Below are 126,260 nucleotides of genomic sequence, written 5' to 3'. Positions count from 1 at the left end.
TGTACTTCCAGCCAAGATGGAGGTGTAAGTAAACATGCTTTGCTTCCTTGAACAACCAAAAAAGGACAACAAATTAAAGAAAAAATCAGAACTGTCAGAAAATAGAACTGTATGGAAGTCCAACAACCAAGAAGTTAAAGAAGAAACATTCACCCAGACGGGTAGGAGGGGCAGAGATGGGCAGCTGGGGCAGAGAGGAGGCTCAGGAAGGCAGTGGACCAAGTGGGTAAGGAGGGAACTTGCAGACTGGGTGGTCCCATATTCACATGCATGTAAGCCAAGGAACAACTAGGGAGTAAGACAGACCATGCAACCCAAGGTTCCAGCACAGGAAGCTGAAGTCTCAAAACCTTTGTCTGTAAAAACCTGTGGGCTTTGTGGCAGCAGGACAAACTCCCAGACTCACAGGAGAGTTGGTTGGAGAAAACCAAAGGGTCCTAGAATGTACACAAGCCCACCCGCTCAGAAATCAGCACCAAAAGGGCCCAGTTTGCTTGTGGGTACTTGGGGGGAAGTGACTGAAAGTGGAGCGAGAGCTGAGCAAGCAGCATTGTTCCCTCTCTAACCCCTCCCCCACATACAGCACCATGAATGCAGCAATGTGGGTTGCCTGCCCTAGTGAACACTTAAGCCTCTACCCGTTGCAACATAACAGGTGCACCAAGACTAAGAAATATGGCCCAAATAAAAGAACACATCAAAACTAAAAAATAAAAAGAACTAAGTGAGGAGGAGATAGCCCACCTATCAGATGCAGAGTTCAAAACATTGGTAATCAGGATGCTTACATAAATGATTGAGAATGGACACAAAATAGAGGAAGAAGTGAAAGCTATGCAAAGTAAAATAAAGCAAAATATACAGTGAACCAACAGTGAAGGGAAGGAAACCTGACTCAAATCAATGATTTGGAGCAGAAGGAAGAAGTAAACATTAACCAGAACAGAACAAAAAACAACAACAAAAAAAGGAAAAGCTTAGGAACCTCAGGGACAACTTTAAACTCTCCAACATCTGAATCATGGGAGTGCCAGGAGAAGAAGAGGAGGAAGAATTTGGAAACTTATTTGAAAAAATAATGAAGATAAAATTCCCCAATCTGGCAAAGGAAATAGATTCCAGGGAGTCCAGAAAATTCAGAATCCAAAAGCATTTATTTTTTTTATCTTATTGATTATGCCATTACCGTTGGTTGTTCTAGCCCCCACTTCATTCCCCTCCACCCTGTACCCCCCTCCCCACCATTCCCCCTTTTAGTTTATGACCACGTGTCTCAAGTTCTTTATATTCTATATTTCCCATACTGTTCTTGTCCTCCCCCCATCTATTTTCTACCTACCATCTACGCTACTTATTTTCTGTACCTTCTCCCCCCTTCTCCTCCTCCCACTCCCCTCCATGCTAACCCTCCATGAGATCTCTATGTTTGCATTCCTGATCTACCTGTCCTCTTAGTTTGCTTTTGTTTTAGGTGTGGTTCTTAATAACTGTGAGTTTGCTGTCCTTTCACTGTTCATCTTTTTATCTTCTTTTTCTTAGATAAGTTCCTTTAACATTTCATATACTGAGGGCTTGGTGATGATGAACTCCTTGAATTTGATCTTATCTGAGAAGCACTTTATCTGTCCTTCCATTCTAAATGAAAGCTTTGCTGGATAGAGCAATCTTGGTTGTAGGTCTTTGGATTTCATGACTTGGAATACCTCTTTCCAGCCCCTTCTTGCCTGTAAGGTCTCTTTTGAGAAATCAGCTGATAGTCTGATGGGAACTCCTTTGTAGGTGACTGTCCTCTTATCTCTTGCTGCTTCTAGGATTCTCTCCTTCATTTTAATCTTGGCTAATGTAATGATGATGTGCCTTGGTGTGTTTCTTCTTGGGTCCAACTTCTTTGGGACTCTCTGAGCTTCCTGGATTTCCTGGAAGTCTATTTCCTTTGCCAGATTGGGGAAATTCTCCTTTATTATTTGTTCAAATAAGTTTTCCACTGGTGGCTGTTCCTTTCCCCCTTCTGGTACCCCTATAATTCGGATGTTGGAGCATTTAAAGATGTCCTGGAGGTTCCTAAGCCTCTCCTCATTTTTTTTAATTTTTGTTTTTTCATATTTTCCTGTTTGGCCATTATTTTCTTCCTTCTGGTTCACTCCCTTGATCTGAGTCCCAGTTTCCTTTTCATCACTATTGGTTTCCTGTGCAATTCCCTTCATTTCAACAGTTTAGCCTCTATGTGTTCCTCTAATTTGTGACTAAAATCAACCAGTTCTGTGAGCATCCTGATCACCAGTGTTTTGAACTGTGCATCTGAAAGTTTGGCAATTTCTTGTTCACTTAGATTTATGGGCTCTGGGGCTTTGAGATTTTCTGGAGCCATTTTTGGTCTGTTAGTGCCTGTTAAGTATGCGGAGCCTTAGATGTTCACCAGGGTGGAGCCGTGCAGGTCACTGGGTTGTGACGCTGTATGTGGGGGCGGGGTCAGAGTGGGGAAATGGTGGCCCCCTCTGCTGCCTCTCACCGCTGGGGCCTGCTTGTCCAGTCTCACCGCCCACTCCCTCACTGGTCTATCTGAACACGAATGCAGGACCACAGTCAACCCGCCACCCAGTGCCCTCGCTGGGTCGGCTGATCACTCACTGGGTTGCTCACTGGGTCTGCCCATTGCAACCCCACACCTGGGATCCTCACACCTGAGTCCATCTGACCAAGTTTTCCTGTGCAACCCCGCTCCACCAGCTTCTGGCTTCGCCCCTCTTACTGGTCAGGCTGAAGAATTTGTTGTTATCAGACTTCCAAAAAGTTTAATTTTATGTGTTCTGGCTGTGTTTTCTGTTGCTAATATTTTGTTGTCTCTAAACTTGGCTGTGTGAGAAAGCACGGCGTCTCCACCTATGCCTCCCTCTTGGTGAAAGTCCCTCCTTGTCAGAATCCCAAAGCATTTAGATCTAAGGAAGCACACAACAAGGCACATCATAATTGCATTATCCAAGATTAGAGACAAGGAGAGAATCTTAAAAGCAGCAAGAAAAAAGAAACAGTTACCTACAAAGAAGTTCCCATAAGACCATCAGCTGATTTATCAAAAGAAACCCTGCAGGCAGAAGGGAATGGAGAGAAGTATTTAAAATTATGAAAGGCAAGGACCCACATCCAAGATTACTCTATCCATGGAAGGGCTGGTAAAGTGCTTCCCGGGTAAGGTCAAGTTAAAGAAGTTATCATCTAAGAAATAGATGATCAGTAAAATGACAACTCACAACTATCAACGACTGAACCTAAAAAATAAAAATAAAAATAAACTAAGCAAACAACTAAAATAGGAACAGAATCACATAAATGGATATCATGTGGAGGGTTATCAGTGGGGAGGAGGTGGGGAGATAATGGAGGAAAAGATTAAGAGATTAAAAAGCATAATTGGTAAGCACAAAATAGGCAGGGGAAGGTTAAGAATAGTGTAGGAAATGGAGAAGCCAAAGACCTTACATGTACAATACATTGACTTGAATCAAGGTGGGGAATGCTGGTGGAAATGAGGGTGCAGGGTGGAGGGGGATTAAGGGAAGAAATAAATGGGACAACCGTAGTAGCATAATCAATAAAATATACTTAAAAAAACAAAATAGTGCACTTAAATCTGTACTCTCTAAGGAAAAATTTCTACTCTTGCAGAGTTGTAGAATTTTGTTGAAAGACTAGCAAAAGTAGCATTGCTTCATTTTAAATACATCTCCCTCTCACTGAAAGTGATTATCAACACCCCTTGTCTTCCCCCTACACCCTTTAAGCTACAATAATGCAAGGAAGTGGGTTCAGGTTTGCTACAAAGAGAGAAAAACATAACAATACAAAACTCTTGGATTTTGTCTGAATTGATTCTGTGGAAAATTGCCATTTTTTGTTTGGTCAATCTAAGGTAAATCTAGGGAGCATGGTCAAATATACCATGTTAAATTTCAGAAGGAAATTAATAAATTGCTGTTATCTTAGTGGATTTTATTTGCCATATTTTTAAAGGTGGAGAATGGAACAAAGATAAGTATCCAGATTTTATGGCAGAGCTCTAACACTGTACACAGGAGCAGATGCCCCTGCCTATAAATATCACTCTCTGGAATGTATAGGAGGTAGGTCTTCCCAATCAGGAACAAGACGAACCTAGGGATAGTGGCTTAATGACAGCAGTTATCTAAATTATCTCATGATTCTTGCTCTGATTCCACTCTTAAAAGCAATTGTATGCTTATATGTCGACCTTCCATGTAGATATATACCTTTAGAATGAAAATGTACTTATATGCCTATCTCGAGTACCATGTTCCTGTCTATGTGCTTTTAGTATTTTATTAGTTCCCTTATAGCTGCAGAATTAGTTCCCTTAAAGCTGACTTTTCCTCATCATTCAATCTCAGCATGCATGTCATCCTCAGGGAGTCTTTCTATGGCTTGATTGAAATATTCATCAAACACACAAAAAACACTATCACCTTGTCCTAATTACTTTCCTTATATTATTTATCACAATTCACAAGTATTCTCTATACCAGTTCATTATTATCTTTCTCCTAAACCAAAGTGGTTTTATATTTCCAGTTTTAGCATGATGAGTGTTCAATATGTGTTGGATAAATCATTTCGAAAGAGAGCCACAATATAGTTATTTTTGTAATACTTATCTTGATAACTACCGTTTGTTTTGAGAGTAACATGGTATATGTGTATAATTTCCTACCACATCTTCATCTTACTTACTTCTGTACCTTTTACTTTACCTTTCAGAGTGCGATGGGCAGCTTCTGAAATGGCTCCAATGAATCCCATCTCAATCACACAATTACATCGTTTCCTTCTGTCCCTTGTATGTACTATCTGGACCTAGTGACTTGTCTCTAACAAATGTTGAAAGTGGTAAGGTGGGATGATTTAAAAAAAAAACAACAGTAACTTTGTTGAAGTTAAATCTGGTGTGTATGACCATGACATCAAGGTTAACAACACTGGCAATACAGTTTGACATCATGTCCCTATAATGTGATGCAATAGAAAAGGCAAATCATTTCTGTGTTATTCTTCCCATAATGCAAAATCTCCATATAATTATGACAAGATATCAAGCAAACCTAATTGAAGGGCATTCTACAAAATGACTGCCAGTTCTGAAAAGTGTTGAGATCACGAAACACATGGAAAGACTGAAGAATGATTACATCAAGGAGACTAAGAACACTGAATGCAGGGTGACATCCTGGATTAAACTGTGGAACACAAAACCATGGGTGGAAAATCTGGTGAATTCTGAATAAAGTTGTAGATCAGTTTTTTAACAAAGTGTTGAGATGTCAGTCCTGAGGTGAGGTTGTGGAAGACTGACTTCCATTTGTTTGCATTTTCTCTTTGGGTCTTCTTTCTTGGTAGGCTGATGAAGCAAGGTCTGCGATGTGAGTCCACATGGAAAGGCTCACGGGCAAGGAACTGAGGGTGACCTCTGGTCAAAAGCCAGTGAGCCATTCAAGCCCTTGATCCAAATCCTTTGAGAAACTGAATCCTACCAACAATTGTATAACTATTATAAGATTGAGTTTAAAACAGACTCTCCTCTACATAAGCCTCGCCATGACTACTGCCACAGTGACACATTGATTCAGCCCTATGAGATTCGGAGCCATAGAACCCAGGAAAACTGCACCCAGATGGGCCTGACCCACGGAAACTGGACGATGTACGTTGTTTAACTCTTAAGTTTTGGATTAATTTGTCACACAATAATAGATAACAAAGGTCCATGTCTCTGTATAATTATTATTCTTACTTTCCCAATGAGAAAAGTAGTTTAAAGTGAATAGTTGCCCAGTTACATAACTGACAAATCACCCTCAAACACTGGTCTCTCAGAGACAATCTACAGTTTTAATCACTGTATTATAATGTGCTCATAAGGTCCCTTAAAATAGCAGTTGTATTTCTTAATAAAATTGTTCTAAACCAGAATCAAGCTTTACAAAACATCTGAACCTATTAAAATTAAGAACCCAAATAAAATTAAGAAAAAACACCCCCTAATATGTAACTAAGTCAAAGGAAAACCATGGATTTTGGGGTGTTTTCACCATTATCCAAATGGATAATATTAAGTAATCCCACTTAGTGAGTTCTCTCAGCTACTTGGAAGTACTTTTTGCAATTAACATTTAGTGGGCCCAGCAATAATGGATAAAACCAGACATTCTCTAAGATTCTATAGTGTGCTCAAGGGATTTTAGAAATCCCTTGTGTGATCAAGAAAAAAATTACAACGCTGTACATGGGGGTGGGGTCAGAGAGGGAGAATGGCGGTTCTCTCTGCCACTTTCTGCCTCTGGGGCCTGCGAGGTCCGTCTCACCACCGCTAGCTCCTTCACAGGTTTATCTGCATGTGAATGTGTGACCATGGTCCACCCTCAGTGGGTCCTCCCACTTCACACCTGGGATCCGCCCACGGCGGCTGGCCCACCTGGGTCCCCTGCCCGTGTCGGTCCAGTGGATCTTTCCTGGCCGACCCCGCTCTGCTGCTGGCTCTGCCCCTCTTACCAGTTTGGCTAAAGGGTTTGTTGTTGTCAGACTTCCGTGTAGCTCAATTTTCTGTGGTTTGGCTGTGTTTTTGTTGCTAAAACCTGTTGTTTTTAAACTTGCTTGTGTGAGAAGGCGCAGTGCTTCCACCTACGCCTCCATCTTGGCGGAAGTCTGACATCTAAGGTTCTGCTCCTCGTACCTAACAGGCACGAACAGATCAAAACATGGCTCAAGAACAACTCAGAGCCCAAGAGCCGATAAATCTAAGCAATCAAGAAATAGCCAAACTTTCAGATGCATAGTTCAAAACACTGGTGATCAGGATGCTCACAGAACTCATTGATTTTAGTCACAAATTAGAGGAACATATGGAAGCTAAACTAATTGAAATGAAGGGAAATGCACAGGAAACCAATAGTAGTGGAAAGGAAACTGGGACTCAAATCAAGGGAGTGGACCAGAAGGAGGAAAAAAATGACCAAACAGAAAAGGATGCAGAAACAAGAATTCAAAAAAATGAGGAGAGGCTTAGGAACCTTCAGGACATCTTTAAACATTCCAACATCCGAATTATAGGGTACCATAAGGGGAAGAGGAACAGCCACGAGAGGAAAACTTATTTGAACAAATAATAAAGGAGAACTTCCCCAATCTGGCAAAGGAAATAGACTTCCAGGAAATCCAGGAAGCTCAGAGAGTCCTAAAGAAGTTGGACCCAAGAAGGAACACACTAAGGCACATCATCATTATGTTAGCCAAGATTAAAATGAAGGACAGAATCCTAGAAGCAGCAAGAGATAAGGGGACTGTCACCTACAAAGGAGTTCCCATCAGACTGTCAGCTGATTTCTCAAAAGAGACCTTATAGGCAAGAAGGGGCTAGAAAGAGGTATTCCAAGTCATGAAATCCAAAGACCTACAACCAAGATTGCTCTATCCAGCAAACCTTTCATTTAGAATGGAAGGGCAGATAAAATGCTTCTCAGATAAGATCAAATTCAAGGAGTTCATCATCACCAAGCCCTTAGTATATGAAATGTTAAAGGGACTTATCTAAGAAAAAGAAGATAAAAAGATGAACAGTGAAAGGACAGCAAACTCACAGTTATTAAGAACCACACCTAAAACAAAAGCAAACTAAGAGGACAGCTAGATCAGGAGCAGAACCATAGAAATGAAGATCACATGGAGGGTTAGCAACAGGGGAATGGGAGGAGGAGAAGGGGGGAGAAGGTACAGAAAATAAGTAGCGTAGATGGTAGGTAGAAAATAGATAGGGGGAGGGAAAGAATAGTATGGGAAATACAGAATCTAGAGAACTTGAGACACCTGGTCATAAACTAAAGGGGGGAATGGCGGGGAAGGGGGTGTGCAGGGTGGAGGGAAATTAAGGGGGGAAATAGAACAACTGTAATGGCATAATTAATAAAATATATTTAAAAATAAAAAATTTTAAAAAGGAAAAAATTATAACCAGGAGGTGATGGTAGCACTTATGAGCCTTATTTGGGCAACACTTAGACAAGTTTGCATGTGGGAGAAGTCTATCACGGCATGACACCACCTAGAGGAGGCAGCAAACGGAAGGAGAGGAGAAGCAGTGCCCAGGAGGGGAGGAGGGAAGGGAACTCTGGGTGGAGAGGAACTGAGTGAGGCACTTAGATGACTAGGTGATGTCGCGCAGCAGCTGAGCAGGAAGTCTGGGACAAGAGTTCTAAAAGGTCAGCAGCAGTTTGGAGTCTTTGATAGCTATAGGTTTACAGATTTGTTTTATCAATGGCTAGCAGATTTTGGGCACAGTTTCTTATGATATGCAAAACAGACAACTCAAAATGGCTAAACAAAGTTTATTTGGGCTATGTTGAAAACAATTGGATGTGTAAAAATTATAGTTTGGCACAAGGGTCTTTTCAGCTAAGAGATCTTAGAAGCCACTGTGAAGAAATAAACAACCTAGGGACCACTTGGGTTCATTTACATAATAGATTCACACTCAAGTTCTATAACTGACTGGGTCAAAGGGCAACAACTCACCTTTAAAAACCCCTAGGCTAAGACAAAATTATAACTTTTAGTTCTTTGGAAAATAACTGTCAAAGATGTATTTGTTCAAGAATCAACAGGCTCATAGCAACATTTACAATAGCCAAGTGCTAGAAACAGCCTAAGTGCCCATCAGCAATTGAGTGGATCAGAAAACTGTGGTACATTTACACCATGGAATACTACGGAGTAGAAAGAAAGAAGGCACTCCTACCTTTCCCGACAGCATGGATGGAAGTGGAGAGCATTGTGCAAAGTGAAATAAGGCAGGTGGTGAAAGACAAATACCATATAATCTCACTTATAAGTAGAACCTAATCAACAAAACAAACAAGCAAAATATAACCAGAGACTTGGAAACAAAGAACAAACTGACAGTGACCAGGGGGGAAGGGAGTAGGGGATAATGGGGGAAAGGAGGAGAAGGGTGAACTCAGGGAACATGTATAAAGGACCCACAGACAAAGACAATGGGGGTGGGGGATTGAATGTGGAAACTGGGTGGTGGATAGAGCAGGGGAAGAGTGATGAGGGGGAAATTAAACAATAAAAAAATTTTTTAAGAGGCTGCAGGCTCTTTAGGAAAAATATTTACTTCTATCCCTCCATAGCTGTAGACTCTGACCCACACACTTTCGTGAGGAGGTGGGGTTACTGCTACCCAAAAATAAGACAACTTCTTACCTTATTTAACTGCTACTGATGATTGTCAGTAAAGATCATATAGATCTTTTCAATAAAATATGGACTTCATTTCAGGCACTAGCCACAGAGCACAGTTTAGAACTATAAACACTGTACACTAAAAGTATAAATGGGATGTACAAGTCTAAGCATAATGTTAGCCATGAAATCTAAATTCTATAAACTCTATCTTCAAGCCAGGACTCTAGAAATTAGAGAAACTTAGTTTGTGATAGAAATATTTTTACTAAGCTATAATTTGATGTTCTTATTTTTTGTGATAAACTGCATGTATGTCACATTGCTGTAACAAATTATCACTTAAATTGTGGTGGCTTATCATAATAAAAATTTCATTTCTAGGTCAGTGTTCAATAAGGATTTGACAGTGATTGCTACACTACACATAGTTCACTCAGGGGCCTGGGCTGCTTGAAGAGCTACTATCATGGCATTGTGCCATCTGAACCATACCGACACAGCAGAAGAAAAGGGTCTAATCTGAAAGTGACCCATTTCACTTCTCAAATTTCAGTGGCCAGAATGAGTAACGTCTAACTCAAATGGACTGGAAAGTGAAAGTGAGGAGGGACTAGAATATTTGATGAATATTATCTCTGTGACAATGCCAACCCCACAAGATTTTGAGGACTAATATGATACATTAGGTTCTTATTGCTGTTATACTAAATTACAACATACTAGTGACAACATAAATTTATTACTCTATAGTTGTGAAGGTCAGAAATTAAAAATTAAAATCAAGGCGTCAGCATTCAGCATCCCTTGGCTCATTGCCCTCACGCTCCCATCATCAAAGCAAGAAATGGGCAGTTAGTTCAGTGTTACATCCCATTGGTCTGACACTGAGTCTTCAGCTTCTGTCTTCCACATTTCAGGATCTTTGTGATCACATTTAATTTGGACAATCCAGGACAAACTCTTTGTTTTAAGGTCAGCTCGTTAGAATCGTAATTCCATTTGTACACTTAGTTCTCCTTTGCCACATAACATAACATGTTCACAAGCTCCCGAGATTGGGACATGGACATGTTTGAGGGGCCATCATTCTGCCTGCTGAAGAGGATATAAAAACATTTGTGCAGCTCTGACACAGCAATATTAAAGATACTTCATATTATGTTCTGTCATAACTTTTGTATACAATTCAAATTTAGAAAATTTTAAAGAACTGACAAGTTTCCTTTTATCCATTCATGGAAACAGAGTAACACCATATGTTTTCCTTTTAGTGTTGGAGACAAGGAAGAAGGAAAACGAATTCAGTGACACGTTGCCATGCCCATTTTGGTATCAGTTTCTGGAACAAGTAAATCCTGTTTTCCTGGGTGGTCCCATAATTTCTCCTTTAAAAAAATGCTCCCTACAGCTTCCAATGCTTTTAGACTAAAAAAGTATTAAGAAGTACATTAATGAAAATATAGAATAATAATGTCAGCATTTTTTGAATGAAAGAAAAATTGTAGAAATCTGGATGCAAAATAAAAAGAAAAATAAATATTGAAAATTATTCTGAGGAATATAGTTACCCTATATATTTTATTTACAACCACACCGAGATCAAGACATATTTGAACTATGAAGAAAGAACATTCAGAGGAATAAAAATGACTTTCTTTGCTTAAGAAGCACATTTATTTGTGATGAAAAAAACCATTTCCATGAAGGTATAACTAGCTTCACCTAGCATGAAATAAGCAGAAAACTGTAGATCAATGCTATATAGGTTAGGAAGAAAAGAAGGAAAATTGAGTAATTACATGATAAAAGACCTGATGGAGTAAAAATTTTTTTTAACAATAAATAGAGACCAGCTGACTCTAGTAATATATATCTATTTCAGGATGTCTATTCTGTATCACACTGTCATGATCACTGTAGCTTTATATTAAGTCCTGAAGTCTGGGAGCTTCAAACCTCCAACTTTTTTCTTTTCCTTCAATATTTTGTTGACTGAGACTCTTGGCTTTTCTAAAAACTTTGGAATCATTAGACTGGGCAAAAAGGACTAATAAAAACGACATATTGATCCCTCAAAAAACTATGTAAATTTTTATTTTTTAAAAGATTAAAAAAAATAAATGCAATGCTTGTTGGGCAAAAATCTATCAAATTAACAGATCACAAGGGGAGGAAGAGAAAAATTCAAAACAACCTTAATGAAATGGTTTAGAACCACCATTTCTAAGTTAGTTAGTACTTGAATGTTCTAGAAAGGGGATTGTTGTAAGCCCTGCTCATCTAAGCAGTTAGTAAACACAATCTCTTTTACCAAATACACTGCTAGCGTGTAACTTGCATTTATATATTATTTTAGGAAAGATTTCCATTACAATGTGGGAAAACTACATCTTATCTTTCTAAATTCTAAAAGGTCATTCCTTACACACACATATTTTTGAATTTACATCTTATCTATGGCAAAAGTTTCCTAGTATACATAGAGTTTCATCAATCTGTTAAAAAACAAAGAGTTGCCAAACAACCATACCCAATGATAAAATGAATAAACATTGTATAACCACAGCTTAAGAATGCTATCTGTCAAATATACACCTGCAAACAAAGAACAGGGGTGTAACCATCACAAAATAGTTGTATTCATTTTTCAAGATGGCAAATGACCAAAAATTTAGACTGTACAGATTTAGGGGCATAACCATTGTTTTTCCTTTTCTGCCTCACCTACCACCTCCCAATAACAAAATCCCCTGTGACTTATGAGGGAAAAATGCATGAGTCAGAACTGACTGCCATGGTCCCCTGATTCTGAACAAGAAATAAAACACTGGCATTTATATCTCTATCTCCTCCCTCTCTTTGTGCTGAAATAAACATAAAGTTATTTTTCCTAAAAAATACTGGGAATCCCTGGGTCTGGAGTTGCCTACACAAGGCAGAATTACATATTAAAATAGTATATGACAATAACCACTTTAGATAACTCATCACCATACATCTCTCTCAAATAAAAAATAAATTAATTTGTTGCAATATTTTATATTAAGTGAAAAACAGAAACTAAATCATATTTTTATTTTTATCTTCAGTTGTTTTGGTTAATATTATATGAACTAATTAAACAGTAGTTTCATCTATCAGACTTTGGTTCCAATGACATTAAAGTCACTAGCCGTTCCTTTGCTCAACTGTTTTTTTAAGGTTTATTACATAGAAAAGAATAAAATAATGAACAACACAATACTTCCTTTTAAAGCTGTAATCTAGAAAAGAGCCAGGAAAGTAAGCAATCACAGCTCATTGTGTAACATGATCAGACTGGCATTTAAAAAAACAGAAACAAAAAGCAAAGCTCCCTTTACATAAGGGTGGAGAGTGGGGTGGAACCATCAAAGGCCAAGAGACCAGTGAGAGAGGTATTATACTGATTATGAAAGTAAGGTACAAAGGTCAGGTCATGAGGAAATGACTGTAAGGACAGAACAAAAGGACGTACAGAACACTATGTGGATTGAGGAATTCTCTCAAGTTCCAGCCACCAAATCTGTAACACCATCTGCAGTTGTACGGCATCCTTTCCTTTTTGTCCTCTGCTACCCAGGAGGAAATCTATTCTCTTTACTCAGCTAATCTTTCTTCCTATTCTTCGGAATCCATCCTATTTCTTTCTGGGTAATCTAGCTCTATTAAATACGTTTTTGCTCTTTGACCACAATCTCTTCCTAACTTCCTCCTTCTCAACAGCCTTTGGACACACTCACGATACCCCGTCATAGCATTAGTATCAACAACCACCATATCTGCTACCCTCAACAACCTCAAGACTCCAGCCAACTACTGGCTTAAGTCTTCTGTTTACAGCTGCACTTGTAAAAGTTGTTTACATTTGATGTGTCCAATTGCTCATCTCCAGCACATTTGGCTTCTGCTCCTACAATTCCTCTGAAACTTCTCTCATCCTACTTCCCAGCAAACACTTGGTTGCCAAATACAGGAGACATTTTCCTTGCTTACCTCCCTTGATCTCTCAACAACATGTGGCAGTTTTGACTACGCCCATTATCTCTGCATACTCTCTTACCTTGCGTTGTATTGTATTGATTTCAGCCCAGGTTTTCTACTTTATTCTCCTTTATAGTTTCTTCCACTATCTTTCCCCTAGCCTTTTCTTATATTTTAAGTTCTTCAAAATTCCTCAGTTTGTGGTAGGCTTTCTCTTTTTTTGGAAAAGTTGTCTTTTTCTACAGGTCAACTAATTATTTTCATACTGATGATCCTCCATTATGACTCCAATTGAGCTCTCTCACCCCATCTTCATATCTGTGTTTTCAATACCAAAAAGCATTTGGCTACCTCGTGGATACTTCAAAGTTAATATGTCCAAAACTGAACTCATATCTTCTAAATCTTCTAATTCCTCCTGTGTTCCACATATTAATAAATGGTACATTTTGTATCAAAATATACAAGCCAGAGATACCAAGTTCACTTCCTCTCCCATCCTCTCTCCATCTCTCTCCCTCCCTATCTATATACTATGTATGTATATACACATATCCGTATATGTATATACATATACACATATATACTATATTACATATAGTATACATATATTTCTTTCTCCCTGTCTCATCCCTCTTCCCTTAAAATGCATACCCTACCCTCAATCTCATTGTACCACTGCAGTCGTGAACTCTCTTAACACTTTAACTCCTGCAAATTTCTTCTTAAAAGAATTACATTTGGTGCATCATATATGCCTCTCCCAAACACTCCTGGGACCTAGTGAAAGCTGGTTGCATCTGCAACAACAAGGCTAGGACCTGATTAAACCACCCAATTATATCAATTATATTCCCCTTGGTATTAATTAATTTAGGAGCTCAAATTTAAGGTAATCTGGTTATTATCACCTTTCAACTGTTATTGTTGTGGGCATAGGCATGCAGCCAATGAATGCACACAATGCAGCCTGTTAGCTTTGCTGCTGTGACTAATGGTTTACTACATTAAACTGCTTTACAATCATATTACAGATGTATATGTCCATAAATAATGTATTATTATAAGTTATAAACATTTATAGATTTAAATGAGATTGAGGGTAGGGTAATTTGGCATTTTTTGTTCAAAATTTTTTCTAAGATTTATTAATTTTGACAGTTGCACCTCAGTTCATTCATTTTCACGGTAGTATGCTTTCCATCACAAAAATATGACACAATGTATTTGTATATTATCTTATTAATATTCATAATGTTTCATTTATTTTCTAATACAAACCAAGGCTTCTTTAAACACTTTAAACATGTCTTTTCTGGACATATATAAAATTTTTCTAAGATTTATATTCTCGGGAATGAAATTTCTGAACTACAGCATGTACACTTTCAATTGCAAGCTAACACTGAATGGCTGTCCACAAGGCTCGTACCATTTTACACTGGCACCTGCAGTCTAAGAGAGCTTCTGTTTGGCCAAATCCTCAACAAGAAATATTGTCATGCTTTTTAAATTTTTGTAATCCTAGTGAGTACAAAATGGTATTTTAATGATGTTTCTCAGTTTGTGTTTTCATGATTACTTAATTTGGGCAAATATCTTTCCATACGATTATTGGGCAGTTGTGTTTCCTCCTCTATAACAGGCCTATTTTTTCGTTAAGGGGTTTGCCTTTTGCTGGTTGAATTTTAGAAGTTCTAATATTTATGCATATTAATATAGCAGTGTTATCTTACACCTAGGCAAGAAGTACCCTTGTCTTGGGATCCGTGCCTTATGAGGCCTCGCTTACTCTGGCTCACTTCCAGCTTTTCCCCTTCCCCTTGGGTGAGGAGTTGGTGAGGCCAAGTGGATATATCAGGAGTTCCAACAACTTGGGGTTTTCTGATTCAGCAGCCCTAATCTTGCTTCCTCAGTCCACACAGGCCTCTTCCTCTTCCTTAAATCCATCAGCGGGAGGTCATACCACACTGCTAATGTGCACACTCTTAGGCCCCAGGGGTGGCCAGCAGACAACTATTTGCAGGGAGGTGGGTACCCTGTACAGCTTTGGGCATAGGCACCAACGTGTCCATACACTATGCACAGTGCTGGTGAAACCTAAGCCAACATTTTACTTTAAACTTAAAAAACAAAAACAAAAACAAAACAGAAATTCAGGAGACACTAAAAAATAAAAACGAGGTAGCAGAAATTACTAAAACTATGTAAATAATTATGGCTTAATATTAAAAATACAGATATTATGACATTAGATGGGAAAAGTATAATTAAAATATAAATACATAGGAAAAGCTAAAATTAAAAAATGGGAAAAGTTACCCCAGACAAATAAAAAAAACTGGTAAAGCTTTATTATTATAAGATATTGTGGGAGAGGCACAAGATGGCAGAGGACTGAATGGAAGCCACACTAACCTCCTCTCAGGACCGATCTGGAGTTACAACTAAATTATGAAGAAATCACCCAGAACAGACAACTGAACAATGGTGAGAGAGAAGCCTTATAACCTTGGACAGACAGAAGAATCAGCTTCAGCACAACCTGACTGGTGAGGAGTGCAGTGGAGACTAAAGAAGCTGGGTAGGTGGCCACAGGCAGCAGTGCCAGAGGGATAATTAAGCAGCAGGTTGGATTCCCATGAGAAGAAATGAGTCTAAACCCTAAGCTGGGATCCCCAGCCTAGAGCACCAGAGCCCCAAAAGCACACAGATAACAATCGGCAGCAAAACGTAGCAGGGTTGCTCTCCACCAGAGATGGATGATTGGAGATGCAAAGAGCTGTTTAAAGGGCCAATGCACAAATTTTCATTTGTAGCCACTTACCCTGGTCTCCCACAAAGGTGGGGGCAGAGTGGGCTAGAGAGGCCCGAGGAAAGACTGGGAGAGACCTTAGAGAGTAGATGCCAGGATCGCAGTGCTGAGTCTCCACCGATATTGCAGTAGCCATCCTCCTCAGGCAGACCACTCCCCTATGAGTAGCAGCACCATGGGGGAAAACTATAGCCCCAACCCCAGGAGGGATTCTGCCATGCCCTATGGAGATTAAGCCTGATTGCTGAGTGCAGGGTGACTAGATTAGCAACTGAAGGAGACAGCCACAGAGAGTAGATCTCTGGCAGTCTCAGAGCAGGCTGCCTAAGGTCAGACAGGGTCAACATCTGACATCACCAGAGGCAGATCCAGAAATAAAAAATAGTGGTAAATACTAGAGGCTACCAAAATGAAATCCACTGTGGTCTTCTCCGTGATTCATAATATTTTCTTTCCCACATAGCTTTTTAATATTCATTTCTTGTCCATCAAGGTTGTACATACTCAGACTCTAGATTTTATACTAGAGCTTATTTCTCTCCTTTCTTATAATAGTCTTAATCTTTTTACACCGTTATTAATACTGGCTCATTTGCTGTTGATCGTGGCATTGCAGGGTGAAGTTATTTTTGTGGAAGTGGGTTTGCTTCCTAGACTTAGTGGCTTTGTTCTGACAGCACCTGCAAAACAGTATACAAGATGTGGTGGGTGGAGGGACACTCAGTCAACCAGCTACAGGGAAGGACCCACCAAAGAATGACCCAACAACAATCAAAACCCAAATACATCCAAAGAGCCAACATAAAGGGCATCCCAAGAGTATCAAGTTCAGGAAGTCAAGGAGATAACACCATTGAATCCCACAGATCTACTAACATAAAAGCTCACACCACAAACTCAGGTAGTCAAAATAGATCAATTTAAAAAGTAGAAGCAAGTGAGAAGAGTCTCACTGATAATGGGAAGACAAAGAAATCATCCCCAATCAAAATGAAAGGGGAAATCCTCAGTAAGAATGCTAAATGAAATGGAGGCAAGTCAACTATCAGATATTGAGTTCAAAACAACAGTTATAAGAAAACTTAATGAACACAGCAAGAATTACCAAAAACTACAGGGAAATTACAAGGAATTTACTGCAAACTATATCAGCATAAAAAAGGACATAGAGATGATCAACAAGAGCCAAGAGTAAATGAAGAATACAATTTCTGAATTGAAGAGCACAGTAGAAGGAATCAAAAGCAGGCTAAATGAGGCAGAGGATTGAATTAATGAGCTGGAGGACAAGGTGGGAAAAAAACTCCCAGAAAGAGTGAGAAAAGGAAAAAAGACTCAGAAAGAATGAAGAGGGGTTAAGGGAACTATAGGACAACATAAAACATAATAATATCCATACAATGAGGATACCAGAAGGATAAGAAAAAGAACAAGAAATAGAAAATATGTTTGAAAAAGTAATGATGGAAAACTTCCCTAATTTGAGGACAGAAAAAGTCACACAAGTTCAGGAAGTACAGAGGGTTCCAATCAAGAGGAACCCAAAGAGGCCTACTCCAGGATACATCGTAATTAAAATGGCAAAATTCAAAGACAAAGAGAATCTTAAAGGCAGCAAGGGAAAAACAGACAGTAACATATAAGGAAACCCCAGTGAGGCTAGCAGCTGACTTCTCAGTGGAAACCCTCCAAGCCAGAAGGGATGGCAAGAAATATTTCAAGTAATACAAACCAAAGGCCTACAACCAAGACTGCTTTATCCAGCAAGGCTCTCAGTTAAAATGGAAGGCCAAATAAGAAGCTTCCTGGATAAAAGAAGTCTAAAAGAATACACCTCTACCAAACCAGCTCTGCAAGAAATGCTAAAGGGTCTGCTTTAAGAAAAGAAAGAAAAAAAGTGAGAGAGGAACACAGATACAAAAGGAAAAATGAATAAGTACCTATCAATGATAACCTCAAATGTTACTGGACTAAATGCTCTAATCAAAAGACATAGAATAGCTGAATGGACAAGAAGACATGACCTGCACATATGCTGCCTACAAGAGACCCACCTCAAAACAAAAGACCTACACAGACTGAAAGTGAAGAGTTGGAAAAAAATGTTTCAAGCAAATGAACAGAAAAAAAAAAGACAGGCTAGCAATACTCATATCAGACAAAATAGACTTCAACATAAAGACTATAAAAAGAGACACAGGAGGATACTTCATAATACTCAAGGGAAGACTCCATCAAGAAGACATAAACATTATAAACATGAATGCACCCAACATAGGAGCACCCAAACATATAAGGGAAATCTTGGGGGACTTCTAGAAAGATATAGACAGCACCACACTTATACTAGGGTATATAACACCCCACTGTCAGCAATGGGTAGACCTTCCAGACAAGATATCAACAAAGATATTGTGACATTGAACAGTGCCCTAGATCAAATGGGTTTGACTGATAGATATAGAACCTCTTATCCCAAAGAAGCAAAACACATTCTTTTCAAATACACATAGGTCATTCAATAATAGACCACATGATAGGACATAAAACAAGCCTTGGGAAATTTTTAAAAAATGGAAATCATATCAAGCATTTCTCAGACCACAAGGGCCTGAAACTTGTAACTCACCATAAGAAAAAAACTCAAAAACACTCAGATTGATGGAGATTGAATGGCATGCTATTAAACAATGAATGGATCAAGAATGAGACCAAAGAAGAAATTTTAAAAATTATGGAAACAAGTCAAAGTGAATATACAACAGTCCAAAACTTATGGCACACAGCGAAGGCAGTTCTGAGAAGGAAGTTCATAGCAATACAGGCCCTACCAAAAAAAAAGACAGAAACATTTCAAATAAACAACCTAACCCACACCTATAAGAACAGGAGGAACAACAACAAAGACAGCCCAGAGAGTAGAAGGAAGAAAATAACCAAGATCAGAGCAGAATTAAATGACAGAGTCTAAAAGAACAATTCAAAGCATCAGTAAATTTAAGAGCTGGTTTTTTGAAAAGATAAAGAAGGTAGACAAGCCTTTAAACAGACTCATAAAAAAAAAAAGGGGGGGGAGAGGACCCAAATAAACAAAATCAGAAAGAGGACAGATTACAACTGATACTTAAGAAATACAAAGTATTATAAGAAATTTCTACAAATAACTATATGCCAAGAAATTTGAAAACCTGGGTGAAATGGACAAATTTCTAGGAAAATACGATCTTCCAAAACTGAATGAAGATGAAGGAGAAAGTCTGAACAGACTGATAGCAGCTGGTGAAATCAAAGCAGTAACCAAAAAACTGCCAGCACACAAAATCCCTGGATCAGACAGTTTTACAGAAGAATTTTACAAAACATTTAAGGAACAGCTAACCCCTATCCCTCACAGACTATTTAAAAAAATCTAGGAATAGGGACAACTCCCAAACTCTTTTTATGAAGCCAGCATCATCCTAATCCCCAAACCAGATAAGACAAATCAAGTCATAAGGGAAGTGTAAATCAAAACCACAGTGAGATTTGTCACCTCATATCAATTAGAATGGCTGTCATCAAAAAGCCAAGAGATGACAAATTCTGAAAAGGATGTAGAAAATAGAGAACCCTTGTGTATCATTGGTAGAATTGTAACTTGGTAATGTCACTACAGAAAACAGTATAGAAATTGCTCAAAAATTAAAAATAGAACTACCATATGATTCAGCAATTCCATCTCCAGGAATATATCCAAAAGAAACAAACATACTATGTCAAGGAGATATACACACTCTCATATCCATAACATCTTTATAATAGCCAAGACACAGAAACAACCTAGGTGTCCAAGTGATGGGTTAAAAAGTTGTTTTATGTATATGTATGTGTGTGTACTTATATATAGATATAGTATATTATATACTACACACACATATGTATAGTATATATGTACACATATATACTAACATATATACTATACATATGTGTGTACACATACATATATACTGTATTATACTATATAGTACATACTAGGTACTATAGATAGTATATACCATATACTATACACACATATGTGCATATACTATATATGTATATGTACATATAGTATATAATATATTACATACTATATAATGTGCATATATTATGTAGTATATATGTGTGCAATAGTATTGCATATATTATATACTATATATGCATGTATGGTTTACTATATCTATATATAAATACATATATATATATATAAAGTTGATACATTTCTATTCTACATAAGAGCACATGCTTCATTTAAAGCAGGAAACCTTCAATCCAATACAAACAAGACTTCAGAAAAGGAAAAGCTTGAGGAACTAGGATTTTCATAGTAATTATTCTGCAAGTTTGGAGAAAACTATTTGAAGAGCACAAATAAACTCATCAATTCTAAAATATGAGCATTTCTCCTATCATGTTATATAATCATTCCTTTTAAATGTCCTTTTAGCAGTACATTTATTACATTTATTACACCAGTGATAACTAGGCTTAGAAAGAAAATACTGTAGAGGTAAACCACTCAAAAACCTATGCAACTTTGTAACCTGTCCTAACAATAAACAATCAGTTTTCATAAATATCTTTTTTATTTTATAATTTTTTATTGTCGTTCAAGTACAGCTGTCTCCGTTTTCCCCCCACTACACGCCTTCCCTCGACACCACCCATCTCCTCTCCCACCCTCGAACCTACCCCCTTAGGTTTTAGGGGAGGGGCCATCAAGGAATATTTACAAAGGACTCAAAGTGTTAATAAATTTTGGAACAAATAAATCCCCACTGGTATTTTCACCTAGCACCAGAGCCAATCAATTGTAGGCTCCAATGCCGGGGTTCACCTTTCCTCTTTGGCATGTAGGTCCCTGACAGCTCCCTGAGAGCATGAATTTTCAATGGAGATATTTCAACACAAATTAAAAGTCTTGATATTTAGAAATATTTGCAATTTTTTATAGGTGCTTGCAGCTTCACTAGATACACAAACATTGTAGAAAGCACACAGATTCTTGATAACATCAAATGATTCAAAAATGACTCCAAAAGGAAGGTACTTTTGTAGAATTTTTATCTGAGTTTTTTAAGACAATATATTGCTAAGGTCTTCTCGTTAATAGTGATAAAACTTCCCTCGATTGTTTCAAAAGCCACTAAATTAGTGTTAACCAATGCAACATCTGGGTTATACTTACATCATTTCTCTATCTAATAATTCTCTATAAACTAGTTTGTTTCATACAAACTAGTCATATGTTCTTTTGTAGCATGAAGTTATATTCAAATTTAAAGACTTAATGCTACTCTCTAAAGTATTTTTTATTTTAATTATATCTTTGCTAGTTTGTTTTGTAAAAAAATACATGTGTAGACAATATGTATTTATACATACACATTGCAAGCACCTTCAAAAAGGATCCGAATGTTGTTGTTTTACTTTATTCCTGGTTATATAAAATTTAAAATATATTTTATGTATTTTTTCAAACAGTAGAATATTAAGAAAGGATAAAAGTAAACTAAAATTATTAAACCTTAATTTTCCTAAAAAGAGCCATATTGTAACTGATGTTTAAAATCCTATATACATTAAAAACAAATTAGAAATGTTTCACGAGAAAGTACTTTATTATGAAAAGAAAGATCTCCATAGATACATTTCTACTACTCAGGTGAACATCCTGTGTGATCTCCCTTTCTGAGTGCAGGGCACCGCATCACATTCCGTAAAAGCTTTGTAGAAGAAGCTCCTGTTCTCACACTCAGATCCTCAGACAGTCTGCACTCCTGCTCATTCAGAGAAGAGTCAAGCAGTTAAATAGAGTTTCCCCCTCCAAAAAACTAGTTTATAGATTTTCATAAATGCATATTTAAGCTAAGGAAGAAAAATGCTAGTATCATATAAATAGCCCCCGTTCACATTGCTTTCTGCTAGACAGGGCCCTGAACGGAGGCAGGGCGCCCCCTCACACACACAGTCATGGGCTGCAGTGAGTAACAAAGGAAAAACTGTTAGTTGTTCCTTTTCTCAAGAGACTAAAAGCTAGTGTTGATAAGAAAGTTTTTTTTAATAATAATCTGATTTTCATTCTAATATTTGCAAACTTGCCATATAATTTGGATGGGTGTATAAATATATATGAAATAATTAAAACAAAAACTTTGTATCGACATGTTTAAGCTTAAGAAAAATTTCACAAATGGTTGACACATCTATACCCAAATTTGAACATTTCTTTACATGGAATAATTATTATTCATCATAAAATGACATTTAAATACACAAAAATGAATATCAATTCAGGTATCAGGTAGTCTTTATCAATAAAATTCAAGTCAAGGTAAAAATAGAAAGGTTATAATATGATGCTGAATTTTATGTCTACTAAAATTAAAAGACTATGGAAAATATGATTACAAACTGGCCAATTGACAAGAAACATTTTCTAAAGAAACCTCTCCATCATCAAATAAAAGAAAAAATTAAATGTTCATTTTTAAGAGTTTAAAATAGTTTTCTTTTGGAGAATGAATATAACCTTAATTTAAATTTTTATTATATGAACTGAATCGGCAAATTTAATTTTGAAAAATTATTGAGAAATAAATACCCTCGATGCAAATAAAAAGTAACACAGAGAAAACACATGAAACCCAACTAACACTGTTTAGCCAAAGGCCAATGAATAGTCTATGAGACAGTATGGGATTCAGTCACTTGTGTGTGTTTTCCCGTATCCACTTCATCCTTTTCTTCCAAGTATTATTGTTTTATTGAAAGTACTAAATGTAAATATTAGAATCTTAAAAAATTTCAAAGCACAAGGACTATATGTCTACATTTATACTTAAAATATAATAAAACTTATGGGATCATATGAAACACATTAATTTATTAAACATTCAATTATAATTATTTTAAAATTTATTGGTATAATATTCCACTGAAGGACTGACAACATGTAATTCTTACTCAGTGATGATCCAGTTGGAAATCAGTTTCATCCTTCACTCTCTTTTTTTTAAATTTTAGCATTTTTACAGGTATAGACATGAGTTCACTCTTTTCCTTCACTGAACATTTGTATAGGCCAAAGGCAATACCAGTGGAGAAGATAGTGAATACTTTGCAAAAAAAGCCTAAATTAAAAAAAAACAATAACAACCATCAGACGCATCAATTTATTTAAAGCAAAAAATTTGTGGGAAGAATGTTAGTTGCCAAAGAAAAAATAAGTGTACTCTATCTCTAAAGGTATCAATTTCCTTATTGTAGAGTGTAATTAAAGTAATACACATATCAGGTTACTTAAAGGAGATTTTAAAAATACTCACAAAAACTTTCAGATTTCTTAAATGTATAGCCCAAGAAAAATGCAAGGTGTGTTGCTATTTCACAGAATGTATTAACTCAAAAACAAAAAAAATTAATTTCTATCTTCAAAACTTAACTATCAATAGCAACTGGAAACTGTTCAAGTCACTTCATTCAGCTTCACTCTTCCTGAAATATTCATCATTTTCCAAATACAAACAGAAATGTTTTAGAAATATTAATTGATTAAGGAGGGTTTAAACTGCTTCTTATGTTTCAAGTTTCATAAAATTAATATAGTACAAATATTATTTAAATGTACTTGAACTTTTGGTTCAAATAACCTATTGATTAAAGTAAAAAAATATTTCAGAGCAACAATATCAATTATCTGACAATATAAATTATAGTGATTTCAAAACATAAAACGAAAAAATTAACAAGTGTTACTCATTTATAATGACACAGTATTTCATACATTTCATTATAAGAGCCAAACACCATAAATAATCCAAATGTACATGAATGAGAATAGATAAACTGTAGTACGTTCACAAAAAAATTTGAATGCTCAAACTACTGCTGTAGAATATCATGGATGAATTTCCCAAAAGCATAACATTAAGCAAGACAGACACAAATGAATAAACTAAAATCAGTATATGCTGTATTACATTTGCATACATTTCTAGAATAGGTAAAACCAACATATTGTATTAGGAATCTGAAAGATGTTTATCCGTGGAGAAGGGGGGTGTTCTGGGAAGGGCTACAGGGGAGATTTCTATACCTTGTTCTGGGTGGTGGTTCCACAGGTGCACTAAATTACCAAAAGCCATCAAACCAAACACCTAACATCTACTTTCTGTAACTATATATTAATTACAAAAAATCAGTTATTTTAGATAGTTGCTTGATATATTTTTATCATTAATATTCTTTTATTTTTTCCATTTATTTTTATTGTTGACATTAATACAAATGTCCCATCCACCCCTTCTTTGCCTACCTCCATCCTTCTGCCCACTGCTTTCTAGCCATTACCCCACTGTTATCTGTGTCTTTGTGTCATGCGTATATGTGCTTTGGCTAAACCCTTCACCTTCTTTCATCCAGTTCCACCCTTCCTCTCTGATCAGACAGCTGTCAGTCTGTTTCATGTGTCCATGCCTGTTTCTATTTTATTCATCAGTTTATTTTAGTCATCAGTTCATTAGATTCTACGCATAAGTGAGAATCATATGGTATTTGTCTTTCTCTAACTGGCTAATTTCACCTAGCATAATAATCTCCAAGTCCATCTACACTGTTGCAAAAGGTAAGATTTTTTTTCATGGTCACATTGTAGTATCCCACTGTGTAAATATACCACTGCCTTTTTATCTATTCAATGAAACACAGGGTGACCAGCATCTGAATCAAGAACAAAACATTGTCTACAACAGAGAATCCCCCTTCGTGTTTAATCAAATTCACTAACCCAAAAGGGTTAGTTTGGTTTGCTTTGCTTTTGAAATTTTGATAGCAGGACAAAATTATGTAAGTGGAATCACACAGTGAAAACTGATTTATGACTAGTTTATCTCTTTCAATATTATGTTAGTGTGATTCATCTGTATTTTATGTATTTGGGTACTTTTTCTTTTCATTGTTGTATACTATTCTATTATTGACTTAATCAAGATTATTATCCACTTTATTGTTTACTGGCTATTTGATTATGCACTTTTGTGAATTTCTTTCAAGTCTTTTGTTCACTTTTCTATTAAGTTATTACTCCTTTGTTTAGTATTTATTTGTGAGAGTGCTTTATATATTTTGGACATTAGTTCTTTTTCACCTTTTTCACTGTCTTCTACACTGCAGCTCTCTTTTCTCTCTTAATTACTTCTTTTGATGATCAGAATTTATTAGTTTTTATATAGCGTGACTTTTATAGCTATTGCTTTTTGTATCCTGTTTATGAAATTTCTTCCTACTCCAAAGCTATGAAGATACTCTACTGTTTTTCTCAAAAGTGTTTATTGTTTTATCTTTTACATTTACATCTACTCTGTATTTAGAATTGCTTTTTGTAGATATGATTTGAGGTAAGGATCAAGGTATGTTTTTAGATATACATGTATAAAATGAGCCATTATACCCTGTTTAAAGACCATCTTTTTAATCATTTCAGTGTCTCCTTCCTTCACTATAACTCAGCTGAGTGTGCCTGTGTGGGTTTGTTTTTGGATCCTCTGTCCCACAGGTGGCAAACACAAGGCCCACAGGCCGAATCCGGCCCTCCACCTTGTTTTATCCACCGAGCACCTTGTTTCTTCTACCCAGCAGCAGCGACAAGCTCCTTGCTGCTTGCTGCTAGTTAAGGAGTAGTTCTAAAATTACATTTGGCCTCTTGAAGGCAACCACGAAGCTGATGTGGCCTCTGGTGAAAATGAGTTTGACACCCCTGCTCTATTCCATTGGTCAGTGTGATGATATTTGCATCACTATCCTACTGTGTTACTTATTATAACTTGATAATAGGTTTGGGTGTCTGATAGAATATACCCTTCAATTTTGTTTCATTTTCAAGATTCCCTTGGCCCTTTGACTCTCAAATAAATTTCAATCCCCTGTCAATTTAAAAAAAAATACTTTGTGGGATTTTGTTTGTGATCTGTTGAATGCTATAAATTAATTTAGAAGAAGTGGCATTTTCTAATCTTTATATCTGGAAGCATATGCATTTTTTCATTTATAGAGGTGCCTCAGTACTCATCGTTAATTCACCCAATGAGAAGTGAGCAAGTTGATGAAGCATTTTCTCTTGTGGGGTGGCGTGGTGACTCATACAAGTTCTAACAAGTGTGAAGAGTGGAGTACAAGCACCAAGTGCTGAAACATTTTTTTCTCATCGATGTGAGACAAGCACCAGGTTTGAAGAGTTCTAAAGTCAACGAGTACCAAGGTATCACTGCGTTTACATTTTAACACCTCTTAAGTAAAATTTGTGGTCTTTACTATAGAGGTTTTATACCACTTTCAATAGATATTTTTCTCGGTACTTCATTTTTTATGTTATTTTAGTTATTGTATTATTTTTATTTGGTTGTACCTGGTATATAGAAACACAATTGATTTTTTGTATACTGATTGTATATTCAACGAGCTTACTGAATTCACTTCTTAATTCTAATATATGTATTTCTTGATATTAATGCTAATTGCAGGTATGTTCACTTTATAAAACTGTGTTGAGTTATACATGTATAATATGTGTTTTTTTCTGTAAATATATATATTTCAATTAAAATTCTACAAAAATAATATAAAACAAGCCCAGTGAAGTGGCAAACACAGCAAGTTAAAATAGAAAATGTTTGCAAAAGATTTATAAATCATCTCTCTAGTGCAATGTAAGAAAGGTGATAGAATCCTTCATTTAAGGTAAAAGTATGTATGTAATGTACACATGTAGTTAGTCATTCCAATGAAAATTAAGGGAAAGATCAGAAGAATTTTCTTGCTACCACATAAAACTGAAGGATTGATACAATAAATTTACCAACTTTTTTGAGTGGTAAGATTTCTAAGAATGGTGAATGCCACTGCCTTCCTCCACAGGGAAAAACTTTTTGGACATAAACTGAACAACAAAAAATCGGGGGTTTTCAAAGATACCCTAAAGTTTACTGTGGGCTTCTAGGGCCCACGGGTCCCTTTTGAATGACACTTGCTCCATTGCAGTCTCCTGCTAAGCCCTTCTCACTGCGATGCCAGTGCTCTACGCCTGCCCTGTCCAACAGGGCAGTCCAACGTGACCATTAAACAGGCGGAATTAAGCTGTTGTTAGTGCAAAACTGAATTTCTAATTGTATTGAGTTCTATCTCATTTCTATTTGAATAGCTATACGTGGTTAAGGGGCACCATAATGACAGAATAGCTCTAGAATCTCTGGTACTCTAGATAGTCTCCCGAAGTCCTTTATTAACAATGCACATGCCTATCTCTGACCCCTGGGATTCTAATTCAGGGCCTCAGTACTTATATTTTTAGCAAGCACTCCAAGTTTTTCTGATTCAAGTGACTTATGGAATATACTTTAAAATGCACTAGTTTACACAACATTGCCACAAATGCATGCTCCTATGGCAGTTTCCTGTGTTTGCCTTCTCTTACTGTAATTTCACATGTTCTTTATTGTTGTTATCTCCTTTTATAGCTCCTTAAAAGGATTTTGAGTAGTTTATCATCTTTCTCAATTGTGTACTGTGTTTAAAAGTAGTTTAGCATAAAAATTAAAAGGCTCAGCAGTATTTTAAGAGTACATCCTTAGGAACAATGCATAGTTTTGTTGAATTATCTCTGAGAAATTTATTTTGACCTCTTAAATGTCATTTTTGACTTTTTTATTTTTTTCTTAAATTTTACTTTTCAGGTTAAGTGTTGACTAGGTTTACAGGTAACTAATTTCTGAATTAGAAGTCATTGCCGTATATTTTTTTATCAAACAGGTAATTGTTACTGTTAAACATCATGTGGTTCTTTGAATCACTGAACCCGCTTAGTAAAATCACAAAATATATAATCACTTTAGATTATTTATCACAACAAAAGCATCTATCCAATAACATTATTCAATGTTAGTAATGATTAAGACTTCAAAAACCATATAGTCCCAAATCCTCCTCTTACAGTTGAATAAAGATGCAGGAAGATCTATTGAATTTCCCAAAGTAATACAAGCATAGCTAGACTTTTCCAGACTTTCCCTGCACTGTAGCTTACACCCCCAGAGCATCTCGAGTCCTCTACCTCTGGCTCGTTCAATGAATGCCTGCTGTGTGCCATGCACTGTTATGTCATTGAGCATAAGAGACAATATGAAACTTATATTTAAGTAAGGTAAGAGTATGTTAATGCTCTTCAGTGGTACAGAAACTATTTTTTTAAATCATTCAATCTTTTATGATGGAAATGGAAAGGGTCACGAGGTCAAACAACTTGGTTGAATATGTACATAGGCAAAACTACTTCCCGAATTAAAAATTTAATAATTATCACCCTTTATTCAGGAATAACAAAGCAATGATATATTTAATACAATGACTCGGATATTTACATATATTCTATAATATTTTAGTTTCAAAAATATTTTTACATAATAATATAAGGCTTATTCAATCATCGAAGTATCCATTTGCTCATTATTGTTACTGTACCTTACATGAACAATCATAATTTTTAAAACAGTTTTGTCTCTCTGCATTTCTGCAGTAGATATGACTTACATATTCCTAAAACCAGGTAGGCCATCTTTGTCTTGTCATAGATCCAACAGTGTTCTCTGTTTTCTCTGTTTCTGCAGCGTCCACTGTCCCTAAAGGTACAAGAGCTTTCTCCTACTATTTTAAACACTATTGGTCCAGGTATACTCCCTATGAAAAAATGCAGTGATTGTAAATTCTCCATGACAACACTATAGGTTGGGATCATAATAATTTTTATCCTAAAATTAAACTTCTACATATATATTTAGACATCATTGCTATAAAACACATCATTTAAATTATCTAAGAATTTACTTACAAACAAGATTGTTAATAAGTAGAAACAACATGATTTTGAGAAATTCTTATCCCTGTAAATATAAAAAATTGGTAGATTTTCATCTTTTCACAGTGGTGTATGTGTTCTTATTTAGTTGACATCTCAGAACTGTTAATTTTTTAATGAAAAATTTAGGACAAAGTATTTCAAACAGAGATACTAAATACTGATATCAAGTACTCAGTGTTCTTCTGAAAATTTCAAATTATAAAGTTTTCAATAACTGAAAAAGTAACTTTATAATCAAATGTGTATCTGTTAATTATCAAGATATTGAGGAAAATAACTTAAAGCATAAACTTTGGTGTGTTAATAGCAGCCCCAGGTTCAGATGACCGCCCATCCGCAGAACAGCTGCCCTCAGAAGCCGAGTCTGCTCAGCAACAGTGTCACTTGCAGGTAAAAGTGAAATAAGTCATTTTTTCAAAGCCACCCCAAAGACTCCAGTACCTGAAAACGAACATGTCTAATGATTGACCATCTTCTTGAATAAATTATGAGGGGCCTCATGCCTCATGATTTGATTCCTGCCAAAGACTACTACCTAACACCAGAAATCCTGTTTCAATGAGGGCTGGCACTCTGTTTATAATTGTTCAAGGTAAAAAACCCTAGGCCTACTATGCATTCCCAAGCCATAATAAATTTTTGTAACATTAAATCCAAACATAGGTTGGATATGCTAGTTTCTCTCTGTCTCTACGACAAGCCTCAGACACCAGTTTAATGTGGCTAAGACATATTTCAGTAAAAGCCTCCATTTTCGTATTCTCCACATTATATTCTATTATCTATTTCTCCCTCCAGCAGCAGAGTTATCTTTTAAATGTAAATCAGATAATACCTATCTTCTGCTTAAAAATACCTATCCTCCTATTCTCTGATAGCAAAGCCCTGTCTAGTCTGGATCTAAAATATCATCTTATTTTACCTACTTACATTAAAAAATGTATCACTTCCAATGGGTTTGTTTCTCTGACACAGGAAACTGTCTATGCAGTTTTCTTATGTTGCCTCTTCCATTACAAACCTGTCCTTATCTAGTGGACCATTGTGCACCATAAAAATATCCTCCTTCCCCCCTCCCCAATTAAAGCTAATTTAACCCCCCTACTGATGTAGGTCCAGAATGGTTTCTCTGGTTCACATCAGAGCCAGACTAAAAACTTGTCTACATTCTTGACTTCATTTATCATCTGTCTTTCACTCTTCAATCCAGTCCAATCTTGTTTCCTTACCAATATTTTCAGTCAGCTTCTTGAACCAGGGGTCTTAATATAGTCGTAATGTGGATTTAAAAGCTAGTTTTTGCTATTTTAAGAAAGCATGGAGTACAGAGTACATTACCCTCAGCAAAACTAATTCTTTCTTTCTGTAGAAATCCTTAAAAATAACAGATTCAGTTATTTTGGTAACAAAATGTTTAAAGGCAGTAGTTTAGGTTACTGACTTCCCAAATGCAAAGCAATGTGTAGTTGTTAAGCTTATATATGCGTTTATTTCAGCTACCAAACCACTTGTGTGAGCTTACTGAACATACTTGTGATCAAATGAATTATCTCTCCTAATTGAATACAATATTAATGCATATTTTATATGGCAGAATAGGGTTTACATTAGTTGTTATCTTTTTACATTCAGTGTTATCTCCTAAATTCTGCAAAGCAGCTCCTCCTTCACTTGTTTTATTTCAGTTTACCCTCACTATTTATTTGAAATTATAAATATACATGTAAACAAATACACACATCAAAATACTAACATTTCAATATAATAAAAGATAACTAAAAGTTCATACCAAATACTCTCAAAAGCACAAAACTCAGGCCCAAGGCCAGACAACGTTGTTTGTTGGGTACGATCCTGCAAGCAAATATCAATGACATCATCAAAACATTATTGTTAGCTACAGAGAACCTTCTATAGGTTCGAGGTGAACTTTTCTTTCCTGTGCATGAGTTAGACTAAGAATCTTTGGTCAGTTAACAGAGAACAGTCTGTGTGAACTAAAGAATTGCTACTCCTCCCAGTTCTCCAAATCCTGCCCCTTGCCAACCAATTCCAAAGCTTCTTGCACTTCACAAGGAGTAGGCATTTATGTCCCAAACCCTCTGTCCCTGCATTCTGAAATAAAATCATAGCATCTCCTTTCCCACTTCTCTTTTGTCATTCTGTTGTATACACCCATTGTCTTAGATTATTCTTTTTGCCCCTGGGAAATCCACTCTCTACATTTTTTACCCTTCTCTCTGCCCTAAATGGACTATATCAATAGGCTCTCTTGCTTTCTTATTGGGTTCTGCCAGTGGAATCCTCCACAGTGAGGAAGGAAAGTGAGGTCAAGATCTTCATCCCCAAACTCCATCCCTGAAGAGTTCCTTCAGGATGACTTGGTCCCTAGACAAATAGGTTCCCCATACAAGTCTCTGTCCTTCCTAACTGTTCCCTTTTGGTCCTGGCTAGGGTGGAACCCAGAGATACTGCATTGTACCTGGGGATTCCCTGAACCCTGCTGTTCTTTAAATGGCCACTTTATTCAACCTTGCTTGAATTGCACTAATTTGGGGGTGTCATCTCTTTCCTGTTGGACCTCTCACTGTTACCTCACTATTCAAAAGCTAAAAAAATTAAAACTTTCCCAAATGAAAACAATGAAGAACTCTGTATTTCCTATTGGCCAAATTGAGTACTTATTTTATTTTTTAAATATTTTATTTATTTATCTTTAGAGAGAGGGGAAGGGAAGAAGAGTGAGTGGGAGAGAAACATCAATGTGTGGTTGCCTCTCATGTGTCCCCCACTGGGGACCTGGCCCGCAACCCAGGCATGTGCCCTGACTGGGAATCAAACCGGCGACCCTTTGCTTCACAGGCCGTGCTCAATCCACTGAGCTACACCAGCCAGGGCCCTGAGTACTTATTTGTAAAAAATAATGTATAATATTATACATTGTAGTTTGGAAAATAAATTGAAAATACAATTTAAAAATTCAACTTTTCAGGAAGTGGAACTATAAAAACTAACTATATTTTAAATGAATGTTTTAAATAAACTCTGTGCTTGTCCTTTGTTTCTCATTCCAGAACTTGAGCAGCACACTAGCATGACCAATATTTTCATCCAAAATGACTCAACTTATTAAAATGTAGTATATGTATAATATTTTGTGATTATTTTTCAAAGAGTGAGATAATCCCACCTGTACCACTCTGGAAATATTCTTTCCTCTAATGCTTACCACTAGTAAAATGAAAATAAATGAACCAATTATCCAATAATCAGTTTTAAATAAAATAATTTACACTTTTATTATGAGCAGATTCATTAAAGAGAGCTAAAACGAGTAAAGCTTCACATTTTAGAACCACACTTTAGTGTAAAGGTTTTGGTATAAAGTGGAAATGGTCATATGCTTAACTGTAATTGAGTGTTCTGCTTCATTTAGCATAAGTAGTTTTCTTATATGTAATATAATATTGGTGCTCTCTGAAGCATCTACAGAGCAGACCGTAACTCATAAGTAGAGTCATTAAGAAGTATTTACGTATCTTCAGTTTGATTACAATCCTCTTCCTAACTTATATACAAAACAAGATGGAAAGATGAATGATTCTAAGGATTTTTCAAACTCCAGTGAACAGCACAAAAATAAATAATAGATACTTAAAAAAAACGAAATTTTAATGAAAAACTACAATGTTTCAAAAACAAAGTGAATGCATTTTATTATCCTAACAAATAAGGTTAGGAAAGGATGATTTAAGAACTTCAGGGAGTAAACAAAAATTTTGTTAGCGCTGTTTCAAAATGTAAAAGGTAGTTCCTACTATCTCTTACAACTTCTAAATGTACATTTTCAGTCCATGTCTTTCATAGATGGCATCAATTGTAGACTTCAGTTCCTGCCTTACCCTAAAGCTGGTCTTCCCCTAATGCTCCCAGTCATGAGAAGGAAACCATCATCCATGTGGTTTTCAAGCCCCAAACCTAGAAAGAGTCATCCTTGACACCATTCCATTCCCCATTCACTTCAATCAATAATCAAATACTGTTATTTTTCAATTTTAACTTTTTCATATGTCTTTTTCTGACTTTCTACATCTCTCAGTCCAGTGATCTATTCCAAGCCTATATCTTCTGCCTTAAAATAAAACTGAAATGACTTCCTAATTTACCTCTCATAACCTCCCAACACCATTATTCTTTCATTCTACTTTCTACATAGAGGCACAGTGATATTATTAAGGGTGAAAGTCTGATTATTTCACTAGGATCCTTCAAAGTCTTCCTATTGTTCTTAGGATAAGATCTAGAATTACAAAAAAATGTACAAGAATCATTCAGTCTTATCAGTCTCATTCCATGACACCTCACAACCTTTGTCTGTCTCACTCTCTTTGTTCACAACATTCAAAAATACAACAATCTTATAAGGCTGCCTCAGAATCTTTGCATATGTTTCTCCCACTGTGTGAAATACTTGTTCCCACCCTTTAGGGCTCAGCTTAAGTGTCATCTCTTCAGCCTACCCTCTCTGGATCCCCAGACTAAGTTAGATCATCCTACAATTTTCTCATTGCATTTTTTAATTTTCTTTGTAGCATGTTTTAATATTATTAAATACTTAATTAGTGAAACCTAATTTATTTATTTTTTGCTGTATCTCTTGCCACTCTTAAATATCCATTAAGGCAGTAGAAACCTGGTCACTTTTATTCCTCTTTTATTCCATTTTTTCCCTTAAAGTATTCATTTACCTTCTTGTTTGAATCTATTGTGTCTATCACAACTGAGAAGATGCAAACATATTAAAATAATGAGGAATGAAAAAGAAAGATGGAAGAACTAGTTTTTCTTAATAATTATCATGTCAAAGTATCATGACAAATCATGACACTTTTCTATTTAGACTTAATCTTCACACAGCCTCAAACTTCAGAAAATTTCTCCAGAGAAAAAACAATGTTGTCATCCTTAACTTCATGTGAGCAGCAAAGGTCTGCCAGTGTGCGGGTCTCCCAGTAGCGAACTTCCACCTGGACCTTAGCCTTGCAGAACACTTGGTCCCCTCCAAATTGTCCATAAGCATATTGGTCTGTGCCAAATGGTCCTCAATATTTGGTCCTGTCAAAAAATCCATGCACAGAAAACGCCCCTGTGTTCAAACTGCTCACAATATTTATTTCTACTTTAGGTTTACAGGATTAATACATAAAAATACTACCATGTTATATTGGTTTAATAATTGTGTTGGGGCTGTATTGCCAAGAATCACCCTTCTTGTCTTGGTAGCCAGCATGAGATAGGTGGGTCTGGGTTTGAATCTTGCAGAAGAGCAGGATTGTGTTAACTATGGACCAAATGTGTCTGTGAACATTTTGGACATGACCAAATATCGACACCTTGTGGTGTAGACCAGCTGTCTTTGTGGACATCTAACAGGACCAAATGTGTGCTCATTGGGCCTGGTCCAGAGTGTCAGCATCAACCACTTCTTAAGAACCATCAAGAATTTCAGGGACAGCTTTAGATCCCGATTCACCTCTAAAACCTTCTGCTCTCTCTGGAATTTCAATTTCTCTAGTCCTCTGCTTTCTGCCTTAAATAATATGATATTTAACGTTTAACCCAGCTTTTCTAATCATCCTCTGCAACAGGAGCAGTGGCCTGTTGCAAGTTACTCCATCCTACCGCACTTCCACAATGTTAATAATCACTTATTTGATAATGATTTCATAATTTATATCTTTAAGCTTTGACTTTCATGGTATTTTTTAAATTGAAATTTATTTGTTAAATTTGTAGTATAATTACAGGCTTTAGAAAGCAAAGCATAAAAAAAAAAACATGCTGGAGAAACTTGTATGTTTAAATCCTTGCCCTCATTTCCCCCCATTACTACCCCACTCCTTTGGGTTACATGTAGATTACCATTTTAGTTATTTAGTTATTTTCCTTTAGTTGTTTATACCTCCAGTATCACAGGAATTATAAGACACAGGGTCAAGAGGAAAACACATACAAAATTTAGAGTCCTTCAGTACATTCTGGTACTAAATATTTGAAAGACTTTAAATTGGGGAGATTAACATCCAAGAAAACAAGTGACATGATAGAGAATATTATCAGAAAATGAAAAGATACTAAAAATAAATGAAATTCCATAGTGGAAAAAATATACCAATTAGAATGAACTCAATAGGTGAATTTAAAAGCTAATTAGACATGGATGAAGACAGAATTAGTAAACTAGAGTATAAGTAACTGGAAAAGCAGGTGAAGGTAAGATTGATTAATGCATTAGAATAAAGATAAATTTAAAAAAAACTTTGATCTGAAACAGAGAACACAATAACAAATGAAAATAGAAAGTAAAAGAGCATAAGAAACTCATGGACACAATAAAAGATTTATGATATGTATAATTAATATTCCAAATATGAGTAGAGAAAGAATAGAGCAGAAGCAATATTTGCAGAAAGAATAGTTAAGAATTTTCCGAAACTAATAAGAGACATGCTGGTTGACAATCACCCAAGATGAGTGTCACGGATTCCTTTTTCCCCTATATATGCATGGTGCCCCTTACATGAAGAGGTGGAATCTAGTCACCCTCCTTTTGAAACATAAAGACTTTTTTTTTGACAAACAAAATGGAGAAAAGTGTCATTCTTGGACTTCCAGCTTAGGTCAACTGAAACCTTACAGTTTATGCCTTGTAGCTTATGCGTGGGTCTTTGGAACACAGAAGTTTAGTTGCATTCTTTTGAAATTGCTACAATTTGTTAATAGAATTACAAGTCATATAAAGAGACCACTTATGGGCAGTCAACAGCCCCAACTAGTTTCCCAGCAAACTTTTGCCTAAATTATGAGACATCTTGGAAATCCAGCCCAGTAATGCTATGAAATGACTCAACTGTCATGTGCCATATGCCCACAAGCTCATGAAACACCCTAAACAAGAACTGCCTACTGATTCCAGTTAACTTACAGAACTATGAAAGACAAGGATAAACTGTTGTGAAGTGATTAAACTTGCAGTGGTTTGTTATTGCTATGAGCTGAATTGTATCCCCTCCAAAATATATATTCTGACATCCTAATCCCGGCACCTCAGAATGTTGCCATATTAGAGACAGGGTTTTACAGAAGTAATTAAGTTAAAATGAGGTGAGTTGGATGGGCCCTAATCCAATATGATGGTGTCCCTTTAGGGAGAGGAAATATGGACATAAAGGGAAATACGCACAGAGAGAAGACAGTGTGAAGATTAAGGGAAGATGGCCATCAATAAACCAACGAGAAATCCTTCCCTCATAGCACCCAGAAGGAGCCAACCCTGCCAACACCTTGATTTCAGATTCTTGGCCTCCAGACCTGTGAGAGAATAAATTTCTGCTGTTTAAGCCTCCCAGCATGTTGCATCTTTTTATGGCAGCCTAGCAAACTTATATACGTATCATCCTTTTAGATAAAAGGGAAAGATGACAAGGCTTTCTTCTAAAGCCATAAGAAAAATTTAAAACTCCATGTGTCATAAATACAAACAAAATTTTATTCAGGAATATCATAGTAAAATTGCTGACAGCCAAAAATGAGGGGAAATGTTAAAAACATCTAGAGAAAAAGGCACATCACATTCAAAGAAATTGTAATAAAAATGTTATCTTAGAAACCAGGAAGACACTTAAACATCTTTTTAAAGTACTAAAAAAAAAAAATCACAAACTTTGAATTCCTTAAATAGCTGAAATAAATTTTATAATGAAAATAGATTAAAGACATCTTTAAACAAAAAAATGAACAAAATTTATTTCCAGCAGAGCCATAGTAAAATGATGTTTTCTGGAAAAAGAAAATAATCCCTAAGAAATGTAAGAAAAAATGAAAAGATTAAAATTACATTTTTTAGGATTTAAAATTTATGTTGCCTCAAAATACATGAGAACGAAAAAAAGTTTGGAAGTTTGGAAGAGGGTCAGTTAAAATGAAACTAAAGTATTCTTATGTCCTGACATTATCCAGGATGTGGCAGAAGTACTAATGTAATTTGACTCTAAGAAGTAATATATACTCTTATAATGTCTAAGGTGACTACCATGAGAAGAGAGAAGAATGAAATAGTATATAATTAACAAAATAATGAAGGCAAAATAATTAAAACTAGAAATAACTATATCAATTCAAAATAATCTTTAAAAAGGAACAGAAAGAACAAGAAGAAAAAAATTTAAAACACTAATAAACAAAATCCCAGACATATTAGCAATTACTTTTAATGTAATATTCTATATACTCCAATTAAAAACTAAGTTGATAATTTTTTAAAAAGTCATTTATATGTGGCCTACAAGAAATAGCTTCAATATATACAGTCAGAGAAAGACTGAAAGTAAAATAATAGAAAGTAAACATTATCAAAGTGTAAATAAGATATAGCTGATGAAGTAATATTTAAATCAGAAATAGTAACTCTAAGTTATCAGAGAGAAAGAAGGCTATTTCTTAAGGTCAATAAACCAGAAAGTGGTAGCAATTTTAAATTTGTTTTCAACTAATATAGATTCAAAATTTATATAGCAAAGAGGATAGAAATAAAATAATAGACAAATCTGCCATAATAAAAATTTTAAATCATTTTTAAATCTAAAAAAAACTTTCAAGAAACTTATTCTTGTTTAAAAACATGTTCTTTGAACATAGTGGAATCACTCTAAAAGTAAATAACAAAATATAACCAATAAATGTCCAAATGTTTATAAATTAAACTATACACTTCTGAATAACACATAGTTCAAATTTTAAAAATACATTAAAAGGCATATTTGAATATAAAGGATGAGAAAAATATACATTAAGACTTTCAGGGTGCACGCTTGGATAGAAAGGCATATATGCTAACATACAGAAGATATATGTGAATAAAATAAAAATATTCTTAACATAAAAGTTAGAAATTTTTTGATGATAGAAATTATAAATGATAGAAATTATAAAAGCAGAAATATTTATTAGTTCCTCCCACCTACATGCACAAAGTTATTCAATGTTTAATTTCAAACCTCTCACAAAAAATTTCCAAGCCCAGGTGCCATCACAAGTGATTTATTCCAAAGATATAATTTCATAAGTAATGCCGCACCTTGATAAAACAGTACAGATGTTATGAAATGAGGAGATACTTCTTAACTGATTTTTTGAGGGCAGAATAACACTGATGCCAAAACCTTAAAAGCTCATTAATAGGAAGGGAAAATTATACAGCAACTTTATTCATGAATAAGATGCAAAAATTCCAAATGAAATATCAACAAATCAAATCAAGCAACTAACCAAATCTAATTTATTCCTAGAACAAAGTACACATATCATATTGGAATAATCATATTATATATGTGAAATACACTTGGTAAATTTCAAATTTTATTTTTTAAAGTTTTAGTGAACTGGAAATGGAAGCAAACTGGCTTATTGTGATGGGCATTATAAAGTACCATACTTAAAACTGAGATTTACACTAAGTTATAGATCTAACAATGAAATATCAAGTCTTTATCCTAATGGGCATAAAAATAAGGATGGTAACTGTCACTACACCTACTCAGCATTGTACAGGATAGCTTAATCAGTACAAGAAAGAAAGGTATAAAGGTTGGAAAATAAAGAATAAAAGCTATTATTTGCAGATCATGATTATGTACACAAAACATTTAAAGTAACCTACCAACAAACTATTAGAAATTACTATGAGCACAACCATAGGATTTGAGGCCCTAGCACAAGAATAAATTGCAATTCTTCATACCAGCAATAAAAAATTATACTATACTGCTCTATAGTAAACATCAACTACCTAGGAATAATAGATCTAATGAAAGAGGTGTATGACCCCCACTTTGAAGACAGAAATTAGGAAACACTGGAAGAAATAAATAATTTAAATAAATAAAGTTATTTTATCTCACTGATCGATCAAGAGACTCGGTGTGGTAACTATAGCCTGCAATTCTCCCAAACTAATTTAGAGGCATCTCTGTCACAATCTAAGCATGTTTTCTATGGGCATTGACTTGGTAATTTTAATTACCTACAAATACAAAGGGCCAAGAATGACCAAGCAGTCTCAAAGGTGGGCTTGCAACAAAGCCTGACATAAATATTCACAATAAATATATACTAATGAAGACACTATGAAATGGGTGCAGGGATGCACAGGCCAATGGAACAAATAGAGTACCGAAACAGACCACACATATGCAGCCTATGGGTTCATTGCTCTGGGAAAGGATAGCCTTTAAATAAATGGTGGTGAGTCAATTAATATTCATATAAAAAGTAAAACTGAACCCTACTTTATATAAAAAATCTCCAGCTGAATTATTGATTGTGTACTATACTTATTAAAGTACAAAATGTCCTCATGATTTTGATAGGCAAAGATTTCTTAAACAGAATGTTAAAATTTTATGTCACTCAAAATATGCCATTAGCAGAGTAAAAAGACAAGGTGAAAAGTTGGAAAATATATTTATCATAAAAACACATGACAAATAACTCCCCACTTGGAGTATATAAAGAATATATAAAGAATTCTTATAAATCATTAAAAAGACAAAAACCCTATATAAAAACAGACAAAAGAAATGAACAGACATTTGACAAAATGTCATATGCATATGGTTAATAGATAAAGGAAAATAATTTGCCTTGGCCAGGTAGCTCAGTTGGTCAGAGAGTCATCCCATATACAAAGGTTGTGGGTTGGATCTTTCATCAGGGCACGTACAAGAAACAGAATGCATAAATAAGGGAACAACAAATCTCTTTCTCTCTCTCTGAAGTCAATAAATAAAAAATTAAAAAATTAAGAAAAATAGCCCTGTCTGGTCTGGTGTAGCTCAGTGGACTGAGTGCGGGCCTGCAAACCACATGGTCGTGGTTCGATTCCCAGTCTGGGCACATGCCTGGGTTGCAGGCCAGTTCCCAGCAGGGGACTTACGAGAGGCAACCATACATTGATATTTCTCTCCTTCTCTCCTTCCCCTCCCCTCTAAAGATAAATAAATAAAATCTTAAAAAAAAAGAAAAATAAGTTTAATAATATTAGTCTTCTGAATAAGAAAATTAAAATCACAAAGGAAAAAGACACACGCATCAAAATTGTTCAAACTTAAAGTAATAACAAAAATGCTGGAAGAATGAATTTGTGAAAATTCTTTTACAATTCATTATAAAGTTTAAAATATGTGTAGCCTATAACCCAGCAATTCTGCTGTTTCTATACATTTTTTGATAGAAATGTAGTCATGGGTTCCCGAAAAGAAAAGTACAAGAATCTTCTTAAAAACACTAGTCCTGATAGCCCTCACCCAGAGACATGAACTGTATAACAAAGAAGCAAATTTGAGTATATGTTCATACAATGAACTGCTATAAAACTACCCTGTATGTGTGGGAACCATAAGCCATATGTGCCTGCTTAAAAGTAAGTCAATTAAAACTAAATAAAATTAAAAGTTTGGTGCCACATTCACACTAATGACATTTCAAATGCTCAATAGGCACATCGGGCTAGAGACAACTATATTGGGTGGCAGAAATGTAGAATATATCCATCATTGTAGAAAATATGACTAGACGACACTGCTACAGAGCAATGAAAATGAATTTCTGTTGTGTGTAACAGTGTGAATGACTCTTATAAGTGCATTGTGGAGTAACACGATGCACACACAAGTGACTATGTTCTGTATCTTCCTGTGTGTAAAGTTCAGATACAGAACAAATTAACTTATTCATGATAGAAGTCAAAATGGTGGTAACCTTGGGGTTGAAGGGGTTAATGACAAGAAGGGAGTTGGGGAAGGGCTAAAGAAATAACTGTAATTATCAATTTTTTTAACTGGATTGTGGTTATATAGGTGTCTTCACTTTGTAGAAATCCATCAGTCTATAATTTGTGCACTCTTCTGAATATGTATTAATCCTCAATAAAATGTCATAAAAATGATACCTGTTGATTCCCACTTATTATTGGCCAGCTAGCAAGCTTGTCCTTTTGGTCTCTCTCTTGTTTTATTCTCCCATTTTTGTTAGTTATGTAATTTCTACTTCATCAAAATATACCATGTTTCATCCTATTTTGCCACCCTTATGCTCAGTTTTTAGTTCTAGCATAAGTGAATATATTTAGTTAAATATATGACTTAACTAAAGTTATATGGTTTAGTTTGCCATATTCATTGCTCTCCACCAAAACTTTATCAGTTTCCCCAATTGTATGTTGGCTGCTTATAACCTGCCTTCCTGTCTATTCTTTTTTTCCTATCCATTATTGAAGAGGAGCTCATAACAACATTTCTTGGGTTCTTCCATATCAAAACTATCTATAATTATGAAGCAGTTTAGCAATGATGAAATAACTAGCTTTTGTTTTCTTTCCCTGAAGATCTTTCTAGTCTTCTGGAGGTGAATGTTGCTTTTGAGAAAATTGATGCCAAACTTTTTGCTTTCCTTTTTTTCTTAGGTAAGAAAAAAATTATTTATTTACTTTAAATCCAATTTTACTGCAGTATATCTCAGTGCTGATTGTTCTGGGTCAATTTCCCTAGATATTTGATGTGTGGTTTCAATATGTAAATTCAAATATTATTTTATTTATTCATTATTTATTATTATTGCTTATTATTTCAGTATTTATTAAAAATCATTTCAGCCCTGACCAGGTATTTCAATTGATTCGAGCATTATCTTGATATAACAAGTTTATGGATTCAATATCCAGTCAGGGCACATACAGGAAGCAACCAATGAATGCTTAAGTGGAACAACAAATCTATATTTCTCTCTTTCTCCCCCTTCCTCTCTCTAAAATCAATAAAAATGTTTAAATTACAATAAAGTTCAATTAACTTCGGATTAAATATTTATTGTTTGACTGTTTTGGTTTTCTTCTTTGGGGACTCCAATTATGTAGTATGTTGGATCATCTATCTTCTGTATTTGTCTCATTTCTCTTAAGACCTTTTATCTTAAATTTATTTTATATTTTCCATTTCTCTCTCCCTCTATCTATATATTTTCTATGCCTCATACTTGTTTTGTATGTTGCCTTTTCTTTTGTGTGTGCTTTATAACTTAATTTTCCTTTCTGAAATTTCTGGGTTTTTTCCTGAGTTCTGTTCATTTTTATTCCATAGCTTCCTTCAACTACATATTTTTTCTCTTGTCTTGTGACCATGACTGTTATATTTTTTTGGTTTAAACTTACATATAGTTACATGTATATTTTATCTGATTTCAGTGTTTGGTATTATTTTTCTAGTATGGTTTATAGTAATGATTAAAATGTTTCATTTCTTTCACTATAATTATTTTGTATATAGGCAGAACATTTTCCTTTTCTACTTACTCATATTTGAATGAAATTATTTTGTTAAAATAGAAGCAGAAGTTTATGGAAATGGAACCTGAGCCAGGGTTTCTGAGCTTCAAATAGTGTTATTTCCTCTGTGGATAGAGGGGAGACTCTGCCTCCCTAAACCTGGGCTGTTTCAAAAGAACTTCTGCCAGCCCTGGGCTTCTGAAGTCTCTACACATCTTGCTTTCCAAAGATACAGATTAGTTTGCAGAAGACATATTTTACTGGCACTCTTTCAGATCTGCCATATGTGGCCCTCCTGGGAATTTTCTGAACTATTCTTTCACTCTTTCCAGAAATATTCAGCCCTAAGTTATCTACCTAGGTAATGCTCCCATAACTTCCATCTAAAGATGAGGTCCTCACCTTGGCTAGTGTGGCTCAGTGGATTGAGCACTGGCCTGGAAACTGGAATGTCACTAATGCAATTGCTGGTCACATGGCTGGTCTCCAGTTTGGGGCGTGCAAGAGGCAATCAATAGATATTTCTCTTGTGCATCAATGTTTTTCTCCCTCCCCCTCTCTAAAAATAAATAAAATCTTTAAAAAATAAATAAAGGTAGGAGAAAATACATTTCTCCTAAGCAGAAATATATAATGGAGATATCTGAAATTGGTCAATCCTGAGACCCTCTTCACATTTCTTGTTTTTCTTTTTAACATCTTTGTGACATTACAAACTGGATTCCAGTCTGTTTCAATTTAGGTAATACTCACATGCAGTTTCAACTTTATCGTTTTTATCTGTTTCATAATAGCACTGAAAATGCAGTTGTGTGCGTGTGTGTGTGTGTGTGTGTTGGTCTCCTTTTTGCTTTGTATCATTACCAGGTTCAAAATGGAGAGAAGATTCAGAACTAAACTTCTGGAATATTACTACCATCTTTCCTACCTCACTGTGGGGAATATTTCCTTGGATGTTTCACGTAAGCTTTTAGTAAGTCATGTTCAACATTGTAATGATTATCTTCAATCTGAACTTTCTCTTCTTAAATTTCTTATCTCAGTTCATGCACTATCATTAATTTAGTTCCCCAGACTGGAAATCTGGCCATAATCATACATTTCTTCATATTTGGTTCCAGGAATATCAAAGTAATAACTTCACCCTTTTATGTACTCCAAATTTTTTGAAAATATTATCTCTATCTCTAAAAACCACTTCTAAATTCTAAAATGATGCCCTAAGTACTTTTTCTTTTTTCCAAGTTTTTTCCCTCAGCATCATCTTCCACATTGTTTTTAAAAGTATTCTATCTAAAATGAATATTTGATCACTTTTACTTTTTTAAAAGATTTTTATTCATTTATTTTTGGAGAGAGGGGAAGGGAAGGAGAAAGAAAGGGAAGAAAACATCAATGTGTGGCTGTCTCCCACATGGCCCCCACCTGGGACCCAGCTCGCAACCCAGGCATGTGCCCTGACTGGGAATCAAATGAGCAACTCTTTTGTCCACAGGCTGGCATTTAATCCATTGAGCCACACCAGCAAGGGCTGATCACTTTTAATTTTGAGGTGTATCGTGGTCAAGACCTCCACACATACACACAATAACATCTTCTGCACTAACATGGCAAAGAAAGCCACCCATTATCAGGCCTTTCCCATGTTGGAATCTCCTTGTCTATTCACTCACCATCTCCAGTCAACACAAAACTTGTTGCTCAGATATTTTATTCATTTTGCCTCTAGTTTCCCTGCTCACTTTTCCAGTTAAGAACTTGTTCTCAGTTTGCTTGCATGATGAGAAATCATTTATCTTTACACCTTAGTTCAAATGACATACTTTCTGTAAGCATTTTTAAATCATCACTAAGCATTTCAAGGACACATAAAAAATGTCCTTTTCTTTGCTTTGTCCTGGGTTAGTCTGTACAGGCTTTAATCAAAGCACTTTTAAATATTCGCTCTGTTTCTTTTTAAGTGTTTTTCATCCCAATTAAACTCTAAGTAACTTAAGGTCAAGGTCCATATTTTATTGTTCCTTACAGGTTCAGTGCCAGACACATATAAGTAAATTAAAAAGCTGCTTGCTATATTGATATGCCCAAGTTTTGTCTCCCATTTAAATTGCAATTTCATTGAAAACAGAGATCACGTGAGCCCAATTCAGATTTTATTTCTGCATATATTTATTTATGTTTTCTAGCATGCTTTCCTAAGGGACCAGAAAAACACTCCTGATAACTTAAAGCTTTATGTTAGCTCCTGGTAAAAAAAAAATAATTTGAAAACAATGACCAATTATTCTGCTACTGTAATAAAAATAAACATCAAGTTTATTTTATCAATACATATTCAGGGAAAACAAATCAATAGTAAATGTCACTTTATTTTAGAATAATAATAAACATATAACAACATTCTAAAATTCTAAAAATTGTCCTGGCTGGTGTCGCTCAGGAAATTGAGCACCAGCCTGCAAACCAAAGGGTCACTGGTTCAATTCCCAGTCAGGGCACATGCTTGGGTTGCAGGCCAGGTCCCCAACAAGGAGCACATGAGAGGCAACCACACATTGATGTTTCTCCCTCTCTCTTTCTCCATCCCTTCCTCTCTCTAAAATAAATAAATAAAATATTTTTTAAAAACTTATAAAAAATAAAAATTCTAAAAATATGTTCCTTTCTTGATGATACTGAAGTTTTCTCATTGTCAAATTGGCTAATATAGAATTAAATATTCAGTAAGTACCTATAAGCAATTATACCTTATAATTAAATCTTTGTCATAGTTAAGAATTTTTCTATATTTACAAAATTTTCATATTTGGTAAGTCAAGTATTTAAATTTAATTTGAAGTTACCACTAAACTAAATGTGGTATCTGAGGACTATGCAAATAAATTAGATAAAGAATTAGACATGTACATACATTTTGACAATGTCACAACATGCCTATATATAAATTGAAGTTTATTGAACTAAATGTGATGGCTACAGGCTTTATGCAAATAAATTAGCCAATATAGAGAATAAACCATACATATGAATTTTGACAGTATAACAATTTCCCCTCTAGCAGTTGCTACCTGGAAACAAGAGTAAATTATTAACTACGATATTATAAAATCTTCCTGAAATTGACTTTTTATATTTTCAAATACACTATTCTTATAAATAATAATATACGTACCGAAGAATGGTCAGCACATTTGGTATATTAGAAAAACCGGCAAATATAAGTGTGGAGAAGATAACAACGACAAACAGAGGTAATTTATAGCACTTTGTATCACATGTCCCAGATCTAGCATCAATAAAATCACCATCATCATCTGAGTTTGTTAATCCATCAGTAATGCATGAACAATTAAAATATGTCTGAAAATTAAGATAGAATACTATATTTTAGAAATATAGTTATAAAGCAAAAACATATTATTATAAAATAAAAATCGAATCAATAACTATATTGACACTAGCCAGTTTTAACATTAAATGCCCTTATATTAAATCTGCTAGTCATCACTTAGAATGAAATATTAATGTAAGTCCAAGCCATTTTAAAAACTCATGTGTTTGTGTGTATATGTATGTAATTACAGTTACTTAGGAAACATTCTATTAATTTAAGAAATTCCACCAAAAATATTTACATCTAATTGCACAGATAATTTTCAGAGAGCTATGCAAATTGAGAGCAGTTAAAGATGATGTGATAAATAAAATTGAACTTTAGCCCTGGCTGGTGTAGCTCAGTGGATTGAATGTGGGCTATGAACCAAAGAAAGGGTTGCACGGTTTCAATTCCTAGTTAGGGCACATGCCTGGGTTTAAGGCCAGGTCCCTAGTGGGGACCACGTGATAGGTAACCATACATGGATGTTTCTCTTTCTCCCTTCCCCTCTAAAAATTATAAATAAAATCTTTAAAATTTTTAAATTTTAGCTGGGATTTGAAATATCAATAGTAACCCAACTGTGTGCGGTTTTAGGACTATTACTGAAAAGCTAAGATGTTATTTTTTGTAATGATGGCAGGGCAATTATCTATGAGGCAGAGTAGGCATTGGCAATAGCCTCAAATATATTAGGCCACATAAACTGTAATTTTAGTGTCTTTGAAAATTTAAAAATGAATATAATAATAATGAATCTGGCCTGGATGATATTTGTCTTTATACTAATACAGTTGTGCATTAATATTTAAATTTATTGTTGTTGTTATTGTTGTCATTATTATTATTTTGTTCACAAAAGCAAAGTTTCTAGGGCCAAAGTCACAAGATAGCCCTAACTGGAAGCCAATGAAAATTGGGGGTGGTTGTTGTAGGGTTGATAATTCAAGAAAGATGAATAGGTGACACTTTCTAAGAAGAACTAAACAGAGTTTGAAGATACGGAGACAAATTAGCAATTTATTAATTTATTTAAAAGGTTTTAAGTTAAGAAATATCATTTGGAACTAGGTTACTAGTGAAGGTATATGAGCAAAGATGGCTTGAATCTGAATGATTCATAAAATGTAGGTCTAAACATCATTTGTTTGTGAACTTATCATAATCAATGACCACCCTAGTGATTGGCTGATAAACTGAGCAGAGATATGAAGAAGGTAAGAGAGGGAGCCATTTGCTATCTTAAAAAATGCATTTTAGGTAGGGAAACAAAAGTGAAAACAGAAATTGAAAGGCCTTGGGTCTGGGGCTTGCTTGATAAGTTCAAAGAAAAGCAAGGAGAAAAATGTGGATGGAGCAGAGGAACATAAAGTAAGCTCAGAGAAAATATAATGGAGTAGTGATGGAAGACTAGATTATACAGAAACTGGTAAATAATTACAAGGCTAATTTAAAAACTTTGGTTTTTAATCTTAGTAATGTATAACCATTGGAAGGGTATATGTATAAATGCCATTTTAAAAGATCACTTGGCTGCTTATATTGAGACTCCTGGCCTATGAAAGAAAGGTGAAAGCAGAGAAACAGTTAAAAAGATACTGAAACAAGGTACAAGATGATGCTCATTGGGACCAGAGTAAGTATCAGAGGAAATGATGAAGGTAGCTAGATCCAGCATTTATTCAGAAAGTAGATTTAAAAGGGTTTTCTGAAAGCTCTTAGGGTAGAAATGGTTATCGGAAGGAAAAAAGTTATGTGGAGACTTCCTTGAAAGAAACTGGACCTTCAGTCTGGGGAGGTAGTCCATGGGTCAGAGAGGGCACCCCAAAAAACGACTTTGACTTCACTGTTGTTCCCCATCTTTCTGATTTTTTAATTAGAACTCCGTATTCTTTTAGTCTAGTCATAAGCCAGAAGGCAAAAGAGCTCTCAGCATATAAATCAGTCTCCTGGAACAGTGAAGACAGAGAAGAAGGGTGGACAGTGGATCTGGAGGTCAGACAAAAGATATAGAGCACAACAAATGGTTGCAGGTTATAGCACCTAGGCTGCCTAAGAGCAAAAGTGAAAACATAAAGAAGGTTTGGTGAACAGATCATAGAATCACAAGATCTCAAGTTCTGAAAGGGTTAAACAAAAAACCGGGGAATTGCATTCAAAGAGATATAATCGCAATGCCTAAAGTCATATCAAAATTAAAAACTAAAATATAGTTATTTCAATTAATAAAAAGGAAGATAGATCTAAACATACCATAACAATAATTATAATAAATGTGAGTACTCTAAAAACTCTGGTTAAAAAACAGGTTAACAAAACTGAAGACAAAGAAAAACCATTTTATATGCTGGCTACAAAGGTACTTTAAACATAAAGACACAAATATTTGAAAAATAAATGAGAGAAATAAGATGCACCATGGAAACAGTCAGAAAAAGCTAGAGTGACTATTTAATATGTAAAATTTAGTGCACTACTTAAAGCAGAGTGGTGGAAAGGGACATTTTATAAAGACGAAAGGAACTACTCATGAAGGTGATGTGACAGCTGTCACTGTTCATGCACATAATAACAGAGCCTGAAAACACATGAAGCCAAATGACAATTATATTAGGAGATATTTTTCATATACAATGTTCAGGACTTAATAAGACATCACAAGGCTTACAAGTTGGCAAGAATAATTAGTTTAAAATTAAAAGAAGAACAAATATAAGTAGACTCATAGTTGATCTACATAGTGGAGTTAATAGCAAGAACTTTAAAATAACTATAATTAATATTTTTCAAAAAGAGAGCCTCAAATGAATAAAATATCTTACATGATGTGAAATTTCAACAGGATTTGGATTCTACAAAAACTTACGTGTTAGCACTGAAAAATACAATGAATAAATTTCAAACCCCAGTTAATAGGTTTAACAGCACAGTAGATATTACCAAATAGACCCTACAGAACAGAGACCAGGACAAGTGAATAACAAATATTTACACTTAAACAGGTGAAGGGAGATGGAAAACAGAGGAAAGGACAAAAGAGTACTGGACACAGTGGAAGAGTCGACTGGTAGTGTGCGGTAGCGGAACTCAAAGGTGGCACCTAAGATTTCCACCCTCCTATTGTATAATATAAAACCTACATAATTCCTAGGACTGTGAACTGATGAATTTTATACCCCTTACCAAGTTACATTATGTGGCATAATTAATTGACTTTAAGAAAGAGTGGGTAAATTTTAAAGCCTTCGAAGGTACTGAGTTTTTCCTGAAGTCAGAGGTTCAAAGCATGTGATAAAGGAGATTGTGGCCAGCCTGGAAGATGGAGGAAGTCACATGGCAAAGAATGGGAGTGCCTCTAAAAGCTAAAATCAGATCTAGCCGACAGCTAGCATGTAAACGGGGACCTCATTTTTTTTTTTGCAACCCAAAGAACCTGAACTGGCCGATAACTGGAATAAGCTAGTAAGTAGATTCTTTCCCAGAGCTTCCAGAAGGAACACAGCTCAGTCAACACCCTGATTTCAGCCTGTGAGACTCTGAGCAGAAGAGAGCCTCATGCTCTATCTGTACTTCTCCTTTTCTTAGAACTGAGAACTATTAAATGGGTATGATTTATAGACATAGCATTGTGATATTTGGTTGTGTAGCAATAGTAAACTAATACATGCACCCTGCAAAAAAGAAGAGAGAGTGAAGGAGTAATAATAGCTGAGAATTTTCTAACAGATAGACATAAATGCACAGACTAAAGATGTTCTGTGAAACCCAAGCAAAGTAAATTTAATAAAAATTGTATTTAGGAACATTAAAGGAAACATGCTGAAAATCAAAAACAAAGAGAAAAATTTTAAAAGCAGCCAGAGACATAGACAATATAATGGCATCTTTCAAATGCCAATATAGAATTCCATACCCAGTGAAAATGGTTGTTTTTGTGTTTATTGGTTTTTTCAAAAACAAAGGTGAAATATGGTTCTTCAAGAAGAAAGAAACGGAAGCATGGAATGCAAGGAAATGGGTAGGCAAATATAAGTGCATACTGACTGTGCAAAATAACAACAATAGTTAGGTGTCATTTAAAATATATATAGAAATCAAATGTATGACAAAACACAAAGATGGGAGGTGAGTAATGGAAGTAAAATATTTTAAGAATGTTTTCAGCTGAAAGAGCCCTTGAAGCCAGGCTTCCTGGAATCCTAAATGCCGTGGGTGAGACTGATGTCCCCTTCATAGATCACTGGAATGAAGCTTCTGCTGGGCTAGAGCAGCCTTCAGAGGAAGCCCTCTCATCTTGTTGTTTATCATGAAAGCTGTCGGCTGCTGAAAAGAGCTAGTTCAAATGAGAAGATGAAGACGAAAACACCAAGATTTCTTTTACATCTATATAAGAAAATTTGAAAATCTTTGGTGGCATAGATAGAAAGAATATATATGGGTTTCAATGAAGCAAACCTGCCCAGGAATATTATGGGTATGAAGAGGACATATCTATTTTCAGTTTTAGTAAAGCTCTGATTTTCTATAGGAAATACTATTCAGAGATACAGTATTTCTCATCGCTCCTCTTGCAAACGTTTGTGTAAGGGTAATTAACATGTCCAATTTTAACTCATGTTGACCCTGATCATGTTTTGAAAATTGACATTTAATCAGAATTATTTCAAAGTTGACATATTTGCATTGAAAAAATACTTTCCAGAGGGAATTCCATTAAAACCATTTAGATACTTGATCGTTTTTGTATATGATATTTCTTTAATTTTCATGTTGTTAAAAAGATTTTTATTGGTATTGATTCTTTTCCATTTAAAATTAATGCATATTTTACCCATTAACCCAGTTGCATCCATATCAAATGGCAGTAGTCATAGCTTCTGCTATTGTCAGTTTTTTCTCAGAGCCATTATTTCTGTCAAGGTTAACTGTCCTGGGCAGTTTCTAAGATGTCTAATTCTTATCAAAAATATTTTATTCTGGGAGCACTTGAGATTTTGCTCCCCAGTATGTGTTGTCAGTTTGGCTCAAATAAATCTTATAAAAATTGTCAAAAAATATCTTACTCTTCTTCCTGGCTCATGTAGCTCAGTGAATTGGGCATGGGCCTGTGAACTAAAGGATTGCAGTCCAATTCCCAGTCACATGCCAGGGTTGCAGGCCAGTTCCCAGCAGGGGACATGAGAGGCAACCACACATTGATATTTCTCTCCCTCTCTCCTTCCCTTCCCTTCTAAAGATAAATAAATAAAATCTTTTTAAAAAAGAATAAAGAAAAAAATTTAAAAAATATTTTACTCTTCTTTTAATTTTTATTTAATATCACAGTTATCACATAGTTTGATTACTTTGTTAATTTTTCTCACCACTTTCTTTATGAATTATTTCTTAGAAAAATATAAGAAAATTACAAATATTTTTATTAAATAGAAACAAAAAAATTCCTTTCAGGAATTTCCCCTAAAAAAAAAAGAGGTTGGAGCTACACAGTGGCTGTCTGTTTTAGTTCTTAAATATCATATTGGTTCAAAACTCCAAGGTCAAACATTTCTGTTTTATGCTGTGGTGACAGTGTGAGCATTTAATAATCATTTACTAGTTTCAAACAAAAATAGAGGAAAGGAAGTAAGCAGGAGTATAAAATAAGATTTTCTGTAAGTTAATAAATTGTTGAAGATAGGTAACTGGTGTATAGGAGTCCATTATGCTTTTCTATTACATTTAATGCTTTCCCCAGTAATATATTTCAAAGATTTTAAATGTCATTTTAAATATATATTGTAACATTTAATAAAGACTTTTTAAAGGGTATGCAACCTTTTTATATTGATAGTCGATAAAAAACTAAAGATATATCATTAAATCATAGACAACTGAACCATGACTGACTATAAGGAACTGAAGTTGGTCAGATGTGCTAATACCTTGTAGTGAAACGGTCTGTGTAACAGGGAAGAGAATACTGGTATGCAGGTGCATAACCAACACAGGACTTTATTATCAACTAAGGGAGGTGGGACGGTGCCTATGGATCAGGAAATATTCATCTCTGTTGCTCTCTTCCCTTTACAAAAACTAGCCTGAGGAGAGAGAGAGAGAAATAGAGAATTTTTTAAATATTTTATTTATTTATCTTTAGAGGGGAAGGGAAGGAGAGAAGGAGAGAAATATCAATGTATGGTAGTCTCTCATGAGTCCCCTGCGGGAAATGGCCTGCAACCCAGGCATGTGCCCTGTCTGGGAATCGAACCGCGATCGTGTGGTTCACAAGCCCGCACTCAATCCACTGAGCTACACCAGCCAGGGCGAAATAGAGAATTTTTATTCTCTATGCCACTATGCCACTTAAAAGGGAGAATCTGCGGTTACAAGTCCATTATTTAGCTGACAGCATATTTATGCAACTTTGGATACAAGAAAATTAACCTGGAGTCAAAAAATAGCTGAGTGGTAAACTGCTGTATATGACAAAAAAGGGAAATTGTTTGGAGGTTGGTAGAAGGCCCCAGGAAATAAGGAATTCTGATGATAATGGCCCCCAAATGAGCAAATAGGGGGATTTTAAAATGAGACCTGATCCATGTAAACATCAAAGAACAGACACAGATAACACATGTTCCGTTTTAAGTTATTTGGATTGCTGCCATAATGTAAACATCATCTACAACTTCAACATCTTATAGGAGAGGAAGAAGCATTAATATAAAATATTTATACCTTGTGATTATTTACTCCTTTAGAATATTTACAACCTGCAAAGCAAGGAGAAAAATATCCAATATTGTCTCTTCCACACACAGGAGAATAAAACGTCGAGCATTTACAACGAGAATTGCAAGGAGCTGTCAGGTCTCCCAACTTCCCTGTTCTATATTAAAAAAAAAAAAAGACATTGAATGTAATTATAATGCCATTGTAGTATATTTACTAATGTACAAATCAAGATATCAATGAGATTCATAAAATATTATTAAAATAATTTAACAGCTTTATTAAGGTATAATGAATACATAATAGACATGTTTAAAGTTTATCATTTGCAATTTTGATATATGTGTACACTTGTGAAACTATCATCACAATCATGTTAACAAACATACTCATCACCCCCAAAAGCTTTCTCATGCTACTTTGTAATTCCTCTACCCCCTGACATCTGATGATCTACTTTCTGTCACCATTCATTGGTTTGGATTTCATAACTTTTAGTGAAATGAAATAATTCATAATGTACCCTTTCTGTATCTGCCTTCTTTCATGCAGCTGATCTTTAAGTGGTTTTTGTATAGTCAGTCATATGCTTCCATACTCTTGAGTAAAGATTAAGGAGAAGAACATTTGGATAATCTGATAGGTGTTCATGTAACTTTTTAAGAAATTGTCAGTTTTCCATAGTGGTTGTGTTATCACACATTTCACCAGCAGTGTGTGAGAGTTTCAATTGCTTTCTGCATTTCTCATCAATAGTTGGTATGGTCAGCCTTTTTAATTTTAGACATTCCAACAGGGATATAGTAACTTCATGTTGTGATTTTTAATATGAATTTTCCTAATAACTAAAGATATTGAGAGCCCTGGCTGGTGTAGCTCAGTGGATTGAGTGTGGTCCTGTGAAGCAAAGGGTTGCCAGTTCGATTTCCAGTCAGGGCACATGCCTAGGTTGCGGGCCAGGTTCCCAGTAGGGGGAGTATGAGAGGCAACTACACGTTTGTGTTTCTCTCCCCCTCTCCCTCCTTCCCCTTCTCTCTAATAATAAATAAATAAAATCTAATAAAATATACTAGTAGCATCTACACTAACATCACATCAGATTTCTAATTCTTATGGTAGTAATTTTGTCCTCTAGAAGTTTAGCAATTTTATCAATCTTCTCAAAATATCACTTGTGCTTTTTTAAATTTTTCCATTGTTTTTCTTATCTCAAGTTCATTGATTTCTGTTCCAATCTCAATTTCATTTGTTCTACTTACTGTGGGATCAATCTGCTTTAGTGTTTCTGATTTCTTAAGGTAGAAGCAAATATCACTGGTTTAACACTATTTTTTCTTTTTTAATACAGGCTTTTAATGCTGTACATTATCCCATAAACACTACTTGAGCAGAATTTCACAAATTTTATTGTGTTTTTCATTTTTTTTTCATTTCAAAATACTGTCCAATTCCCTTTTTAAAAAATTCTTTGATCCACAGGTTTTTTAGAAGTTTGTTATTCAGTTTCCAAGTATTTAAGGTTTTTCCCCAGAAATCTCTTATTTATTTATTTCTAATTTAATTTCACCATGGTCAGAAATTTAATTCTATTGTGTGATTTGATTCGTTTCAGTTTATTAAGTCTTGTTTTACAGAAAGCAATCTACTTTGGTGTTTCATCACTTGAATGTATATTTTGCTTTGTTAGATGAAAAAGTTCAACAAATGTCACTTTAGTCTAGTTGGCAATGTTATTCAAATCTTTCATATAATCGCTGGTTAATTTTGAACTACTTGCATTAATTATTTAGAAAAATCAAGTTGGAGGTTCTCTGCCTTATTGAGATATTACAACCATTTATACTTAATGTGACTAACATTATGATTGGCTTTGAATCTATCCTCTTTTTAGTTTTATCTCTTCGTTTTTTTCCTATGTTCTGCTTAATTTGAGATTAAACAGATATTTTTGTGAAATGCTATTTTAACTCTAATGTTGGCTTATCAGCTCTGATTCATTTTTATTTTAGTGATTGCTTTAAAATTTACTCTATACATCTTTAACTACATGTACCAACACATATTATAGCATTTCATATAAACTCATATTACATGTTAAACTGTTTTTAAAAATTATATAAAGTGATTTAAATAAGATAAAAGTATTTACCTATACAATAATCATTTCCTTTGCTCTCCTTTGCTTTGTGTAGTTATTTTCACCTAGTATTATTTTATTTCAAGCAGAAAGACTTCCTTTAGCACTTCAATATCATGTATATCATGTACATTTTTATGTCTAAAATTATTCCTCTATTTTTATAGGCATTCTGGCTCAAAATAGACTTATAGATTGACTTCTCTTCAGTACTTTAGAAGTATTGTTTAACTGTCTTTTTACCTATATTGTTTCTGATGTAAAAATCTATGTTACCCTTATATTTGGCCCTTGTTATACAAAGTATTTTGTTCACCTCTTGCTGCTTTTAAGATTTTTCTCTTTATACTTATTTTGAGCAATTTGATTATTATAAACCATGGTATTCTTCTTGTTTCTTATAGTGAAGTCTTGCTGAGGTTTTTAATAAATCTGTAGATTTATAGTTTATATGAAATTTTTAAATTCTGGACTTAACTTCTTTAGATATTTTCTTTGTTCAACCCCTCTTTTTGGAGAGCTCCAACTAAGTGGTTAGTTCCCAAAATGATAGTGACTATGGTTAGCTTTTTAAGAAACTACCAAAGTCACTTATCATTTTATATTCCCAGTGGCAGTAGATAAGAGTGCTTGTTGCTCTACATAGTCACTAGCATTTTGTTTTGTCATTTTTTACAATTTTAGCCATTCTGATAGATAATGTTATGGTATCTCATAGTTTTAATTAAAAATCTCCTAATGTCATATGACACTAAGCCTATTTTCATATGCTTATCACAATCTGTGTATCTTCTTTAGTGAAATGTCTGTTCAGATATCTTGGCCATTCTTAGTTGGGTTATTTGTTTGCAAATTAATGAGATTTAAAAGTTCTTTGAATATTTTAGATATGTCCTCTATCAGATATACTTGTATATTCTCCCAATTTGTGGCTTATCTTTTCATTCTATTAACTGTATCTTTCACAGAGAAAGCTTTTAATTTTAAATAAAGTCAAATGTACTTCTTTTTCTTTCATGCATCTTCTTTTGGTGTTGTATTTAAAATGTCATCACCAAATCCAAGGTTACTTAGATTTTATCCTCTGTTATTGTTGAGAAGTTTTACAGTTTTGTATTTTATATTTAGGTCCATGATCCATTTTGAGTTAATTTTTTTCGTGAAAGGTGTAAATTCTGTGTCTAGACTCTTCCTTCCTTCCTTTTTTTTTCCTTGCATGTAAATTTTCGGTTACTTCACCATCATTTGCTGAGAAGACTGTCATTCTGACCCAAATTGTTGACGTAGGAGTCTCCTGAACTCACTATCTCCCATGCAGAACTACACATGGAGAAATTTCCTCTAAAAGAAATCCAGGAACTAGCTGAGTGACTCTTACACATTGGGCAAGTGAGAAAATATCCACATTGCCCACATTAAAACAGGTAGGAAACGCTGGGATACACTCTCATTGTAAACCCCATCCCTAGCACAGAGTTTATAATTAGGAAGGAGCTCCCAACTTCCGTCCTGCATGGCACAGCGTTTGGAACTCACATCTAGTAAAACTAGACTCACACGAGGAAGGGCCAAGTCTGAAGCCGGCCAGGAGACCCAAGATGTAGAAAAGTACAGTTCACTCACTGTGGCTATATACCCCAGAGCTAGCATGGAAGTAACAGGCAAAAATAGCCAATCTCTCAGAATTTCCATGACAGAGAACTGTTTGCATACTTTGCAAGATACTGCCTTCGAGTAAGGCTCCTAATTTAGCAGGTATCTAGGGGCTGCCTGCAATCCTCCTGAGACCAAGTAAGTCACTAGACACCATCTCTGCCTTCTCTCTTAAGTCTGCTCTAAATTGTCACTATCTCCCTAGAAGGAGCCTACACAGATGAAGGTACCCACAGCTTTTGCAGCTGCTGCCCAAGGGATGGTCATTTAGAGGCCTGACTCTCATAGCCAATGGGGCTTGCATTCATGAGTCCCATAGGGCTTGGAAACAAAGAAGTCATTAAAAAAAAACACAGGAGCACCTCCTATAGCTGTACACTTTGGCCCAGCACAGAAGAAGCAAACAAAAAAGCCCATCTCTCAGTTTTTCCATAAAAGGGTCATAACTACATACTTCTCAGTGCCTAAGGATCCAGCTTCCAATTAATCTGCATCTAGGTGCTGACTGCAATACTCTCCTTTGGGACACTGACACTTGTTACAAGTGCTACCACTGGGAGCCTCTAAAGACAAAGAAGGTGGCTTGCACAGTCACAAAGGTCTGAGAAAAGAATCAAGAGCTCTGGCTTGGCTGATTAATAAAATTAATCTAGTTATTACAATTATAGGTGAGGATATAGTTATGAATAAGGTCCATCTAGATAAAATAGTTATTAAAGTAAATAGAATTATAAAAATTTGTTAATGTTTATACTTGTACAAGGTAAAATATGTAAACTAACACCAAAAACAAAATGTGGGGGGTCTAGCTTTAGTATGTATTTAAGTTAGCTTGTTACCAACTTAAAAAGAAACTCATACAAAAATAAGACATTTTATGTAAGCCTCATGGCAACCATAAAGCAAAAACCTAAGTAAATATATAAGCAGAGATGGCCAACCTGAGGCCTAACACAAACTCATGAATTTACTTAAAACATTATGAGATTTTTTTTGTGATTATGTGTCTCGATGTATCTTATGTGCAGCCCAAGACAACTCTTCCTCTTCCAGTGTGGCCCAGAGACACCAAAAGGTTGGACTCCTCTGAAAGGATAAGGAGAAGGGAGTCAAATTATACCAATAAGAAAATAAGTCACAAAGGAAGAGTAAGAAAAGAAGAACACAGAAACTACAAAATAGCCAGAAAGTGATGAAATGGCAATATGTACAGATCTATCAATAATTACTTTAAATGTAAATGGGCAGAATTCTCCAATCAGAACACATGGAATATGTGAATATATTTTTGGGAACCCAGCACCCATCTACATGCTGCATACAAGAGATTCACTTACTGTGTAAGGACACACAAAGACTGAAAGTGAAAGGAGGAAATAGATGCTCCCTGCAAACAGAAACCAAAAGAAAGTTCAGGTAGCTAATCTTTTACCAGGCGAAATTGAGTTGAAGGCAAAGACTGTAATGAGAAACAAGGGAGGTAATTTTATAATGAAAAAGGATCAATCCACAAAGAAAATATAACATTTGTAAATATTTATGCAGTCAACACAGGGGTACCTAAAGACATAAAACAAATATTAACAGACCTTAAGAGATAAATAAATAGCAATACAACAATATTAGAAAAATTCAGTATTCCAATTTCAGCAATGAATAAAATTATCCATAAAAATTTATGAAGTCTATTTAAAAAAACTATTGAACTTAAACTATGTTATGCTAGATGGACTTAGGAAACATTCATAAGACATTTCTCCCAACAACAGCAAAATATATATCCTTCTCAAGTACACATGAAACAGTCTCCAGTATAGATTATTATGTTGGACCACAAAACAAATCTTAATAAATTTAAGACTGGAATCATATCAAACATCTTTTCCAACCACAATGGTATGAAATTAGGAATTCATTACAAAAAAATTAAAAATTCACAAATATATGAAAATTAAACAACATGCTACTGAACAACCAATGGGTCACAGAAAAAATTTTTAAAAAATAGCTTGAGATAAGTAAAAATGGAAAAATAATGTTCCAAAACCTATGGGATGCAGCAGAAGCAATTCTAAGAGACAAGTACATAGCAATAAGTGCTTACATTAAGAAGAAAGATCTCAGACAAACAACTGAATTTTACATCTCAAAGAACTAGAAAAAGAAGAACAAACTAAGCCTGAAGTTAGTAGAAGAAAGGAAATAAAGACCAGAGTGAATATGAATCAAATAGCGACTTATATTTCACAAAATAGAAAAGATAAAACTAAAAGCTGTTTTTCTGAAATGGTAGACAAAATATACAAATCTTTAACTAGACTTGCCAAGAAAAAAAGGGGGGAGGATGGGTGGAAGTGAGCAAAGGGCCAACGGGGACATCCGTAATAGTGTCAACAATAAAAATAAAGCTCACAAAAGAAATTAAATGAAAGAGGAGACTGATAACAAAAGAAAAAGTTTATAAGACACTATTATGCACAATTATATGCCATCAAATTGTTTTTTATCCTTTCCTGCTTTCTTTCATATTTTCATCTTTCCCTCTTTTTCTGCCTTCTTGGGTTTTAATGGAGTATTTTATAGGATTCCATCTTTTTTCCTCTATTAGCACAGCAATCATACTTAAGAAATAGTTGAATGGTTTCCCTAGAGTTTCCATTATACATTTAGAAGTAACAAATCTATTTCAGATAACACTATTCTATTTTATAGGCACTGCAGGTGCCCTGAAGTATTCCCAGCTCCTCCCTCCCTTCCATCAGGTGGCTGTTCCTCATTTCACTGTCCATGAACTATCATCACTAAACACCTTATTGTTATTGTTATCTTTGAATAAAGAGTTATCTATTACACCAACTAAAAATAATAACAAAAGATTGTATTTTTACCTTCATGAATCTCTAATGTTCTATGTTTGTTTGCTCTTTATTTTTTTATGTGGATCCAAATTTCTGACTTACATCATTTTTCTTTTTTTCTGAGGAACTTCTTTAAATGTTTCTTGCATGGCAGGTTTTCTGGTGACGATTCCCTTATTTTTTGTTTGCCTGAGAATATTTTTATTTCTCCTGCATTTCTGAAGAATAGTTTCATTGCATACAGCATCCTAAGTTGAGGATTAAAGTTTGAGGGGAAATCCCCCCTCAACCTTTAATAATTTTATTCCACTTTCTTCTTGCTTGCGTGATCTGTGAAGTCTGTTATAAATTATCCTTGATCCTCTATTGGCAAGTTTTTATTTCTTCTGTCTTCTTTCAAGACCCTGCCTTTGTTTTTTGATTCTGAAGTTAACATATGATGTGCCTAGGTATAGATTATTTTGACATTTATACTTTTTGGTGTTTCCTAATCTTCTAGGATTTGCGGCCTGGTATTCATCATTGATTTTGGAACATTCTCAGCCACTATTCACTTATTTCTTCTGTTCCTTTCTTTCCTTCTTCTTCTGGTGTTTTCTTTACACATTTGTTAAACCCTTGAAATGGCTGCATAGTTCCTGGATATTGTGTTCCAGTTTTTTAAATTATTTTATTCTCTTTTTCAGCTGGAGAAGTTTCTATTGATGTATCTTCAAAGTCACTATAGTCCTCCCAATCCTGTCCTGTCTGCTGATGAGCCCAAGAAAGGAACTATTCATGCGTATTACAGTATTTCGTGGTTTTGCTTTCTAGAATTTACTTTGATTTTTTTCTTAGAGTTTCCATTTCTCTGCTTACTTTTTCTATTAGAGCCCTTAGCATTTTAATCATAGTTGTGCTCAGTCTCATCATTCCAAAATACCTGCTATATCTGACTTGGTTCTGATACCTGTTTTGTCTTTTCAGGCTGTGCTTTTTCTTGCCTCTTAGAATGTCTTGTGAGGCTCTAATGAGTGTATCAGGTAATAAGAAATCGGGCAGATAGGCCTTTTCTTTGTAAGGTTTTTTTGATTACCTGTCTAGGAATTAGGCTGTGATTAAAGTTTGTTGTAATTGTAGGTATCAGAGGCCTCAATTTCCTGTGGTATTCCCCATTTTTTCTTTCCTATTGTTTTTAGGTTTCCTTAGAAACTCTTTATTAAACAGAGTGTGTCTTGTAGCTCTTTCAGTTGTAATTACCTGTCATTATACAATACATGTTAATGGCAGTGGTATTGAAGGGAGGAAGCATTCTATAATCTTATGATTAAATCTCAGGTGTTTTCATGGGCCTGAGTCTCTAGACTGTGGCCTTCATAAGTTTTGCTTAGGTTTTCTTTTTTACTTTCCTTCACGTGAGACAGGAAGGTTAGAGAAAGATCCACTTGTCTAATTGCCCTCTGTTTTAAAGTTTTGTACAGGAAACTCTTGTTGTTTCCCTAAAAAGCAGGGTTTTGTTACATGGAACAGACGTCTCTTGGGCATATTTCAAAATAGTTATTTTCCCTCTCCCCCGGTTCCAAAACCCAGGAGGATTTTTCTTTTTGTGAGAACCTGGGCAGGGCACCTAAATGTAAGAGCCCTTAAAGTGGAGAGGGTTTCTTCCTAAGACTGCATGGCCCAGAGTTATTACCTCTCCAGTTAGTCCACGCTCCACATCCAAAAATATTCAAATACTGTCTAATGGTCAGCACTGACGTCTTCTGCTCCCAGTAAACTGAAATTGCCTCTGTTTATCTATCTCTCCAGTTTGGGGGGCAGCAGTTTCCCCTGTGATCTCAAGTCTCTGAAGAATCTAAGGAGAGTTATTAATCTGTAATTTGTTCAACTTTTTTCTTGCTGCGAGAAGTAACAATTTATATGCTCTTTGCTTGTCAGAGTAGAAACTAGAAGTGCTTTATTGTTTTTCACAGCCCATACTAATATTAAAACCACTCTTTAGTTTGCAGACCATACAAAAACATGCAGCACTATAGGTAAATAGACCAGTATAGATACATATAGCACAACTGTGTACGTACCTAATATGCATACACACAGTTCACCCTTGAACAACACAGGGTGGGGTGGTTAGGGGCTCCAACCCACACGCAGTTGAAAATCTATGTGTAACTTAAGTTGATCAGTTGTATATGGGGATTCCCAAATGTGGGTCAAAAATACTATTTTCCATTCATGGGTGGAAATCTGCAGATGTGAAACCCAGGGACACAGACTGCTGTGTATTTATTGAGAAAAACATAGTCAACCCACGAGTTCAAACCCATGCTATTCAATATCTGGATCCCCTGTGGATCTATTCTATTGTCTGTTTTGTCCCATAGCTTTTTGGCCATGCCCTTGGCTTGCCTAGTAATTTTTTTAATGCAAATATTTGCCTAAGCCAGTTTACAGCTCTGTATACTATCTTTTGTTCTGAATGCAGGGTGTCTCTTTCTGCTGCTAGATAGAGTGCTGGCTGATCACATCAACCCAACTTATGACAGAATTAACTCCTGACTAGGCAATAGTGGTTTAGAAAGGCCCTAACTCTAAGTCTTAGCCTTTCAAATATATTGAGAATTTAAGTCCCAAGTTCCTCTCCCTAGTACATTCTAACCTCCCAGGACATTAACCTCTTATGTAAAGGCCATCATAATACTACTGAACATTTTCTCTGCTTTTACAAGACTCTGCTTGATTTCTGCCTCTCAGCTTCCTAATTCAGCACGTGTATTGAGTGAAAACCCAACAGAGCATTATCTCATTTGCCTACCTCTTTCTCTGATATTTATGCCCTGCCCCCTTCTCTAATTTTTCTCATAGGTCTGTCAAAAATTTATCTTGGTTTCTTCTCATCTTACTAGTGCTTTCTCCCAAATCTTTTGTCCAGACTCTCAGTTTCTTGCCAATGTACAGAATTAGCAAATATCCTCAGTTGGACGACATGGCAGGGGTTGGGGGCAGGGAGAAGCAGCAGAAAGTTGCTTCTCCTCTCAAAAATGTGCCTTTCTCCGGACTTTGGCTTTTAGATTCCTAGTTATCTGAGCAGCCTTTAAATAAATCTTTTAAAGCTCTACTCAGCTTTTCTAGTTATTCTCAGTGGGAGTGTTGATCCGCCATAAGTTACTCCATTGTAGCAGGAAGTGGAATTTCTTTACTGGTTTTACTCATTCAGTCTGTTGGTTTCCAATTCCAGGTCTGTTCCCCTGTATCTAATGTCAATCTCTGCCCAGTTCTTTGAATTTTGCATTTTTAGCTTAAAGGAGACATTACTCATGCATACTTTCACATGTACTTCAGTTCCATTCTTTGATGTCTTTAAGAAGGCAGACATACCAATTCAGGAACACAAAGTAAGACTCGCTTTGTACAGACAGTACTGTTTCCACGTTGCTAGCCACTTTTAGTACAGAATTCTGCTTCTAGTCATTTCAATATGTTTTTTTCTTCAGTTCTTTGTGAATGCATAAGCAATCATATAGAAGCCATCATTATTATATTTCTGTCCTTAATGTGAAAGATGAAACTGTGCTTTATATTTCTGTGTTCCACAATTCCAAGAATGATAAAGATATAGAAGTTACTGGATAATCATTAATTGACTATGAAATACATTGTTGAGTTTGGAAGTAAATATATAATATATAAAATTCTATTTACCCACCATAATCTTCATTGATTCCAGCAAATGGTATGGAATTACAGTGTACAAAAAATGAAAATAAAACCAGTACAAGTGATATAGCAGATGTAACCATTACAAATCTCATATAGCCTTTACAATACATATGTAACTTGGAAACAATGACACCTCCCAGCATCTCTCCAATTGCAGCTCCTGGAATTAGAACAAGTCCTTAAAAAATGGAGAAGAGAAGACACAATTAAAAACAATCAACTAAAGAGAGTACAGAAAATTCATACGTTGATGCAATCCCCTCTGTTCTAAACATATAGCAAACATAGATTTAAATAAAAAGACAGAGAGAGAATTTGAAGCCATGATAAACAACTCAACAAATCTAAACCTTACAATTAATACTAATTTGAGTGGGGTTGACACTGTCAGCCTAATGGACTTTAGGGCAGAGCTGCTAAATTTTGCCTTTATGTGGTAATGACATCTAAGGTAAACCTAAAACTTAATCCATATGAACTAGAAGATGAGAATTGTTTTACTGAGTGCTGTTAATGGATATCTGCCTGGATTAATGATTTATAGCTAGAAACATTCCCATAGTGACAAGAATACATGGAGATGGGTTACCAAGTCACTCACTGATTCTGTGAATGTACGCACAACATCAACAATCTCACAACAAAGCAGGACTCATAGAATAGCGATTAGGAGATGAGGTTTTCTTTTCTATGAAGTCTAAGGGATTACAAAGAAGTAAACATAAGAAAGAAAAAGAGGAGGAGGAGGAGAGGAAGAAATATAATTAGAAAATAATCAATCAGATGAAGATAGCAATCCCCTCTGCCCCAAACATATAGAAATGGTAGATTTAAATGGGAAAATAGGAGGAGAAATATAAGGCAAAAACAAATAAAAATCTTATTAACACCAGATTCAATTTATGTCATAAAATTTTCTGACACATTGTAAATAATTTTAGAATGCTCAAAAAGATTAATGACAATGCAACTTCCATAAAGTAAAAAATAAAGTAATAAGAGAAGTAATGAAAAATAAGAGCAGATGGATTAAGAAAAGAACAAATAAAAGACCTAGATACTTAAATTTATAACTGTTAAAAAGAAAACTCAAATTCCAGACTAAAGACATCTAAAAACTGAGTTAATAAATTGGAAGAAGGCATTGTGTTATTCATCCAGTATGTAATTTAGAAAAAAGCGATATTGGTTCAGTAATCCTAACCATTCTATCATGCTAATGTAAGACCTTTAGAAAATGAAATCTGGGGGTACATATATAGAAACTCTAGCATTATCTTCAATTTTTTTTCTGTAAACATAAAACAATTTGAAAAATAAACTTTCTTTTAAAACACAGTGATAAGAGGATAAGAAGCTCCACAACATGGTTTACAGCAGTTCTGAGAAATACAATGACAGGTATACCAGAAAAACAATATTTGAAAAACTATAACTGAGAATGAGGATTGTTCCATGACTTAAAAAGTATTAGTCCTGGGAATAAAAGTACATTTTAACTACTGAGGAGTACAAACTAAATAATTACATCCATCTTGCACATAAAGAAATAAGCTAGGGAAATTCATAACATCAAGACTAAAGCAAAAAATTATAAGAGCTGCCAAAAAGCATGTTGCTTGCAAAACAATTTTAATTATAGCTAATTTTTAAAAGCTAAAATTAATAACCTAGACCAAACACATATGCACATACACACACACACTCCTGAAAAGTAGGGTTTGTGAGCTGTCGGTGGGGAGTTAAAATATCCTAAACCAAACAGGATAATGAATAAAAAAATAAGGCCATTGAGAGCAGAAAAGATAATAAGAAATAAAAAAAGAAAAATAGAAGGGTAATAAAAAATACAAATAAGTTAAAATTACTTAAATTAAAATTCACAATACTAAATAAATAAAATTAAACTATTAAAAACACTTTATTGAGTTTGATATTTTTAAAAGCAACGTTTGTAACCAAAGTAGTGAAAAATATGTATAATGAAAATAGATCATAACATTGCATAAAATAAATTTCTTAACCACCCAGATTTCAAGAAAATTAAAAATTTATAAACAAAGTAGTATTTTAACTCAGCTTCCTCAAAGCAGACAGCTTGTAACACTATTAAAGATATTAAAAATATTGATTGATTTGAACAATGTTACTTTAAAAGATAAACAAAAACATTTATTTAGCAACTAAAAATCTCTTCTCAATAATTCATGGATAAAATAAAAATATGATGATGAAAATTAAAAATAGTTATAACTGAGCAATAATAAAATTATATCTAAATGTATGACATGCTACTAAAGAAAATCTATAAATTATGATACTTTCATCATAAGGTTGTTAGGAGAATTAAATGAGTTAATATTTAAGTGCTTAGAGCAGCATCTAGTCAGAGAGTAAACACTACATAAATGCTTGTTAAAAGGCAGACATTTACAGACAAATTTATTTATTAGGAAGCAAAAAAGTACAGGGGGCAATATTTATCCAGAAAATTCTGAGAATTGGAACTGAATGAAGAGGCTTCAGAGGATAAGGAATAAGCCTGCTGGCAAGGAAACCAAAAAGAGGCAAACCACATTTCACCCGAGATTCACGGAAGTTAAAGGCAGTAGATACCAATGAAGCAGTGAGACCGAGGATTGGATGGCAGTCTATATAGAATGTTTGATCCTCCAAATTCCTATGCTCACCTACCTGCCATATGATTGACCAAGAAGAATAGCCTAGACTTATTCAATTTGAACTTGAGAACTGTAGATTTGGGGAAGCCAACTGCATCTCTGGGCAGAAAACTGAGAACCCAACTCAGGTAAGTAAACCACTGGCTGTCAGGCTTACTGCCCTAGGCCAGCGATTTTCAATCAGTATGCTGAGGCACACTGCTGCACCACAATGATTTTTAAAACATGCAATACCTGACTATTTAGTCAGGGGCACTGACCTCTTTTCCCTTAGACTGTCAAATTAAAAAAAAACAATGATAACAGCCAACACAACAACAGCCGTCAAGTGTGAATGAATCAAAATCATACCTACTTTTTTTGGTCAGATTGGCAAAAATATTAATATATGTTTTAGTCTGCCACAGAATTTTAGTAATGAATTTATGTGTCCCATGAGATGAGAAAGGTGAAAATCACTGCCCTAAGCAATAAGAAAATACTGGATCCTGGGGTTTCAATAAGTAAACCTGGGTCCTTGAAAGACCACCCTAAAAGGAAACCAGTTGAAAATTTAACTGCCGTGTGCAAAACTTTCAATCAATTTTATCTTAATAAATATTTTTATTGGTGTAGCAAAAAGTACACAGATCAAAATTGTACATATTGATGAATTTTCAAAGGGAACATAACATATGTAACCACCACTGGGTCAAATATTGAACATTACCAAAAGATCCACAGGCTCTTTCATGGACTTACAGAATCTTATAAAATATGGGCCTCAAACTATGCATACATTATGGCTTCTTTCATTTGACATCATGCTTGAAAAATTCACCCATATTTTTGTATATAACAATAGGTCATGTCCTATCATTGCTGAATAGAAATGTATATGCATACACCACAACTTATTTATTCACTGTGATCTTGTGAATTGTGCTATTTTTAAATTTAAAATTGATGTGCATTTCTGTTGGCCATATTCTGAAGAGAGGAATGTATGTCGGGTATGTGACCAGGAATAAAATTTCTGAGTTAGGGGATATGTATGTATTTAGATTTTTATGATACTGCCAAACAGATTATAAAATGGTAAACCAATTTTCACTCTCACAAGTAGTAGAAAAAATGCCAATACCTCATTCATGCCAACATCTATTTCTTTTTTTATCTTAGCCATTCTGGTGAATGGGCAATAATAGTATTACAGTGTGGCATTTCTCTGAAAACCACTGAAGGTGAGCACATTTTGATATGAATACTGGCCAACTGACAGCATATTTTATAGAATGCCTGTTCAAGCCTTTTGTCTACTTTTATTGGATTATTTACCCTTTTATTATTGTCAAATATTTTTATACATTTGCACATAAATCTTTTGTAGATTATTTCTACAAAAAGATTATGTTTGCATTTTCACTCTTTATGCTGACACTTATGAGCAGGAATTCTTAATTTTAATGTAAAACCACTTATTTTTCTTTAGAATTATATGATTTATGTCCTATTTAAAAAATCTTTGTCTTTTCTGAGGCTATGAAGATCTTTTCCTATACCTTATTCTGAAAAATTGTATTATTTCATCATTCACATTTAGATCTACAATCCATCCAGAATTTGTATTTGTATATGTAGTGAAGAAGAGGTCAAGATTTATTTATTTTTCATAGAGATATCTAAGTGATCTAATATCACTAATATCTAATTAACTCAATTTTTACTTTATGCAATTTAAAATCATATTGTTGAGGGCATACACATGCTTAACTATATTACCTACCTCACTAGTTGACTCTTCTTAGATAATAAATGCTTTCTTTTTTACTAAGTAATGCCTCTTGCTTTGAAGAATACTGTATTTAAAATTACTATAGTTTTTCTCAGAGACCAAGCCCTTGTCTGTGGTATCATCAGTAAATATGTTTTCACATACATTATTCTCTTTTCATTTTAATGCTGTTTCTTTACCAAGGCAGAAGTTTTTTTTTATTTTGATAACATCCCATTTGTTTATTCTTTATGTCCCTCGCTCTAGGAGACATATCAGTGAGAATATTGCTATGTGGAATATCTGAGATTTTCCTGCCTACATTTTCCTCTAGGACTTTTATACTATGCAGCAGAAAGAAAGAAGGAGCTCCTACCCTTTGCAACAACATGGATGGAACTAAGGAACATTATACTAAGTGAAATAAGCCAGGTGGTGAGGGACAAATACCATATGATCTCACCTGCACGTAGAATGTAATCAACAAAAGAAATAAGCAAGCAAAATATAACCAGAGTCATTGAAACTATGAACAATCTAACAGTAACCAGACAGGAAGTGGGAGGGGACAATAGCAGGAAAGGGGGGAGGGGTTTCAGGAACAACTATAAAGGACACATGGACAAACCTGAAGGGGGTGGAATCAGGGGAGAAAAGTGAGGATGGCTAGGATGGGGGGCTTGGTGGAGGGGAAATGCACTCAACTGTACTTGAACAACAATAAAACTTAAAAAAATTACTATAGTTACACCACCTTTTGTTTTTTATCGCTTAGTGTTAGTGTTCATATAATATAATTTGGTTAGTGTATTATATACTAATATAATTTGGTTAGTGTTCATATAATACAATTTTATTCATCTTTTGACTTTCAACCTTTTCATGTCTTTACATTTAAGGTGTACCTCTTATAAGTAATATAGTAGATTTTTCTCCTCAATCTGACAAATTTTATTTATAGACACATAATTACTACTCTATTTAAAGGACTCACAACAGACTTAGGACTTACACAGACTCACTCCCTCTGGGTTCTAGCATCAGGGCGGCAGGTGTAAAGGCACCAGTGGCATGGAGGGAGAAACTGAAGTGACTGGCATCACGGCAAGTGTCAGGAGACAGCTTCCTCCTGGACAAAACTCTAGAGGCTAGGCAGCAGCCATAGTCCTTTTCTGAGCCCTCCTACACTGAGAGACACAGAATGGCAACACTGGTTGCCCTGCCCTGTGAATGACCTAAGGCTCTGCCCCATCTAACTTACTAATGAGCTTTTCTACAATACACCATGCTATTCAGACAGAGTGTCAAAGAAGCACTGCTTGATACACAGAAACAAACACAGGAAGGTTGTCAAAATGAAGAGACAAAGAAATATGGCCCATATGAAAGAACAAAACAAAACTCTGGAAAAAGAACTACACAAAAAGGACATAAGCAATCTATCACATACAGAGTTAAAAATACTAGTTACAAAGATGCTCAAGGAACTCATTCGGGTACTTCAACAGCATTGAAAAGAATCAGGCAGAAATGAAGATTACACTAAGTGAAATAAAGAAAAATTTATAGGGAACCAACAGTGGAGGGGATGAAGTTGAGAATAAAATCAACAATTTGTAACACAGAAAGAAAAAGCATTAAATCAGAACAACAAGTAGAAAAAAGAATTTAAAATCCTAGGATAGGCTAAGGAGCCTCTAGGACAACTTCAAACACACCAACATTCGAATCATAGGGAAGAAGAGAAAGGGCAAGAAATTGAAATATTTTTGAAAAAATAATGAAAGAAAACTTCTTAATTTGGTGAAGGAAACAGAAACACAAGTTCAAGAAGCACATACAGTCCCAAACAAGATGAACCCAAGGAGGACCGCACCAAGACACATCATAATTAAAATGCCAAAGGTTAAAGATAAAGAGAGAAACATAAAAGCAGTAAGAGAAAAGCAGATAGCCACCTACAAAGTGGTTCCCATAGGACTATCAGCTGATTTCTCAAAAGAAACTTTGCAGGCAAGAAGGGACTGGAAAGAAATATTCAAAGCGATAAAAAGCAAGGACCTAAAACCTAGATTACTCTACCCAGCAAAAGTATCATTGGGACCAGAAAGGCAGATGAAGTGCTTTCCAGACAAGGTAAAGCCAAAAGAGCTGATCATTAGAAAGCCATTATTATGTGAAACGTTAGAGACTAATTTAAGAAAAGGAAGAAGATCAAGACTGTGAACATTAAAATGGCAATAAATTCACAACTAACAACAATTGAATCTAAAAGTCAAATTGAACAAACAAGCAGAACAGAAACAGAATCATAGATATGGGGATCATTTTCAGGGTTATGAGTTGGGAGGGGGAAGAAGGAGAATGGGGGGAAATATTAAGAAGCATAATTGGTAGGTACAGAATAGACAGGGGATATTAAGAACAGTATAGGAGATGGAGAAGCCAAAGAATTTATATGCATGACCCATGGAGATGAACTAAGGGAGTGGGATTGCTAGAGGGAATGGTAGGTGCTGGATACAGAGGGACAAAGGGGGGAAAACTGGGGCAACTGTAATAACATAATCAATAAATTATATTTTAAAGTGTTGATGCAATGATGATGGATTGTTCATTTTTTAAATTTGAGCAAAGGGTATTTAGGTATTTAACATCTGAGCAAATACTATTACTGACCTACTTTCTCCTTTTTGAAATATTTTATAAATACATATAAGGAAACTTTACATTAAAATTTCCAAATGAGTTCAATGAGCATAAAAATTACCTGAAATTGTAGCTGCCTGATGAGGATTTAATATGAACTGATTTTCTAGATATTTAGGCAAAATTTCAGAAGCTCCAATCATAAGTAAAGATTCTGAAGCTTGGGTCAGAGACAAGCATATAAAGATTGGACTCTTTATCAGTATCTGAAATAAAAAAAGTTACATATAGATTATTTTATTTAGTTAGCTAAAGAGGAATAGATATCTCACTCTTATGTTAAAAACCAAACTACAAAAATTTAACCTTTCCCAGTGTAAATTGAATTAAATATACATATACACACACACATTGTATTTTGCTGTTTAGTGTGCACTTTTTTACCCACATTTTTTTAGGAAAAATTGAGGGTGTGCATTATACATAATAGTACTAATTTGTTTCCAGTACAAAAAGTTTCTTATACCTTGTATCTGTTCTTGTGTTTTGTAGTTGTTTGTTCCATAAAATTTATTGTACCATATGTTCAAAAATCAATGCTTAAATTCCTTTATAATACAAAAACAAGTATCTAAATGGATAAATAATAATTGAATTTAAAAATTAAAATAAAAGCCCTTTTTTCTGAAAGTTTAGGCAAAAAACATGGGTGTGCATTATACATGGCAAAATATGGAATATATACACACACACACACACACACACACACACACACTTATCCAACAGAAATTTACAATTCACTAATATACAGATACCATGAAAGGCATGGAGGGTTTGAACCATTTTTATTTGTAATTTGATGTCCATACCATTTGTAATTTTTATTTGTAGGTCTGACAATTTGCCAGAAAGATTCAAAGAACTCACAACAGACTTAGGACTTACACAGACTCACTCCCTCTGGGTTCTAGCACCAGGGCAGCAGGTTAAGGGCACCAGTGGAATGCCCTTTTTGTATTTCTGGCAGTTTGCCAGAAAGATTTTAAAAAGTAAATATCATTAACCAGTTGTCTAGATTTTCCCTTAACTTTATTTAGTTTATTTTTTCTTAGCAAATATTTTTATTTAGCTAAAAAATAGACAAAAATAATTTAAGCAATGCTAAAGAAAATTCACTAGGATTGCAGTCAAATTTCTATAATATTTTATTCCTGTAAATTCTACATACAGAAAGAATAGAGTCGTTTAAATTTTGCATTTTATCTGATTAAAAAATGGACAGAGGACCTGGACATACCTTACATTTCTATGAGGTACGTGTTGTTATAATAGCAAGTTCTTAGCCAAAGAGAGTGAGGCTCAGAAAGATTAAAATACCATATTTCATTGAATCTAAAATGCCCTCAATTATAAGAGGCACCATTATTTTATGTACTGCTAAGGAGAAATAATACTGTCACTTCCACAGTATGATATGATGCCTTAGGTAAAACTCACTGCTATGCAGTTATCAATCTCACCAGCTTTGGAAGTATATTAGATTTATTAGGAAGTACTTGCCACTTATTTCTGATTCACCTGCAGAGCCCAGTGTGTGGTAGGCAACCCTTTTGCAGATATCTCAATAAAGGGACAATAAAGCTTTCTCTACTGTGAGGGTACTTTGCTTAAGTCCCATAAAACACTTGGATATTACTTTGCAAGAAAATGTGATCAAGTGTTCATTCTTCCAAACAGCAAGTATTTGTTTTACTAATGTCAAAATTATGTTCTATTACTGCCTCTGCTCTACACATATAATAACCTTATAATTTAACATATAGATATTGCATCATCTTTTTAAAGAGTTTTAAAAAAGCAGTTTCACTCAATATGGGCATCGCCACTGATGTTTATGACTCAAAGTAATAGAAATATGAACAACCATGGCAAACTTTGCCCATCCTTAGGCAATATCTACTATGTCACAATGAAGTTCCTGACATAGTTATTTCGAGACTCCATCAATTTAATACACAAGCCAATTTCAAAGGTGTTAAAATGTGAAGGGAAGAAAGTGTGTGGCTTAGAATCAAAGAAATGTGAACATTTGCATAAACCTCACCAGTAGTAAATGTTATATAGTGTCCCCAATGGGTAGGCCTACTAGTGGTTAGGCCTGCAAACAGGTCAGAACCTGTGGATTAGGAGGGACCTGATTTACTGTTTGCCTCATTACTTCTTGGATAAATCATGGATCACAAAGAGAAGGCTAGAGCTGGCTCTCTCTAAGATTTTTTTATCAAAGAAGAAAAGGATGATAACTAGGTGGCCAGTTTCTAGTGTGCAACCTGGCTTTTTGGCTTAGGCCAGAGTAACAGACCCTGACATGGAAAATCTCTCTGCCTATGAGATTATCGCGAAGTATATGCTCACACAGAACTCTACTCCTTACTCGTTCACAGAAAGTCATAGCATCTCTTGCTCTTACCTGATAAGGTATTATATCTATGAATACTGCTGAATTCCACTTTTCCTGCATGAATCCTTTAATTATTTTCATTGCTTAACTCATAAGTAAACAACAACCTAGTAGGCAAAACTGGCTGACTCCTTTATTATCAGGGAAGACATGCTCGACTTTAACTTCACCGACATGGCTTAACAGATATGCTCTGCTGAGAAACTCATCTTTGGCAGGTGCTAAAACCATGAAACGAACACTGGGAATTTCTTTTAATCCAATAGGCTCCCTAAAATATGATTCATTATTCCTCTGTTTTCTTTCCAAAACTCACCTTGGCACAATGTTAAAAGCAAGGGCCTAGACGCTCGGGCCTTTCTGTTGGATCTTAGTATCACATGCTTGTGCCTAGAGTTTAGTACATTTGCTTCCCCATATTTTAGGCTATCTATCTATCTATCTATCATCTATCTATCTATTTATTTTCTAAGGCTCTAGAAGCTCAGACCAAGTTGATACCTGGAAGATTATTTTTATTCTTTTGGTCTTCTTCTTACACAAACCATTGTCAGTAGCCCTGAATTTTATAAATGCCAAGTGATTCTTTAGTTGATTCCTGCAATTGGTATATACTACAGCTGAACAAAAAAACCAACCACTTATAGGACCCAGGGAAAACTTCCTGAAACAATGGCCAAATTGCACGGCCTTTTCAGTTCTTTTCCCATTGTATTTCAGTTTGTACACAGTCATGTTTAAAAGTTATTAAAACAAAATTTATCTCATGTTCAAATAATTTCCTCACTTATAGTATATTAGTGACTTCCTATCGCATTAAGAATAAAATCTAAAGTTCTTACCATGTGCCACAAAAACCTTCATTAACATACCCAAATCTTTGCCGATGTAAGGTCTTTCCACATGAGTCTCTTGGGCTTGGTATCTAATTAACGACTATTCTTCACATGGATTATTCCTTATCATGGTTCAGGTTGCCCCATTTAAATGTTCCCAGTTCAGTTAAGTTTTCTTTCCCTCACATCTAAAGTAGGCTTCACAGAGGATTAACAACTGTTAATTAGTTGTTGTTAATCCATTTTGTTAAATTTGAGACTCACACAAGACCATATGGTCCATAACAGCATAGGTGTTAGTTACTGTTGTATCTTCAATACCTAACACAGTGATACTACATAAGTTAAAAAAAAACAGGAATAAGTAAAACTAAAATAACATACTTATATTGTATTACTATGTGTATTACTATGTGCCAATCATTGTTCTAAGCACCTTACATACATAAACACATTTAATTCTAAGCACATATACAAGATATATACTATTATAACCATTTTTAATAGAATATAATCTAAGGCATACAAAATAATAATATCCCCCAAATTACATCTAAGGGCCCTTTAAAATGGTTGACTTTAACAATTGTTAACTTCTACTCATTTAGAAATTAGATGTGTATGCTTTTATCAGGTTGTAATAAAAAATTAAAAGAGTGGGAAGTATTTCATTTTAATTATATACTGATTCTTACTTAAAAGCTGAAAATAAGAATTTCTCAAATTATTGTTTATATAAAGTCCAGGTGGGCTTAAAGAAAGACAATGTCACTTTTGACAAATGTTTTGCTCTTGGCCACCTTTGGCAATGTGTTAGGAACATCAAAATGTCATTTATGATCTTCCTAGCCTTCCTCTCTCATAGGGCAGGCACCTACCATGCACCAAATGTACAAGCCAGTGACATATACAGAATCTTCTCTGTAATTGTGCTCTCAGAATTAGGGTAAGTAGAAAGATTTCTGATAAATCGGATCAGTGATTCTGAGAGTGTAGTCCTAATTTCCAGAATTTTTTAATGATTGCTAAAAATTTTGCCAGTTTCAGCTACCATAATTTTAAGGTGAAGATTTTCCGAGCCTCTCACTCTAATATTCTAGAAGTCCCAAGCTTCTAAAAATTTTTTTAAAGTATTAAGATATCTTTTAGTTACTTACACAGACAGGTAGGTGTCAGTCAAAAGTTTAAGACTGTTAACAAGGCATTATATTTTTTGGTATCCTAACAATAATAAAAACATTATTTCTAGGAGAGGTATTGAAATTAGATTGTTTTTGTTTGTTGCATGGCAGTTATCTTACAAAAACAAACTTAAAATGTTCATAATTAAATTTTCTGAAAAGTGTTTTTAACTGTATCTTAATTTTTAACAATACGAAAGGGGTTATACCTAATTTATTTATGCATTATTAAAATATAATCATGTAATATTTTGATATAAAATAAAATTAAATAAAAATCTGAATAATATATAATCCATTACTAGGAATGATCCATGATTTAATAAAAATATAAACACTTACATGTTTGAATGAAAACAAGTAAACAAAATTTGTGATTTTATACAACATATCTGTTCATTTTAAGATGAATTAGACTAATACAATAAAAAGCACTATGTATATGTTTATCCCATATATATGTGTTATATTTTCTATACTACATTTTGAACAAATATCTATGAAAGCAGTACTAAAGGAGAAACTCATGTAAGATAAGCTTTGACAAAGAGTTTTGTTTTGTTTTATTTTTTTTAATGGAGAAGTTGAGAGATTAGCATCTACGAAGGCATAGAACTATAAAAGTACCTAATATATCCATGGAAGAATAAGTGGCTGGAATGTTAGGGAGAGAGGAATAAAATTCTAAAATGAGGTGGGGAAATTCAGTTGACATTATTGTGAAGGGTAAAAGAGTATGAAATTCATCTACCAAGTAATCTGGGAAATGACTAGATGAAGTCTACACGTGAGAAATACAATTCTACAGGCAACGTAAAAGACGAAGTTGTGGACAGAAAACAAATGGAAGGCAGAATCATTATTTAGAAGTTGGTGTCTTTAACCCTACTATGTCTGAATTGTACACCTTGTTTCTCACCTAGAGTAACAGAGTTCTTCTCCATCTGATATTGAGATATTTTCAATAAAATAAGTTGGTTCGAATATTTGTTAACTTCTAGAATTCTAAGTTATTTAAACATAATTAAAAGATACATAATGTTAAAACCTATATTTCAGCAGGAAAAAAATAAACACAAAATAATAAGAAAAAATAGAAAAAGGAAAACCCTTGGTACCAGTTCCTGACACTAAGCCAAGTTCTTGAAAATACTTCTGAGGTAAGCTGGCTCCTATTTTTCATTACCCATAAAATAAAGAGGTTAATTAAGGGGAGGGAATTTCAGGGGGAAAAAAGTGAATGGTTTGCAGGAACAAGTATAAAGAACACCTGGACAATAACAAGGGGGGTGGAGCTACCCTTTGCAACAACATGGATGGAACTGGAAAGCATTATGCTGAGTGAAATAGGCCAGGCATTGAAAGACAAATACCATATGATCTCACCTTTAACAGGAAGCTAAACAACAAAACAAACAAGCAAACAGAATAAAAACAAAGACACTGAAATAGAGAACAAGTGGGCAGCGACCAGAGGGGAGAGGGAAGGGAATTTAAGGGGAAAAAGGGGGAGGGATTTTGAGGAACAAGTGTGAAAGACACAGGGATGAGGACTGGGTGGGGGGGGAATGGGAGGGAGGGGGGAGACCGGGCGGGGGGTGGGTGGGATGGGAGAAATAGATTAAAAAAATGTACTTGAAAAGTAACTAAATAAAATTTTAAAAAATAACAAGGGGGGTGGAAACGGGAGGGAGGTGGGGAGAGCTGCAGGGGGGGCTGGGCTGGGGGTAAAAGGCAGAAAACTGCACTTGAACAACAATTTTTATAAAAAGACTTCAAAAGTCCCACTCGGGTTTAAGTCGAACAGTTTATGACTATTTTCCTAATTCACTATTAATAAATTTTACGAGTCAATTTAATAGTCTTATTCATGCAAAATATTTTACTTTACCCAAATGGAAGCAAATAAATCTTTGATGCTAGCTTCAGATTCCTGATCTTTGTATTTCCTCTCCAACAAAGGAACCTTCTTGTGCTTCCCAGAGTTCATCTTTGCTGTACCTGATGTTAACAAGCAAAAGAAGCTTCTGACATATTCAAATAACAAAAACACATATATAAGCACACATACACATCCTATAAAAATTTGTTCCTCTTGGAATGACAAGTGAGCTATTTTTAAACAAGCTGAAGTCAATCTAATTAAGTAAAAGTTACATGTTTCTAATAGTACTATCTTAAAGAACATTCTGTTATAATGAAAATGCTCCATGTCTACACTATATACTACTGTAGCCATTAAGCATTTGAAATGTATCTCCTATGACTGAGCAAATGAATTTTTAACATAATTTAGTGTAAAATTTCAATATTGACCCATGGCAAGTTACCACAGTATTTGACAGCACAGGCCTAAAATATAGAAGAGTAACTTTTGATATTACTAAAAGTATTTTGTGCCAATGAAATGTTCTACCATTAGGAGAATGTTTGATGTCTCTAATGTTACATGTATTTTTAGTGTTTTTAAAAGAATTTCAGTAGTTACCATTTTATCTTACAGCAATTTTGTGTGGTAGTACATGTATTAAATTAAAGCTGGGTAAATAGATGTCAATATGTGTCTTTCTCTGAGAAAACTTATGAACTCAATACCTAACAGATTTTTTAAATAAACAACTATTGATTTTAAAAAACAACTGTTAAAAAATAAATGACAAAAAAACCAAAAATAGGTGCTAATGTAAGCCTAGTACTTAAATAAAATAGTATTTGGCCACGTGAGGCTCATTTGTCCAACGAAACCTCTCTCTCACATGTCTCTGCATCTTCACGCAGAGAAGTGCAATGCAGACATACTCTGAGAGTGGAAGATGAGGGCAGGATGAGGAACCTATTGTCCTTTAATAATGGATTACATCACTACAGTCACCTTGTATGTGCTCTGGAAAGCATGAGAATGGTACTATTGTGGACCACGCAATGACTGAAACAAAAACAAAACGAATCCACCAAGTCTGCAGCCAGTGTTCACCATTATTACTGTCTTCATTGCTTTAATAAAAACAAATGAAAGATTTCAAGTTTGTGTATTTTATTACAGACAAAGACATAATCTAACAGAAAAAGAAACGGGGAGAGAAAAATGAAACGTTTTCTATTAATTTGTCCCTATTGTTTGTTTTGCTGAGAATGAATTGTTATGAGGCCTCCAATTCCCTTTTGTCCTGTATGATCCTAAATATTTCCCTTTTCTTCTCCCCTATTCACTACGGTGATGAAGAGTAATTTTAAAAACCTTTTTAACTCTTTTTCTCCAACAGAAGCTGTGCAGTTGGAAGACTATCCCTTTAACTCTGATCTCTCCTTTAAAATCATTCCTGCGCCTTTAAATCAGGCAAGGCCTTTAGTGAAAACACTCCTTTTAAGTTATATGGCTAACCCTTTAAAACACATTTATTGTGAACTCTCAGGCTTATAATTCCTTCTCTGAGCCCTTAGACTAAGAGTGAGTTACCCTTCTAATGATCATAACTACTCACCCTCAGGATCCTTTGTTCAAGCCGTTGTCTTCTGACTTCCCTTCAGTTTTTCTTGCTGCACCTTTGTAAACCACAAAGCCTCATAGAGGGCAGAGTGGGATGGGAATATGAAGGATCCTGTGCTAGGATTTTTAAATTTGCTCTTTGTATTCATACTTATTTTACAATTTCAGCATTCTTTGTCTCAAAGAATGATTTTGTGGAAAATTTTCATGGTTGCGAAGTTATTTTGTATCGCTTAGGGCGGAGATTTAGGAAAGTTGATTACAACGTAACTGCCATTTCCTTCCGTTTCACAGACCTGTCAGACCTTGTCCAACCAGCCATTGTGGGAAAAGGCCCGCATCCTCAGGAACTACAGTTTTGGAGGTGCTAGTTTCTCACTAGTGACTCTGCCTCCAACAGACACCCAATGAGTAGCTTGCTTATAGGCCCTGGCTCTCATTGACTGTGGAGAATATATTCTGATTTATTGATGAGCCAACTCCTTACCCATTGCTACACTATTCAGGGTTACTAATTCCAAAGTGCATGACACAGGGCTGCAGTCTTGACTTCCATTATCCTGTAGGCACAAGTATGCCTAATGAGTTTTGACCTCAGACTCTCACTAGAGGTATGAGTTTCCTCAATAATTATAATTTTCAGAAATTTTGTTTTCACTTTTGAACCCAGCTGTATATTCTAACTATATGCATTATATTGCATAATATAATTATTACATTTGTGTAAGTAATTCACTACCTAAATTGACTTTATTTAAGGAAAATAAACCTTTAAAACTACAAAGTAGCCCTGGCTGGTGTAGCTCAGTGGATCGAGTGTGGGCTGCGAACCAAAGGCTCATGGTTCAATTCTCAGTCAGGGCACATGCCTGGGTTGCGGGCCAGGTCCCCAGTGGGGGCCATGTAAGAGGCAACCACACATTGATGTTTCTCTCCCTCTCTTTCTCCTTCCCTTTTCCTTGCTCTAAAAATAAAGAAATAACATACTTTTTAAATTTTTTTAAAAATTAAAAACTACAATGTATAAGCAAATAATTTACTAGTGTAACATATATGTGACAAACTTACAAATCAATTATTTCCTCCTCATACAAATAAATGATTAGCAAATGCAATAATACAAATATTTCATGCAAAAACAAAATACATAAAGTCAGGAGGAATAAGCTTAATAGAATATCTCAATAAAGCAAGTCATAAAACTTCATTGAAGAACATAAACCTAAGTGTCCATCAGTAAATGAGTGGGTCAAAAAACTGTGGTACATTTACACAATAGAATAATACTCTGTAGAAAAAAAGGAGGAGCTCCTACCCTTTGCTACAGCATGGATGGAACTGGACAGCATTATGCTAAGTGAAATAAACCAGACAGTGAAAAGACAAATACCATATGATCTCATCTTTAAGAGGAACCTAATCAATAAAACAAGCAAGCAAGCAAAATAAAAACAAAGACACTGAAATAGAGAACAGGGGACAGTGACCAGAGGGGAGAAGGGAGGGAATTTCAGGGGAAAAAGGGGAAGGATTTACAGGAACTAGTATAAATGACACATGGACAACAACTAAGGGGGGTGGAAATGGGAGGGAGGTAGGGAGCACAGGGGGTGGGCTGGGATGGGAGTAAAAGAGAGAAAACTGTACTTAAAAATAATTTTTAAAAAATACTAAAACAAAAGTAAGTAATTTTGCAAAACAGCCCCTGATATTTAATGGATAGTAATGAGTAGGGACTTATTCAATCAAATTTAAAATCATGATAAAGCTTTAGTTATTAAATATAACTAGTTATGTTTAGTTAAGTTAGTTATTTCATTTAGTTATTAAAACATTGTAGTATTGGCATGTAATAAAAAACATATCAGAGAATACATTAGATAGATAAGAAAAAACCTCATACTTACAGGGACATTTAATTTATGAAAAAGTTGGTATTTAATATCACTAAAAATAAATTAATTAAAAAAATGAAATTACCTAAAATGTCATTAGTACAATTAGATATCCTTTGGAGAAAATGAATAGAATATTGGCCCATGCCTTGTATTTGTATGCAATAGTAAATTTTAATTGGAAGTTAAATTTAAATGCACAGTCAAAACAAGACAAGGATGCTAGGAAAAAAGAAAATGAAAGGCAAATATTCCTAATGAACATAGATGCAAAAACCTCAACAGAATCTTAGCAGACCTAATTTAACAAAACATCAAAAGGATCATTACACTGCAATGAAGTGGAATTCATTCCAGAAATACAAAAATGGTTCAATGTCCACAAATCAATCAATGTGATAATGAAAGATAAAAATTATATGCTCATGTCAACTGATGCAGAAAAGCATTTGACAAAATTCAAAATTCATTCATGATGAAAACCCTCAAAAAAGTGGTTATAGATAAAACATACTTCAACATAATAAAGTCCATATATGACAAGTTCATAGCTAATGTCATACTCTGTTGAAAAGGGGAACCTTTTCTTCTAAGATCAAGAACAAGACAAGAATGCCCAGTCTCCTCACTTTTATTCAACATAGGACTGTGAGTACCAGCCAGAGTAATTAGGGAAAAGGAAGGAGAAGAGGATAAGGGGGAAGAGGGTATGGGGGAGGGGGAGAGGGAAGGATGAAAGGGGAGGAGGGACAGGCAGGAGGAGGAGAAATGGAATCCATAACAGGAAGGAATAAGTAAAATTGGCTTTGTTTTAAGATGTTATGGATACTATACATAGAAAACTCCAAAGAATGCACCAAAAAACCTACTCATGGCACCAACCCATAACATCATTCTATCAAACTAGCTACCTCTGGATACTGGGGGGCAGAGAGTAAGATCAGTGAATTATGGAGTTATCATACTGCCACACTTCCTTTGTCCTATCATATGTTCCCTAGTCAGAGACAATATTGTGTGAGAAACCACAGGTATGGATGTGCTTTATGAAGACAAACGAGACTACATCAAACACAAAAACTACACAGCATTTCTCTGATGATTAGTGACATTGAACATTTTTTATGTCTATTTTATATCTGTACGTCCTCTTTGGAGAAGTGTCTACTCAGATCCTTTGTCCATTGTTTAATGGGATTGTTTGTTTTCTTGGTGTTGAGTTGTATAAGGTCTTCACATAAAACAAACAAGCAAGCAAAATACAACCAGAAACAGTGAAGCACAGAACAAACTGACAGTAAGGAGTGGGGAGGGGATAATGGGGGGGGGGAAGGGTTGTTGAGGAACATGTATAAAGGACACATGGACAAAGCCGAATGGGAGTGGGATCCAGGGTGGGAGGTGGGGGTGGGGGTGGTGGAGGGATTGGGGGTTGGAAATGGAGACAACTGTACTTGAACACCAATAAAAAAATAAATTAAAAAAGAAAAAAATCTGAAAAAAAAATTTTGGATATTAACTCTTTATCAGATGTATCATTGGTGTATATATTCTCCAATTCAGTGGATTATCTTTTCATTTTGTAAATGGTTTCTTTTGCTGTGCAGGAATTTGCTGTGGTCCCATCTGTTTATTTTTTCTTTTGTTTACCTTGCTTAAGAACAAATGTCAGAAAAAATATTTCTTGAGAAATGCCTGAACACACAATGAAATATACCAATGATGTATTATAGAGTCATATACTTGAAACCTATATAATTTTATTAACCAATGTCTCCCCAATAAATATAATAAAAATACAATAAAATAAATAAAAACTACAAAGCAAAGAAAACAGCCAAGGGAATGAAAAGGCAAACTATTAAACAGGAGAAAATATTTGCAAATTATGTGTCTGATAAATTGCCAATATCCAGAATACATTTTTAAAAATTCCTTCAATTCAACAACAAAATTTTATTTAAAAATGGTCATGAAAACTTAAATAGACATTTCTCCAAAGAAGAAATACTGACCAACAACAGGTATAGAAAAAGATGTGCAACATCACTAATCATGAAGGAAGTAAAAATAAAAGCCACAATAAAATATCAATTTACACTCATTAGGATTCCCATTACCAAATAGCAAAGCAAAACAGAAAATAAACATTGGCAAAGATGTTGTAAAACTGGCAACCTTATGCATTATCGGTGGGAATGTATAATGGCACAGCAACTATAGAAAACAGTATGAAAGTTCCTCAAAAAAAAAAAAAGGAATTACCATGTGGCCTAGCAATTTTCTATTTCTGGGTATATATCAAAAAGGACTGAAAGCAGAATCTCAAAGAGATGTTTGCACACCCATGTCAGTTACAGAATTATTCACAATAGCTACAAGTTGGAAGTAACCTAATGTCCGTTGACAGAATAATGGATAAAGAAAATGTGGCATATACATGCAATGGAATGTTATTTAGCCTTAAAAAAGAAGGAATACTGCCATATGCTACAATAGGGGTGAGACTTGAGACCATTATGCTAAGTGAATGAGGTATCTAAAGTAGTCAAACTCTTAGAAAGTAGTGTGGTCATTGCCAAGAGCTGGGGAGAAAGGGAAAAAGGGGAGATGTGCAATGGATACAGCATTTCAGTTTAGCAAGAAAAAAATTTCTAGATATCTGTTTCACGATAATGTTCATAGAGTTAACACGACCGTACTATACACTTACAAATGGTCAGGACGGTAAAGTTTATATTACATGTCTTTTACTACAATTTTTATAAAAACTATAAAAACCTTTAGTAACAAGGCTGCCATTACAAGCAGCATTTTTTAATTATATTTTAAGCAGTAATGGTAAAAATGTATATTTTAGACATATTTATATGCATATTTTTGTGCATATCAGTCACATTTACCTATATTTTTGTAAAGATATAATTGTTAACAAATTAAATGTCTATTTTTATAAGCTAAAGTGTCCAATATTTTACACAAAGCAGACAAAAAAGAAAGAAAAGAGCTTACCTGTTAACAAAAGTACTATTCTCAGGGTTCCCATGTATGGGTGCTGCTATGGCATAACCTAAAGCATATCCAATTGTTACCGAAGCGTGGGCAAGGCCTATAAAATGAACACTGAACATCAAACAGCTATATCAGCCAGCTGTGTCATGAGATAATAAAAGGCTATGTCACTAAAATGAATCCTTTGTGCAAGCTTCATAGCACACTTTATTAGTCAGGATTCTCCAGAGCCATTCAAGTGAACAAATAACATATTTAGAGAGTGAGATTTTAAGAATTGGCTTATGCAGTTGTGGGGGCTGGCAAGTCCAAATTTGAATGACAGGCTGGCAGGTTGGAAACCCAACTAAGAGTTAATGTTACAGTCTTGAGTCTACAATTAAGTCTGGAATCTACAGGGCAGGCCAGCAGGCTGGGAAAACTCAGAGTTTCTCTGTTGTATTCTGGAAACATTTTTTTTTAAACACTCAGTCTTTATTCTAAGGGCTTCAACTGACTGAATGAGGCTTACATTCTGGAAGGTAATCTCTTTACTCAAATTCTGCTGATTGTAACTGTTAGTCACATCTAGAAAATATTACAGAAACATATAGACTGGTGTTTAATCAAACAACTGGTTGCCATAACTATGCCAAGTTTACACATAAAATTAACCATCATACATACTATCCAATGTGTATATTAGAGAAGCTCAGATACTTTAATCATATATTTCACTGTACCATAATCTATATAGTTAATGTAATATAAATATATTTATATTTAATATAAATATGAATTCCATATACCTTCTTTCACTTTAATTTGTGGTACTAAAACAAGATGATACTTTATAATGATACATTATCATCACCTTTGCATCTTTCATCTTAGTTGCCAGAGTTACAAGAGGTGACAATAACATCATCTTCTCTCCGCAGTGTATAGATGTGTGTTCTACTGAATTACTATTCAGTAGAACCAAGTGTAAAACAAAGATATTTGTTTCTACCCTCACATGAGACTAATAAACCACTGCAAATTTTTTTCTAAAAACAAACATATATATGAATGTCATCTATTTTAGCTTATTGGCATGATTTTCCTTACCTCTGATGAGAAATTATTATTTTGGTTCAAGATGCTATTTTTAAGTCATCTTCACAATAAGTATAGAAAACAATTTTAATTTTTCTTTAAAAACTGGTAGTTAAATAACCCTGTACAAATAAAGGATCCACCAGGACTCGAAGCTATTGCAATACAAGGAAATGCAAATTATTCTGAGTTGTATCCTGGTGTTACTTTTTGTAGGATACAGTAGCGTAAAACAGTGTAAATGGAGGATACTACACTGTGGTCCTTTAAGTAACATATCACTTCTCTCCTGGAACATATAAACCAGGTTGTATTGATTAACTGCTAAATAGAAGAGCCTCCCCAAAGACTGGCTTACTGTATGGAAAGAACAATACAATGATGACTATTTTGGCACCGCAGTACTGAAGAGGAATGACACAATGCTTCCATCCCCTTGTGGATGTGATGGCCGCAACTTCCCACACATATCCCCAAAGGTTAAACATGTAACTACTCAAGTAAGTCAACCTGGTAATTAAAAATTTTTTTTCCAGAAAAATGAACTGCAGCCTATATAATTTGACATGACACACACACGTGTGTGTGTATGCAGTATATATGGAAAGTATATATATATATATATATATGTGCAGTTTTCATTACTAAAGAATGTATTTGCTCTATATCTTTTAGGATGGCCTTCAGACAACTTGTCTACGATTCCAAATCTCCAGCAGCTCTTCAGAATTAAGCAGCTTGATGTGATTTGAAATTAGGCATACCAGTTAGCACTCAATCTGATATCATTATAAGAACTCACCTTTAACAGGAACCAAAACAACAAAACAAATAAGCAATCAAAATATAACCAAACACATGAAATAGAGAAAAGTCTGACAGTGCCCAGAGGGGAAAGGGGAGGGAATTTCAGGGGAGAAAGGGGAAGGGTTTACAGGAACGAGTATAAAGGACACATGGACAAAAACTAAGGGGGGGAGGGGTGGAAATGGGAGGGAGGTGGGGAGGGCTGGGGGGTGGGCTGGGATGGGAGTATAAGACAGAAAACTGTACTTGAACAACAATTAAAATAATTATTAATTAATTAATTAATAAGAACCAATAATTAGCATTTGTGTATCGGTTTAGATATGCACACCAAAAAATAAAGAATCTCAATAAAAATTCAGAATGGGTAAATCATATTATAAAGGGAAAGAAAAACTTGCCTAAATAAATACCAGCGGAGTGTGTGGCAACGTTCTCATGGACAAAGACCCATCCGAGGGTATAAAGAGGCATTCCTGCTATTCCCTGCATAGTCTGCCCAAGGAGGAAGAAAATTACATATTTTGATCGAAATGATATGTGTCTCTTGCAAGCTTTCAAAACCTTCGTTTCTTTGCAAATATCTTTGAAGAGATAATTTTAAGTTTTTGTTACAAGAGTCAAAACTTATATAACAAATACACAGTATCTTTTATGAAATATTTTACCTTTTATAAGCTATAATCAAGGTGACTTAAAGAAGACACAAAGGAAAGCAGATTGTCCTATTTTACTCCCATGGCTCCTACTGAATGCTAATCAAGTACTATTTTTAATATGTATCAAGCAGTGCTTCCTAATTTCTCATCCTTTCTGACCAGGACAGGATAAAGGGAAGAAGAGAAATGATGTGGTCAGAGGGGGCAGGGGAGGGAATTTCAGGGGAAAAGGGGAAGGATTTACAGGAACTAGTATAAAGGACACATGGACAAAAACTAAGGGGGGTGGAAATGGGAGGGAGGTGGGGAGCACTGGGGGGGTGGGGTAGGATGGGAGTAAAAGACAGAAAACTGTACTTGAACAACAATTAAATAAATCAATATTTAAAACAAGAGAAAAAAATGATGTGCTTTTCATTCCCTTCTCTTCATAAATCACCTTCTTGCTCAATTAGCTGTCCATTCAACAAATATAAGTATATTAAAATATATTCTATAAATTAATAAATAACTTTATTTGAAATATTTATATTCTACAAATACTATACATTTTAAATTATATATTATAAATATATGAGCATAGTATGTAGTTTATTTATTGATACAATGTCCATAAGAATATTATTTAATGCAAGAATTTTATAGTCTATAACTATTAATTATGTTAATTTGGTTCTATATTAATATGCATTGTTTTACTTACATTGTAAATACACATTATAAATATACACTTTAAACATCATAAGCTTATATACATACAGACAGAGAAAAACCTTTATGCATTTTTCCATCATGTCCTGCTAAATCCCAGTGTAAAGATACCAAAATAAGTAGATACATTCCAACACTTTCATAAGCCTACTCACAACAGAAAAGTAGTGAATATGGTCAGAAATAGCACTATGAAATTCCAAATAGCCTTTATTTATTGGGAGTAGCAAAAAGATTGTGGAATAAATTTTTGACAATGAACAAAGTAAGGAAGCCACCAATTGTTTTAGATTCGAAGTCCCAGGTCAAAAAGTGGATCCATTAGTAGCTAGATAATGTCTGATCTTTTTCAGTGTGTGTTCAGTTTTTTTTTAATGGTTGTATATGTGCTGTATATATGTGTTTTGAAGTCAAAATTAAGAGACCAATTAAAGCATATTGTGGAAGACATAAAGAATTACTGAAGGTCTCAAAAGATTTAAATACAGAAATGTATAAAAGAAAAACAATTTTATAAAATAATTTTCCCAAAATATTCTTTCTTCTTTCTAGGCCCATCTCTTACATGAAAGGGTATATGATCATGAATAGTTGAAACAATGGGTATACATTACAAGGGAGCTATAATTATTTCGTTTAATAAACTTAGTCATATAAATAGATTCAGATAGATGGATGCACAGACAGACAAGTATCATAGTCTAAGTTCCTAGAGGCAATGATTTAAATGATTAATGATTTGAAGTATGACAGTATTATTTCAATCTTACCTTCAGTTTCGATATTCAGTTGATAATTTTCACCAATAGTGTAAGAAAGAGCAAAGAAAAGTGATCCAAATCCTATTAAAAAGGAGGAAAATGTAATCCACTTTAGTATGTTTCCTTTCCCTCCATAGTATGATATAAGGAGGACTACCAGGCAGGATGAAATATCATAAGTTGAGGACAACAACATGCTCTCAGCGGCTCTCAGACGGTTGCCACTCTCAAGCGTGCTGATGTTCAGAGATATGAGACCAAACACAATACCTAAAATAGAAAAGAAAAAAGTAAGCAACAACATGCATTTTAACAAAATATATCACCATGATAATCATTGCAAAGCAAAACTTGATTTACAGGGATTTAACTTTATTTCACATTGTTCAGAATGTTTAAGATTTATGAGCATATAATGATTCCCTTTTTTAAAAACACTAATAGGCCTTAACCTATATGAAATAGTTGCTAATGGAATATTGTAAAAAGCTATTTTTAAAAACTATATTCATGAGTAATTTACTGAAGAGTATGATCTTTTTATCATCTCATTACTACCATTTATTTTGATTATAATTCAGTTAGATGAGTAAAAATGAATAAATAACAATCCAATATCTACCATCCAGAACAGAAAATAAAATGTTATCAAAATGGTTTAAAAAATAGCTGAAGCCCAACATGTACACCCCAAACCCATGTCCTGTCCTTGAAGTTCACCATTTCCTAGACTTCTTAACACATTTTTGACAATATATACATCCTTGAACAATACAGAGTATTGTTTGTCATGTTCTTGAACATTAAATAATGTTCGGTCAGCATCCAGCTGGGAAAAAAATAACCATACCAAATGTGTGTGTGTGTGTGTGTGTGTGTGTGTTTGTAAGGAAATTGACAGAGAGGTTGGTTACAAAGTAATACATTTGTTGGACTGGAAAGAGGAAATAGTTGTTAATGAAAACTCATGACATCTAATGCTACCCAAGTTGCTGGAGCATGGACAGCTGCGGGGTCCACTGCTGCTTCTGCTGCTCAGAGACAGAGCCCATGAGCACTGTGCTCCTGAACCATCCACTGTTGCTGCTGACGCAGCTGCGTTGGTGACTGACTAAAGGAGCCTTTTCGACCCCAGCATCACTGTTGCTGTTACAAATACCACCAGAAACAGGGACCAGAAAACAAAAAACAAACATGAAAAATAGGCTTCCCTTTGTTTCTTTTTCAAACCTGCTACAGCTTTTCACTGGTAACACCTAGGTGAAGCCAACTGGCAAGGAAATCTGGGAAATGTAGTTTACAGGCTGCCAGTCTCTTAGCAAACAGGAATGAGTCCAGAAGGGGAGCAATGGCGTTTATGGACAACAGACAAACAACTTGCGCAGTTCACATTTTAGACCACTCAGGATATATTTTCACCCTTTGCCCCATACTTAAATTTCCATATGAAATTAATAGCAACAACATCATCATGCATCTTCCTAACGTGTTTCAATTATCCTTACAAAGACCATCTCACTCTTTCCCTAAAAAAGGGAGGTACATAGTCTAGTCAGTTATAATATCCATATCAAGGCAATGTTAATCCTTCTACTTTAATCACAAACATGAATGGATTTTTTAACATAAAAACTAAATTGCAAAGGTGTAAGTGGTATAGAAAGGTATAAAAGATATAAATAAATAACTAAGCAAGCATAGAATAGGCCTAACTAAATTTCTGAGGGAATTATATTACAAAATGCCATCAATCCAACTTAAAACCACAACAATTAAACAGACCAAGAGTGGCAGGAAACAATATATAAATACTTTGCTGCATCCAAGAGAACAATGTTTTCAATTCTCACTTTATTTTATTTATTCGTTTTTTAACAACCATCATTTTAGATGTGGCCAAGAGAGAATTATCCAGGGCAAAAATATCCATCAGTAACCATGTCCAGCTCTGGGATTGGGGGATTAATTCCCCAACTAATTCAGGAATATCCTGTAAAACCGAGATATGAAATTGTAAAGCTATAGCACATGATACTCTTTTATAAAATAGTATAGAAAGAGAAGTAATAAGAAATTAAAAGTTGGAATACACACACAAATGCACACTTTGTCCATGTATACCTAAAAAAAAAATTAAGAAAAAAAACGCTACGGTATTTCTCTAAGTGGTTTCAGTAAGTGGTTTCTGTAAATGCTACATTTATTTCTCTAAGTGGTTATGAGACATAGTTCATATTTATAACCTCCTTCTTCCCTATTCCCTTTCTCTTCTACTTCTCAATCCAGATAACATATATACATTATTATAAAGCACACACTTCACCTTATAGGGCAGCACCCCAAACTTTTTGATGGTTGTCTCCTAGCTGGAGGCTTATCTGAGTCTTCAGTAGGACATTGTAATTATCTACAAGGCCGAGAGCTTCTCATTATTGAGATACATAATAAGATCAGTGAATTCCATAGACACGAACTCTCTGAATGCATATCTTTTGCTATAAAATGTCTTCATTAAAAACAATGTAATAAATAAGATGATCATAATGGTATATAAGGCATTTGTGAGATCCAACTATAGTTATTTTGGCAGAAATATGGTGGTAAAAGAATTCATATTCAAAAAAATATATGTTTCAGTGAGAAGAAATTATTGCCCACTCCATAATAAAAGCAGATGATGTAATCAACTTTCCTCCAGGTAGCTGGTTGACTTCATCAGGAATGGAGTAATTTCCTTGATTGTGTTGACTCTTCCTGGTTGGCAAGTGAGGCACTTAGCAGTACAATAGCCAGATCACCTCCAGTGAAGATAAATCTATGCATTCAGCTCTTGTGCAAACTCCATGCTTGATGCAACTGAACATGAGCTCATTGAACAAGACATACAATGTCTGGGAAAAGGGGCTGGCTCATATTCACAGGATGGTTATCTATGTACCTCATTACTGAGAGCTTCCTCTGCAATGGATTTCTTTGGTGAACATTTGCAAAGGGTAACTCTGCCTATTCAGAGACACCATGTATCTGGCCCTCCTAGTCATTACTGGGCAATAGCAGCATGGTATCTAGGAAACACAGACACTCAAATTATACTGCTCAATGTTCTGCTCACTGGGAGGATTTTCTGTTTGCTCAGTTTTTCAGGGACATCTCTGAGTGGGACTATTATGTTACAATAGCATACTTCCATCTTTAAAAAACCACAGGCACAAAAGATTATGTTTCTTTCTTAGTAGTGAAAACAAAGAAATGTTTCCTCTATGTTAGAAGAGGTAGCCTTGTATACTCTGAACTAACTGGTCCCTAGAGACGTCACTGAAGTGGCAGGAAAATTTTGGATGTTGAAGATATTATCTCCCAGGGCAGATGTCAGGTAAGTCATCCTGGGAAAGCTGAGATTTGATTCTAGTTAGGAGTGTGACAGCAATAAGGGGTGGTGGGATGGGTCATAAGGACAACCCACACTCCCTTAACTCAGATAAGATAATTTCATGTTTTCAAGCAGAGAATTGCTTTTACTTCAGTTGTAGGAAGAAAAGTTGCTCCTACTAGGAAAGGAGATATGGAATTTCAGGACTGATGGTCCTCAGATTCACCAAATTCCACCTGAATGCTTTTATCCCAATTCTCAGGGTCAAACAATGCCCCAACTCTCACATAAGTGGTCTTATGAATCCATGAATTCAGCTTGTATTGTACCTCTACAACCATGAATTAGGATTGGTACTATTCAAAATATGTAGTATGTGGCTAAAAGTGATGAGATTCTCTTACAACCATTGGAGAAGCTCACGTGTTTTCTAATGATGCCCTAAACTAATTTTCTTTCTGTAAACTTCCCAGCATAGTCAGTCAACCCCAGAATCTTTGTAGTCTAAGGTTCCACCATAGGAATCAACTGCAGAAGCTATTGATCTCCCGAAGTCTTGCTTTCAATAAGACTTTATCTCAGGCAACATTTTAAATAACCCTTTTGTCAGCATATGTCATGGACTTCCTAGTGTATCATATTCCACAGGCACAAATTTTGTTGTTTTTACTGCTTTCAAGCCCAGTTAGGTCAGATAACCAATCTAGATTCCCATCTTTGAGGGCCGGTTTGTTTTGTCCCAATTCAAAGCTTGGTATAAAGTACTATATCAAAAATTATGTGATTTTTGCAATTTATAGGTCAATCAGTTTAATTACATTGGTGAAGCTAAAAGTTTAGTCAAAAGCTTTTCAAACATTTTCATATCTCAGAATATTTTTACAAGGAGTATTATTTGATACACACATTAATCAATTTCTTAGCCATGTTTCTCTCTAGTGAAATGTTATGAATATTTATCTGAAGAATATATATTTTAATATGACCCCATTTATAACAGTTCTCATGAATTTAGTTGCAATCCATCAAAGCTGCTTTTTATAGTTTCACAGCAAAAGTTGACTCAGCCAACCTCAGTTGCTCAAAATAGACCTGTCTCAAGACCGACTTCTGGCTCCTGGAAGACAACTCCAAGCCCTCGAATATTCTGCCTCATAAGAGTGCTTTTATATGCTGGAAGTCTTGGGCCACACAGTGCCAGTTGGATCAGGTAGTTTACACTAATGGTGATTTAAAGTCAATATCTATATTGTTGTATGCCTGAGACTGTATCAGTTTAATTAGCTTATATTAACAATATATTTAGGTTTTGAACACCTTGTTTGCTGGGGAGGATGTGGGAAAAAGTATTGGGGTCTGAGTAGCTAAAGTCAGTCACACAGATGCTGCATGCTACATGACTGACCTTCCTGCCAAAAATCTTGGACATTGAGACTCATGTGAACTTCCTTGGTCAGAAACTTTTTGCATGTGCTGGAAAATTAAGCATGTCCATATGTCCTCAGTGGAAAAGAACACATGGAAGCTGGGGCCTTGTTTCTTCTAGATGTTATCCCATGTGCCTTTTCTCTTTGCTGATTTTATCCTTGCACTTCAATAAATCATATCAGGAGTATAACATCTTTCTCTGGGTCATCAGTCCTTCTACTGAATCATTCAGTCTGAGTGAGGTCTATGGATCTCCAACATAATAGTTAATAAATTTGAAGTTTGTTAAGGCCTCCAAATGACTCTTCACTGTACATTATAATATTTTAATTGAGAAAACACTTTCTAAAAATGTGTATCTATGAAAACACGACTAACTAGTGTTCCTGTTCTGTTTTGTACTGAAATATTTCAGCTGAAAATCATTCATAGAATCTTTCTTTGACACATACTTTAAAAAATTCTTCAAGAAATTGTCTGTACTTATTATTATTATTTTAAATGTTTTGCCAAAGGTAAATGCACAAAGCCATAGCCCTTATTCATTTCATTCCAATATATGAAAAAGAATCACTGTAATTTACTATATTAAGATAATAAAAAGCAAAAACACCGTGAACATCACAATGCCAAAAAAGATATTTGACAAAAACCCAATGCACTTTCTCTCCAGATAGGACATATAGGTGGCCAATAGACATATGAAAAAAATGCTCAACACCATTAATCATCAGAAAAATTAAAATAAATACCGCAATGATGTATTACCTCACACCTGTTGGAAGGGCTATCATTAATAAATCAATAAGCAAGTGCTGGCAAGGATGTGGAGAAAGGGAACCCTTTTGCACTGTTGGTTGAAATGCAAATTGGTGCACCCAGTGGGAAAAGCAGTATGGAGATACCTTAAAAAACTAAAAATGGATCTGCCTTTCGACCCAGAAATCCGAAGGAACTTCTCAGAATATATCCGAAGGAACCCAAAACACTAATTCGAAAGAACATAAGAACCCCTATGTTCATTGCCGCATTATTCACAATTGCCAAAATATGGAAGCAGCCCAAGGGTCCATCAGTAAATAAGTGGATTAAACAACTATGGGACTTTTAAACAAGGGAATACTACTTGGTTGTAAAAAAGAAGAAGAAAAAGAAAAATTTACTCTTTGCAACAGTATGGATGGACCTAGAGAACATTATGCTAAGTAAAATAAGCCATTCACAAATACTATATGACTCCACTCATATGTGGAATCTAATGAAGAAACTGAATTAACAAGCAAAATAGAGACAGATTCATAGATTAAGAGCAGGATGATAGCTAAGGTGGCGGAAGGAGGGGAGGATATGGAGGGATTAAGCAAAAAGAAAAAGGACTCATGGACACAGACAATAATGGTGATTGCAGGGGAGGGGGTAAAAGGGGACTGAAAAAAGTAGAAAAAATACAATAGAAAATAAATAAATGGGATAATAAAATTACTATTTTTATTATCTCAATATACTTTCATAATAAAAATATTCAAGGCTCCGCTCCTCATACTTAATGGGCGTGAACAGACCAAAAATGGCTCAAGAAGATCTCAAAGCCCCAGAGCCCATAACTCTAAGCAACAAAGAAATAGCCAAACTTTCAGATGCACAGTTCAAAACACTGGTGATCAGGATGCTCACAGAACTGGTGGATTTTAGTCACAAATTAGAGGAACATATGAAGGCTAAACTAATTGAAATGAAGGGAAATGCACAGGAAACCAATAGTGATGGAAAGGAAACTGGGACTCAAATCAAGGGAGTGAACCAGAAGGAGGAAAAAATGACCAAACAGGAAAATATGAAGAAACAACAATTCAAAAAAAGTTAGGAGAGACTTAGGAACCTCCAGGACATCTTTAAATGCTCCAACATCCGAATTATAGGGGTACCAGAAGGGGGAAAGAAACAGCCACCAGTGGAAAACTTATCCGAACAAATAATAAAGAATTTCCCCATTCTGGCAAAGGAAATAGACTTCCGGGAAATCCAGGAAGCTCAGAGAGTCCCAAAGAAGTTGGACCCAAGAAGGAACACACCAAGGCACATCATAATTACATTAGCCAAGATTAAAATGAAGGAGAGAATCCTAGAAGCAGCAAGAGATAAGGGGACAGTCACCTACAAAGGAGTCCTCATCAGACTGTCAGCTGATTTCTCAAAAGAGACCTTACAGGCAAGAAGGGGCTGGAAAGAGGTATTCCAAGTCATGAAATCCAAAGACCTACAATCAAGATTACTCTATCCAGCAAAACTTTCATTTAGAATGGAAGGACAGATAAAGTGCTTCTCACATAAGATCAAGGAGTTCATCATCACCAAGCCCTTATTGTATGAAATGTTAAAGGGACTTACCTAAGAAAAAGAAGATAAAAAAGATGAACAGTGAAAGGACAACAAACTGAACAGTTATTAACAATCACACCTAAAACAAAAGCAAACTACGAGGACACCTAGATCAGGAGCAGAACCATAGAAATGGAGATCACATGGAGGGTTAGCAACAGGGGAGTGGGAGGAGGAGAATGGGGGAGAAGGTACAGAAAATAAGTAGCATAGACGGTAGGTAGAAAATAGATAGGGGGGAAGGGTAAGAATAATATGGGAAATATAGAAGCTAAAGAACTTGTGACGTGATCATAAACTAAAGGGGGGGAATGGTGAGGGTGGAGGGTGCAGGGTGGAGGGGAATGAAGGGGGATAGAACAACTGTAATGGCATAATCAATAAAATCAAATAAAATTTAAAAAAAAGAAAAAATATTCAGTGAACTAGGAATAGAACACAACCTTCTCAAACTTACATAAGTACATACAGTGTGGGACAAAAGGGTGGGTTTACAGTTGTGAGTGTATGAAACACAGAGTTTATTCTTTCTTGTATTATTATTTATTAATTACTGTACTATTTTCCATATGAACAACTATAAACCTACTGTTGCCCCACCCTGTATATGAAAATTCTACAACACAATTCTAAAGTCATAGAGTTACCATATGACCAAGCAATTCCACTCCAAGGTATAAACCCCAGAGAAAAACATACATATACATATCCACACAAAAACTTATCCACAGTTCCAGCTCTATGTGTAAGGAGCTTAGAAGTCACCACTCTGTCCTAACTAGTAACAAACTTAACAGACTGAACAATTCACAACTCTTTGGATACATAAGAGAGAGAAAGAAACAGCAAACTTGATGAGATTGTAAATTCAACTGTCATCATAACTCATCAAGCCATACGTTCAAATTTTGTGTTTCATTCCCAGAAATGTCAGCCCTGGGGTTAAAAAAAAATAAGAGCTTACTTTAAGACTTTGATGGGAGTTTTTGAATTCTCATAACTTGAGCTAAAAGTTGAGACCTGAGTTTGTCATTGCTCCCCATAAGTGCTTAAGGTTACTAAAAAGATTTGTTCCTACACCAGAGTCTTATAGTCACCATTTCTACCAAAATGCAGCAACCTCCTGGGCTTTCGAGGTACGTGCTTCAGCTGGCACTTTATCACAAGTAAACATGGTGATAGCTTGATGAAGTATGATGCCACTGCATGACAAGAATCCATTTCCTACTGGCAGAGAGCTCAGCACTTCATTCATGGGTAAAGGAATAAAAACAATCCTAAAATCCTGTCTTTGTGGGTGTATCTTCTGGGACTACTAGTCATAGCAATGCCATAGTAGTCGGGATCCAATCAGGAGAGGGAAACTGCAAAGTAATTTGAACAAAGACAGTTTAATATAAGGATTATTAACTATAACAGAGAATTGAAGTAACAAGGAATGAGCTGGTAAGAAGTAAAGAGAATGCTAAGGAATATAGAAATAGTACAAGGAAGAGCTGCTTCCTCTAGGGCTGAGATAAAGCACTCAAGGGCTAAACCCAGACCTTGTGACAGAGAACACAACAAAATTTTGGCAAATTGAATCCAGTAACATGTAAAATAATAATAATAATAATAATAATAATAATAATAATAATAATAATAATTCAGTAATAAGGGTTTACCCCAAGATTGCAGGATTGTTTAAATATCCAAAAGTAAAAGAATGTAATATGTAGTATTAATAGAATAAGTAAGAAAAACCAGCCCTGGCTGGTGTAGCTCAGTGGATTGAGCAATGGGCCTGTGAACCAAAGGGTTGCTGGTTTGATTCCCAGTCAGGGCACATGCCTGGGTTATTGCAAGTCAGGCCCCCAGTGGGGGGTGCTCAGGAGATAACCACACATTGATGTTTCTCTCCCTGTCTTTCTCCTTCCCTTCCCCTCTGTCTAAAAATAAGTAAATAAGATTTTTTTACAGAAACCATATAACAGTCTCAGGAGATACAGAAAAAATGGTAAAATTCAGCACCAATTCATAATAAAAATTATCAACCAACTAAAAATAAAAGGTAAGACATATAAACTGATAAAAGACATCTACAAAAAAATCTAGTTAACATATTTAACTGTGAGACACTAAGTGACTTCTGCCTAAAATCAATAAAAATAAATGAAAATTTTAAAAATTTCTACTCAACATTTTTATTGGAAGTCATAACCAGTATAGCAAAGCAAGAAAAAAAAAGCATACAGATTGGGAGGAAGGAAGTAAAACTCTACTGATTCACAGACGACATGACTGTGTATATGACAGGTGACCTTTCACCTTCTGGGACAACGCTCAACCCACTGGGCCATGCTGGCCTGGGTAAACCACAAAATTTCTAAAAGACAACAAAGCAAAAATTATTCATGAGTTTGATTTAGGCAACATTTTTTATAGAAACCAAGAAGAATTAACAAATTGGACTTCAACAAAACTGAACACTGTCCTAATTGGGTAGCTCAGTTGGTTAAAGCATTATCTGGATGTAGACACACGAAGGTTTGGGTTCTTTCCTGGGTCAGGGCACATTCGAGAATCAACCCATGAATGCGTCAATAAGTACAACAACAAATCTCTCTCTTTCTTTCATCAATCAGTAAAAAAAAAAATTTAAAAACTGAATCCCTTTTTCATCAAAAAAGACACAAATGAAAACAGAAAAGAAAAGCAAACCATAGATTGGAGGGAGAAAGGGATGCAGAGAGGCAGGCAGACAGGCAGGCGGGAGTGCATGGCCTGGGTCTTGTGAGGAAACATCAAACATGTCCAGCTTGAAGTTCAGCATAAGGAATGAAACACCCACATAGTTTAAAACTTCATGGACATAAGCCATGTAAGAGAGGGTGAGGGGTGAGAGGAAGTGTTGCAGATTAAAGAAGTCATCTAAAATTTAACAACTAAATGCAACGTGTGTGCCTAGATAGAATTTTGGGCCAAAAGGGAAAAGGTAACACTAGTGAGACAGTTGGAAACACCTGGGTGGGGCCATCGATTCCAAGTTTGAGGGTAGTGTGCACTGGCAATCCTGACTGGAGGGAGAGGAGGGGTTATATAGGAGAGTGTCCTCATTTGGGGAAGATGCCCAATATTATACTGGAGTATTAGCAATAATGGGATGCCACGCTGAAAAAAATCTGTATGTGTAGGGAAAGAAAAGGAGAAAAAACAAATGTGATCAATGTAAACCACTAGAGAATCTGAGAGAAGGGTACTCAGGAATTCTTTGTACCCTTTCCGTGTGTTTGAAATCATTTCAAAATTGTTTAAAATGTAAGAATAAAAATACCAACTGATAAATAAATGAAGAGATAAACTATTTTTATGAATGGAAGACTCAATATTATGCTTACACTGAGCTAATGACCTGTATGAAGTCACTTAATAAGTATTGGAACTAAAACCATTCACTGTCAACCACTTGTTCAAAAACCTGCAATGGCTCATTACCCACACAATAAGGAGGTTAAGTCAAGTAAGAAAATGCCTACAAAGCACTTACTCATCACCCAGTATGTAAGTGGGAAGTAAACACCTAGTGTCCTCTCAAAATTCTCCACCAGGTATTTAAATACCCTTATAATATGGCCACAGTTTATACTTTCCTTTTTCATATATTTATGTATTCAATACATATTTATTGACTATCTTTTTTGCCTCAGTCACTATATTAGGTCCTGGTGGAGTGGGGGAACAATAAATAAAATAAATATAATTACCATTTTTGATTCTTAGGTAACATCATCCTGTCATTCAGGACTCTGAAAAAAGGCTTTCCTGTATCTAAACATCCCACTTATTCATTCATTTCCTTATTCAATAAATTTTCCTTAATTACCTCCCGGAATATCAGAACTATACCTATTTATCCAGGCATAATTCAAATGATTTTTCCTTAGAGAAACTTCTTTCACAATCTCCTGAAAAATAAACTGATGACTATTTATTTGTTCCTCTCATATCATTCTAATCACAGTGCACTTATTTAGACACAGCAGTTTAAAGCAAAAAAGAGATCATGTTTGGCAAACTCCGCTGTGGTGAGTGTAAACAGGAGGGTGATAATCTAAGTGTAATGGGAGCGGAGAGGGCCTTGGCCAAGTAGGGAATGCGTGACGCTCTAAAAGCATTCAAATTCACATTCTTCTACAAAGTGTGTGTGTGCAAAGATACACACCCTGGAGTCTGGGTTCTTTTATATAGATTGTTTGAGCTTCTAACTCCACCTCCTCAATTCACCCCCAGGAAAACAAGATCCAGGCAGAAAATAACGTGGCCAGTGTGCCTCAACATCGTGGGCAGAAGCAGGACAAACCTTGTGGCCACAGATACTGTTTTCAATGTTAATGCTGCAAGTGATTCAACCCTGAGCTTCTCAGTATTGGTGACCAAAACACACTAATGACTCAGTACTATAGGCCCCTATTACCCACACTGTGAGGGGTACCTGTGTCAATAAGGTGTTTGATGACAGAAGCCCAAGCCATGGTGGCAGCCCGTTTAACAAGCCTTTATCCTGGTCATACCTCAAGAGCGTTGGAGAGGATAGCTGCTTCAAGGAGAACCACCCAATTCCACTCTTGCCTCCCCCACCTACCCGCCCCTACCCTGCTCCCTCAGGCTCACCCTGAGATATCAGCACGATGCAGAAGAAAACCATAAAGCAGCGGATATTATTAAGTTGTGGACAGCTGGGAATGATTTTCCAGCACAAGCTCCGGATCTTCTCCAAATTTTCATTCTGTTCTCCCCGCTTCTTAACAGAGGGTTGGGACCTAGCCTTCTTTCTTTTCTTGTGGAACTTGATCACGGAAATTGAAAGCGCCCTGATAAACCGGGATTTTCTCCTGGTCTTCCTGGCCTCCTTGGCTTCCCTGGCCTCCCTGGCCTCCCTGGCCTCCCTGGCCTCCCCGGACACTGTGCTCCCCGCAGGCTGAGCCTGCATGGCCTGGGGCTCCACTTTCACTAGGGCTTCAGGCATTGCAGGAGGGTCTCTGCGGAGGCCTGGACGTGGCTCGTGCTGGGGATGGCCGCTCTGACTCTTCCAACTGACCAGCCCGCGGACGTGGACGTCATGGAATTGGCGCCCACAGCCTAGGTCTCTGGAGGAAACGTTCCTTCTAGGCTGGGGGCAAACGTCCCTGCCAGAAGGTTGACAGTTGGCCTGAGAAAACTTCCAAAGCTATTTCCTCTTCACTTCTGTGTGGGAAAGGAGGAAGGAAAAAAAGGGGGCGGGGGTGGGGGTGGTGACTAGTACTATTGGATTCTGATAACTGTTAACACGGGAAGAACCAGTATAACTCAAATGGAAGTAATGTTAAAAAGCGAGGAAAGAAAAAGATGCAATAATGGGACAATGGAACTGTGTCCCCCAAATCCCCCAGAAATTACTTCTTGTTTTTTCAAATTGAATAATCTCACAAGAAACACCCTGAAAATTGTTGAAACCAGCAAAGGTCATAAAACAGTATTCCAGTGAATGCTCCTAAGTAAAGTGTTTTACACGTAGAAATTATCATCCTAGAAACTATCTCTAGCCAAGGACAGAAAGAATTTTAGGATCCAGAGTGTGGTTTACTTCCCCAGGTACAAAAGTCTTAACTAAAAAGAAAGAATGTAGGAGAATAGCTACAGGACACAAAATGCATGTGTTGTTTATACAAAACCGGAACTTCTTATTGGTTTTCTTTTCTTAGGCAAAGGATAAGTTACTCAGGTCATGTATGTGGGGATGGTGAACTTTCCAGAAAAATTGAAACTGTCTTCCCTCCTATGTAGGAGACATTGTCTCACCAAAATGATCCAGCTCTTAAATAAGCTTTTGTGCTGCTAGAAAGTGCTGGGGCTTGTAGACCAGTGGGGGGAAATCACTAAAGGCTTGGGAGAAGGGTCCCACAGGCCTCACCACTGACCTAGGCCTGAGCTTGAGTTTCTGCCCACCAGTGAGTAGAAACGTTCACCTATACTGAGAGATCTAGTGTGTCAAATATCTAGAAGGGGGATCATTAGTCATTACATAAGGAGGAGCAATGCCCTAGTTTTTCCATGTTCCTTTCCTACTTAACTAGGATGCCCCCCCCCACATTGCTTCAAGATATTAATAATCATATAGGGAGCAGAAATCCTAGGAGGTAAGAATGTGGAGGGACTCATTTTGTGCTTTGATACCAGAATAGCCATGGTCTGGAAGTAGAAGGGAAAAAATGGTTCTTTTAAAAATAAATGGTACTAGGACTTGCGCTTCTACTCAGAACATAGAGAGTCAAGTAGAATGTTCGCTCCACTCTAACAACAATAGTCCAAAATAAACCTGGGTAATAAAAATACTATTACCGTTTCTGCTCATCAGATACCTGTATGTCCAAAGCAACAAGGAAAATTGGTTCTGAAGGCTAACAAACCCCTCAGAAAAAGAACAGAACGTACAAACTGTTTCACCTTTGGCAGAGCACCAGGTATTAGACCTGTGGGGTCAGAGGAGACCTTGGTTGAGAAACCTCGGTACTCTCATTCTGTCTAGGAAAGAATTCAGAACCAAGACTCAAAGTATAAGAGAGAAAATATTTAGAAAATCACAGAAGTAAAAGAAGTGACCCATAGAAGAAATGGGCACAGGAAACAAGTTGTGGAGGCAAAAGGAAGGTCCCTTGGAGCTTAGGAGAGAGAAGGAGGCAAGGAAAATGTGCCTGGGAAGGGGGTGGGAAAGAGGGGGAAGGCACAGGTGCGCTCCTGGGAGGGAGAGCACTCTGGGTCCTCCATTAGAAAGGCTTTTAAGGGTAGGGATTTTAGGACAGGCCCCAGGGGAGAATCTCAGTAGAATATTCATCAGCTTTCCAGGTGTGGCCTTTCAAGGTGGTGGTCTCCACTGAGTAGTGGGTGCCAGGCCAGGGGTCATTAGTCAGTGCAGCTAGTCCTGAGGTCAGCCACTGCATCCCTTGTCTGTTTCTGCTGCTTTTCTGGGTGTGGAGCTGAAATATAATGATATGTTATCTCTAAGGAGGAAAGTTCAGGGGGTCTGTATGACAAGCGATATGAAAGGTCAGGGAGTCTAAACCACATGACCTGCGATATGCTAGGGGTGGAAGGTCACGCTGGGGGCAAGGCCTTTGTTTTCCCTGTTTTGTCCATTGCTAGGCAACTGGGCTTTCCACACTGGTGACCTTCTGTACCTTCCTTGCTGTGCTTATGTCTGTTTAATTGCCTACCACAATAGCAACCGTAAAAGAAGACAGAAATAAAACACCTGAAATTTTAATAAATTCTTAAAGGCCCAGTGAGGGCTAGCATATGGTTTAGAAACCCGAGGAACATTAGAAACAAGGGGCATCGTTGCCATCTGACAAGGCAAGAGCACCCTTAACACAGAATGCATTAGATGGTGATAGACTGCTACTGAGAGAGAAGCAGGAAGGCTTACTTGCTCACCCTTCTATCCCTAGTGCTGTCCTTCCTTTTAGTATGCAAATCAAAAAAATATTCTAGGATATTTTTCTGCCTCTAGGATCGGGGCAGGAAACTCTCCTGCCCCCTGATTATCAGTAAAGATTAGCTGTTACTGGAAGAGGGACAGAGCAAAAGCCATTTACCATTAGGGGAGGAACAGAAAATCATACTGTTTTATGGTCCACGCAAAGGTTGGGTCCCACCAGAGGGAAGTGTAGAAATAAAAAACATTTGCCAAAGAGGGAAGAGCAGGAATGTCTTTCCTCATCAAGAACTAACACCAAACCAGTCAAAGTCCAACCCTTGGGGCTCAGTCACTCAGGGCCCTAGATTGAGGCTGGATCAGAAGAACCCATCCCCTGCTTCCATTATGAGGTCCACTTGAATTAAAAACAATAGCACTCCACCATACAGGTGAGTCAGGACAGCAGAGAAACCTCGGTGCTGTTATTCTGTCTAGGAAAGAATTCAAAGCCAAGACTCAAACTATAAGAGAGCAGATATTTAGCAAATCACAGAAGTAAAAGAAGTGACCCATAGAAGAAATGGGCATAGAAAACAAGTTGTAGAGGGAAAAGAAAGGTCCCTTCTCTGGTACAGACATACTGGACCTGCTGCAAGCTTTCAGGCACTCAAAGTTTCACATAAAGCACATGGTAACTGTAGGACCCATTAGAAAAATATAAGCCTGTGCTGTAAACAAAACCCAATTCCAACTCTATTTCTGTTGACATCGACAAACTGACATTAATAGGCAGATAAAAGAAGAATCATCACTTCTAGTTATAAATACATCGGTCCCCAATTTTATTTTATATACAATGTCTTAAATTTAGTATTAAATGGTTTAGCATATACATAATTGAGGTAGCAGAGAAGGAACATGAAGTAGAATTATTTAAAGATATGATGGTCACAAACTATATAAAACTAATGAAATATGTATAACCATATATGGAATAATCTCAGAAAATTCTAAACAAGATAAATATGACAAAAAGCACACCTAGACATATTGTAGTCAGGCTCTTAAAAATCAAAACTCATTACAATAATTTGAAGAAAGTGACAGACAAGAAAAACAAAAGTCATAGAGAGGCAAATTATCTATATATGTGATTTCTGATATATGAAATCAGAAGTATATAGGTCATAATTCGATAAAACTATACCTTGAAAATATGAAAGAAAAACCTCCAAGAATTTTTTAGTCAGCAAAATATCTTTTGAAAATGGGTCAAGAACTGTGAAAAGTCCTCAACAAAATATCAGCAAACCAAATCCAACAACACATTAAAATAATTATATTTTATGACCAAATGGGATTTACTCCAGGAATGCAAGGTTGGTTTAACATCTGAAGATCAATTCATGTAATACACAATATTGGGTTGACCAAAAAGTTTGGTTTTTTTTTTTCTGTAAGATGACCCTAGTAGTGGTTAGTTGTCTTTAACCAATTAATTGTTCCTTTGAAACAATTTTGTTAGATTATGTTGTGACAGCTATCATATCAGTGTGCATTTAAAAAACATCAGTAGGAAGATGGCAACGATGTAGTTGGGAGCTGAGCCCACTTGCTGGTGCACCCAACTGGGACACTTAGATGATCTTCCAAAGAGCAGAGTGAACAGCCAACAGAATCCCAGCTAATATAAATCTTGGAAGCCAAAGAGTACAGAGGATGCTTAAAAACACGTGGTAAGGAGATTCTGTAGGCCAACAAAAAGGTCGCTGGACCTTGAGCCAGAGACCAGGGCTGCTTGGGAGCATTGGAGGAGAGCTAGGTCAGTGGTAGCAACCTAGCAGCTCCCTCCCCTCCCAGAGCAAGGAAGTCCCAGACCTGCTCCAGAAGAGACTTGGACCCTTAAAGTTGCTGGGGGGATAAAGAGGCAGTCAGTGACTCACAGCCAGAGGCGTACCCCAGCTGGGGCAGTAATCACTGGCTAGGACAGTACCACAGAAAATGGGGAGCTGGGTGACACCTGGAGCTGGGTGAAGAGATGGGCCATGACTGGCCATGACCTAAACATATTCTGAACTGGTCACAGTTGGACTGGGAAGCCAGGAGCTTGTTAGGAGCGGCAGACAGCACCCAAGGGGATTTTCATCAAAAAAGGAACTGGGCCTCCATGCAAGGACCTCGGGTGCACAGGAACCTTGCGCACACTACTGCTGCACACAGATGCCCGGGCCATCCAAGTGGTGTGGGCAAGATTTGCTCCCACTCAGGGTGCCCCACGGATTGATCTAAGAAGATCAGCAAGGGTTCAGAGAGGCAGCGGCAGTCAGAGGGACTTTTCTTCAGTAGAGGAAACGAACCCTCCGTGCAGGGGCCTCCTGCATGCTCAGTGGCCAGGTCAATGAAGACGGAGGAGGGTAGGCTCAATTTTCTCAAACCCAGTGCTGCTCAAAGGGTTGCAAAATGAGGTAGATTATCAGCTCCAGCCAGGAGCAAATGCACAGAATGAACAGTGTGGGTCAAACTGTGTTCTGAGGGTGTGGGCTGGAAACTGGGCACCTGTGATTATTGTAGCCCAGACTGAGCTCCTTCCTTGGGGAACTACAGGAAAGGGGAAAATGGAGCCCAGCTCCACTCTGCCTGCACATCCAGGAAGACCTTCAAAACTGGCTTGGCAGGTTTAAAATGAGCAGGAGCCTTTTTTTTTTTGCCTTTCAAGAGTAAAACAATAAGACCTGGAGCTGTGAGAAAACTAGAGACAGATCCAGAAAGAAGTCAGAAGGTGAACACCAAGAGCTGGAACAAATTTCACTTTGCCATCCTTCAGAACTTGCATTGTGTTTTTGGTTTGTTTTTTGTCTTTTGTTTTCATTTCTCTCCTTTCCATTTACTTTGGGGTTTTGTTTGTTTGTTTTTATTGTTTGGCTTTTTTTAAATTCTCCCTTTCATATTGCATTTTAATTTTTCTTCTTTCACTTCACTTGTATTACAAATAACACACTACTGTTGGTATTTTACTTTTTATCCTTTTTATTCAGAAGATGTATTTTTTCTGAAATCCCACACAGCACCCTTCCCTGGCCTTAATCTATTTCGCCATCTTCCTGAGCTTTATTACTGTTGTGGTTAACTTTATTTTCTCTCACACTGTGCCAAGTTTCTATCCCTAACACTCACTATTTCTTCACTATCTAACCTTGCATAAGCATTCTTCTCTATTAAGTCAGCTCACACTCTTTTTCCCTTCTAATAAGAGTCTTATTTCTTTTTCACCTTTTATAAACAGTGGCTAGTTGGGTGAAATATCAGGGTTATGGCTGTGCTTTTCCAAAGGAACTCCTGCTTGTTCAATATTTATTTGCACTTCAAATCCCATAGAATACTATCCCGCTGTCTTACTCCACTTTACCTTCACCCTATCCCTCATCAGTTGAGTGAGAAATTTTATTTCATTGTTTTCCCTCTTCCTTTTTTTTCTTTTTTCCTCCTTTCTCAACCTGAGCTTTGCCCTTACTCCTGTCAGTTTTCTTCCCCCATCCTCTCAAAATCATTTTTCTTTACTGTAGATATCTCATATTCACTTTTCTACAATATTCTTATTCCCGTTCCACCTTTATGAAACTTCATTCAGCTATCATTGCTAGTCACCCTGCTATGGTTTTTCTGCAATTTTGTTCCCATTGGTCCACTGCCTTTTCAATTTTGCTTCAGATGTCTTAGTATACTCTATCTCTCCTTACCCTATTGTTCTCATCACTCTCATGTTTTACTTCTGGTTGTAAATTTTGCTCTCACCCTTTGTTCACCTTGGTTCTATTCCAACTCTTATCAATTCTCCTCTTTCTTACCACACAACAACATTTTCCCCTCTGTTAGTCATCTCATATTCCCTTTGTTATATCTTACATTATCTGCTGTCTCTCTCTACCTTTATTAATCTTAGTTCAATTGCTGTTGAGACTACGGGTATGGTAGGAGGGTTCTTTCTGCTGGCGTAGGTTTGGTTGTCTGGTAATACTTGTGTGTTAACCAACACCTGTACAATAGCATACAAGATGGAAAGTGTGAATACCAGTAAACCCACTGGAGGGGAGAACCTACCAACAAAAAAGCCACCAATAGGTAAAACCCACGTACAAGAGAGCCCACACAAATGGAAGAAAGGGCAACCTTAGAGAATCCAGACAAGAAGATCAAAGAGACCACTCCACTGGGTCCCACAGAACCCCTACCACAAAAGTTTACCTTAAAAAGATAGCTGGCAAAGTAGAGCATCTGGTATTGCAGAAACAAACAGAATGAGTCATCTAAAATGGGGAGACAAAAAAGAATCTGCAATTGAAAGGAATAAAAGATTCCCTAGTAAAACAGCTAAATGAAATGGAGGCAAGCAAACTACCAAATATAGAATTCAAAAGAAAGGTTACAAGGATGCCAAGGAACTCACAGACAACTACAAGGAACTGAGTGGGAACTACAACAGTATGAAAAAGGACATGGAAACTATAAACAAGAAGCAGGAAGAAATGAAGGATACAATTTTTTAAATAAAATATACACTATAAGTAATTACAAGCAGGCTGGATGAAGGAGCGGACCAAATTAATGAGCTGGAAGACAAGAAAGAAATACACAGGGAAAGCAGCTGCAAGCATAAAGACTAAAAAAAAATAAAGATAGATTAAGGGAACTGCAGAACAACATGAAATGCAACAACATTCAAATCATAGGAATACCAGAAAGAGAAGAAAAGGAGCAAGGGATAGAAACCCTGTTTGAAAAAAATAATGACAGAAAACTTCCCAGACCCAGAGGCTGGAAAAGCCATGGAATTCAGAAACTACAGAGGGTCCCAATTGAGATGAACCCAAAGAGGCCTACTCCAAGACACATTATAATTAAACATCATAATTAAAATACCAAGTTTTAAAGACAAAGAGAGAATCTTAAAAGCAGCAAGGGAGAAACCAGAAGTACCATATGAGGGAACTCTGATAAGGCTGGCAGTTGACTTCTCATCAGAAACACTACAAGCCAGAATGGAACAGCAAGAAATATTCCAAGTAATGAAAAGCAAAGGCCTGAAACCAAGACTCCTCTACCAAATCCTAAGCAGTACAAAGCATGTCCCAAATGAGTAATAAAAGTTTGAGAGTTTTATAGTAAAGCGCACATTCTTGAAAGAATCAGTTCTTTATTCACAGCCCCTGGATTGGTGGTCCAACACAGTAGTCATCAGATGTCTGATGTTCTAGACAATGGAACATTTTTCTTCTTGAAATCATTCAGATGGTTAACTGAAGGGTTGATCTATGTCCACGCACTGACACACAATACACTGATGCATATCTAAGTATTGACACAGCACTAAAAAGTTTCAAGGTTTAAGTTCCCAGAGCCAGTTAAAATAAGGATTATCATTTTCTTATGACTTAACTCACTTGAATTCAGTAATTTCATAGCTTGACCACAGTGACTCCATTTTATTTGTTCACTGTATTTCACAGTCCTAAGTTATAGGAACTAAATACCACCAGTTAGGGCTACTCCAATAGAACATTAACAGTAGTTACCATGCAAGTATAACTGGTTCCTCTTGACAGAGAATTTTTAGCTAGTGGTTTGGAAGCTCTTTCCCAATGATTAAGAGCATGTCTCTATTGTTGAGTATTGGCTTACAGGTGTTTTAAACAAAGAAAACCTGTTCATGAATATGTACAATCTCTGTACATTGTACATATTCATGTTCAATAGGCAAAAGCCTATTCATGTTTGTGTGTAGTTATTTCATTACATTTATTACATAATACATTAAATATTACTTTTATAAATTTTAAAACAAGTTAAAAGAAATATTTAAAAATCAAAGCAGCTTGTTCTTCATTCCCCTCAAATCTCAAACAGGATGGCATAATAAAAAGTAAATATTAAAATCTTTAGCCTTGGCTGGTGTAGTTCAGTGGATTGAGCATGGGCCTATGAAGCAAAAGGTCGCTGGTTTGATTCCCAGTTGGGGCACATGCCTGGGTTGCAGGCCAGGTCCCCAGTAGAGGACACATGAAAGGCAACCACACACTGATGTTTCTCTCCCACTCTTTCTCCTTCCCTTCCCCTCTCTCTAAAAATAAATAAACAAAATATTTTTAAAAAATCTTTAAATAGAGATAATATGTGCTTCAACTGAATATGCAACACTGTATGCAAATCATGTATTTAATATAGTAGAAAGTAGTTATTATAGGTACAAAATGTATCACATTTGCAGTTAGAGACCTAGCTCAAGGTTCACTTCCCATACTTACTAAACCGTCTTTGTTAAGTCACTTAGGCTCTCTCAACTCGAAAATCCTTATTTATAAATTGGATATTCTCCCTACCCTATTTCATATGGTTGTTATAAAGATGACAATATAAAGGAAAATAAATTAAAACTGTAAATGTATGATTTTTATTTAAAATTTTTTAATATTTAATAATTTAAATTAAAAATTAAAAAAATATGTTAACAAAGTAACCACAGTTATTTTCTACAATGTTTACTGCTTGCATTTACTTCCAGTCTAAAATAGTCTTATTATTTACCGCACAAAGATCCTAGAAGATAAACTGCTTTGTTAGTAGCTTATGTCTCCATTTCTAGAATATAAGATGACTTGTTGGATTTTCAAAGTTGAAGAAAAGGAGGAAGTAAAAAAGAAAAAAATGCAATTTGGTGTGCATCTTCTCTCTATTAACCATACTAGATATTTAACATCTTACTCAGTGTTCCAGATACATTGGCCAAGGGAAGTTAAGACCCTTGCTTAGAATAATGCATTGATAAGGAAGAAGGCGGGAATTCTATGTTAGGTCCAATTCAGGGGTTCTTGACCAAGGCAGTTTTGTCTCCCAGGAGTCATTTGGCAATATCTAGAGACAAATTTGTTTGTTGCAACTCAGGGTGAGTGATAGGATGCTGCTAAACACCCTGCAATGCCCAGGACCAGCACACACAATAAAGAATTATCCAGTCCTAAGTGTCAATAGTGCCAAGGTTGTAAAGCTCTGGTCTTCATTTATGATGTAATAGTAAAAGTGAACGTTATTTCTAAGTTTAACTATTCCATGATATTCGACTGTCATATAAATACCAACTTCAATATAAGGTGTATTCCCTGTGTTCCAAGTGTGTCTGAGAGGCTCTGTTTTAGATCCCACTAAGTTATCTTTTCATTCAAGCAATAAAGGAGATTCCTGGGAAAATAATCATGCTAATTCATCCAAGGAAAATGACTTAGGGTTAGAGAGCAGGGATGATTCTGAAAAACAGGGTAGATCTACTACTCAGGTCATGCCCTGGGTTCTCCCTCACCCACACCATATATCATCATGTCCTCATGAGAGGAATGCAAGCAAATGCTAAAGGGGTTTTTTCATGAAACTCTCTCTGAGGCCCTGGAGAGCTCTATAAAATTTCTATAATAATATAACATCAAATAAAAGAAAGCATACTATTCCCATTTGGAGTTGCTCTTAGAGCATGATGTGATATAAGAATAAGAGCATTATAATACCCCAACCTAAGTTTGGACCAGATAGAACTTCCTATTTGAAAGCAGATCATACTGTCACTTCATAGTGTTAGAGGATTTGTAGCTTCAAAATACTGTCAGGGCATTTTGGCAGCCAACAGTAACTCTAGAGCTAGAAAGGACTAAAAGGCCAATCTCTTTGTATTACTTGACTTCATGAATGGTACCAGCATCCACTCAGTCTAGGTCAGAAGTCATGATAGTCATCCCTAATTTCATTTTTTAAACTCCTTTGGCATTCTTAGACCCAGGGATAGAAAAGAATTTCCAGCATTGCTATGTGTTTACCTGTTTTACTCATTGAGACATTATGTAATATTTTATTTGAATAAAGGATCCTATAGTTCAAAAACTGTTTGGAAACCTGTTGTTTATAGAATTAAATCTACAAACCTCTTTATGCTCTGACTGCTGCCTTTGACTGACTTTACTATAACTTCCTTGGTCTTCATATTTCAGGTATATTCAGTTCATTGTAACTCTCCTAAGACTTCATACTACTATTTCACTTTGACCACACTAATCTCCATTAAAGCAAGCATCTCATTGTATTTTCATGTGTACGTATATGTGTATATATGTGCTAAAATTCACCAAACTGTAAGCATCTTGTGGGCACAGTGCTTAGTACATTGAATTAATTAATACTAACTATTGACTAACTTAATCAAATAAAAGATGGATGTTCCATAATGTCTGAGAAACCAAACACAACAATCCATGGAAAGTACAAGTAATAGTTTGGGAAATCTTTAAAGAAGTATATTTGAGCATATTACTGAGATGAAGATAAAATAAGAGTAATATCGTCCTTGGATTGGTTTATTTACCTAGGAAATCTATGCAAAGATAAAAGAACATTCCATGGAAAGAAGATTTTATAAGAACTATTTTTAACTACACATATTAGACTTTACAATAACAACTTACCCTACTAATATCTGAACATTTCTAAATTCTGAACTGCATGGTTTACTTGGATAGCACAAGGATATTGAGAGATGATCTTCTGATTCTGATTTGTTCCTTATTGACCTTTGTCTTGCTTCCAAGATTATTTGAGTAATTCTTGATGAAAGGCGATAACTACATGGCCATGTAGTCATATTTTAAATATCCAATTATGCTTAAAAATGTACATGGAGGAAAAATATCCCCTTAAAAAAGAAAGTCTGGAAATCACTCCTGGAAACAGCAGGTGACGGTCATAAAATACATCCTTTTCACACTAAGAAGCAAGAGCCCAGAGGTCAGGATAACCACACACGTAGTGTTGTTTATTGACATAAGTGCCTCTCCAAAATGCACAACTCCTGGTGTTCATCTTTTTCACAACTGAACAGTAGGCTCCCCAGCCCAAGGTTCCAGTGCCAGGAAGATAAGCCCGCATAACTTCTGGCTGTATAAACCCATAGGGATTGGAGCAGCAGAAGAAATTGCAGGCATCTCCTTTTAAAGGGTCTGCAATGGACTTAGGATTTATGTTGACTCATCCCCTCTGGGATCCAGCACCATGGCAGCAGCTTGAAGGGCACCAATGACACACAGGGAGAGACTGAAGTGTCTGTCATCAAGAAAAGTGCTGGGGATCAGCTCCTTCCCTGACAAAACTCCAGAGGCCAGGCACTGTCCTTTTTCCAAGACCTCCCCACACAGAGTTACAGAGCAGCAACAGCATGTCTGAGACTCCATCAACCTGGTTCACAAGGGTTGCCCCACCCTGGCGATTACTAAGTCCCTGCCCCATCCAACTTATGGGTGCACTTTTCTACAATAGACCATAATACTAAGAAAGGGAGTCAAAGCAGCTTTACCTAATACATAGAAACAAACACAGGGAGGCTGCCAAAATGAGGAGACAAAGAAATATAGCCCAAAGGAAAGAACTGGACAAAACTCCAGAAAAAGAACTAAACAAAATGGAGATAAGCAATCTATCAAATGCAGTGTTAAAAACACTGGTTAAAGAACTCATTGGACATTTCAACAGCATTAAAAAGCCCAGGCAGAAATGAAAGTCACACTAACTGAAACAAAGAAAAATTTATATGGAATGAACAATAGAGTGGATAAAGCCAAGAATCAAATCAATAATTTGGAACACAGGAAGAAAAAAAGCATTAAATCAGAGCAGGAAGAAGAAAGAAAAAACTTAAAAAATGAAGATAGGATAAAGGAGCTTCTTGGATAACTTCAAACATACAAACATTTGAATCATAGGGGTGCTGGAAGGAGAGGAGAAAAAGCAAAAAATTAAAAATCCGTTTGAAAAAATAATTAAAGAAAACTTTCTTATTTTGATGAAGAAAATAGACATACAAGTCCAGGAAGCACAGACAGTCCCAAACAAGTTGGACTCAAAAAAAGACCACACCAAGACACATCATAATTAAAAAGCCAAAGGTTAAAGATAAAGAGAGAATCTTAGAAGCAGCAAGTGAAAAGCAGACAGTCAACTAAAAAGGAGTTCCCATAAGACTGTCAGCTGATTTCTCAAAAGAAACTTTGCAGGCTAGAAGGGACAAGAAAGAAGTATTCAAAGTGATGAAAAGCTAGGACCTACAACCTAATTACTCTATCCAGCAATTCTACCATTTAGAATTGAAGGGCAGATAAAGCGCCTCCCAGATGAGGTAAAGCTAAAGGATCTCATCATCACCAAGCCATTATTATACAAAATGCTAAAGGAACTTATTTAAGAAAAAGGAGAAGATGAAAACTGGGAGTGTTAAAATGGCAATAAATTCACAACTATCAACAATTGAATCTGAAAAAACAAACTGAGCAAACAAGCAGAATAGAAATAGAATCATAGATATGGAGGTCATTTGGAGGGTCACCAGTTGGGAGGGTGAAGAGGGAAAAGGTAAAGGAATTAAGTACAAATTGGTAGGTACAGAATAGGCAGGGGAAATAAATAAATCAAAAGTTAAATAAATAAAAATTTAGTTAAAAAAGAAAATAGAGTTCTAAAACATAACCCAAATTTGGAAATGCTAAATATAAAAAAAACTTACGCTATTAGATTACTAAACTTATTAGGGAGTGCTTTAGTTAGTAGCTATCTTTCAATGCTTACATTGGAATTTTGTGCAATAATTAATCACTTGTTAGCTTCTAGTAAGTATGCAAAATGATTTAATATCTATGCCTTTATAGATCAAAAAGCTTAAGAAATATTGAGAGACCAGCTTGAATTGGACAATAAATGTATAAGAGCTGCTATTAAATACCTTCTACATGATATCAATTTCAGCTAAACATGTATGTAGGAAGAACTGTTCACTAAACTAACATATTGAGGGTAATTCATATAATTCTAACAAATGAGTCAAATAATGCAGGTAAACAACATGATGGTACTAATTAATGTGGTTTAATACAGGAATGACCTCAATGATTTAAGGGATATAAAACCATATACCTTTAGCAAATGGCCCTTGTTTGCTTACCTGTAAATTATTTTTACTTCCTCACTGATTGAGAGTAGTTACTTTTGCTAAGTTTCTAATATGCTGCCTCCTCTAAATCTGTAGGCAAGCATTACATATTCTACGCATACAAAAATTAGATCTAAACGTTCTGGGCTAAAAATGACTGCAATCTACTGCTAAAAAATGTTGAAGTGTGGGTGCTATAAGTACTACTTTCTCAATGATTACAGGCTTTTTATTTAACTTGATTTTTTGGCTTCCCACAAGTCTTTTTTTTTTATTTAGTTATTTTTCAAGTACAGTTTTCTGTTTATTTCTCCCATCCAAGCCCACCCCTCCCCCATGCACCCCACCTCCCTCCCATTTCCACCCCCCTTAGTTATTGTCCCTGTGTCCTTTATACTTGTTCCTCTAAATCCCTCCCATTATTCCCCTTAAATTCCCTCCCCTCTCTCCTCTGGCCGCTGTCCCCCTGTTCTCTATTTCAGAGTCTTTGTTTTTATTCTGCTTGCTTGTCTGTTTTGTTGTTTAGCTTTCTGTTAAAGGTGAGATCATATGGTATTTGTCTTTCAACCCCTGGCTAATTTCACTCAGCATAATGCTTTCCAGTTCCATCCATGTTGTTGCAAAGGGTAGTAGCTCCTTCTTTCTCTCTGCTGCATAGAATTCCATTGTGTATATGTACCACAATTTTTTGATCCATTCATTTACTGATGGGCACCTAGGTTGCTTCCAACTCTTGGCTATTGTAAATTGTGCTGCTATGAACATTGTGGTGCATAGGTTCTTTGAAATTGATGTTTTAGGATTCTTGGGGTATAATCCTAGCAGTGGAATTGCTGGATCAAAAGGCAGGTCGATTTTTATGGAGAAAATTTCATACTGTTTTCCATAATGGTTGTACCAGTCTGCAATCCCACCAACAGTGAACTAAGGTCCCCTTTTCCCCACAACCTCGCCAACATTTGTTGTTGGTTGCTTTGTTTATGATAGTCATCCTGACTGGTGTAAAGTGGTATCTCACTGTGGTTTTAATTTGCATCTCTCTGATAGCTAGCGATATTGAACATTTCTTCATGTGTTTATGGATCTTCTGTATGTCCTCCTTGAGGAAGTGTCTGTTCAAGTCCTTTTCCCATTTTTTAATTGGGTTGATTGTCTTCTTAGAGTGGAGTTGTGTAAGTTCTTTGTATATTTTGGAGATTAAACCTTTGTCTGAGGTATCATTAGCAAATATGTTTTCCCATACAGTTGGTTGTCTTTTTAATTCAATACTGTTTTCTTTAGCCACGCAGAAGCTTTTTATTTTGATGAGATCCCATTTGTTTATTCTTTCCTTTATATTCCTTGCTCTAGGGGACATATCAGTAAAAATGTTGCTGCGTGAAACATCTGAGATTTTCCTGCCGCTGTTCTCCTCTAGGACTTTAATGGTTTCAAAGCTTATATTTAAGTCTTTTATCCACCTTGAATTTATTTTGGTGTATGGTGTAAGTTTGGTGCTCAAGTTTCATTTTTTTGCACATAGCTGTCTAGTTCTCCCAACACCATTTGCTGAAGAGGCTATCTTTACTCCATTTTATGTTATTGCCCCCTTTGTCGAATATTAATTAACTGTAGAGAGTTAGGTTTATTTCTGGGCTCTCTGTTCTGTCCCATTGGTCCATGTGCCTGTTTTTATGCCAGTACCAGGCTGTTTTGATTACAGTGGCCTTGTAATACAATTTGATATCAGGTATTGTGATTCCTCCTACTTTGTTCTTCTTTCTCAAAAAGTGCAGCTGCTATTTGGGGTCGTTTATGGTTCCCTATAAATATTTGAAGTGTTTGTTCTATGTCTGTGAAATATGCCATTGGTACTCTATTTAATAGGTATTGCCTTGAATCTGTATGTTGCTTTGGGTAGTATGGACATTTTGACGATGTTAATTCTTCCAATCCATGAACACGGTATATGTTTCCATTTGTTTGTGTCTTCCCTGAGTTCTTTCTTCAGTGCTGTGTAGTTTTCTGCATACAGATCTTTTACCTCCTTGGTTAGGTTTATTCCCAGATATTTTATTTTTCTTTTTGCTATATTGAATGGGATTTTTTTCTTGATTTCTGCTTCTGCTGACTCATTGTTAGCATACAAAAATGCCTTTGATTTCTGGATATTGACTTTGTACCCTGCTGTTTTGCCAAATTCATTAGTTAGTTCGAGCAGTTTTTTGGTAGAGTCTATAGGATTTTCCACGTACACTATCATGTCATCTGCAAACAGTGACATTTGTTTCCTCCTTTCCTATTTGGATGCCTTTTATTTCCTTTTCTTGCCTGATTGCTGTGGCTAAAACTTCCAATATTATATTGAATAGAAGTGGTGAAAGTGGACATCCTTGTCTTCCCACAACTCTTTAGTTTATTGATATTAGAAGTGTAACTGCTAGATAAATGAAATGCTAAATCATTTTAAAACCCACTGAAATGTGGGGTGGTGGTGGCAGGGATGGGACACAGGGAGCATAAAGGAAACATCACAGGGTAAATAAAACATAGACTTTGGATCCAGCTCTTCTGTTTAGTTATTGTGTGATCTGGGCTAAGTCTTCTACACATCCTGACCCTTAGAGCCTCATTTCTAAAATGAGGATAATAATAAACTATTTTAAGATTATTCTGAGGATTAGAAGTAATACACCAAAAGTGCGTAGCATAGTTCCTGCCATATAGTAGATACTCAAAACAGATAGTTATCAACTTCTTAGAATCATAAACTTTTATATTAAATAGTACCTACTATGTGTTGTCCTCTACAAGTTAGATCCTCAACCAATAGTTAGAAGTCAAATAAATGGAAGGAGAAAATTTATTAGCAGGTGTACTCACAAAAGACTACAGAGAAAGGGCAACACTTGAGAGTATCCTTAATGAAGTCGTAGAATTTGAATAAGTAATAATGTTTGCAAGAAGCATTAAATTGATGTTTGCTGTAAGGCACAATAGAAATAAAGTTTAAGAAACTTAGAAACCGAAAGCTATCACAAGTTTCAGGGCTTCTTGAAGTAGCTTGAACAAACAAACTACTCTGAAAGGGAGAGAACTGGAATAAAAGATGAACCATGTGTGCCCTGGCCGGTGTGGTTCAGTTGGTTGGATCATCATCCTATGGACTGAAGGGTCATGGGTTCGATTCGCAGTCAGGGCACATACCCAGGTTACAGGTTTGATCCCTGTTTGAAGTGTATATGAAAAGGCAGCCAACTGATGTTTCTCTCGCACATTGATGTTTCTCTTTCTTTCTCTCTCCCCCTTCTCTCTCCAAAAGCAATAAAAAAGTGTCCTCACATGAGGATAAAAAAATTTTTAAAGATAGACAATATGTACATGCCCAGGAATGACTGCCTTATTGACATCTTTGCAGAAGCATAGGGCACAACATATGGCTGAGTGAAAATATAGATGATGAAGAAGACCTTTAGGAATGTGTTCTTGTTAGACATAATGCACTCTAAAACTAAATTTGGGGATAAAGCCATTCAGATGATTGTTAGATTATATGCTAAAGCTTTAAAAACAAATAAAATATTAAAAAATAAACATGCATTATGAAAATAAATTATTTCCATTATTGTTAAAATGCTAAAGAAGACTTTGCTCAAGACTATTGCACTCAGGGTGAGAAAGTATACTTAATTCCAAATATAACAAAGATAAATGGGGATTTTTATAGCCAAACAGCAGATTGAGGGTGACAGTGGATAGAAAATTACTAAGAGGATACTCAAGAGTAGGGGAATTCTCGATAACAGGATTCTTGCTAAAGACAGGACAAGGACCAGTACAGTAAAGGTAAGGATGAGGAACTTGATCAAGAGACCAGGGGTGATGAAAATTGAGGGCAGGGAATGATGACGACTTAGCAGGGTTCTTTGCTAAGACTGGCCTAGACTAGTTGGACAGAAAACGCAAGGGAACTTATCCAAAGTTTGGTCAAGGAGAGAGTCTTTGTCAGTATGCATATTTTACAATTTGCTTCTGCACTATTGATAACATATGACTTACATTACCCGAAATAAATCTATTCCGATATTATAAGCAATTATAAAAATAATTTCTTAATAAATTTGAAAATAGCATTTCCCACTAATGTATATTAAAGCTCTTCAGTTAATACCTCCAGGGACACCTCTGCATATCTACCTGCCAGAGAGAATGAATATCAAAGCAGGGATCAGGGGAGGGTGCTTAAAAAGGTTGGGATACTAGAATTAATCACAGTGTGGTGTTGGCAAACACTGACCAGAATTTGTAATTTAGGCCAGTCTCTGTCACAGTCAGTAATTGTATTTTCAAAACTGATTAAGACTGTGGACAGTAACATTTGGATCAGTTTGTCTGTAGTATTATCTCAGAACATACAGGTCCAAAGAAATTGGTGTTAAAAGAGTTTGACTTTAGAAGACCAACCAATATAGATAGACTGTCACCACAATCTGGTCAATAAGATTTACCTGACTTAACAGTGCATTTTACGAGTCATGATCGCTGCCTACAGTCCCAGCTCCTCCTAACAACTTAACTGCCAGCAGTGACTTCCTTTCCGACCTTTAGCAGAGGTACTGTTTAAAAGATTTAATTTGCTGCCCTCTAGTGGCCATACACTTTCATGTTTCTAACATTAAATTTGAAAAATAGATGTAGATATATAAAATAGACTTCACATGCGGTTACCTTGTTATATACCTTTCCTTTCAGGAAGATACTTTTGATTACTTTCAACCACCAAATGCTTTAATGTTCCTAATCATACTTTCAGTACTCTTAAGGGTTGAATTAGAGTTACTGATTATATTCAGGGTGCCACAAAACATTTTTGTTTATATTGTGCTGACTTTTATAACATTGCATACTATATTTGTAAATTTTTAACGATGTTTTAAAGATTTTAAATTCTTTCCCTGGCTGGTGTGGTTCAGCGGATGGAGCACCAGCCTGCAAAGCAAAGGATCCCCCTTTCGATTCCTGGTTGGGGCCCATGCCTGGGTTGCGCACCAGGTCCTGGCGGTGTGCGAAAGGCAACCAATGGATGTTTCTCTCCCTCCTTTCCCCACTCCCCTCCCAAATTAAATCAAATTTTAAAAACATTGAAATGCTTTTAATCAGGACTTTTAAATTGTTTTAATAAGGAATACCTATTTGCAAAGTTGTAAGCTAATGATTGGTTATGTTCAAATTGATAACTAATGGGACTAAACTGGCTCACAATTGATTAAGTTCTAGCAGATTGATTGACACTTTATGTAGGAAGTAATTTGCCTGGGGGGAACATCTAGTGTGTTTCTTCTCTCATTTATACAGAGAGGCGTTCTCCTACATTTCCCAGAAAGGAACACTGGGGATTAGTTCTGGTCATTCCTCCCATCTTCTTATTTGAATATCCCCCAAGAGGAAGCTCTGAATTATCAAGTTTGTGAAAGTGGGAAAGGACATGGAGCATGTAGGACCCTGGTCTGCAGTTATCTGTTCATTCTGCCTGTGGCAACAGGTAGGTTCACCGTGGTGGGAAGAAGTAAGAAGCACATTTCTCCTTCAAGTTCCTGTTGCGCTCTTCAATCTAGCTTTTCTGGCAGTACAACTGTCAGGAGATATTTGCTCCTTACCTCATTTCTGTACAGACTTTTTAAAAATATTCAGAACTAAAAGTCAAAAGGAGAGTTTAATTAGTATTACTACAAAAAAAACAGTATTTTGCCTGTGTATGTATGAAACAGAGCAGCAATTTCATCAAGGGAAGTGGAATCAATAGTAAAAGGCCTCCTTTTTTTGTAGATTTTAGGGATGAGTCATAAAATAAGAAAGATCTCCAGGAGGCCAAGTAAAAGAAGCATAATGAAAAAAACTATTGAAGTAAAATTCAGTGGTTGAGAGAGTGAACATTTATTTAGCTTGAGCAGGTTAACTAATAGAAGTTAGTTAACCTTACCAGGTTAACCATATATACATATGGTTTGATTTTTATTCCATCCATTTCTAACTCCTTCCTAGCATTTTTTGGTGAGACTGATAAAAACAACAAAGACCCTTTGGGATCATAATATGATATAATTAAGCTTTAAGAAGTCCATCTTGGTAAGAGAAATGCCTGATTTATGGATGTTTTGGTTTGAGTACTGGGAAGAATTTGTACCACCTCTGACCCCACCACATTGATAAAACCCATCAACTGAAAAGAGAGATTCTTCAGCAGGAGAAAGAAGGGTGAAGGCCGGGGGATTGTCAGAGAAGATGAAGGAGGAACAGAAAGACTTCTTCACCCCAGAATACCCAAGCTCTTCCTCGTATTCATTGTCTCCCCAACCCTGGGAGGGAGAGGAGATGTAGGGAACCTAGACTTTTCCAAGGTTCACTTCCTCCAGAAATGTCTAGGATGTTTCTGAGGAATATTAACATATCCTACAAATCTTTAATGGCAAAGCAAGATTTGGAAAAAAATAAAAACATTGTTAACTCCAAAAATATCAGTAATGTCAAATATTTATTTACCTTATTAATGAGGGAACCAGCAAGAAGTTGAAACTAATTCACAAAGAATGCTAATTGAAATCTAAAACAAATTAATACCCCACAGGGCAATCATACTGTAACTTCTGGGGCTCATATTTTTTTGCAGGAAGGAAATAATTTCATCTCTCAAACAAAATTCATTTATATTGCTATCAGAAAACAATCATGAGAATCAGCTTCTACAAGTTAATCACAACCATTAAAGAGATATAAAGTATCCAAATCCTTATTAAAATAGCAAGTCAAACAACGTTATTCACCCCTAGAAAGTCAGATAAAGTCCTCTGAGGACCAGCCAGCCAGTCCCTAGCATGACACTGACCTGGTACCTAATAATCTCTGCTGCTTAGTTCTATGATTTAGATACTTTTTCTAAGCACTGTATTAGTCCTGAGTTGCTGCCCGAATCCAGTAAAGAAGACAAGTCACAACTCTAATAAAGGTTGCCACTAACTGACCCGCAACCAGCTTTCCTCAGACTGACACCCTTTGCTCCCAACAAGGAACCTCAAGGAGAGACGTGAGCTAGAGGCACCAACTACTCCAGTGTGCCTGGGTCTGAGGGGCTTCCTGCAACATGGGACTTTAAGTACTTAAAACCAGAAAATCCTAGACAAATCAGGACAAGTTGTTCATCCTAACATAAGCCTATTCCTTAACAACACAAAGAAAAAAAAAACAATGTAATGTAACATAAACCAAAATTTTACTAAAGCCCATGGGATGTCATAAGACAGGCTTACCAAAGGAAAACTCAAAGCTGGACATTGTGTAGAACTACTCCCAGAACGCCCTAGCCAAACCATTCTAATGTAAATGCTTGAGGACATCTGTCCTCAGAGTTCCCAGCACTTTAGATTAGCTCCTGCACATATGAGTGCTGGTCAAGTGTGACTTTCCTGCCCAGAATCAGGTTCAGAGCTCCCCCAGGGACTCCAGAAAGGAAGAAAATGCAGTTTCTCGTTCTGAAGGAAACAAACTTTAGAGATGTGGCTTAATTTCTAAGAAGAAAAAAACAGGTCTGCATAAGGCAGAGTGGTTTCCTCTCTGACTACCTTCCATGTCTTCATTCCAGAATGGGAAATCGGCTTAACATTGTAAAAGCCTTAAGCTGCTTAGATTTCTTCCCTAAAACAAAGGAGATAGCTGATTTCAAAGATTAATTCATGCTTCTCCATTTATAGAACCAAAACCTCTTCCAACTTTAAAATTGTAGGCTTTTACCCATCATAATATGTGGTATGTAATACTTTTCAATGATGGTCGCAATGACACATTCGACCCAACCAGCTCAAGCTCCATGACAATGTGACACTGACAGGTCTCCATCAAGAGGTGGGATCTAATCTAAGAGTAAAAAAACACAGTTTTACTCATTAGTATCACTCACTGTCTGAGCACCAGCAACACTTTTCATAGTCACTTTATCTGACAGTGAAGGATTTAAGTATTAAGTGAAAACAGCCTGGCGAGATTCTGGATGGGCAAATGGTATTCCTTATTTCAGAATGTGGAGAAGAGCAGTAGTGAAAACAGGCAGGACACCTCTGATGACACCCCCTCTTCAGCCACAGGTCCTCAGGTGGAGTTCAGGATCTGAAAAGGGATTCCCTTAAAAGTGTCCATACTCTTCAAAGTGTCCATGTACTCAGTTCAGGCCAGCATATTAACTCATTTACCCCTACAACTACAACATGTTATTATTCATCTATTTGCATAAGCAAACATTTGGACAAATAGAGGTGACCTCCCTTATTTAAGGTGACAAACTTACCAAAGAGCACTGTTGGGATTCACATCCAGGTTGTCTCTAAAGCCCTCATTCTTAGACACTCTCCTGTATACCTCTGATATGTACTGTGAATGTATGTATGCCTATATACATACACATGCATATGCATATATAACATTTTGCTTTGAAATTGCATGTTAGTAAAGAAATTAGGAAGGAAAATATTAAGTTAAAATAAAGGAAATTACAAATGTTCTCAAAGATTAATTGTTCTAAATGTCTACTACTATGCATTTAATATTTATATAGTTCATACAAAGATTATGTCATTCTGTTTAACTTTATTTAGTATTATTCTTTTGTAATAATCTTTATTTTATTTTTTAAATTTTTTTAAAAATTTACTTTTAGAGAAACATCAGTGTGTGGTTGCCTCTTGTGTGCCCCCTAATAGGGACCTGGCCCACAATCCAGGCACATGCCCGGACTGGGAATCAAACCAGGGACCCTTTGGTTCACAGGCCTGTGCTCAATCCACTGAGCTACACCAGCCAGGTGGTAATAATTTTTAGTTCCCTCAGTTTTCTGACTTGATAAAATATTTCCTTTACTGCTTATACCAGGAAAAAAAGGATGAATACAAGTCATCATCTTTCTTTTCCATCGTGCTCTGAAATCTCACTTGTCCTATTGTCTTGAGTAGATGTACAGAACAGGTGCACGTGGTGTCTTTAGAAATAAGGAATCCCCGCTGTGATGACATTGCAAATCTCGGAAAATCTTTTCTCCTCTTTTGCTCACAAGAAAAGAAATGGATCAGCTTTTTATTATTTGTTTTTCTCAAATAAGTAATGACCATTTTACTTACATCAGTATTAACTCTAATTTATTGATTTTTTCTAACAATCTCCTGGAAAAATTTTTAATAAGCTACTTTAGAAATAATCCCTTCAAAGTGTCAGTAATCTTTAGAATTCAGTGGGCAACTAAGTTCCCATTGAGAGTAATTTTTTCTCACACAACAATAAAAAAAATAAGCTGGCTTTTGGAATTGTGAGCTTTCAGTTTCATGCCTACATTAATTTCTTAATCTGTGTTTTTATTCATGAATTTACAACAGGGTATTGGTAGAAAGAACCCAGAATTTTGTCATGAATCTAGATTATTCCACAGCAAAAGCACATCTTTGGAGAAATCATCTTACTGCAAATAATATTAACCTTACAAGCTACAGGAAACTCCATTTTCAACAGTTTCTAGGACTGTGGATTTAGCCAGGCTATTGCATTTCCATATTAACTCAACAGGTATTTGCAATTTGAGGGATAAAAATCAGTTCTCAGAGTTTCGGTAAAGACCTAAGACCTCCACGTCTGGGATGACAGGGAAAATGTACAGTAATGGTGTGAACCACATAATGGAAGGTACTGCTTATACACTCCACCAACCTCTGTCATCGCGTTTCAGCCCATGCTCATGCTTGGAGAGACAGGGGTCGGTCCATAGGGAGGGAGAGAATAAAACACAACATTTTAACCTAAGTGGGACAAATGAAGTCCCCATCAGACTGTCAGTGGATTTCTCAAAAGAGACCTTACAGGCAAGAAGGGGCTGGAAAGAGGTATTCCAAGTCATGAAATCCAAAGACCTACAGCCAAGATTGCTCTATCCAGCAAAACTTTCATTTAGAATGGAAGGACAGATAAAGTGCTTCTCAGACAAGATCAAATTCAAGGAGTTCATCATCACCAAGCCCTTATTATATGAAATGTTAAAGGGACTTATCTAAGAAAAAGAACTTAAAAAAACATGAAAAGTGAAAGGACAACAAACTCACAGTTATTAACAACCACACCTAAAACAAAAGCAAACTAAAAGGACAGCTAGATCGGGAGTGGAAACATAGAGATGAAGATCTCAAGGAGGGTTAGCAACAGGGGAGTGGGAGGAGGAGAAGGGGGAGAAGGTACAGAAAATAAGTAGCATAGACAGTAGATAGAAAATAGATGGGGGGGGCAAGAATAGCATGGGAAATATAGAATCTAAAGAACTTGAGATACATGGTCATAAACTAAAGGGGGGGTAATGGTGGGGACGGGGGGTAGGGTGGAGGGGAATGAAGGGGGGAATAGAATAACTGTAACAGCATAATCAATAAAAAAGAAAAAAAGAAAAAAGTTTAGTACATTATATATCAAGATAATCTGTCTTATTATTCTGTTACTTTCAGAAATGAAATACTATTGGTCACTAGTGTGTTCATAAGGTGATAAATCTCTTTGATCATAGAAATGCAAATAAAGGCTTCTACTATTTTAAATTTCTTTTTTTCCTTTTTTATAATTTTTTCCTAAGTTATCAGAGCATTATTCTAGTCAGTCAAAATGTCTACTTTGCCACACTGCAAATATTTAATGCCTCCGAACTTCAGTTTCCTTATCTGTAAAATGTGGAGAATAATGCTTGACTTTGTACTTGGTATGAATTAAAGTTAAGTATATTATAACCTACTACAGTGCAAACATATTTTAGGTACTCAGTAAATGATGAGAATGGTGGTCATTATTAGGGTCAACTAGAAATCCATAGACCACATACCTGGTGGAGTATATAACACAAAAAAATTAGAACTCAGTATGTGTAAAGTGTTGTTATTATTATAGAGGAAGGGAATTTCAAGTCATTTAACTTGGACTCACAGGGTATATCATATAGGAACTCATGTGTTAGTAACCCAGGCTATATCTCTATCAGGAGGGATGGTGGTAGGACAAGGCAAGGTTTAAGAACTGTCCTGTAGACCAAAGCCAGGAAAGGAAGGTATAGACAGAATTGTGCAAGACTGAGTTTTACAACTGCTGAGAACAAAGGAACCTTGGTTTAGAGTTTAGGAGACATATCTAATATTAATAGTTCAGGTCTGAAGAGTTACTTCAGCACTAAAATCCTAGCATTAAAAATGCTATTCGAGCCCTGACTGATGTGTCTTGGTTGGGCATTTTCCTGGAAAGTGATAGGTTGCCAGTTTGATTATTGGTTAGGGCTCATGCCTGGGCTGAGGAGTGGGTCCCAGGTTGGGGTACATATGAGAGGCAACAGATCAATGTTTCTACCTCACATCAATGTTTCTCTCTCTTTCTTTCTCACTCCCTTACTCTCTCTAAAAATAAGTAAAGATATTCTTAAATGCCATTTGAGATTAGTGATATTCTTTTGCCATTGAGTTTTAGGTACAGTGATTGCTGGGTTTGAGGATTCACCTAGTTACAGCACCTAAATTGTGGGGACGACGTGAGCTCAGGCTGGAGATGACCTTAAGATTCCCATCGTGTCACTGCACATTAGGATCAGGTCTTCCAAAAGTCTATGTGAGTCTGTATTAGTTTTCTAGAGTGACTATTTTATTTTAAAAAGCATCAAAAGAGTGGCTAAAGCAATAGAAATTTATTGTCTCACAGGTTTGGAGGCTAGAAGTTCAAGATTAAGGTCAGGAGAGTTGGTTCCTTCTGAAGGTCATGAGAGAGAATCTGTCTTAATGGCTCTCCCCTAACTTTTGGTGGCTTGCTGTCCATCTTTGGCCTTCTTTGGCTTATTGAAGCCTCAGCCCGATCTCTGTCTTCATTCTCAGATGGTGTTCCCTTTGTGCATGTCTGTGTCCAAATTCCCCATGTTTGTAAAGGCTCTGGTCACATTGAATTGGGGTCCCAACCTACTGCAGTAGGAGCTCATCTTAACTGATTACATGTGCAGAACTCTAATTCCAAATAAGGTCAAATTCTGAGGTACTGGGCACTAGGACTTCAATACATGAATTTGGGAAAAATGAAATTCTACCCTTAACAGGATTCTTAGGATTATCTCCTATTGCTAAGGTCCTCTGGGAAAACCCGTGGTGCAATGGGGAAAAAAGTGCGAGCTCACTGACATAGGAATACATGGGTAACAATGCGGTCAGTTCCAGTGTGTCTTTACAGTGGAATGAATTAACCAAACTATTGAGGAGTTCATTGGATAACTTAGTGGGAAAAGGCCCTAAGTATTGGAAGACCATGCTCCGTGGGTTTTTCTCATTTCTGCATATCTATGGGAAGTGAACAGATTGAAGAAGCTTTAAATATGGAGAAGTTCTAACAACTTAAGGTTTCAGAAGCATGATTCTAAAGTCCTGACATTAAGATCTAATAATATTACGATGATAGAAAAAGCTCTAATTTTATGGTAAAAGAACATTATTCTTTTGAGACTACTTACTTGCAATTTATCTCAAAATATATGTCATGAGGAGTCAAAATTAGTGATTTATTTAAAGAATAAAGGGAAGGCAATGAAGTTCTTGATAGTGAATAATGTATTTAAATAACAGTGAAAGATTCATAAGGTAATTGAAGAGTTTAGACAAAAATAGGAACATCTAGTATATCTAGGGGAGAAGCCAACAAATTTGGGTGAATAAGGACCTTTTAAATGAGATTAAATTGGAATTTCATAAAGATTGTTTTTAAATGTGCATAGGGAAAAGTTTTCCTGGATATGAAATACAGTGACTATTCTGCCATTTGGGGTCTACAGCTCATTATCTTTCCAACAGAAATTTTGCTTCTGCAGAGACTATTATTCATTGTAAGGGTTTTTTATTGTGTTTTGTTTTGTTTTGTTTTTTGCATGAACTCACCTTTTCTTTAACTTCCATTCCCTAGAATCTGTTATTATCCGATCCATTTCAAGTGTTCATTTTGAAAGTTGGTGTTATTCAGGCAAAAGTAACCACATGTTTCCAGGTTTCAGGGAGCTGTGTGTTGCACCTCGCTGAAAACAATGGAATTTGCAGCCAAAGCGGTCACTGATTCAGCAGCACTGTCAGAGGGCATTGTTCCTGAAATGTCAAAGGGCAAACAATAAGTGACGTTTAGTGAGAGAAGAGATAAATGCATGCAGGTTACCACACATTTGACTATCACCTAAAGAAAAAATTAAATATTAAGTGTACATATTTAATAGCATATACTAGAAAGGTGGTTTTGGATGTGTGTGCCTATTTAAATCAAATGCTATGGTTCTAGTAGGTCAAAATGTTCTCCTAGAAACAAGCACCTTACTATACAGAAATACCCTCACATCATCCTAAAGATTTTGACTAATTAATATTACATTCACAAAATATGAAAGGGTTAGCTTCACTGTCTTCTTTTTAAGTGCACTAATATCAATTTTGGTTCCTTTTTCATTTTAACATTTTTCAGTCAGTCAAGGGATAGTATTAGGGTTGGTTCTCAATAATCATTAATCCATTCTTTTAATTAGAATCCTCAAATGAGAAGTAATATATTATAGTAACTAAAAACATGAATTTAGACATTAATATACCTGAATTTGTATTTTAACTCTATCATTTATTAGTTCTCTACAACATTTAAGTGGGTTTCCTCAAATTTAGTTTAAAGATAAGAGTGACCTTGAGAAAGTCTTAACCTCTTTGTGCCTCAGTTTCTTCATCTATAAAATAGGAATAATAATTGTTTCTATCTCAAAGGGCTATTATGAGGATTAAGAGGGTAATATATATATAAAAGAGGCTTAGTATAGGGCTGGGCCTATCATAAA

At 35.7% G+C, this 126,260-nt stretch overlaps 1 protein-coding gene across 1 annotated transcript; it reads right to left on the bottom strand.

Moving 5' to 3' along the window:
- Positions 1–23,047: 23,047 nt before the first annotated feature.
- On the bottom strand, positions 23,048–125,378 carry SLCO6A1 (solute carrier organic anion transporter family member 6A1). Its single transcript, XM_053663664.1, has 14 exons — positions 125,332–125,378; positions 98,598–99,112; positions 86,780–87,040; positions 85,041–85,223; positions 82,756–82,852; positions 77,234–77,355; positions 76,253–76,362; positions 70,005–70,149; positions 62,783–62,978; positions 52,460–52,610; positions 45,542–45,729; positions 30,781–30,845; positions 28,664–28,810; positions 23,048–23,214 (listed from the first exon to the last, which is right to left on the bottom strand). Exons 1-14 carry the CDS (start codon positions 125,376–125,378, stop codon positions 23,048–23,050), a joined length of 2,394 nt encoding a protein of 797 aa, XP_053519639.1.
- Between the last annotated feature and the right edge of the window lie 882 nt (positions 125,379–126,260).

Source organism: Artibeus jamaicensis, unplaced genomic scaffold (genome assembly GCF_021234435.1).
Source record: "Artibeus jamaicensis isolate MK-2021 breed Jamaican fruit bat unplaced genomic scaffold, CSHL_Jam_final contig_3243, whole genome shotgun sequence".
In the NCBI taxonomy this organism is placed as follows: Eukaryota; Metazoa; Chordata; class Mammalia; order Chiroptera; family Phyllostomidae; genus Artibeus; species Artibeus jamaicensis.
This window is presented reverse-complemented; position numbering and strand designations above follow the sequence as displayed.

Bases quoted from the DNA above. Each gene is read 5' to 3' on its own strand.
- SLCO6A1 (XM_053663664.1), bottom strand. From the start codon at position 125,378: ATGGATCGGATAATAACAGATTCTAGGGAATGGAAGTTAAAGAAAAG. The intron at 45,730-52,459 runs GTATAAATATTT...CTTAATTTTCAG, and splicing joins AAGGAGTAAATAATCACAAG to ACATATTTTAATTGTTCATG. The intron at 28,811-30,780 runs GTATGAACTTTT...ATTTTTTCATAG, and splicing joins TGTGCTTTTGAGAGTATTTG to GGAGTATACCTGGACCAATA.